We start from the raw sequence: 135,022 nt of genomic DNA, 5'->3' as shown, positions 1-135,022 counted from the left end.
TACCTTGAGGGGTGTAGTTTCTTAGATGTGGTCGCTTTTATGGAGTTTTTACTCTAGGGGTGCATCAGCGGGACTTGAAATGGGACATGGTGCCAAAAAAATAGGCCATCAAAATCTGCCTTCCAGAAACCATATGGCTTTCCTTTCCTTCTGTGCCCTGCCGTTTGGTCATACAGCAGTTTACGACCACATAAGGGGTGTTTCTGTAAACTGCAGTATGAGGGTAATAAATGTAAAGTTTTGTTTGGCTGTTAACCCTTGCTTTGTTATTGGAAAAAAAACTGATTAACATGGTAAACTTGCCCAAAAATTGCTTTTTTGGCACCTTTTTTATTTTTAATTTTTTACCGTGTTCATTGGGGTTGGGGGGTGTAAATTTATATAGCAGATTCTTACGGACGCGGCAATACCTAATTTATTTATTTATTTGTTTTACACTATATTATCTTTTTATAAAGAGAAAAAAAAACATTTTAGTATCTCCATAGTCTAAGAGTCATTTTTTTTTTTTTTTTAGCCGATTATCTTATGTAGGGGCTAATTTTTAGCGGGATGAGAGGACGGTTTTATTGGCACTATTTTGGGGTGCATATGACTTTTTGATCGCTTGCTATTGCAATTTTTGTTATGTAAGGTGACAAAAAAAAAAATTTTTTGCACCGTTTTTATTTTATATTTTTTACCGTGTTCATCTGAGGGGTTGCGGGGGTATTTTTATAGAGCAGATTCTTACGGACACGGCGATACCTAATAAGTCTACTTTTTTTATTTCTTTTAGTTTTACTAAATAATATTTGTGAAAATTATTTTTGTTAGTTTTAGTGTCTCAAGTCTGAGAACCAATTTTTTATCCGATTGTCAGTGGCTGAATTGGGATATAAATTTAGTACTCCATGGAAGTGTGGTACTCCCTGAAGCAACCAATAATGCAGAGGCCCGGATGATCGGGGCACGTGTCACATTGAGTAGTGGTGTCCTTACATATCCCCCTCCTGTGACACACTCTGCACCTATTTTGGGTCCGTCCCTTCTTTCCAGTATATGGGGGACCACACCTGGAAAGTGTTGGCCAGGGACGATCCGGGCGCCTCCAGTTCCCGAGGTACTCCGGCCTGCCCTTTCCCGGTCCGAAAAGATCAGGGCCTTGGGACTGCCTCATAGAACTGATTGTAGTCGACGATACAGGGACAGGGGTGATGCCGTTACCATGAATTGTGGACAGTACAAGGACATCCCTCTTGTCCTTATATCTGACCAGCAACAGGTTTTCAGTGGTAAGGGCACGGGTCTCACCCATGGGGATAGGTACCTGGAGGGGATGGGCAGAGAGGCCGCGTTGATTTTTCCGCACGGTCCCACAAGCGGACGTGGATCTGACGGCGAGGGACTGGAACAAGGGGATACTAGTATAAAAGTTATCCACGTACAGGTGGTAACCCTTATCTAGCAGTGGGTGCATAAGGTCCCACACAAGTTTCCCGCTAACACCCAGAGTGGGGGGACATTCTGGGGGTTGAATACGGGAATCTCGCCACTCGTACACACAAAACTTGTAAGTGTACCCTGAGGTACTCTCACAAAGTTTGTACAGCTTCACGCCATACCTTGCCCGCTTAGAGGGAACATACTGGCTGAAAATGAGTCTCCCCTTGAACGCAATGAGAGACTCATCAACCGCAAACTCCCTTCCAGGTACATAGGCCTGTACAAATTTGGCCCCAAAGTGATCGATGACCGGCCTGATTTTGTACAGGCGGTCATAGGCAGGATCACCTCGAGGGGGACATGCTGTATTATCTGAATATGCAGGCATTTCCGGATGGCCTCAAACCGGGAGCGTGTCATGGCCGTACTGTAAAGTGGGGTCTGGTAGAGGACGTCCCCACTCCAGTAATGCCTGACACTAGGTTTCTTGACTAGGCCCATATGTAGCACGAGGCCCCAGAATGTCCTCGGCTGCACTGACCGGCGTCCAGCCACCGGGCCTAGCCAAAAAGGACTAGGGCGTACAGGTTTTGGGCGTACAGGTTCGTCTGCTCCACCATTAGATTTACCAGTTGGTCCCTGAAAAAATGACTAAAAAAGTCATATTCAGTGAAGCCCACTGTGGAAATCTGGATTCCTGGTTGGCCTACAAAATCAGGAATCAAGGGCTCAAATCGCTCTGGGGTATACCAGACAAGTTCACCGGCAGGGGGCTCCAGTGGATTTAACTGGTGGGCCAGAAAACTATTACGAGCCTCAGAGCTGCTCGTACTAGGGTGGGCCACAGGGTCCCTATCATGGCGGTCCCCTTGCTCCGCCGCCTTGGGGGCTCATCATCATCACTAGATGATGATGAGGACGCGGATGACAACAGGAAAGTGGGGTCATCCTCGTCCTCACTGGGACTCTCGGACTCGGAGGCAAGCTGGGCGTATGCCTCCTTGGCCGAGAACATCCGGCGGGCCATAGGGGAGTGTGTGTCTGCATGTGTGTGTGCGTGTGTGTAAATCTTTATTCAGTGTGCGTGTGTGTGGGGGCACGGGTGTTCGCGTACTTATCCCTAAAGCTAACAGAAAAAAAAAAGACTAACTAAAAAAAGTGGAAAAAAAGTGAAAAAAAATTCAAAATCGCTGATCAACCATCCGAAGTTGATCAGCGGTGGGGTGTGCGATGCGCTAACAGTGGCCGGACGCTAAGAGTGCCGGCCACAGTCAGCGTACGCACACAAAAAAAAAAAAACTGCTTGCGCCCAGAAAAGGGCTGAGGACCCCAGACACCCGATTTAGGGTAATGCGATCACAAACTTTCCCTTTATTATCCCTGCCTAATCCAGCCTTTCCCTAGCCTTTCCCTATGTACCTGATTGAACAGATGGGGGGTGCTGGGGCACAGATCGGGTGCTGGGCACAGATGCGGTCATACCTGGACAGATGGGGGGTGCTGGATGAGATCCAACACGTGCAGCGGCTCCTTTCTCCTCGGCTCCCGGACACAAAAGGAGGAGGAGAGGAGCGCTGCTAGGATTTGAACCTCCCGCCGCCCTCCCACCTACCAATCAGAGCCGATCCTGAGAGGTGATGTCACCATCACCTCTCAGGATCTAAGGATGGTGATTGGTGGTGTATTATCACACCACCGATCACCATCCTGTTCCTGGTTATCGGGTCCCCAGAGACCCGAATAACCCGGAAACGCAGCAAACTGCAGATCTGAATTGACCTGCGGTTTGCTGCGATCGCCAACAATGATTTGAGCAGGCACCAGGCTCCGATCACCGCCCGCCGGGCGGTGGTAATCGGAACTATACATGACGTACCGGTACGTCATATGTCCTTAAGTACCAGGACAACATGCCGTACCGGTACGTCATGTGTCCTGAAGAGGTTAAAGACAGCCGGGTTTAGCAGCAATCCATCTCTGTGTTGGGATCTGAGGCTTGTGCTGGGTTGGAGGGTTGAGACCCGTGTGTCAGGGAAACAGGCCCCTAAAGCCTGCTAAGGACTGTTTGAGGCAGAACTGCCAGCAAGATGTGAACCAACACCAAAAAAACTACAATGTGATTTTTGCTGTATGAACTTGCCATTGTGTGCGAATTAACAGCAAGACTGCAAAGTGACGTTTTGCGGTATGAACTTGCCATTGTGTGTGAATTAACACCAAGACTGCAAAGTGACGTTTTGTTTTGTGAACTTGCCTCGTGTGTGAATAAACACTGAAGTTTGATTTAAGAACTGGTAATTTGCCTCTGTACTGCGTCCGCTTACCCTGCCTACTAGAACGAATACCCACAGGGGGCACCTATCTGGCCATAATGTAGTGTCCCACTAGGTAGGAGTGGGCACTACACAAGGGTCAATTGGGTAACGTGTTACTTCTGCTCACAAGGGACAGTGATATTGTATTTATCCATGCATTGTAATGTATTTCCTGTGTGTTTTTGCATTGGTATGTTTCCCCTGTTAATGCTCAGCAGGCCTAGTTGGGTGTAATTAGACATCCCAGACACTAGAGGGAGATAGGGAACCCCTAGTATAAATGTCCAGGCCCAGACAGGGAGGGGTTAGGTCATAGTCAGGAGTCTGTGGAGACAGAAGGGAGAAGGCACCAGCCCAAGATATGCTGAGGGCCTCCTCCTGACATGCAGCTAGATAGTCCTGGTTCCTAGCTGCACCAGGAGGCTAGAAGGAGTACAGCCTGCTTGGAGACCGAGTGTATTCCAGGGGACTAGAGGAGTCACCTAGTCAGCCTGAAGCTCCTGAGGCTAAGGATAGCTCAGTTGAGATACCCCAGTAGTAGGACAGCACCTCCTGGGAGAAACCTGCAGTCACCTCTCCAATCCAGCAGTGAAGCCAGCTAGGAAACAAAGGTATTGTAACCTAGACAAGTGCCAATACTGGAGGAAGGATTATATATACCAAGGATTTAAGCCAGCAATTAGGCATCCGGGCCTTGGGATCCAGCCAGCTAGTATAGCTGTGGGGATAGAGCAGCATTGTACTGCAAAGCATTAACTGTATACCCTCCAAGTATCTTGCAAGATTTAAACCTGCTGTGCATATGTACTGTAAAGGACTGCATTATACACCCCTGCAACTGATTGTATAAAGTTGGACTGTTGTCTAAAGTAAAGCAACGTTTGGTTCACCAACTGTGTACTCCATTAATCCTCCTGCAAACCGGTGTGCCACCGTTACAGGCACTGGCATCACGATTCTTAAAGGGACCTTACCTAAGGCACTCAAAATACCTGCAACATCCAGGGCACCTCACATACCATCAGGCCTGGTCCCTATTTACCAAGTGTGCCCCAGAGGAACTAGTGTCTACCTCTCCTTCACTGTTGCATGCCTGCCCAGGGTTCTCCTCAGAAAAGTGAGTAACCCTCGATTGCCCATAACCGTGACCTCACTATCGCTATACCCTGCAGGTCTGGCGTGCTGCAATAACTACTGTGAGGGAGGCACATATCTGGGCATAACTACTGTGAGGGGGCACATATATGGTCAAAATTAATGTGAAGTAGGCACATATCTGGTTATAACTACTGTGAAGGGGTACCTATCTGGCCATAAATACTGTGAGGGGACACCTATCTGGCCATAACTACCATGAGGGGGCACCTATCTGGCCATAACTACCATGAGGGGGCACCTATCTGGCCATAAATACCATGAGGGGGCACCTATCTGGCCATAACTACTGTGAGGGGGCACATATCTGGCCATCGCTACTGTGAGGGGGCACATATGTGGGCATAACTACTGTGAGGGGACACATATATGGTCAAAACTACTGTGGTCAAAACTACTGTGAAGGAGGCACATATCTGGGTATAACTTCTGTGAGGGGGCACCTATCTGGCCATAACTACTGTGAGGGGGGCACCTATCTGGCCATAACTACTGTGAGGGGGCACCTATCTGGCCATAACTACTGTGAGGGGGCACCTATCTGGCCATAACTACCATTGAGGAAGAAGTAAGTTACTTCGAAACGCGTTTGAGGAGACGTTGGCCCGTAACAAACATTGCAGTGAAGTCAGGATATCCAGGAATCCCTTGGATTTACTTCATATTAAACCCACATGGAGGCATGATGAAATCCTACATACAGGAAGGCCTTGAACAATAGAGACCTGAAGCCAAGCCGACCTGGGAATGAGGAGTAATAAACCTGGTATCAAGACAAAGCTATCAAGGGCAACAAGAGGTATTTAATATTATACTAGCACGTGGGAGGGACGCCACGACAGTTAAAAGGCTATAAAGCAAATTAAGACTGTGCACTTAAAGGGCTTCTGTCAGCCCACTAAACCGTTGTTGTTTTTTTGGGTTAATATTAATCCCTACACTGCGAGCTCCCTATACATAAGCTAAATATTCATTTTGGTTCTGTAGATTTTGTTAAAAAGCAAGTTTTATAATATGTAAATGACCTTGCTACCAGCAAGTAGGGCGGCTACTTGCTGGTAGCAGCCGCATCCTCCGCTGCTAATGACGCCCCCTCCGCTGTGTGATTGACAGGGCCAGGGAACGGGATCGTTCTCTGCTGGCCCTGTTTGAATTCAAAATATCGCGCCTGCGCCGTACCTGTCTTTAATCGGCGCAGGCGGACTGAGAAGCGGTCGCTCTCTCGGCCGCTCCATCCTCAATGCGCCTGCGCCGGGTGTAGATGTGACGTCATCGGCGCAGACGCATTGAGGATGGAGCGGCCGACAGAGCGGCCGCCTCTCAGTGCGCCTGCGCCGATTAAAGACAGGTACGGCGCAGGCGCGATATTTTGAATTCAAACAGGGCCAGCAGAGAACGATCCCGTTCCCTTGCCCTGTCAATCACACAGCGGAGGGGGCGTCATTAGCAACGGATGATGCGGCCCTACTTGCTGGTAGCAAGGTAATTTACATATTATAAAACTTGCTTTTTAACAAAATCTACAGAACCAAAATGAATATTTAGCATATGTACAGGGAGCTCGCAGTGTAGGGATTAATATTAACCCAAAAAAAAAAAACGGTTTAGTGGGCTGACAGAAGCCCTTTAAGTTATTTACCTCCATGGACAGATCCATATAAAATGCATATGTGCACCTCTCCATAGAGGATAAATCAACATTTAGATTTTTGAACAATCTTGAGTAACACTTGATATGCATGTAAAATTTCCAGCTAAACTCTGCAAGTAATCATCTACAAGTTGGGTCTGTACACAGCTGAACTTTGCAAGCAATTTACCTATTACTGCAAGGACTACCGCCATCTAGCTGATAAGAAATACATTGCAGCCGATAAACACATTGCAGCTGAACCTGAAAGTATAGCACAAGCGCCATCTAGTGTCCAAAACATAGTACACTAGCAACTTTTACTAATAGTTGGTCAAAAGAAAAATATACTACCAACTCTCACCAACAGTGTATCATAGGAGCTTTATCAATTGTATGTTATAGGAGTATACCAACAGTGTGTCATAGAAGTTTTAAAGTTTTATAAAGTTATATATATTACTTATTATATTTTATTTAGTGTTTTTATGTATATTTTATGTATATTTATATATATTTTTTGTAATCGCCAAACTTAACATATATGTTTATAGAACAATAAAATAGGATTTCATATTTAAACCTCCTACTCTCTGAGTGAACCATTGTTGTGAGTGCCCGACAAACACTATATATACATATCTGGTCATAACTACCATGAGGGGGCACCTATCTGGCCATAACTACTGTGAGGGGGCACATATCTGGCCATAACTGCTGTGAAGGAGGCACATATCTGGGTATAACTACCATGAGGGGGCACCTATCTGGCCATAACTACTGTGAGGGGGCACATATCTGGCCATAAATCCTGTGAGGGAGCACATATCTGGCCATAACTACTGAGAGGGGGCACAATGCTGGCCATAAATCCTGTGAGGGAGCACATATCTGGCCATAACTACTGAGAGGGGGCACATATCTGGCCATAACTACTGTGAAGGAGGCACAATGCTGGCACAACTACTATGTGGTGGCATAAAGGGGGAATAATTACTATGTGGGGGTATTTAGGGGACTGGGTGGGATTAGATGCTGACTTATGTTTTGGGTGGAGTTAGAGGCGTGGCCTAGTGCAGAAAGAAATTGCAGCGGTGCGCTTTGTGCGCCACACATAGTGTCCCTCTTCCTTCTTTTCAAAAGTTGGGAGGTATGTAGTTGTATGGGGCTGTGGGGTAGGGTGCCAAGACAGAAGCCTTTTCTTACAAAGTAAAACATCCAAGCGTGGCTATCTTTTAGCCAAATCCTAGATCAACTCTGCAAAAAACATGTTTAAAAACGTGTTATGGTATGATGAAACTAAGGTTGAACTTTTTAGACACCATTCCAAAATGTATGTTTGGCACAAAGCAAACACTGCACACCACTAAAAAAAAAACACCATACCAGCAGTAAAGCATGGTGGAAGTAGCATTATGCTTTGGGGCTGCTTTTCTGGAAGCTGAAGGGGAATTTCACCTTTCAGCAAGACAATGGCACAAAGCATACCTCTACATCAACAAGTCGCCTGGCATAGCTGGAAAGGGCCAGAGCAGTGCCTGGCCCCATTAACTATAATGTTTGCGGCATTATTGCCGGGATTTGGACAGATACAATGAACGTTAGTATTAAACTAGCTTTAGTTTAGGGTGTGCATATTTAGGCAACCACATTATTTTAGTTCTTTATTTTTGTTTTTCTACTTTAAAAGATTTCTGTATGTTTTTTTGATTTAATTGAACAAACCATAAGTGATAAAGGTGGAAAACGTTCCGAAATAATTCTACTTGGTTTGATTTTTTTTTACATCACAGAAACCTAATATTGTAACAGGGGTGTGTAGACTTTTTATTTCCACTGTATGTATCTTTTCTGGTTCTTGGAATATCCTTTTCACGCAGTTCAAATCGATAGGTCTGTATCTGTCCATTTCTGAAGTCCATCCCTTCATTACTCCCCCATACTGTGAATGTCGTAGTTGAGTCTTCCTTATCTTTAAGGTTGTTAAAGTAAAATACAGCCGTTGCTTTTGTAGCGGGGCTATCTTTAGATGCCCCTTCCTCTCATTTCTCCCAGTAGTTTCCACAACACTTGAGTTTCCCAGGGCATCTCCTAACTTCCAACCAGGTCTTCCATGTCCTACTTTAGGATTTGAAAATCTGCCAAACATTATTAGGACAGGCAAAATTCCCTTGACCTACATGCGTTGGGGGGACAACCTAAAAATTGTGCCCCATTTGTCCCTGGACCATCTGTGTAATGTGTGGCAAAATTTGCAACTTCTCTACACTAGAAAACTGTTATAAAGGCATAATAAATCTCCTCCTAAGTGCCTAAACAACCTCACCACTAGGTACATGCTTTCCGTTTTGGCATTTATGTTGTCTGACCAGATAGCAGCGCAAATAACCTTTGTGCTGCAATGTGCGACAGATATACGCTAGAGAACTGCCGTATATTTCATAGTAAATGACCCACTATGTGTGGCAGAATACTCACACAGCACATCACACTGAACATACCGTATGCATTATGTTGTGGGGATGCTTTTCTTCAGCAGCAAGCTGGTGATGGGAAGTTGATAGGAAGATGGCTGGAGCTAAATACAGGGCAATCCTGGAGAAAACCCCATTAGAGGCTGCAAAAGACTTGAGACTCGAGCGTTCACCTTCCAGTAGGACAGCTACCCTAAACATTCAGCCAGAGCTGGAATGGAATGGTTTAGATCAAATCATATTCATGTGTTAGAATGGCTCAGTTAAAGTCCAGACCTAAATCCCATTGACAATCTGTGGCAAGACTTGAAAATTCTGTTCACAGACGCTCTCCATCCAATCAGACTGAGCTTGAGATATTTCATAAAGAAGAATGGGCAAAAATTTTAGCCTCTAGATTTGCAAAGCTGATAGACATACCCCAAAAGACTTGTAGCTGTAATTGCAGTGAAGGATGGTCCTACAAAGTATTGACTCAGGGAGGATGAATACAAATGCAACCCACACTTTACAGATGTTAGTAAATAGTTTAGGCCGAAAAAAACCCATCTGTCCATCCAGTTCAGCCTGTTATCCTGCAAGCTGATCCAGAGGAAGACAAAAAAAAGTGCTGTGAGGTAGAAGCCCATTTTCTCCACTTAAAGGGAAAATAATTCCTTCCCGACTCCAATCAGGCAATCAGAATAACTCCCTGGATCAACGACCCATCTCTAGTAGCTATAGCCTGTAATATTATTACGCTCTAGAAATACGTCCAGGTCCGTCTTGAACTCTTTTAGTGAACTCATCATGACCACCTCCTCAGGCAGAGAGTTCCATAGTCTCACTGCTCTTACCGTAAAGAATCCTCTTCTATGTTTGTGTACAAACCTTCTTTCCTCACAGTCCCAGTCCTGGGGATAAATAGATGATGGGATAGATCTCTGTACTGACCTCTGATATATTTATACATAGTTATTAGATCTCCCGTCATCTTTTTTCTAAAGTGAATAACCCTAATTTTGATAATCTTTCAGGGTACTGTAGTTGCCCCATTCCAGTTATTACTTTAGCTGCCCTCCTCTGGACCCTCTCCATCTCTGTTATGTCTGTCTTGTTCACAGGAGCCCAGAACTGTACAGTCGTGGCCAAAAGTTTTGAGAATTACATAAATATTGGAAATTTAAAAAGTTGCTGCTTAAGTTTTTATAATAGCAATTTGCATATACTCCAGAATAAGTGATCAGATGAATTGCATAGTCCTTCTTTGCCATGAAAATTAACTTAATCCCAAAAAAAACTTTCAACTGCATTTCATTGCTGTCATTAAAGGACCTGCTGAGATCATTTCAGTAATCGTCTTGTTAACGAGCACAAGGCTGGAGATCATTATGTCAGGCTGATTGGGTTAAAATGACAGACTTGACCTGTTAAAAGGAGGGTGATGCTTGAAATCATTGTTCTTCCATTGTTAACCATGGTGACCTGCAAAGAAACGCGTGCAGCTATTGGTGACCTGCAAAGAAACGCGTGCATCCATCATTGCGTTGCATAAAAATAGCTTCACAGGCAAGGATATTGTGGCTACCAAGATTGCACCTCAATCAACAATTTATAGGATCATCAAGAACTTCAAGGAAAGAGGTTCAATTCTTGTTAAGAAGGCTTCAGGGCGTCCAAGAAAGTCCAGCAAGCGCCAGGATCGTCTCCTAAAGAGGATTCAGCTGCGGGATCGGAGTGCCACCGGTGCAGAGCTTGCTCAGGAATGGCAGCAGGCAGGTGTGAGCGCATCTGCACGCACAGTGAGATGAAGACTTTTGGAAGATGGCCTGGTGTCAAGACGGGCAGCAAAGAAGCCACTTCTCTCCAAAAAAAACATCAGGGACAGATTGATCTTCTGCAGAAAATATGGTGAATGGACTGCTGAGGACTGGGGCAAAGTCATATTCTCCGATGAAGTCTCTTTCCGATTGTTTGGGGCATCAGGAAAAAGGCTTGTCCGGAGAAGAAAAGGTGAGCTCTACCATCAGTCCTGTGTCATGCCAACAGTAAAGCATCCTGAGACCATTCATGTGTGGGGTTGCTTCTCATCCAAGGGAGTGGGCTCAATCACAATTTTGCCCGAAAACACAGCCATGAATAAAGAATGGTACCAAAACACCCTCCAACAGCAACTTCTTCCAACAATCCAACAACAGTTTGGTGAAGAACAATGCATTTTCCAGCACGATGGAGCACCGTGCCATAAGGCAAAAGTGATAACTAAGTGGCTCGGGGACCAAAACGTTGACATTTTGGGTCCATGGCCTGGAAACTCCCCAGATCTTAATCCTATTGAGAACTTGTGGTCAATCCTCAAGAGGCGGGTGGACAAACAAAAACCCACTAATTCTGACAAACTCCAAGAAGTGATTATGAAAGAATGGTTTGCTATTAGTCAGGAATTGGCCCAGAAGTTGATTGAGAGCATGCCCAGTCGAATTGCAGAGGTCCTGAAAAAGAAGGGCCAACACTGCAAATACTGACTCTTTGCATAAATGTCATGTAATTGTCGATAAAAGCCTTTGAAATGTATAAAGTGCGTGTAATTATATTTCACTACATCACAGAAACAACTGAAGCAAAGATCTAAAAGCAGTTTAGCAGCAAACTTTGTGATAACTAATATGTGTGTCATTCTCAAAACTTTTGGCCACGACTGTACACAGTACTCCATGTGTGATCTGATTAGTGATTTAGTGATTTGTAAAGTGGTAGGACTATGTTCTCATCACAGGCATCTATGCCCCTTTTGATGCAACCCATTATCTTATTGGCCTTGGCAGCAGCTGCCTGACACTGGTTTTTACTGCTTTAGTTTGCTGTTCACTAAAATTCCTATTCCTTTTCCATGTCAGTGTTACTGAGTGTTTTACCATTTAATAAGTACGGGTGACTTGCATTATTACTTCCCATGTGCATAACTTTACATTTGTCAGTGTTAAACCTCATCTGCCACTTATCTGCCCAAGTCTTTAATTTATCCAGATCCCTCTGTAGTAGTATACTGTCCTCTTCAGTGTAAATTACTTTACACAGTTTAGTGTCATCTGCGAAAATTGATATTTTACTGTGCAAGCCTTCTACAAGATCATTAATAAATATATTGAAGAGAATAGGGCCCAATACTGACCCCTGCGGTACCCCACTAGTGACAGTGACCCAATCTGAGTATGTACCGTTAATAACCACCCTCTGTTTTCTATCACTGAGCCAGTTACTTACCCACTTACAGACGTTTTCTCCCAGTCCGAGCATTCTCATTTTATATACTAACCTTTTATGTGGTACAGTGTCAAATGCTTTGGAGAAGTCCAGATATATAACATCCATTGATTCCATCCAGTCTAGAACTTACCTCCTCATAGAAACTGATTAAACTAGTTTGACATTACCGATCCCTCATGAAGCCATGCTGATATGGCGTTATTTGCTTATTTTCATTGAGGTACTCCAAGATAGGATCTCTTAGAAAACCTTCAAACAGTTTACACAAGACAGATGTTTAACTTACTGGCTGTTAGTTTCCAGGCTCTGTTTTTGAACCCTTTTAGAATATTTGTACCACATTTACTATGCGTCAATTCTGTGGAACACTCCCTGTCAGTAGTGATGAATGAGCATGTGAGCATGTTCGGCCGAATACCTGTTCAACTTGAGCATCACTATGCTTGGCAGATCCGGGTGTTTGAATACAATTTAATACAAGGGAAGTCAATGGGAGACAACCTTACAATGGCAGCCTTGTGAACTATGCGATATTCCAAACCAGCTCTCATCTGACTGAGAACCAGTAAAGCTCATAGTTATTTTTGCATCTGTTGGATGGCTTGGGTGGACCTGCACACCTAGATCAATATCATTAGGGCGACAAAAAGTTTTCCAATTGTCCTAACATAATATTCAATAACCTTTCTATAGTTTTGTCATGTAAAAACTCATTTGCATAAACATGGGCATATGGGAAAGACATTCAAATGAGCAGAATCTGCCTTGTTTTTCAGCTGTCATAAAACTACAAAAACCAATAGATGGGGCTATTGAGTTATGAATAGTGCCCTCTATTGGTTTCACAGTCTTTTGACAAGACAAATATTCTTGTCAGAAGACTAAGAAACCAATAGAGGGCGCTATTGAGTTATGAACAGCGCCCTCTATTGGTTTCGTAATATTAAAAAAAACTAATATATAGCAACATAGCGAATATTATGTGATAATTTTGTAGTAAGTCAGTGATAATATCTGACACTAGAAAAGCTGGGTATTAACTCAGTGTAGATCACGAGTTATTACCCAGCTTTCCCAGTGTCAGATATCATCCTAGTGTAGTTCGCGAATATTCTAAATCGCAAATATTCTAATTGTGAATTTTCCATGCAAAAGGCTACACTAATAAGCTTGTCATAAGACTCAGTCTAATATTCTTGTCAGAAGACTATAAAAACAATAGAGGGCACTATTGAGTTATGAACAGCGCCCTCTATTGGTTTCATAGTCTTCTGACAAGAATATTTGTCTCGTCATAAGACTGTGAAACCAATAGAGGGCGCTGTTTATAACTCAATAGCGCCCTCTATTGTTTTTCATAGTCTTATGACAGCTGAAAAAACAAGGCAGATTCTGTTCATTTGCATGTCTTTCCCATATGCCCATGTTTATGCAAATGAGTTTTTACATGACAAAACTGTATAGAAAGGTTATTGAATATTATGTTAGGACAATCGGAAAACTTTTTGTCGTCCTAATGCTATTGATCTAGGTGTGCAGGTCCACACAAGCCATCGAACAGATGCAAAATAACTTTGAGGTTTACTGGTTCTCAGTCAGATGAGAGCTGGTTTGGAATAGTTCATAGTGCACAAGGCTGCCATTGTAAGGTATGCTGACTAAGCCTGTCATCTGTCTCGTGGATAGATTGAGGGCTTGCACATACCTGGCTTTTGGCATACAGCCTTTGTGTGGTTGACTATTGTATGTTGTACATAATAGGAGTCTAAGATGCATCCAACTATTCTCTTAATGCTATTTCCAAACCATTTTGATGGGGTTCCCATCAATTTCTAACCTTTTTTTTTAATGAACCAGACACCATTTTATCTTCTGAGCATGGGATGCCTGGTTGTCTCCCATTGACTTTCATTATACTTGGGTGCTCGGCTGAGCACATGAATATTTGCAATGTGTTTGGGCCGAACACCTGATTACTTTGGTGCTCGCTCATCACTACCTGTCAGTATAATACTTAATTCTCTTAGGATACGGGGGTGAATGCCATCTAGTCCTGGCGATTTGTCTATTTTATTATTTTTAAGATGCCGCTGTACTTCTTTTAATGGGGAATATACTTTTACATTCTGCATTTCATCTGACAAATTATTTTACTCAGTGAATACAGCAAATATTTAATAGCTTTGCTTTCTCCTTATCGCTATCTGCAACTCCCCTCTCATTATTCTGTAGAGGCCCGACACCTTCAGATTTATACTTTTTACCATTTATATAATTGAAGAACATTTTAGGGTTAGTTTTGATCTCTTTGGCAATTAATCTCTCAGTCTCTAGTTTGGCTGCTTTTCTTTGTTTTTTACATATTCTATTTTTTTCCTTATAGTTTTTCAATGCTTCCTCGCCACCCTCCTGTTTTAGTGATTTAAATGCTTTCTTTTTGTCATTTATTGCTTTCCTTACAGTTCTATTTATCCACATTGGTTTTTTCTTGTTCCTTAACCTTTTATTCCCATAAGGTATGTACCTCTCACAATTAGAATTTAGGATGCTTTTAAAAATATCACATTTTGTGGCTGTATTTAGTATTTTTGAGGACTTCGTCCCAGTTAGTTAGGCCTATGGCCTCTCTTAGTTGGCTAAATTTAGCTTTTTTGAAGTTTGGTATTTTGACTGATAATTGGAAGGTTATTACTTTATGTTAATTATTTCCAAGATGTCCCCCAACCTGCACATCTGTTGTTCTGTCAGGTCTATTGATTAATACTAAGTCCAGTATGGCTGTCCCTCTAGTTGGGTCCTGAACCAGTTGGGAAAGGTTACTGTCTTTGGTTATTGCCAAGAACCTGTTTCCTGTATGAGATATACAGGTATCAGTTTCCCAGTCTATATCTGGGTAGTTGAAGTCCCCCATAATAACGACCTCATTATGATCTGCCGCCTCATCTATCTCGTTTAGTAGCAGATTTTCTGTGGATTCTGATATACTAGGTGGTTTATAATAAACTCCTAATAGTATTTTATTATTGTTTTTGCCTCCATGTATTTCTACCCACAGTGACTCCACATGTCCACATGTCCCTCACTTATATCCCCTCTCCCTCTCTGGTTTTTGTGATCCTTTCTAAACAGACTGTAACACTGTACATTAACCGCCCAGTCATAGCTATCATCCAGCCATGTCTCAGTTATTCCCACTATGTCACAGTCCTCACACATCACTAATTCCAGTTCACCAGTTTTATTACTCTTCTAGCATTAGTATACATACAATTAAGAGGTTTATGTATATTTTTTACCCTGCACCTTTCCTTCTGAACTGTTCTAGTGTTCTAGTCCCTCCTTCCATTCCTCCCCTAGTCCCATTACCTTGCCCCCAAGGTAAAATGTTAAAAACCATACTATATATCATTTTCCTTTGACTTTACACATATTTGATACTTTGTGTTGGTCTATCACATAAAATCTCAATAAAACACATTTAAGTTTGTGGGTGTAATGTGAATAATTGTTGAAAAGCTCATGGGGCATGACAATTTTTTTCAAGGCACTGTAAGTGGCCCATCTGTTCTTCACCCTTTAAACCATGTACAGGGATCTGGACTCCCCTACAGGGGAACCACCAGGCCGATACCTCTTGAAGCAGTCTTGGTTCAGTGACAGCTGCCCCAAGTGGGTTAAAAGACACTAGCCCATGGCATCAAGAGCACGGGCTAGAGCACAGTGGACAGGCCGAGGTCAGGGCAGGCACAGTTTGTTGAACTCAGTATACATGGAAAAATGACTTTCCATATTAAACGTGGCTTTTACTTTTAAGTGTTAAAATAATACCTCATATTAATAAAGAAAATAATTGTGAACTATGCCAGATAAAGAGACAAAGCCTTACTTTGGACGTGTCCAGGATAATACAATCCAAATAAACAAAGATGCAACAACTTACAGTTTGGAGACAGTGGACTTGGACAATGGATATACGAGAGGTGAAGTCAGGACAGGGGGAGGGGGAAAAAAATCCCTGATGTATCCCTCAATGTTACCCCTGCCTACAGACGGAGCACCCGCCACCGAAAGGGGCAACCCCACCTCTCGGTGGCTAAGCCCTTACTGTCACCTACTGTAACCCTGCCGGTGGAGTTTCCAGGGTCTTGTCCCTTTACAGGTTCTTGTCCTGACACGTTTCCCCAGCGTCCGTAAAACTGGTTCATCAGGGGACCAAGGATAAATAATCAGATGGTCATAGGCATCAATTTTGGTAGTTGCATAGATAAAGGCATCCTGGTATGGTAAGGTGCACCTTAGCTCAGTGGTTTAGACACTTGCCTCACATGCAGTGTTTTTGGGTTCAAATCCCCTATCAGTCTTTAAAAAAAAATATTATTGAGCCCTAGAAAAGAGACAAATTCAAGTGATGTGTCACCCTGATGTCTGACTCTTCTCTTCTCGCTAGTCAGCATCAGCTTCGCAGTGACTTAGTTTTTTTGTACTTTTAATATGCTTAATCACATAGATGAAGAAAATCCAAGAACACTGCATGTGAGGCAAGCAGCTATAAACCACTAAGCTATAGGTTCAGACAGCAGTCTGAAGGATTTTCTTCATCTATGTGATTGAGCATAAAAAAATAAGCTCTCATATGGCTATATGAATGGAAAATTTAAAAAGTTATGGCTATGGGAATGTGGGGAGGAAAAAACTAAAATGCGAAACCAAAAATGGGCCAGTACCTCTCAGCTGTAATGGAAATTACAGTCAAGCATGCAAGTACATTATTCACAGCCTTAGGTTCTGCAGAAAGGGAATTTAAGAAGCTAGAGAGGAAGAGGTACTATAGCCCCCTCCTTATCTATATCTATACATTGATATCTGGGAAGATTTGCACTGAGAATGTTTGGAACTGTGTTTTGATACTGTCATATATTCTACTACTCCCACTCTGGACTTTAGAGACGCTTTTTTTTTTTCTACAGTTGGCCTGGTTACTGACTCCATTCGCCAGTCCCAGCACCTACATTGCACCTGTACCAGACTCACAACACCAAAGGCACCCAACTATTGTCAGGCATCAGGGTGTGCCTCGAGGTAAGAAAGGTTGTGCCCTCCCATCACTGCCCTGGCCATAGGATGCATCAGTGTGAGGACTGCGACTGTGAATAATTATTGCAGCCAGTGGAACTCCCACTCCCATCTGCCATTCCTACTCCTCCCGGGTTTGCAGTAAATTGAGCATGCCTGACCACCGCCACTGGACATGTGAGAAAATCAAAAGAATACCAGCAGGTACCACAACAAATATGTAACTGCACTACCTAGAGGAAAGAGCATTTAAAAAATGAGTGCATTTAAAATTATTTTCAATTTAATAGAAATGGGATATTTATTTGTGTGACAACCCCTTTAAACTATTTTTGACATACAGAAGGTATCTGAAGGAGGCAGACCACCTCTGAACCTGCCTGCGATTTTATTTAATTTTGTTTTAATTGTGTTACAAAAGGGTTTTCCTATACTTTTATACTGATGACTAAAGATGAGCGAATCTTGTTAAAAAACTGCTATTTCCTGGCTGCAGAGAGCCTTTATAGAGGTGTAGAACACTGTGCCTTGCAGTAACACGCATAGGGAGTCTGCTGTGGTAGTGAAATAATACTGTGAGTCCATATGACATGCAGATGACAGGCGTCGCTCTTAGAATCACTGCACACTTCACTTATTTGTGGAGTCACAGGGCCAAAACTGACCAAATAACTCAAGTATGAACTCAGCATTACAGATCGATGTTAGCGCCAAGAAGAAGCACACTCCTTTTGCACCGTTGTCAGCTGATTCTACATAGATGTCTAAAGAACCTGTTCTATTAAATGCTTATACAAGTAGATCCCCCGGACAGAGTGGAGAGGGTGTCAGCAGTAAGTTTGTGTTGATGTCACTGATTATTTTGCCCTTCCTCTGACCCGTCAGAACAATAACCCCCAAAAAACAGATCCGTCAGAACAATAACCCCCAAAAAACGGACCCAGATCTACGCACTTACTGACTGCTAGCGTCGCTGCCTCTGTGAACCCGTGCACCGCTACTTCCCGGGCAGGTAGGCTCCTGCGAAGTGGGTGGTCTACCCTGGGCACGTTTGGCTACCGACCTCCCACTGCTGATTCCCGGACATGTTAGCGACTGGCTGGCTCCGCCACTGCCTCACAGGCAAACTGCCACCCTCTTCTCCCGATGATGAAGCCCCTTTGCCAGAGGGGGTGAAGCTGTGATGATGTAGGTTTGCTACGCTGCTCCTCCCTGCGACCGTTCTATCCCACCGCACTATGCAAGACACAACACACAAGCCTCTCTATCTGAACCATGGGACGCCCCCACCTCTGGGCCCTTTGTGTTCTGCTGGATCCAAGTCCCCCCTTTGTGACTTGGATCTCAGGAGGAGGACGCAGCATGGCGAAACGTACGTCGGGGAGATTCAGCGCCTATTTTTTGACCCTTCTTGGTAGGTTCAACACTTCATCATACGGTTAGTAGTTCTAGACACTAGTTCTACCACTCACTATTTTATGCTTACGGTTCAGGATTGGTAATAGTCTCTTTTCATATTGTTACATGAGTGATTGCCCCTAGTATAATATTTCTAGTGCACCCCAGTTACATAGTTTTATTGAGTCCACCATCCTGCAGTGGTATAACCTTGATTATCCCTTCCATGAGAATAGTCTCACCTAATTAATAGGCCCATTAGCTATTAGATATCTTTACTATAATGGCTTAGCACTACTTTTGTAATTTATCTATTGTTATAAAGATATAATCATGTTCATATAATGATTGTTTAATAAAGACTATATATAATTTTTAAAATTAAATGGGATTTGTTGTACTCATTAAGTTAAGGTGTTCATCCGTATGCATTCTGTTTCCGTATTTCCGTTCCGTAAAAAAATAGAACATGTCCTATTATTGCCCGCAAATCACGTTCCATGGCTCCATTCAAGTCAATGGGTCTGCAAAAAAAAATGAACACATACGGAAATGCATCCGCATGTCTTCCGTATCCGTTCTGTTTTTGCAGAACCATCTATTGAAAATGTTATGCCCAGCCCAAATGTTTCTATGTAATTACTTGTATATGCCATATGGAAAAACGGAATGGAAACAGAAACACAACTGAAACAAAAAAACGGAACAACAGATCCGTGATAAACAGACCGCAAAACACTGAAATAGCCATACGGTAGGTAGTGTGAAAGAGGCCTAAATGTCCCGAAAAACCCCTTTAATGTAATAAAACTGTAATTTTATTTAAGGTGTATAGTGCCCTCGTAACCCATTTTTTTGCAAATATATCTACACATTCTCTGTGGAGCCTGCAGCAGCAGTCCACATTTGTTTTATCTAGTATATTCTCTTCACTGAGTTTGTGCCAATCTCATGCACAACTCTATTTGGTGAGTGCACCTCACTTTTCTTTATTCCATATCATCACAGTTTTACACTTTGAAACGCTTTTTTGTGTCCCGATTTCTCACAGTATAGAGAAGATGTTCACTGTAGAATTAAAGGGGTTGTTTTACTTCAGCAAGTGGCATTCATCATGTAGAGAAAGTTAAAACAAGTCACTTACTAATGTATTGTGATTCTCCATATTGCTTCCTTTGCTGGCTGGATTCATTTTGTCATCGCATTATACACTGCTCTTTTCCATGGTTACAACCACCTTGTAATCCATCAGCGGTGGCCGTGCTTGCACACTATTGGAAAAATGACCGGCCTCTCTGGTGGCCAGGACCGTGAGAGTGCTCCTAGGCTAGTGCTTTTATGATGGACAATCAGGCTACTCCAATACATGCTAGGCTACTTTCACACTAGTGTTTCTATTTTCCGGTATTGAGATCCGTCATATCGTCTCAATACCGGAGGAAAAAAAAAGCTTCCATTTTGTTCCCATTCACTGTCAATGGGGACAAAACCTAACTGAACAGAACAGAATGCTCCAAAATGCATTCTGTTCCGTTTGGTTGTGTTCCTATACCTGAGAGCAAACCGCAGCAAGGGGCGTAGATATAGTAGAAGCAGGGACTCAACCTAAGAAGGAGCCCGTCCAGGAGAAGGTCTAAAATATATTATTGTCAGGGCCCCTTCAATAGTGTTATACAATGACACTATATACAGTGACATGACATACAGTATATACGGGTAGGAAATGGACGGAGTGGCTGCCTGGCCTGGTATGAGAGAGCAATCTTGACTAGCCACTGGAGTAGGCATTGCACAGGAGGAGGAGATTGCGAAGTAGTTGCTGTCCCGTTCAAATATTTTCAGCGGGGCAGTCAATTCTACTTATGCCACTGATTATCATACCTTTATAATGGTTACTAACATGACCCCCATCAAACCAATGGAGATCCAGCTCTGACCGTGGCATGCCAACCAGAATTTCTCATTTTTTTTGGACAACTTTTCCTAAAATCGCGGACAGCCAAACTTTTTTTTAGGGACAAATTGAAGACCAATATGAATGATAACAATTATAAGTAATACAGAACTATAGCACAATATGTGAGCACAATACTGTGAGCTGTAAAATGATAATAATTACTATCAAAATGATCTAGTGAAGTACAACCAGCCTTAAAAAAAATAATAATCAGACGCATCTATTTTTTTCATGGACGCAGAGAAAAAGTCATCTATTTTTACGGACTGTCCAGAAACTGCTGGGCGGTTAGCAACCCGGCTGCAGAGTAACTGGGGGATAGTCCCTGCAGTTAGCCAAAAGGTAAACATTGCATTCCAATGTGGAAATAATGGTGAAAAAGATAATGCTATTGAATATGTGAGAAATACAACTTTGTACCTTAGAGTTTTCAACATACTTTAATTGACTGGCTGCACAATACAAACTTACAAATTGCCAAAAAGGCATATATAAAAATAATAGATATATAAATATACATAAACCATTTATTAAGGCAGAGATCCAGAGGGTACATCTGCATAAATTAGTGCTACATTGGATAAGACAAGCACATTTGTGGCTGATTTATGCATAACACAGAAGAATGGAAGTAGCACTGTGCTGTGAAAAACGGATTATAAGCTTGCCTGAGACTTCTCACATTCTCTCAGCATAAATACTATGGGGGAGGGGGATGTGAAAGGGGGACGGGTATACTAGGGGTGGCGATTAAGTCCCTCATTCCAGAATTCTGGCTTAAAAAAGTCACAAAATTTGACTTTTTGGGTTTCCTTGTGCTAAAGTTTGCCACTTTTGCATTTGTACTCCAGTTTCTAGTTTTGAAAATGGAGCTAGCTATGTTAATGAGGTGTAGTTCACATTTAAGGTTGGGGGGGGGGGTGGGGTGGGTATTGGGTGGCATAACAACTGGAGTAACCTCTAGACGTATTCAAAAATGCACCAAACTTATCAAGCAACTTGCCACATTTGATAAATTTGGTGTAAATAATAGCAATGCAGACTCAAGCAAAACTAACTTCAATTCCCCTCATGATAAATCCCCGACCATATATACAGTATATCTGTAAGTCACTTGTTTTTAAGCTAGTTTACATGCTAGAAATGGATAGGCCACATAGTTTACATGTATTTTATGTGACATGTCAATCAGTTTGCATGAATAATAAATTACAACTGGATTTACAAAAGAACGGCAAAAACATTTGGATATGAATCTTGGTATAGGTAAAAGAAACCCCAGACCGCTAACATTAAAATCACTCCATTGCGATGCAAATTGTAACTTTTCACTTTTTTCACATTATATTATGTGGCAAAATGTTTTCCCTCATCAATCTGCACTGAATATACCATAATGAGAAGATAAAAACTGAGTTTTAGAATTTTTTTCAAATATATTAAAAAGGACAGACTGAAAATCTTTCAGGCTTTTGTGATGACACTTTAAATTTAGCTCTGGGGGCCTCCCATTTCTCTTGATTATCTTTGAGATGTTTGCACACCTTGATTAGTGTTCACCATTGGTAAGATCAGTTCATTGTACATGACTTAGAAAGACACCCCCTGTCTATATAAGTTCTCACACCTGTTTGCCTATCAGGGCAAAAACCCAGCCATAAGTTATAAAAACTGCCTGTAGAGCCTGTAGGGTACAACAATTTTGGCTGTACTGATAGCTCCCAAGGGCCTCCATAATTCTTAAATGGAAGAAATTTGGAGCAACAGAGCTGGCTGTCCGACCATATTAAGTACTTGGGGGAGAAGTGCCATGGTAAGAGGGGTGACCAAAAACCCAATGAGCACTCTGGCTAAGCTTTAGAGATTCTGTGTGCAGATAGGAGTGTTACAACCAGTGGGTGACAGGACAGAACACAGCAAGAGAGAAACTGAACCACTACCTACAGGATTAGCTAATATGATTGACAGTTGACTCACAGAGTCAGACAACAGGTAACGCTCCAATAGCACAAGTTGCGTTTAGAACCGCAGTTAGTGAGTCATAGACACGGTGGTGAGGCATGGTATTGCAGAGAAGACTGGAGTAAAGGCAGCAGCTGATGATAATGATGATTGTCAGAGCTAGAAGCTGAAGTGTGGTCAGAGACAAGCCAGAGATCAGAAGCCGGTATCAGATAGTAGCGTGGTACAGAGATCAAACAGGCTCAGGGTCAGACAGGTCCAGTAGTCGATGCAGACGGCAGGTAAACAAAATGCTCAAACAGGCTGGGTCAAGCACACAAGATCTGAATATTACACCTTTGCTATTACTGATAGTAACTAAATGCTCAGGCAACTTCCTGGAAGAAGAGGCTGCTATTTAACCTTGTTACCCCACCCAAGAGCCATGCTGGGAGGCAGGAAGTATGCTCCCCTGGAAGCATAAATGACAGTAAGTGGCGGGCGCACGCCCCTATAGGACGCCAACATGGGATGGAGCACAGAGGCAGCGTGGTTGAAGGACACGTCTGGCAGGTACCCGCCTGCCACATCTGGAGGAGACAGCAGCTGGCAGCGAGGCAGGAGATGCTGGGGTTATGACAGGTGAAGCAGAGGGAGGTCTATCAGAAGGCCCAGGCCTTACAGGGAGAAACATCCAGAAGGTCAACCATAACCGCCTGGAGAAAAACAGGAACTGTTCATCACCTGCCAAATACCATCCCTACAGTGAAGCATGGTCATGACAGGATTATGTGTTTTTCTGCAGCTGGGACAGGGAGACTGGTCAGAGTTGAGGGAAAGGTGAATGGAGCAAAGTACAGAGTCTTAATGAAAATCTGATCCCCAGACTGGGCCAAATGTTCACCTTCCAACAAGACAATGACGTTAAGCACACAGCTAAAACAACCCAGGAGTGACTTTGTGAAAGTCCTTGAGTGGCCCAACCAGAGCCCTGACTTGGACCCAATCAAACATCTTTGGAGAGACCTGAAAATGGCTGTCCCCACCCAAGCTGACAAAGCTTGAGAGGACTTGCATAGAAGAATGGCAGAAAATCCCCAAATCCAGGTGTGAAAATGTCGTGGTATCATCCCCAAAAAGACTGAAGGCTGTAATGGTGTTCAAAGGTGCTTCAGCTAACTACTAAGTAAAGGGTCTTAGTACGTGTCAATGCAAGCGTTTAGTTTTTCATTAAATTAGCAAAGATTTTGAAAATTCTGTTTTCACATTGTCATTATGACTATTAAGTGTAGAATGAAGCGGACAAACTTGAATTGTTTTTTTATTTTAGCACAAGGCCACATAGGAAAATTTGTGAATAAAGTGCAGGGGCCTGAAGACTTTCCGAATGTACTGTATATAACGATGGGTTATGGTATAAGGCTGTAATGACTTTGGGTCATCCCCTGAGTTTGACAGAAATTGTAATTATTAATTTTTACAGATTTTGCCTCCAGTTTTACCTAGAATATCAGGATATGTAGAATATTTTACAAATTACTATAGATAAGGGCCTAAATCCATAAATAGGAATGGCTTAATATTGTTAGCCCTGTGACTTTGCTTCCTGAGTATTTTAATACAAATAGCATACTGGAAATGCAGACTACATACTCCAGAAAACATGAATGCTGATGTTCCCGAACAGTTGTATTATGCCCAGGGATACTCTGTACTCATTGGACTTCATGTAAGGTTGGTTAGAGCATTCTATAATTCTTGCACTATATTCTGGCTGAAATGTGTTCAGCCAAGTATCACTGAGATTCATGTGCCACTGGTAAATAAATGTGACAGGTCTTTCTGATGTGTTCTAAAAAAAAAACTAAAAAACCCTGATTAGATTCTGAAGAACTATTGGAAAGCACTGCTGAAAGTATGCTAGTCACTTCTATATTCTGTGTCCAAAGCCTCTCCATCAAAATGTATTCATGTGTCCCGTCTGTGGTGGTATTCTAACACAGTGCATATTGTCCTTTCCTCTCCACTGTTGGCATTGGCACATATATTATAGGAGAACAGCCTACTCATGAATTTTTGGGTTTTAACAAAATGCACCAGTAGTCAGGTTCAGATCAGAGCGCATATGATTTACAAACAGACACATAATATCGGAATAGAGAAGACCATAAATATATCAAGAAAATGAAACCAGATGACTTACATTCCTGTAAAGGAAAGGCATTAAAATGTTGGCACAGGCGCACATGCCATCTGTAGCTAAATGGTAAAAGAAAGTTACTTAAGGTCACTTTACATGTGGTGATGATAATATGTAGATTGTGGAACATTTGGCCCTACATTTCACATATCACCAGTAAGACCAAATCATAAAGTATGGTAATCGGTGGTTTTCCCTATGTATCCCTGGTTTGTTCTCTTGATTTTCACAACTTTTTTGTGTGTCATTTTTATGCCCTGAAGAAATGATTGAATTGGATCCTTTTTGTAGATCTTTGGTAGCCTGAACCAGCCGACTGTAAAATACACGTCATTTGTTTCCACCATTTAAAAAATGTGTAGAAGATGCTAGTTGAGAAGTCCTTTCAGCAAGATAATATCCAGAAGATCCTAGTTCTTCTATCGATGGTTGGATTTAGATTCATTGACTGTAGAAATGAGTTTTTTCCTAATGGAATGGTTATTTTTGATTTGATGCCATGCTTTAATTCTGATGCCTCTCTGGAAAACTGTGCAGGTCTTGACCTATAAATTCACTTACTGTGATGGAAAGAAAGAAATAGTATAAACAGTGAGGCAGAGAAGCATGTTTTCACTTGTGCATGCAGTATTAAATAGCTTAGAATATTAGCTGGGCTGGTGGAAATTTATTGCATGGTTGGAAAAAGAGCTATCATTATATTTCAAATATGTTCTAGTCATCATTTGTCTTTTCTGCTTACAGATGGTACTGGGACCCTAGCACTGGTAGTGAAAAATGGTTACAATTTTTTCGTAACTTAGAGCAAGTTGGGACTTAGAGGTCAGTAAAACCTTTTAAGTATATATTTTTAATGAATAAAATTAGAAAACTATAACATTTATAACATTTTTTGCTAATGTTTTTAAATTGTTGATTTTCTCATTTTACTTTCATGACTATGGAGGCAGCCATCTTTTCTGAGCTGTCACTCTGATCTATAAAGGAGCTGTGAAAAATGAAAGGTGGAATCAGATTGGTTGCTATGGGCAACTAAGCCAGTTTGATAAATCTCCCCCTTAGTTTCCAGCTGACACATGGAAACCCCAGTCAGAAAATGACTTATTGTCTTCTATAGGAAAGGGTTGTGAGGAAGCTCTATGACCTGTACAGAAGTCTCTGTTCACTATGAGGGAGTAAGAATTGAACTGCCCCCATCACTGATTGTCAAAGGTCTGATCTTGTGTTATTTGAGCCAGTCTTTTAATACGTGTTACTTTCCATTATGATATAATATGTGGTGATAATGAGATAACTGCTGAAAAGAGACCCTCTACAGAACAGAAAATATCAACATTTTGTGAAGTTCACTGTGCAGATTTCACAGAGATTACTCTTAATGAATGTGATTGAAAGTCAATTTATTTTTAGGTTGTTGTACTGTTTGTCATTGACTACTGTTTTTCATTGAAGAAACACATTAGTGTAAGCAGACTTATTTCTCCACAGTATGCAAAATAGCCAAAATCAGAGAAACCAATGTTAAGACAGAACGGTTTCACAGTTTTCGCCGTTCATTAGTACGTAGCAGGACACTGGTTGGATGAGATACTTTAGATAAGGGGCGGACTTGGAACTTAAAATGGCCCTGGGAAAAAACCTAAAAGAAACATAGAAACATAGAATGTGTCGGCAGATAAGAACCATTTGGCCCATCTAGTCTGCCCAATATGCTAAATACTATGGATAGCCCCTGGCCCTATCTTATATGAAGGATGGCCTTATGCCTATCCCATGCATGCTTAAACTCCTCCACTGTATTTGCAGCTACCACTTCTGAAGGAAGGCTATTCCATGCATCCACTACTCTCTCAGTAAAGTAATACTTCCTGATATTACTTTTAAACCTTCGCCCCTCTAATTTAAAACTATGTCCTCTTGTAGCAGTTTTTCTTCTTTTAAATATGTTCTCCCCTTTACCTTGTTGATTCCCTTTATGTATTTAAAAGTTTCTATCATATCCCCGTTGTCTCGTCTTTCTTCCAAGCTATACATGTTAAGGTCCTTTAATATTTCCTGGTAAGTTTTATCCTGCAATCCATGTACCAGTTTAGTAGCTCTTCTCTGAACTCTCTCCAAAGTATCAATATCCTTCTGGAGATATGGTCTCCAGTACTGAGCACAATACTCCAAATGAGGTCTCACTAGTGCTCTGTAGAGCGGCATGAGCACCTCCCTCTTTCTACTGGTAATTCCTCTTGCTATACACCCAAGCATTCTGCTAGCATTTCCTGCTGCTCTGTGACATTGTCTGCCTACCTTTAAGTCTTCTGAAATAATGATCCCTAAATCCCTTTCCTCAGATACTGAGGTTAGGACTGTATCACTGATTTTATATTCTGCTCTTGGGTTTTTATGTCCCAGGTGCATTATCTTGCACTTATCAACATTAAATTTTAGTTGCCAGATTTTTGACCATTCCTCTAGTTTTCCTAAGTCCTTTTCCATTTGGTGTATTCCTCCAGGAACATCAACCCTGTTACAAATCTTTGTATCATCAGCAAAAAGACACACCTCACCATTGAGGCCTTCTGCAATTTTGCTGATAAAGATATTAAACAATATGGGTCCCAGAACAGATCCCTGAGGTACCCCACTGGCAGCAAGACCTTGGTCTGAATATACTCCATTGACTACAACCCTCTGTTGCCTGTCCCTCAGCCATTGCCTAATCCATTCAACAATATGGGAGTCCAGGCCCAAAGACTGCACTTTATTGATAAGCCTGTGGGACAGTATCAAAAGCCTTACTAAAGTCTAGATAAGCGATGTCTACTGCACCTCCTCCATCTATTATTTTAGTCACCCAATCAAAAAAATCTATAAGATTAGTTTGACATGATCTCCCTGAAGTAAACCCATGCGGTTTTTCATCTTTCAATCCATGAGATTTTAGATGTTCCACAATCCTCTCCTTAAGTATGGTTTCCATTAATTTCCCCACTATTGATGTCAGGCTTACTGGCCTATAGTTGCCCGATTCCTCCCTACTACCTTTCTTGTGAATGGGCACAACATTTGCTAATCTCCAATCTTCTGGGACGACCCTGTTGCCAGTGATTGGTTAAATAAATCTGTTAATGGTTTTGCTAGTTCACCGCTGAGCTCTTTTAATAGCTTTGGGTGTATCCCATCAGGCCCCTGTGACTTATTTGTATTAATTTTAGACAGTTGACTTAGAACCTCTTCCTCTGTACAGGGAGTGCAGAATTATTAGGCAAATGAGTATTTTGACCACATCATCCTCTTTATGCATGTTGTCTTACTCCAAGCTGTATAGGCTCGAAAGCCTACTACCAATTAAGCATATTAGGTGATGTGCATCTCTGTAATGAAAAGGGGTGTGGTCTAATGACATCAACACCCTATATCAGGTGTGCATAATTATTAGGCAACTTCCTTTCCTTTGGCAAAATGGGTCAAAAGAAGGACTTGACAGGCTCAGAAAAGGCAAAAATAGTGAGATATCTTGCAGAGGGATGCAGCACTCTTAAAATTGCAAAGCTTCTGAAGCGTGATCATCGAACAATCAAGCGTTTCATTCAAAATAGTCAACAGGGTCGCAAGAAGCGTATGGAAAAACCAAGGCGCAAAATAACTGCCCATGAACTGAGAAAAGTCAAGCGTGCAGCTGCCAAGATGCCACTTGCCACCAGTTTGGCCATATTTCAGAGCTGCAACATCACTGGAGTGCCCAAAAGCACAAGGTGTGCAATACTCTGAGACATGGCCAAGGTAAGAAAGGCTGAAAGACGGCCACCACTGAACAAGACACACAAGCTGAAACGTCAAGACTGGGCCAAGAAATATCTCAAGACTGATTTTTCTAAGGTTTTATAGACTGATGAAATGAGAGTGAGTCTTGATGGGCCAGATGGATGGGCCCGTGGCTGGATTGGTAAAGGGCAGAGAGCTCCAGTCCGACTCAGACGCCAGCAAGGTGGAGGTGGAGTACTGGTTTGGGCTGGTATCATCAAAGATGAGCTTGTGGGGCCTTTTCGGGTTGAGGATGGAGTCAAGCTCAACTCCCAGTCCTACTGCCAGTTTCTGGAAGACACCTTCTTCAAGCAGTGGTACAGGAAGAAGTCTGCATCCTTCAAGAAAAACATGATTTTCATGCAGGACAATGCTCCATCACACGCGTCCAAGTACTCCACAGCGTGGCTGGCAAGAAAGAGTATAAAAGAAGAAAATCTAATGACATGGCCTCCTTGTTCACCTGATCTGAACCCCATTGAGAACCAGTGGTCCATCATCAAATGTGATATTTACAAGGAGGGAAAACAGTACACCTCTCTGAACAGAGTCTGGGAGGCTGTGGTTGCTGCTGCACGCAATGTTGATGGTGAACAGATCAAAACACTGACAGAATCCATGGATGGCAGGCTTTTGAGTGTCCTTGCAAAGAAAGGTGGCTATATTGGTCACTGATTTGTTTTTGTTTTGTTTTTGAATGTCAGAAATGTATATTTGTGAATGTTGAGATGTTATATTGGTTTCACTGGTAAAAATAAATAATTGAAATGGGTATATATTAGTTTTTTGTTAAGTTGCCTAATAATTATGCACAGTAATAGTCACCTGCACACACAGATATCCCCCTAAAATAGCTAAAACTAAAAACTACTTCCAAAAATATTCAGCTTTGATATTAATGAGTTTTTTGGGTTCATTGAGAACATGGTTGTTGTTCAATAATAAAATTAATCCTCAAAAATACAACTTGCCTAATAATTCTGCACTCCCTGTAAAGACACATGCATCAAAAGATTCATTAGTCTTCTTTCCTAACTGAGGTCCTTCTTCATTTTCCCTTGTAAAAACTGAACAGAAGTATTCATTGAGGCAGTCAGCTAGTTCTTTATCTTCTTCCATATACCTTCCTTCTTTTGTTTTTAATTTGGTAATTCCTTGTTTTAGTTTCCTTTTTTCATTTATGTATCTAAAGAATGCCTTATCGCCTTTTTTCCCTGACTGAGCTAATTTCTCTTCTGCCTGTGCTTTAGAAGCTCTAATAACTTGTTTGGCCTCTCTCTGCCTAATCTTATAAATTTGTCTGTCATACTCGTTTTTTTTTTTTCTTTTTATAATTCCTAAATGCTATCTTTTTGTTTTTAATGATTTTGGCCACTTCTGCTGAGTACCACAGTGGTCTCTTCCTTTTTTTGCTTTTACTGACAAGCCTAATGCAATTTTCTGTTGCCTTCAATAGTGCCACTTTTAAGTAGTCCCATTTCTCCTGGACTCCAATGAAACTGTTCCAGTCTGATAGGGACTCGTATACCACTAATCTAATTTTAGAAAAGTCAGTTTTTCTAAAATCTAAAACTTTTGTTTTTGTGTGGTGTGACTCAGTCACTGTACTTATGGCCCCATGTTGTAGGTAGGTCCAAATTGCTAAAAAAAACTTCCGGAAAGAAGCCCTGTTACAGGGCTATCTATTGCCTGATAGGTCATATTGAAACAAGCAGTATTGAAATAAAGATATACTTATCAGAATTTGAATGCAAGTTGTGATAAACTGACATTTTATAGAAGGAAAATATTACAACAGTAAACTTACCTTCTTCCAGTGTGATTCCCTGGATTGGTATTGGATGGAAAGGGTTTTCAAAAACTTGGCTATGTTCTTTTCTCACCTCTCCACCTCCACTGTTGGCAGACTTGGTATATTCTTCCAAATGTTCTTGATAACAGACATCTTTTTCATTTTGGTTTGATGGGATACAAACTGTAGTATCAGAGGTACCCTCATGACCAGGATCTGAAGTACTAGGGATGGTTGGAGAAGGAGAAGAGGAGAAGGTAGCAGGATGTGTTGATGGGCACAAGGTGGTGAGTTGGGAAGGGCTACAGGAGGACATATTATGGTAGTCTGTAGAAAATGTTTGGGACCCACCATTATCTTTACAGGATAAAGATAAACTTGAATTGGAAGTGGAAAAGCCTGTGTGACTCACTGATCCCACTTCATCTATTTTTGATCTTAAAGGGTGAACAGGATTGGTAGAGTGATTTGAAAGCGTGCTTTGAGTAAATTGCTGATTGCTTGTACTTTGCTCTGTTCTGCTTATTTCTGGAGATGCTGTAGACTGTTTAGAGTGCATGGTGTTTAAGCTATTAACCTCACCTAATGTAGTGTATGTAGGAGGAGGGCAGGATGGATAAGGCTCATACCCTGGGCCAAAATGTTGAGTACTATCAAATTCTAAACTTGGCAAAATAGGAGAAGATTGGTAATTTGCATGAGAACCTGTTCCCCTCTCCTCCAGTTTGTTGTTGGTGTTTAAATGTGGATGTAAGGATCCAAACGTATTTGAGCTAGTGGGATGGGATGAACGTGGCTGTGGGGACCAGGGAACCGGACTAGGTGGTAGTGCTGAGTTAATTGTTTGAAATGGCAGAGTTATAGACATGTCACCACCATTCTCTGGGTAGGATGGTGGACATTTCAATTCAGAAAGGACTGTTGGATTAAAATAGCAACCTAAAAAAGAACTATTGCCTGCACTACAGTCTGAAACTCCTGAAAACATTCTTTCCTGGTGTGGAGAAATATAATAAGGAGACACCTCCATAGGTGCTTCAGATAAATTTGGCGTTACAGGAGACTCAAATGATGTGGATAACTCCATATGACCAGGGTCTAAATTTATGTGAGATGGAGGAGGAAGCGAAGAAGGAGGAAATCTATGTAAGGTCATTTCAGGAAGTGGTTCCTCTTTAAATATGACTGAAAGTGAATGAGTGGATGTAGAAGAAGGTGAGAAAATAGCAGATAGAAAATATTAACATTGAATACTCATGTGCAAAAAATTATACCAGCCATATGATATATACAGCACCCAAAATACTTACTTGGTAGGTAGCGAAAGCTCTGCATAGGACTTCTCTTCCTACGCCCATTAGAAATATAGAAGTAGACTTGCAGGGGTCTTGTGATCTCCTTATTGCAGTATTCTGGGACTTGTACAGACAGCAAAGACTGGAACCATTAAAAAGGATACAGTAAATCTATTCAGAATAAACATTTTGTAGGAATCCAAAATCAGTCTAAATCACTGTAAAATTTAAAGTCAATGTAGGTGACATATACAGACTCCCATGAGTGTACATGCAGCAGTGGACTGATGGCTACCCCAATGCATATTTATAGTGGTAGACTCTAGATTGTGCTAGTTTGAAGCTTCTTTTTTATTTTATTTACATAACTCTTTAGTGCCAGGAGGTGGCAGCAAAAGATCTAGATATGTTTGCTATACCATCAGCTGATCATTTGTGTTAGATTTCTTTTGCTCAGATGAACAGACGACAGGATGCCAGGAAAACTTTCCAGACAACACACATGTTCTACATTCTTACTAACAGATTTAAAACCAGTCAGTACTTTTTTATTACCATGTTTTATCTGTGTCCATATGCCTGTCTACAAGACTGCTAACACTAGAAATAATATAGAGAGTGGTCGGACTAGAAAAATGTATCTTAAAACATGAGCAAAAATTGCTTAAAGGGAGTCTGTCACCTCCATATGGCCATACACAGTGCTTACATTGTCCTATCGCACACCTATACATGAATGTAATGGTACCTTTGTATTTTTCTTTACAATTGCAGAAGTTGGAAAAAAAAGAAGTTTAATTCATATGCAAATGAGCACTCGCCAGGCCGAGGCATGCACACTGCGATGCCCATTGTTGGCACAGCATCAATTTAACTACTGAGGATGCGCAGGCGAACAACGCGAAACCAGCAGCAATGTGGCGTTTGCCGGCGCATGCGCAGTAGTTAAAGCGATGCCTGCCCACAATGGGCATTGCAATGCGCATGCTCTGGCCCGGCGAGGCAGTGCACAGGAGCGGGATCTCAGCCGGACCAAAGGATGACGCAAGGGAATAGGAGGGCGGGCATAGGCAGAGGCTGGGACGGGGAAACAATGGGCTCCAACACAGAGAACTTGCGAGTGCTCATTTGCATATGAATTAAACGTAGTTTTTTCAGCTTCTGCAAGTCTAAAGAAAATAACAAAGGTACCATTACATTCACGTATAGGTGTGCTTGCTATAGGACAATGTAAGCACTGTATATGGCCATATGGTGGTGACAGACTCCTTTAAGAAAGATACTTTTAGGTTTAGGTAGGACCCGCCTGACCTGAGACCACCTTGGCGCTTGGTAGGTGGGCACGGATGTGTTTTGATCAAAATATATTGGCTAAGTGTCTCAGATTTTATTACATCAGAGTGAGGGCTTGGTCCATATATAATGCTTGCATCTATATTATTAAGCGCATTATTATCTTTTTTCTGTAATTTCTTTTATTTATGCATATAGCATGCATATGATATTTAATAGGCCATAGCTTCAACCACCAGACACCAGGTGGAGCTGTTTCCTCTCTCCACAAAGTAGAAGGTAGGGGATATCTGTGGACGACACTGAAGGGGGGGGGGGATATCTGTGGACGACACTGAAGGGGGGGGGGGGGATATCTGTGGACGACACTGAAGGGGGGGGGGGGGGATATCTGTGGACGACACTGAAGGGGGGGGGGGGGGATATCTGTGGACGACACTGAAGGGGGGGGGGATATCTGTGGACGACACTAGGGGGAAGGGGGGGGGGGGATATCTGTGGACGACACTGAGGGGAGGGGGTGGGGGACCTGAAGGGGGGGGATATCTGTGGACGACACTGAAGGGGGGGGGGGGATTATCTGTGGACGACACTGAAGGGGGGGGGGATATCTGTGGGACGACACTGAAGGGGGGGGGGGATATCTGTGGACGCACTGAAGGGGGGGGTGGATATCTGTGGACGACACTGAAGGGGGGGGGGATATCTGTGGACGACACGGAAGGGGGGGGGGGATATCTTGGACGACACTGAATGGGGGGGGGATATCTGTGGACGACACTGAAGGGGGGGGGGATATCTGTGGACGACACTGAAGGGGGGGGGATATCTGTGGACGACACGGAAGGGGGGGGGATATCTGTGGACTACACTGAAGGGGGGGGATATCTGTGGACGACACTGAAGGGGGGGGATATCTGTGGACGACACTGAAGGGGGGGATATCTGTGGACGACACTGAAGGGGGGGATATCTGTGGACGACACTGAAGGGGGGGATATCTGTGGACGACACTGAAGGGGGGGGATATCTGTGGACGACACTGAAGGGGGGGGGGGGATCTGTGAACGACACTGAAGGGGGGGGGGGGGATCTGTGAACGACACTGAAGGGGGGGGGAGATCTGTGGACGACACTGAAGGGGGGGAGATCTGTGGACGACACTGAAGGGGGGGGGGGGGAGATCTGTGGACGACACTGAAGGGGGGGGATCTAGGGAGGGGTATGGGGATGTTGGGGTGGGAGGTCCTGGAGGGGTGTTTGGGTGGGAGCTCTGGAAGGGAGGTCCGGGAGGGGGGGGCATACATTTTTTTGCTATGGGGCCCAGTCATTTCTAGCTGTGATTCTCTTAGGAGAAAGGACCTTAGATGACATCATCACCATGTGACTAGTAACCTAGCAATATTACTGGTCACATGGCTATGAGGTCATCAAAGGTACTTTCTTTCTACTAGAAGTGTTGCTGCAGGAGAAGTTTGCCTTAACTGTGGAGCTTTTTTTGTGAAGATCGGGAAAAGGTGACAGTGACTGTTATACTAATATACTGTAAGCTACTGTATACTGTGGGGGGCTATACTGCTCTACTGTATACTATGGGTGCTATATACTGTGGGGTGCTGTATACTGTGGGGTGCTATACTGCTCTACTGTATACTGTGGGGTGCTCTATACCATTGGGTTGCTGTATACTATGGGGTTCTATACTGCTCTACTGTATACTGTGGGGTGCTGTATATGTGCTGTATAATGTGAGGTGCTGTATTCTGTATCGTTTGGGGTGCTGTATACTGTGGGGGGCTGTATACTGCTCTACTGTATACTGTGGGGTGCTATATACTGTGAGGTGCTGTATTCTGTATGGGGTGCTATACTGCATACTGTGGGGTGCTGTATACTATAGGGTCCTATACTGCATACTGTGGGATGCTGTATACTATAGGGTGCTATACTGCATACTGTGGGATGCTGTATACTATGGGGTGCTATACTGCATACTGTGGGGTGCTGTATACTATAGGGTGCTATACTGCATACTGTGGGGTGCTGTATACTATAGGGTGCTGTATTGCATACTGTGGGGTGCTGTATACTATAGGGTGCTATACTACATACTGTGGGGTGCTGTATACTATAGGGTGCTATACTGCATACTGTGGGGTGCTGTATATAATAGGGTGCTATACTGCATACTGTGGGGTGCTGTATACTATAGGGTTCTATACTGCATACTGTGGGGTGCTGTATACTATAGAGTGCTATACTGCATACTATGGGATGCTGTATACTATGGGGTGCTATACTGCATACTGTGGGGTGCTGTATACTATAGGGTGCTATACTACATACTGTAGGGTACTGTATACTATAGGGTGTTATACTGCATACTGTGGGGTGCTGGGTTGCACTGTAACGCTAGGGTGAGCCGAGCCCCGGTCTCCTTCCTGCAGAGCGGTGCCCACTTCCAGCCTGAGCCCAGCTGCCTAGAGCACTGATCTTGAGCTGCTAGAGTCTTCAGAACTGGAAGTATTTACAGTCATTCACTGTACTCTACCAGATGTGTGGATTTTTTGTGTGTTGTGGTGGAGGGCGTGATTGCATGCTAGGCTGTGGGAAGGCGGGATCCAGGGGGCTCAAGTAACTTTTTGCCCAGGGTCCAATCAATATTAAAGACTGCCCTGGTACAGGACCCGTGAGCATTTACTGTAGCTACGCCCCTGGCTTCTGGTGAAGTAGTTTCAGTAAGCATTGACAAGTTCTGCTGACGTGCTTCTGCTGGGATAGTTTTAATGACAATTTTGTTTGCTTCTCATACTGTTCGCCTGGATTTCTGCAACAATGATAGGTGTCTTCGATACCTAATCGATACTTTTGCCTGGTATCGACCACGATACCAGGATTTGCCTTTTTTCGATACTAGGCTTCGCTATTGCACAGTCTAGTATCAGAGAATAAGGAGCGCTGGTCTCAGTGCGCTCTGTTCTCCTCAGCAGCAGAGGGGAGAAGGAAGCCTCTCCCTCCCCCCTGTGCCGCTGCCACCAATAAGGAGAGAGGGGCGGGCGTACAGCGCCACCAATGAAAGTAAATGTTTAAAGAGGACCTTTCATCTGGCAAAAATTTCTAAACTAAGTGTCATTATATGTACTGCGATAATAGTAAGTGCAGTGAGATCCCTGAGTGCCGCTGTACATATCATGATACAAATCCTGGAGGCAGGTGCTGGCGGGGTGCTGGCGGGGAGCTGTGATTAGCGGCAGTTAACTCCACAGGTGCCGCACCCACCTCCTGTTTTAAATGTTAATTATATTATCATTGGTGGCGCAGTCCGCCCTCTCCCCCCAACCCCCCCAGTATTAAAATCATTGGTGGCAGTGGTCACAAGGTCCCCTCCCCCTCATTGGTGGCAGTGGCAGTTCCGATCGGAGCCCCAGCAGTGTAATCCTGGGGCTCCGCCCGGTTACCATGGCAGCCAAGATGCTACTGAAGCCCCGGCTGCCATAGTCAGCTCCCTGCTGTTGTGTGTACTATGCACAGGGCAGCAGGGAGAGTGCAATATTCCATTTAACCTGATAGAGCTCTATCAGGGTGAATAGGACAAGGGATGAAAAGATCCCAGGTTCTAGCCCCTAAGGGGTAAAATAATTAGTAAATTAAAAATAAAAAATAAAAAAAAATACTATCAAAATATTAAATCACCCTCTTTCCCAATTTTACATATAAAATATTACATATCGCCACGTCTGAAAAGTCCAAACTATGAGTGTAATAAAAAAAATTCCTATGCGGTGAGCGGGGTAACAGAAAAAATAAATAAATAAAAACTGTGCGACTTGCCATTTTTTTTGTCACCTTGTCCTCCCAAAAAATAAGATCGGACTGTTCTATTATAGGCCGGACTTTCCATAAAATGTGAAATGCACGTGGCTTCTTTTGGCGTTTTATTTTTTTCGCATGGTATCGAGTATCGCAATACTTTTTTTTGGGTATCGAAACAACCCTATTTCACACATAGCATTTAAAAAACAACAACTTTGTAGCCAGATGTTAGCTGTAAGTCAATAGGCGAATATAAAATACAAGCAGTATGCTTTTTGTATCATTTTTGCACGTATTAGGTGCAGTTTTTTTTTGTTTTTGGTCCATGCCACTTTTTCTCAAACCACAGGCATTTTTTTCATGCTTTTTTTTTTTTTTACGTCTCTGTAGAAAACAAAAAGACATGAAAAAATGCACGTCGATAAAAATGCTACCCATGATGTCTTTTACAGGCAATAAAACCCTCCAAATATGTATGTGTTAAGGTAGCCTAATAAGCAAGAAATACTGTAAATCTAGAATCTCTTCCAACATATAAAATAAGATTTTACCTCATTGCTCTTTAGTCTGTTTACTTTTGCTTCCTCTTCCCATTGAAGTTTTCCATCTAATAGCAGCAAGGAAGAAAGGGATAATGTCACTCCAGTAAAACTGCTCATTGTAAACACAAATGGATCCAAGTGCACTACGTATGCCTTCTCGCATCCTGATAATGTGTTTGCTATAAGGATGGATTTGTTCAAACTAAATTTAAAGTGGTTTTCCAAGAGAAAAAATATGTCCAATGTGTTTCTAATGTAAAATAAATGCAGTTATTGATATATTTTATTGCTAAACTTCCACTCTCAGCCCTGGACCCAGGGCCTAACAGCTCCACTTCTTGCTTGTGCTCTGCACAGGAGAGTTTCCTATCTCGGCATGTAACCTGTCCTGTATGTGAAGGAGTTGTAGCTCTAACCCCAAATTGAAGTCAAGCTGGCAAATAATCACCATAGACCTGGCTGTTCGAAACCCTGGTAGATAGTAGCTGATCTGCAGGCAACTATACGTTGTGGGTGACCATGTAGTCGATTCTCTTGCAGAGTAGTTCAGAGCAGGAACCAGTCTTTGCAGTGACCCTGTATCCCCAAAGCCATAGGATTCTTACATACATATCAACATTAAAGTCTGCAGCTATTAACAGTAGGTAATTGCTTTTTGTGGCTGCAGTAGGCAAGAGCAAGAGCCCTATAGATGCCCTATAGAGAATACATTTATTGAGCTTACTGATGTTCAAGGCGCAAGCAAATATATGTTTGGGACCCTTAGGCAGTCAACTGGTTATTGGTCCAACCCCTTCAGCAGAATGAAGGAGGTATTTATATGGTAGTACATGTGACTGTGCCAGCTCCACCCAAGCGGATAGGCTGAATTGCATGTATGAACACACCAAGGTATCTGGTTAAACTCTGAATATGCTGGGGTGCTTAAGAGAATGCCAAGGTCCATTCACTCTGCTGATTGGTTTCAGTCCCAAACTACAGTTAACTGTTATATCATTTATAGGTTATCTACACCTTTGGGGCAATTTTTTAAATGATTGCATTGTACTCATTTTGAGATAAATCATTTTTGGTCTTTATTACAAATATGGAACCTTTTTTTCTGTACAGGACTGAGATGATCTAAATAGAGGGATCTGCATTTTCTCTCTGCTCCATTAGCCAGCTAATCTGACAGGCTTCTTATCTCTGTTCTCTGACATTATAAACACTCATTATAGCTTAGTTCTTATCTTATGGATATGAATGTGGCTTAAATAAGTGTTTATGACCTCTTAGTAGTTTAGAGATAAGAATTATTAGATATATTTTTAATAAAGACCAATTGAAAAAATGATTTTCAGACCCAAATGAGTAAAATGCAATCATAAAATTTGCCTCCGAAGGTGTACATAGCCTTAACTAAGTAATTGTATTGCCCATAAACAACAATTATCTTTTTTCATAACCCAGTGTTGTGCCATTCCTCTGTTATTCCTCTTAGAATAAATTGACAACTGGGAGTTACCATTCTCCTTGTCCAAGGGGTGTGCACATGCACAGTCTGCCACTGCATGGACAGTGTTAGAATGCAGTGATACACACCCAGCTCAGTTGTCAATGTGCTCATAAATTTCTAGGAGGAACAATACTCCCCCAGAAGGAGCCATGACGAAACATGCATTGGGGCACAACCTCTTCCCTGGTTAGTATCTATGGTATCAATGATATTTGTACATTATTGTAATCATTACCACTGTATGTTATATTGTTACCAGTGCAGTAGGGTTATACATATTGACTGAGCCATTATATGTGATGGACTATCTGACCAGTAGATAAGCTAGCTTGAGACCTGCTATAATTGTCATATGGTTTGAATTGATATAGTTTCCTTAGTGTGCGCAAGTGTGTGTGTGTGTGGAGGTGATGACAGAACAGGAAGAGTACACACAGCCAAGTACCCGACAGCATTTATTATTCCTATGCCAAGTGCGCACACAGTGATGTCACAGCACAGAACACTATAGGCCACATGTCACTCATTTTTATATGGATGCTAAAGTGGCGGAATACATCCAGTGATGTACAGAATCAGAGCATACCTTCCAATTTTTGGGGGCTAAAAAAGGGACCGATAATGTTCATTGCCTGATCCTTTTTTTTTTTATACTTGATGCATACAGTTTTTCATTTACTTATTGAATTTGAGTAGTTATTGTTAATCTGAATATAGACACGAGAGTCCAGGCTGACAGTTTCTGGAGCGATATAATGCATTTATGAAAGTAAATCTATGGATCAGTTTAAAAAGAGTTGGAAAGAGAGGCAGGTGAAGATTAAGCAAAATTAGAGACTGTTCTTTAAAAAAGAGGGATGGCATGCAATTGTAATTGTACTTTTAGCAGTCTTTAGTGAAGTACAGCAAGTCACACATTGAAGAAAGGGACCTTTTATCAGACAGTCTACACTAGGTATCAATTACTGTATATCTGACTTTGTACAGAAGCATGAGCTATGGCTAATTTCTATATCTCTGTTCCGCCCCCAGCTCCTGTTGTAGATAACTGCACTGACATTACAAATTGGTTGTGCCTCCTGAATCTATGGAATTGGAAATATAGATATGCAATTTTTTTACATTTCGGCAATATCAGACATTTGATAAAATTATGAAAAGTCTCCTGTTTAGTCATGCTCATGCTCTTTTATATTGTTTGTTTCACTTACTATCTTTTATATAGAATTTTAGTTAATATTTGGTTACATTTTTATTTCTATATATTTTCTCTACTTCTTTAATGGTATCACATTAAATCTTGTATACAATATTTCATCATATACAGTACTTATGTTCACTTATTAAAGGGGTATTTCTATCTTAGACATTGATAGCATATTTCTAGGGTATGCCATCATTGCCAGATGTGGGCCCTATCTCCAGAACATGGTCCCCCTCCCAAGTGAAGGACAACACACTGTGCATGCGTGGTGTGCTCTCCATTCACCACTATAGGACTGCTGGAAATAGCCGAGCCAGTGCTCATCTACTTTTGGAACTCCAATAGTCATTCATGCACGGTGGCTCAGAGGTGGGACCTGCACCTTTCAGACATTGATGGCATGTCCTAGCGTATGCCACCAATCTCTGAGATGGGAATACCCCTTTAAAAGACAAATATGTAGTTTGCATCTCACCTGGACCTTTCTCTATGAAGACAACTTTTGAGTCAGAAAGGAAATTGGAACCACATAGTAGCAATTCTTCACGGCCATTGACTGAGCATGCACTGAGACTATAGTTCTCCACTTGAGGGAGCTCTTGAGCAGAACGTTGAGCTGTGGTGAATAGAGGAAATTTAATTGTTAAAGTCTAAGCATTTACCTATTTTCCATAGTTTCTGACTTAAGTAATTTCTTTCCATTCTCTTTTACTAGTAGTTCTTGGAAATCACTTCTGTGATAGCAGGGTTTATTAACTTAATTTGTCATACACATTATATCTATATACAAAATCTGGCCTACAGTATTTCTCTGCATGCAAATACTAAATATTCAGAAAAGCTTCAATTCAATTTGAATAGCTATTCAAGCGACTAACCTTAAATAACTTTAGAGTAAAACATGTGATGCTTTTCATTCTTAATCGGTTTCTCAAGTCATTTAGGCACTTTAGCCTGTATATGGAGACTGGATGGACCCGCACTGACTCTATAGTGCACATTGATCATATCTCTGTAATATGGCATCCATTGGAGGACACCATGTTTTTTTCCCTCAATGATTCCATATGATAGAAGAACCTCCAATTCCTCCATATAAAGTCTCATATGGGTACAGTCCATAAGATATCTCACAGATCAATAAAATATATATCGGTATTTATGCATTTATTAGGAAACAGATAAAAACAGAGGAATTTTGGAACACCAGTAGACCTGAGAAGGGCATTGTTGTGGGTTTGCTTAATGGCCAATTACCTGTATCCCAATTTAAAAAAAAACACTCACCCTTACGTGGTTCCACCATGCTCTCTCTGCTGCCCTGTTCTTGGATGATTCCGGTCCCTGCAGGACCAGGAAGTGGCTTGGCCCCATGACCTCTGCAGCCAATTATTGCCTCTGCAGTCACCTGTGCTTGAACGACACATAACTTCCCTGTCACAAGCAGTGACGTTCCATTCAAGCACATATGACTGCTGAGGCCTGTGATTGGGACTAACCCAGTCGTGCAGAAAAATTAAGCACCTGAGAATGGGCCAGAGGTACAGGTGTGGCTGGACTGTGGACAGGTGAGTGTGAATGGGCACATGTTGAGACCATTGAGTTGACAGTTCTTAGGATGGGCAACCGCTTTAGAGGACCTTTCCCCACTCCTGACATTCCTGTTTTATTATTTCCATGCATTCACCACATGCTAACAATTCTGGAGCCTCTATTCTTATGGCTCTATGTTGTGCCATTCCTTTATTATTTGCACTAGAAGTTATGAATTAATTGCTATTAGCCTTCAGTAAGGATACAGACGGGAGGTAACCAGTTGGGGGGGGGGGGGGGTGTACCTGCACAGTCTGACTATCCAATCAGTGCTGCCATTTTCAGACTGTGCAGGTACACACCCCAACTGGTTACCTCCCGTCTGTACCCTGTACCCTTACTGAAGGCTAATAGCAATTCATCCATAACTTCTAGTAGAAATAATAAAGGAATGGCCCAACATACAGCCATAAGAATAGATGCCCCAGAATTGTTAGTATGTGCGCAATGCACAGAGCTATTAAATAGGCATGTCAGCGGTGAAAGGTCTAGACATACCTAAAAGAAATGTTTCTGAAAATACAGATGGCTGACATAATTCACAATGTTGTGGCTGTGTGTAGACTTTTCATCGTACCTTTAATTGATTTTGACTATGGAGTGATCGCTGCAGGCATAATATTGCATATAAAACAATTTACTGCTTTGGACTACAGCTGTAGCGCAATAGTAAAAATCAAACAAAAGTGCTACGAAAAGTGTAGGTGTAACCCCAGCCTCTGATCAGATTTACATGTTGCTTTTGTTTTGCTTTTTGAAAACGCATTAACCACTTAAGAACCACTCATAACTGGACGTGACTTAAGGACCAGTGACGTACATGTACGTACAAGGTTCCCCGGGGCTCTGTGGAAGGATCGGGGGGGGGGGGGGGGGGGAAATCGCGGCACCATGCCTGCTCTTACCAGCAGGCAGCCATGCCAGGTAAGGGCAGCATGGTGCTGAACCACCCCCCTGCAGCTCCAATTGCTGCTATTGGTCTAATTCCCACACATGCGCATTGCAGTTCCGGCTGCAATACGGAGCTGCAGAGGAGGGGGGTGTCATCTGGAGGTGACCGGTGCTGAACAAGTCAGCACCTGTCTCCTTCTAGGTCAGGTAGGGGACACCAGTGTTTTGGGTCCCCTGCCAGCTATGCCATTGGCTGGAACAATGCTCCAGCCAATCGCAGCGCTATAGCTGCACAGGAAGAGGCAGAACTTTCCTGCATGCAGCCATTCTAGTTGGTGACTGCATGCATAGAGGTTCTGTGCCTCTCTGTGCTGCTTGTTGGCTTGCTGGGACTTGTGGTGCACACCAGAGCGATTTAACCCCTTTCCTCTGAAAAGAAGAAAAAGAAGAAGTAAGAAGAACAACATCTGGAATAGCTGCACAGATTTTTTATTTCATTTGCAGCTGTTCCAGATCCCTAAACCACCCTTCGTCCCTGTCCGTCCGTCCCCCTCCTTTTTTTACGGACACCATTTGGTTCGTGCACTTTTTTTGGTCTTAATTTTATTTTAATTTTTTCCAGCTCTGCACCACTTTTTCTGCGTGCGAGCTGTGACTGCCAAGTGCTGTTCAGTGCGTACCTGCCTGATCAGCCCCCGGGGATTATTTGTGCATCATTTTTTGCCAATTTTTCTATATATGTTAAATTTTTAGCCAGTTTTCACTGTAGTGAATTTTTATACTACAGTTTTTGCTTGCACGATCTGTGTGCGTGCGTGCTGCAGAGCACTGATCGGTACTGTGCTTCGTAGCATCTGCACATTTTTGAGGTTTTGTTTTTTATTTTTACATTTATTTATTTTATTTTAGATTTTTGCACGAACGCACCATCTGCGTGCATTTTGCAACCACTGAGCACCGATCAGTAGCGTCCATTACTGATCGCGTCTGCTCAGTTTGCACTGCAAGTTTTTTTGTTGTTGCAGAAAGCCTTTTTTGTGCAGAAAAGCCTTTTTTTTTTTTACAACTTTTTTCCTTATATTTCATATTTTTTACAAGCCCTTTCACGTGTGAAAACACTACATACACATCCCACACTAAATAAAGGTTTACACATTTCACACGTCACACCCCAATAAAATAAAAATGGCCCGTTCATCCCAATGAGTATACTCAGCTGAAGAGGCATACGCCATGCTTGCCTCCGATACTGAATCTGCCAGTGAGGGAGAAGAGGATGCCACTTTCCTCTATTCCTCTACCCCCTCATCATCATCCGCTGATGAGGAACCCACTAGAAGACGCCCCATGGTAGCAGAGGAGGTAGCCCCCCAGAGTGACCCCATATGGACACCACCCCCTAACTAATATCAGCCCAAAATTTCTGAGTTTGAGGGCAACTCCGGAATACAGATAGACTGTACAGGCTTCACTGAGCTAGATTTTTTCTAAATCTTTTTCTCTGAAGATTTTGTAAATTTAATGGTGGCCCAAACCAATTTATACACCCAACAATTTATTTCCAAGAACCCTAATTCGCCATACGCTAGACCCCTAGGTTGGACCCCAGTAGATCCAGCAGAGATGATAAAGTTTTGGGGAATCATGCTGCATATGGGCGTAGTAAAAAAAACTAACGTTAGGCAATATTGGAGTTTGGACATTTTCTACCAGACTCCAATTTACAGTCAGAATATGACCCAGAAGCGATTTGAGTCAATTAGGAAATTCCTACACTACAACAATGCACAGTGCCCACCCCAGAATGACCCAACATTTGACTGTCTGTTCAAAGTTAGGCTTGTCATTAAGACTTCAGCACCAAGTTTGCTGGGGTGTACAACCCAGAGAAAAATGTCAGTGTGATGAGTCCCTATTACTGTTCAAAGGGAGGATTAGATTCTGCCAGTACCTGCCTAACAAATGGGCAAGGTATGGCATAAAAATATACAAACTCTGTGAGAGTAGCTCCGGGTACACCCAAAAGATCCACGTTTATGAAGGGATGAATTCCAGGATAGAACCCCAGAATGCCCCCCCCCATCCTAGGAGTTAGTGGGAAGATTGTGTGGGACTTACTGCACCCATTGCTGGATAAGGGTTACCACCTCTCTGTGGATAACTATTATACCACCATACCCCTATTCAGGTCCCTAACTGCCAGAAGTACTGTGGCTTGCAGCACAGTGCGCAAAAATCACTAGATCCCTGGTAGGGCAACCACTGAGAATGGGTGAAAGTAGGGCTCTCCACAATGAGAACATGCTGGTGGTTAAGTACAAGGACAAGAAGGATGTCCTTGTACTGACCACCATTCACACTAATGCCAGCTCCCCTGCTGCTGTACGAGGTACCACTTCCACTGTCCCCAAACCAGTTTGCATCCTTGATTACAGCAGGCACATGGGAGGGGTGGATCTTACAGATTAACCGATGAAGCCCTACAGTGCCACACGAAAAACGAAAGTGTGGTACAAAAAGCTGGCCATACACATTGTACAGATGGTAATGTGCAATGAGTACATCCTATTTCAATCTTCAGGCCACAGATCAACTTTCCTTCAGCTCCAAGAGGTGGTATTCAAGGCCCTATTTTTTTTTAAACCCAGGCCAGTGAGGGTCCCAGTGTCACGGATGATGTTGCGGATAGCTGGAAGTTATGAATAAACGTCCGACTGGCTTGATCCCAAACTAAGGAGCATATAGGTGACCCCTATAAAACCCTAAGAGCTCACCCTGACTGCTAAGCACATACAAGGGTCTCAAAAGGTAGACGATTGTATGCCCCCATACCTAAGACTGTTTGACACCTGAAATCCCTATAATAGTGAGGGGACACGACCACCGGCTCCCTGCACTTCATACGGAGGGAGTCAGGGTCACCTAGAATCAAGCCAGCAAGGAAACACAATACATGAAAGGACTTATCTGAACAAGCAGCAGCAGAAGTCTCCAGCAGTAAACACTTCAATCCAGGAAGTAGTATTTACCGCAAAGTGGGAGGGAATATAAAGGAAAGAGGATTAGTCTAAATAGGTGACACTTGGGAGAAGGAAATGAGATGAGAAAGTGAAACCAAAACAAAGAACATCATGCAATAGGTAGAGAAGGATGTCTGTCAGACCTTCTCACAGAAGTGGCGGTGACACCCAGTACTTCAGGAAGTCGTGGTGCCCGTGTCATACCAGGGCAACATTTTCCAGGTCAAGTCCCCCAGACAGCAAGGAAGGAAATGATCCAAAAAAGATGCAGGGTGTGTTTCAAAAGGGGGATAAGGAAAGACCATTTACCACTGCGAAACCTGCCCTGAAAAACCTGGCTGTGCATGCAGGAGTGTTTCAGAATATACCACTCATCCATGGAGTATTAATTTAATTTCATCCTTTATGCTCCCTGTAATATTTCCACTTTATATGGCCTCATGCACACGACCGTTTTTTTTAAGGTCCGCAAAAACGGGGTCCGTAGGTCCGTGATCCGTGACCGTTTTTTCGTCCGTGGGTCTTCCTTGATTTTTGGAGGATCCACGGACATGAAAAATGAAAAAAAAAATCTAAGTCAAGTTTGCCATTGAAATGATAGGAAAAAACGGACACGGATCACGGACGCGGATCATGGACACGGATGACAATCTTGTGTGCATCCGTGATTTTCACGGACCCATTGACTTGAATGGGTCCGTGAACCGTTGGCCGTGAAAAAAATAGGACAGGTCATATTTTTTTCACAGCCAGGAAACACGGATCACGGACGCGGCTGCCAAACGGTGCAGCTTCCGATTTTTCCACGGACCCATTGAAAGTCAATGGGTCCGCGAAAAAAAACGGAAAACGGCACAACGGCCACGGATGCACACAACGGTCGTGTGCATGAGGCCTATATCTGATTTAGTCCTCCCTCCCTTTCCAACAACCACTCTATATTCTTTTCTGTGAGACAACTGTTAGGTAAAAAGTGCCTTTTCCACCCCTTAAAATGCTCGTATGGGGGTGCTCTTTCTGAAATGGTGTCACTTCTTGGGGTTTTTCATTTCTAGGGACCTCAGGAAATGTATTTAATGTGACATGACACCTAAAATACAGTACATGTCTGCCAATTCAGGTCAGCAAAATCCATATTTAGCTGTTTCAATCTAGAGCCCTGCTATGCGCCCATATATCAGTTTTTGAGCACATATGGGGTGTTGGCGTATTCAGGGGGAAATAGGGAACAAAATGTGGGGTGCATTTTGTCCTGTTATCCCTTGTGAAAGTGTAAAATGTGGGTATAAAGCAACTTTTTCTGGAAAAAAAATAATTTAATTTTTCATTTTCACAGCCAAGTGTTTCCTAATTCTGTGAAATGCCTGGTGGTTCAAACTGTTTACACCCTTTGACTACACATCTTAAAATATTCCTTGAGGGATGTAGTTTTCAGAATGGGGTCACTTTTTGGGGGTTTCCACTGTAGGGCCACTTCAGGGTGTCTTCATATGCGACATAGCTCCCAATTACCATTCCAGCTAAATCCGCTCTCCAAAAGCCATATGGTTCTCCTTCCACTCTGAAACTCTGAATGCTGTGTGCCCATACATCAGATTTTGAGCACACAGGTGTTTCTGTAAACTCCTGATTTAGGCCTCTTTCACACTACAGTATGTTGAATTCAGTGTTTTGCGTTCCGTTTTTCGCGGATCCGTTGTTCCGTTTTTTGCTTCCGTTGTGGTTCCGTTTCCGTTCCGTTGTTCCGTTCCGTTTTTCCGTATGGCAAATACAGTATACAGTAATTTCATATTAAAAATTGGGCTGGGCATAACATTTTAAATAGATGCTTCCGCAAAAAACGGAACGGATACGGAAGACATACGGATGCATTTCCGTATGTGTTCCGTTTTTTTGCGGACCCATTGACTTGAATGGAGCCACGGACTGTGATTTGCGGCCAAATATAGGACATGTTCTATCTTTTCAACGGAACGGAAAAACGGAAATGGAATGCATACGGAACACATTCCGTTTTTTTGCGGAACCATTGAAATGAATGGTTCCGTATACGGACCGTATACGGACCGCAAAAAACGGACCGTATACGGAACGCAAAATACTGTAGTGTGAAAGAGGCCTTAGAGTAATAGATTTTGAGTTTTGTTTAGCTGTTAACCCTTAATGTGTTGCAGAAAAAAAAAATATCAATTAAAATTTAAAATCTGCTAAAAGTGAAATTTAGAAATTTCATTCCCATTTTCATTTAATTTTCGTGAGTCACCTAAAGGGTTAACAAAGTTTGTAAAATCAGTTTTGAAAAGCTTGAGGGGGGTTTCTAAAAATAGGGTGATTTATGGGTGGTTTCTAATATGTAAGCCCCAGAAAGTGACTTCATAACTGAACTGGTCCTGAAAAAATTGGGGTTTGAAAATGTTCTTAAAAATTTTAAGATTTGCTTCTTAACCACTTCAGCCCCGATAGGTGAAACCCCCTTCATGACCAGGCCACTTTTTACACTTCGGCACTACACTCCTTTCACCGTTTATCGCTCGGTCATGCAACTTACCACCCAAATGAATTTTACCTCCTTTTCTTCTCACTAATAGAGCTTTCATTTGGTGGTATTTCATTGCTGCTGGCATTTTTACTTTTTTTGTTATTAATCAAAATGTAACGATTTTTTTGCAAAAAAATGACATTTTTCACTTTCAGCTGTAAAATTTTGCAAAAAAAACGACATCCATATATAAATTTTTCGCCAAATTTATTGTTCTACATGTCTTTGATAAAAAAAAATGTTTGGGCAAAAAAAAAAAATGGTTTGGGTAAAAGTTATAGCATTTACAAACTATGGTACAAAAATGTGAATTTCCGCTTTTTGAAACAGCTCTGACTTTCTGAGCACCTGTCATGTTTCCTGAGGTTCTACAATGCCCAAACAGTAGAAAAACCCCACAAATGACCCCATTTCGGAAAGTAGACACCCTAAGGTATTCGCTGATGGGCATAGTGAGTTCATAGAACTTTTTATTTTTTGTCACAAGTTAGCGGAAAATGATGATGATTTTTATTTTTTATTTTTTTCTTACAAAGTCTCATATTCCACTAACTTGCGACAAAAAATAAAAAATTCTAGGAACTCACCATGCCCCTCACAGAATACCTTGGGGTGTCTTCTTTCCAAAATGGGGTCACTTGTGGCGTAGTTATACTGCCCTGGCAATTTAGGGGCCCAAATGTGTGAGAAGAACTTTGCAATCAAAATGTGTAAAAAATGGCCTGTGAAGTCCGAAAGGTGCACTTTGGAATATGCGCCCCTTTGCCCACCTTGGCAACAAAAAAGTGTGACACATCTGGTATCGCCGTACTCAGGAGAAGTTGGGGAATGTGTTTTGGGGTGTCATTTTACATATACCCATGCTGGGTGAGAAAAATATCTTGGCAAAAGACAACTTTTCCCATTTTTTTATACAAAGTTGGCATTTGACCAAGATATTTTTCTCACCCAGCATGGGTATATGTAAAATGACACCCCAAAACACATTGCCCAACTTCTCCTGAGTACGGCGATACCAGATGTGTCACACTTTTTTGCTGCCAAGGTGGGCAAAGGGGCACATATTCCAAAGTGCACCTTTCGGATTTTGCAGGGCATTTTTTACACATTTTGATTGCAAAGTACTTCTCACACATATGGGCCCCTAAATTGCCAGGGCAGTATAACTACCCCACAAGTGACCCCATTTTGGAAAGAAGACACCCCAAGGTATTCCGTGAGGGGCATGGCGAGTTCCTAGAATTTTTTATTTTTTGTCGCAAGTTAGTGGAATATGAGACTTTGTAAGGAAAAAAGAAAAAAAAAGAAAAATCATCATTTTCCGCTAAATTGTGACAAAAAAAAAATAATTCTAGGAACTCGCCATGCCCCCCACGGAATACCTTGGGGTGTCTTCTTTCCAAAATGGGGTCACTTGTGGCGTAGTTATACTGCCCTGGCAATTTAGGGGCCCAAATGTGTAAGAAGTACCTTGCAATCAAAATGTGTAAAAAATGGCCTGCGAAATCCGAAAGGTGCCCCTTTGCCCACCTTGGCTGCAAAAAAGTGTCACACATCTGGTATCGCCGTACTCAGAAGAAGTTGGGCAATGTGTTTTGGGGGGGTCATTTTACATATACCCATGCTGGGTGAGAGAAATATCTTGGCAAAAGACAACCTTTCCCATTTTTTTATACAAAGTTGGCATTTGACCAAGATATTTTTCTCACCCAGCATGGGTATATGTAAAATGACACCCCAAAACACATTCCCCAACTTCTCCTGAGTACGGCGATACCACATGTGTGACACTTTTTTGCAGCCTAGATGCGCAAAGGGGCCCAAATTCCTTTTAGGAGGGCATTTTTAGACATTTGGATCCCAGACTTCTTCTCACACTTTCGGGCCCCTAAAAAGCCAGGGCAGTATAAATACCCCACATGTGACCCCACTTTGGAAAGAAGACACCCCAAGGTATTCAATGAGGGGCATGGCGAGTTCCTAGAATTTTATTTTTTTTGCATAAGTTAGCGGATATTGATTTTTTTTTGTTTTTTTCTCACAAAGTCTCACTTTCCGCTAACTTAGGACAAAAATTTCAATCTTTCATGGACTCAATATGCCCCTCACGAAATACCTTGGGGTGTCTTCTTTCCGAAATGGGGTCACATGTGGGGTATTTATACTGCCCTGGCTTTTTAGGGGCCCTAAAGCGTGAGAAGAAGTCTGGAATATAAATGTCTAAAAATGTTTACGCATTTGGATTCCGTGAGGGGTATGGTGAGTTCATGTGAGATTTTATTTTTTGACACAAGTTAGTGGAATATGAGACTTTGTAAGAAAAAACAAAAACAAAAACAAACAAAAAATTTCCGCTAACTTGTGCCAAAAAAAATGTCTGAATGGAGCCTTACCAGGGGGGGGGGGTGATCAATGACAGGGGGGTGATCAATGACAGGGAGGGTGATCACCCATATAGACTCCCTGATCACCCCCCTGTCATTGATCACCCCCCCTGTAAGGCTCCATTCAGACATCCGCATGATTTTTTACGGATCCATGGATCGGATCCACAGAACGCATGCGGACGTCTGAATGGAGCCTTACAGGGGGGTTATCAATGACAGGGGGTGATCAGGGTAATCAGGGTGATCACCCCCCTGTCACTGATCACCCCCCCTGTAAGGCTCCATTCAGACATCCGCATGATTTTTTACGGATCCATGGATACATGGATCGGATCCACAGAACGCATGCGGACGTCTGAATGGAGCCTTACAGGGGGGTTATCAATGACAGGGGTGATCAGGGTAATCACCCCCCTGTCACTGATCACCCCCCCTGTAAGGCTCCATTCAGACGTCCGCATGATTTTTTACGGATCCATGGATACATGGATCGGATCCACAAAACGCATGCGGACGTCTGAATGGAGCCTTACAGGGGGGTTATCAATGACAGGGGGTGATCAGGGTGATCACCCCCCCTGTAAGGCTCCATTCAGACGTCCGCATGATTTTTACGGATCCATGGATCGGATCCGTAAAAATCATGCGGACGTCTGAATGGAGCCTTACAGGGGGGGTGATCAATGACAGGGGGGTGATCAATGACAGGGGGTGATCAGGGAGTGTATATGGGTGATCACCCGCCTGTCATTGATCACCCCCCTGTAAGGCTCCATTCAGACGTCCGTATGCTTTTTGCGGATCCGATCCATGTATCCGTGGATCCGTAAAAATCATACGGACGTCTGAACGGAGCCTGACAGGGGGGTGATCAATGACAGGGGGGTGATCAAGGAGTTTATATGGGGTGATCATGGGTGATCAGGGGTTTATAGGGGGTTAATAAGTGACGGGGGGGGGGGGGGTGTAGTGTAGTGTGGTGTTTGGTGGGACTGTACTGACCTACCTGAGTCCTCTGGTGGTCGATCCTAACAAAAGGGACCACCAGAGGACCAGGTAGGAGGTATATTAGACGCTGTTATGAAAACAGCGTCTAATATACCTGTTAGGGGTTAAAAAATTCGGATCTCCAGCCTGCCAGCGAACGATCGCCGCTGGCAGGCTGGAGATCCACTCGCTTACCTTCCGTTCCTGTGAGCGCGAGATTTCGTTCACAGGAAATCTCGCGTCTCGCGAGAAGACGCGTATATGCGTCCAGGAGGAATAAAGCAACCACCTCCCGGACACATATACGCGTACAACGGTCGGGAGGTGGTTAACTTGTAAGCCTTCTAACGTCCGAAAAAATGGCATTCACAAAATAATCCAAACATGAAGTAGACATATGGAGAATGTAAAGTAATAACTATTTTTGGATGTATTGCTATTATAAAGGTAGAGAAATAGAAATTTGGAAATTTTGGGTAAATTTGGTATTTTTTTTTATAAATAAAAATGAAATTTTGGGACTCAATTTTACCACTGTCATGAAGTACAATATGTGAAGAGAAAACAATCTCAGAATGGCCTGGATAAGTAAGAGCGTTTTAAAGTTATTACCACAAAGCGACACATGTCAGATTTGCTCAAAATGGCCTGGTCCTTAAGGTGAAAAATGGCAGGGTCCTTAAGGGGTAAAAATCAAATAGCAAAAACACTTTAAAAAAAAAGCAGGATTTTTTTTTTTTTTTTTTTTAACCAAGATTCCATTATTATTATTTTTTACAGCTGATACATGTTAAATGAACGTGATAATGGTCTGTGCAGTTTTACAGATGAAATACATTAACACCTGTAAAAAAAAAAATTGGGGGTAAAAATGAATGCCTCATATATACTCTAAGGGATCGCTTTCTCACAGGGGGTCGCAATCAGACTTCTCCTTTGACAATGGGATTCAAGTCCAAATAGTGCTTTATTTTGGCACTTTAGCACCAGCACAAACATAAATCCAAACCAAAATAAACACCTGCCTGTCTGGGCCCTAGCAAATACAGAGGTCTTCTCCCTGACTCCCGCGCAGTTTACCCACAGGGTCTCAGGCTCCAACCCTTAGCAGCTCAGCTCACCAAACATAAGTTCAGGGGAGAGATCCGGCTTCACTAAGACGCACGGTCTAGCAGCCCATGTGGCTGTGACCACACAAGCTTCCCTCTCTGTAGGGTTACTTCCTCTCCCCCAAGACTCATACACGGAGGGTTGATTTATCTGAGCTTGATTAACCCAGCTGGCCTCACCTGGACCCAGGGAACCTGTAATGGATTACGGGTGTGGACTGGAAGACTCCCACTACCAACCTGTCTCCCAGTCCAAAGAAATCCAGCCCATACAACTTTAAATAAAAAACAGCTCTAGCAACTATGCCTTGCTGAAGCCATACCATTCTGGATTTCAGTTCTCACTCAGTTAAACTGAAAAACCTGGTGAGAGACACCCCCCCCACCATACCAATACCGTACACTTTACTGTACACATTACTTCAATACTTGCATTCTTTTTCTATAGTGAATAAACCTAATTTTGATAATCTTTCAGGGTACTGTAGTCCACCCATTCTAGTCATTACTTTAATTGCCTTTCTCTGAACCCTCCTCCCCACCTCTGCTATGTCTGCCTTGTTCACAGGAGCCCAGAACTGTACACAGTACACATCTTAATGTAGACTGCATATCTGCTAGACTGAAGCTAAAACAGCCTACTATGTACATTGTACTTATCATATGCTCCACTTTTTCTGGCACATTGAAATATGCACCTTTACACTATATTGTTGCGTGCTAGACATCATAAAAAACCAATGTATGGCAGTGTTATGTTAAAAATATGCAGCTGATGCCACTATTTAAACCGTTCTCTAGACTTAGTAGTTAAAGTTCACAATTATGAGGAACTGTGGCATATATCTATTAATATAGTTAAGATATTTGCACTAGTGATGATCGAGCATGCCGAATACCGCATGTGCTCGAACGCAATGCTCGAGTCTCCGCCCCGTACTGCCCTCACTGTAATGCCGTAGCCATGTTGGTTGATGGCATTACAGTGATTGGCTAGCCGGAATGCGTCATCGGGTGCTATATAGCACCCGATGACGCATGTGTGCCTCATTCTTAGTCAGCGAGAGCTGTGCTGAGGAAGGGACAGACAGTGTAGGGAGTGATTTAAGAATATTATTACCACCAAAACTTTACAGACCCAAAAGTCCTTCTAAGGACTATTGTGTGTGCCAGCAATATCTATTTTTAGCGCATCCTGCGCTAAATAGCATACAATAGTTAGGCCGCTGCAGACACCGACATTAGCTGCACCACATCTCCAGTGTAAAGTGTGCGCATCCCCCTAACAATCTGTGACATCCAGTGTACTTTTTCAATAGACGGTGTGCGCTTCTGACAGTGACATTAGCTGTGCCACATCTCCAATGTAAAGTGTGCGCATCCAAAAAATATCTGTGACATCTAGTGTACTTTTTCCGTAGACGGTGTCCGCTGCGAACAGTGACATTAGCTGCGCCACATCTCCTGTGTAAAGTGTGCGCATCCCAAAAATATCTGGGACATACAGTGTACTTTTTCAATAGACGGTGTCCGCTGCGGACAGTGACATTAGCTGCGCCACATCTCCAGTGTAGCGTGTGCACTTAAATTTTTTTTTCTGTGACATACAATGTACTTTTCTGCGTAGACGCTGCATACAGTGACATTACCGGTGGTACCTCTCCTGTATAACGTTTCCTTATCTCAAATACCTGCGACATTCCTTGCAATTTTTCATTAACCGCTGATGACAACATTGACATTATCTGCGGGATATCTCCTGTGTGACGTTTCCGCATCCCAAATACATTTTTACATTTGTTTACGCATACACTTCCAAATCCTACACTACTGTACGTGTGACAGACTTTCAATCATATATAACATTTAATATGAAGAAGGCTAGCAGTAAGGGACGGGGCAGTGCCCGTGATGCTGATGGTGCACGCAGAGGCCATGGCCCTGGGCGCGGTGAAACTGTGCCTGCTGCCAGAGCACAAGAAAAACAATCATCCACGATACCTAACTTCATGTCCCAGTTTGCAGGGCGGCGCAGGGCACCACTCTTGAAGTCAGACCAGTGCGACCAGGTGGTCGGTTGGATTGCAGCAGATAATGGTCCCAGTCGGTTAAGCACCACCCTGTCTTCCACCAAGTCCAGTCTAAGTAGCCAAGCGTCTGCTCAACCTAATCGTCACCCTGATCCTCCTTCCTCCCACCATGGAGAGTCTGGACAAACAAGTGATCCCACACTTGGATATTCCGAGGAGCTCTTTTCAGTGCCATTCCTTGATTTGGCCATCTTGCCAAGCACGGTTGAAGAGGGACAGATTTTGTGCCCTGATTCCAAAACTCTTGAGCATCCACAATCACAAGAAGATGATGGTGGGAAACGGCATTTACTGTTTAATTAGGTGGATAATGATGAGACACAGTTGCCAATGAGTCAACCGCAATTACTGTCTCAAGAGGTTGAGGAAGAGGATGAGACACAGTTGTCAATCACTGAGGTAGTGGTTAGGTCAACAAGTCAGGAGGATGAGCAGAGTGAGGAAGTGGAAGAGGATTTGGTGAACGATAAAGTTACTGACCCAACCTGGGAAGATGGAAAGCCGAGCAAGGACAGCAGTACAGAGGGGGAGGGATCTGCTGCAGTGCAACAGGCTGGAAGAGGAAGTGGGGTGGCAAAAGGGAGAGGGCGGGCCACACCAAACAGGCCCGCAACTGTTCCCCTGAGCACCCCCTTGCGGAAATCTCCCTTGCCAAGGGGTAGGTGTTTCGCAGTCTGGCGCTTTTTTGAGGAAAGTGTGGACGACAAAAGAATTGTAATTTGCAACCTGTGCCATACAAAAATGATCAGGGTCGTAAACACTAGCAATCTCACCACCACCAGCATGATCGGCCACATGGCATCAAAGCACTGTAATAGGTCGGCCGAAGCCTAGGTCCACAATCTGTGTCTGCGGGTAACATCCCTGCCTCTTCTTCCCCTGTGTTATGTGCTGGCCAATCCCCTGTCGAATGCGCAGGCCCAGGTGCCTCCCGCCCTGCACCTGGACCTTCGCAAGCACCATCAGCGACTACATCCACTTCCTTGTACAAATGTCCTTATCCCAGGCATTTGAACACAAGAGCAAATACCTAGCCACCCACCCACAGGCCATAGCACTACATGCGCAGCTTTCCAAATTACTGGCCCTGGAACCATTCAGGCTTGTGGATACTGAGGCCTTTTGCAGCCTCATGTCGGCGGCCATCCAGTGTTACACAGTCCCCATTCGCCACTATGTTTCAAGGTGTTCCGTGCCCGCCTTACACCAAAATGTGTCCCTTAACATCACAAGTGCCTTGACCAATGCAGTTACTGGGAAGGTCCACTTAACTACGGGCACATGGACAAGTACATTTGGCCAGGGATGCAACATGTCCCTGACGGCACACTGGGTAAATGTTGTGGAGGCCGGGAGCGAGTCGTACCCTGGGATGGCAGAGGTGCTACCGACACCAAGGATTGCGGGGCCTACATCGATCAGGGTTTCCGCCAGCACTTACGTTAGTGGCCCCACTTCTCCTCCTCCACTTACACCTCCGAATTATCCAGCATGCAGCACCAGTCAGTCATCAGTCGGTAGCTGGAAGCAGTGTAGCACTGCAATGGGGAAACGGCAACAGGCCGTGCTGAAGCTGATATGCTTAGGGGACAAACAGCACACTGCTGCAGAGCTGTGGCAGGGGATAAGAGACCAGACTGAGCTGTGGCTCTCGAGTCGCCACTCAACCTAGAACCAGGCATGGTTGTGTCTGATAATGGCCGTAACTTGGTGGCGGCTTTGGAGCTTGGCAAGCTCACACACATCCCATGCCTAGCCCACGTCTTAGTGGTTCAGTGGTTTCTCAAAACCTACCCCAATTTGCCTGAGCTACTGGTGAAGGTGCGCCGCGTGTGTGCACATTTCCGCAAGTCATTGACAGCTTCAGTCGGTCTGTCAATGCTGCAAATGTTGGCCAGGCTTTGTGAGCAGCAGAGGGCAGTAGTGGAATACCAGCTGCAACATGGTCGTCGCCTTTCCCATCAGCTTCCACTATTCACAAGCGAGGAGTGGGCATGGATGTCTGACCTCTGTTTTAAGAAACTTGGAGGAATCAACACATATGGTGAGCGGCGATAACGCTATTATCAGCGTAACCATCCCACTTCTGTGTCTACTCAAATGCTCACTGCTCACAATTACGGACGATGCTTTGCAGGAGGTGGAAATGGGGGAAGACATTACACAGGGTGATAGCCAGACCACCCTCATTCCGACTTCTCAGCGCAAATTGGACGATGAAGAGGAGGAGGAGATGCAGGAGATGGTTGCCTCCGCTACAGAGGGTAGTACCCATAGAAGTTTAGTGTGGGTGGGCAGAAGAGGATGAGGAGATTGAGAGTGATCCTCCTGATGATGACAGCAAAGTCTTGCCTGTTGGTACTCTGGCACACATGGCTGACTTCATGTTAGGCTGCCTTTCCCGCAACCCACGCGTTATACGCATTTTAGACAACACGGATTACTGGTTGTTCACCCTTCTTGACCCCCGCTACAAAGAGAACGTCTCATCTCTCATTCCTCTGGTGGAGAAGACTAGCAAAACGGTGCAATACCAAAAGATCCTTGTTGAAAAATTGCTCCAAAAATGTCCATCTGAAAATGCTGGCGGCAGAGTCCATAGTTCCTTGGCCAACCAAGGAGGGGAGACAAGAGGAACACACAGCAGTTCCAACAGAGGCAGGTCAACACTCTCCAAAGCCTGGGACAGTTTCATGACACCCCGCCAGCACCCTCACCCTGATGCGCGGCCTAGTGTCACAAGGAGGGAAATATTTTGGAAGATGGTAAAGGAGTACATTGAAGACCGTGTCAGCGTCCTCAATGATCCCTCAGTGCCTTACAAGTACTGCGTGTCCAAGCTGGACACGTGGCACGAACTGGTGCTCTACACCTTGGAGGTGCTGGCCAGCCCTGCCGCTAGCGTTTTGTCTGAGCGTGTATTTAGTGCTGCTGGTGGCATTATAACAGATAAGCGCATCCGCCTGTCAACTGAAAATGCTGACAGGTTGAACAAGGCCTGATTGACCATGGCTTCTCGACTCCACCAGAGGAAAGCTGATGATCATAAAAGCACTTTAAATGTGTTGTTTATAATGTACTGAATACACTGTATTCCCATGCACCCCTTCCACCACAAACAAGGGTATATGGTTGAATCTTCCTTTTCTCATCCTCCTTCTCCTCTTCCATCATATCAACATGCTTATTCGTCGCATATAATGCCCTCGCATATATGCCCTTTGCATATAATGTTTTACAGGGTCAGCTCTGCTGCAGGCCCTCGTATATAATTTTTTGCAGGGTCAGCTCACCAGCAGGCCTTCACCTACAATGTTGTACAGGGTCAGCTCACCAGCAGGCCCTCGTATATAATTTTTTAGAGGGTTAGCTCACCAGCAGGCCCTTGCATATAATGTTTTACAGGGTCAGCTCACCAGCAGGCCCTCACCTACAATGTTTTACCGGGTCAGCTCACCAGCAGGCCCTCGCATATAATTTTTTAGAGGGTCAGCTCACCTGAAGGCCCTTGCATATAATTTTTTACAGGCTCAGTTCACCAGCAGGCCCTCACCTACAATCTTTTACAGGGTCAGCTCACCTGCAGGCCCATGCATATAATGTTTTACAGGGTCAGCTCTGCTGCAGGCCCTCGTATATAATTTTTTGCAGGGTCAGCTCACCAGCAGGCCCTCACCTACAATGTTGTACAGGGTCAGCTCACCTGCAGGCCCTCGTATATAATTTTTTAGAGGGTTAGCTCACCAGCAGGCCCTTGCATATAATGTTTTACAGGGTCAGCTCACCAGCAGGCCCTCACCTACAATGTTTTACCGAGTCAGCTCACCAGCAGGCCCTCGCATATAATTTTTTAGAGGGTCATCTCACCTGAAGGCCCTTGCATATAATTTTTTACAGGCTCAGTTCACCAGCAGGCCCTCACCTACAATCTTTTACAGGGTCAGCTCACCTGCAGGCCCATGCATATAATGTTTTACAGGGTCAGATCACCAGCAGGCCCTCGCATATAATTCTTTACAGGTTCAGTTCACCAGCAGGCCTTCACCTACAATCTTTTACAGGGTCAGCTCACCTGCATGCCCTCACCTACAATCTTTTACAGGGTCAGCTCACCTGAAGGCCCTTGCATATAATTTTTTAGAGGGTTAGCTCACCAGCAGGCCCTCGCATATAATGTTTTACAGGGTCAGATCACCAGCAGGCCCTCGCATATAATTTTTTACAGTGTCAGCTCACCAGCAGGCCCTCACCTACAATCTTTTACAGGGTCAGCTCATCTACAAGCCCATGCATTTAATATTTTACAGGGTCAGCTCACCTGCAGGCCCTCGCATATACTTTTTTAGAGGGTCAGCTCACCAGCAGGCCCTCACCTACAAGTCCAGTCTCACTATACAAGAGTCTGGTCAACACAATCCTCACCGCCGGGGTCGCATAACTAGTTATCACGGAGGATTCTCGTTCATTATCGGAATTAACTAGACAAATGGCTCCACCAACTAAGAACGTCCATGCACCACCACCCACAAAATCGAGAAAGAGCTTTCAATCTGTCAATCCTTTCCGTGTCCGGGCCGGGTGAGGTTTCCCGTGTTGAGTCAAATTAAGCCGCAGGCTCCACTCCTGGTGGTGCCCTTCCGTCAATTCCTTAGAATTTCAGCTTTGCAACCATACTCCCCCCGGAACCCAAAGACTTTGGTTTCCTGGAAGCTGCTTGGTGGGTCATGGGAATAACGCCGGTCGTCATCGTTTATGGTCGGAACTACGACGGTATCTGATCGTCTTCGAACCTCTTACTGTCACCTCCCTTCCCTGCCCCTTCGCCTGTGACTGACAGCCTGCTGTTCGGCAAAGGCAGCTGAACTCTCGTGCATAAGTGCTGTCAGTCACAGCGAAGGGGCAGGGAAGGGGGCGCGGTTACCTTGACTTGAAGCAAGGAGGCCGCTGCCCCCTTGACTTCAAGCAGTACTAGAAAATTATGTGGGCAGGGGATAAAAGAACGTTTTCTGAGTTTTGCTTTATCTGCCTTCAGGAAGAAAACGATTGTTTGAAACACGCTGCTGGCTACTGTCAGGTACTGCTGGCGGCTTAGGATGGTTTTAGGAGGTGACAGGTTCCCTTTAAAGAACAAGGAAAGAGCACTCTCTTTCCTCGCTGCAGTAGACGGATTGGAGACAGTTTCATAGACATTCTTTTGAGCTCATCTGCTGCAGCGAGGAGAGAGTGTGTTTTGCAAGCGCTTCTCTCCCCTTGTTCTAACAATATGTCACTGACATATCAAAAGTTTTTTTTAAAGCTCAGTGTCCCTTAAAAATAAAAAATGGGGGTCTGTCTATGACACTACTTAATTTATTTAGGATATGGGGGTTTATGATATCTGGACCTGGTGATTTGTCTATTTTAATCTTTTTTTTAAGATGCCACTGCACTTCTTCCTGGGTCAGACAGGTCACATTTAATGTGGAGTTTACTATGTCACTCAGCGTTACCCTTCATTTTCCTCAGTGAATGCAGTGAAGAAAAAAACATTTAATAAGTTTTCTTTATCCTCATCATTCCCCATAACTTCTCTCTCTTTACCTTTTAGAGTACCATAGTTTTCACACATGTGGCAAGGGGGAGGGTCACCGCCATGACCTGCTATTGGCTGCACCCCCTCTTTATTGATGTTGATGTCTGCAGGCAGGGGAGATGCGAAGACAGCCGTGGAGCAATCAGGGAGGAAACTGCAGCTTCCCACTCAGGACACGTGGGAACTGCAAAATAGCTTTAAAGCTGCATTACCGTATTGCATGTCAATTTGCATTATATCACCTGTTGTATCCCGGTTCATAGGCTGGCTAGGTGTAATTTATACATCCCACCACTAGATGGGGATAGCATTACTCTGGGATATCTAGCCCAGCTCAGGTCTTATCTGGGTTCAGTCAGTCTGCTGTTGAGTTTGAGAGAGTGCAGATCTAGCACTTCTGCTCAGGTAAAAGTCTAGTCCAGGAAGGGACAAAAGAAAGAAAAGACTTAAAAAAACAAAAGGATAACAAGCCACAAACCAGGCATCAAAGACCTTTGGGAATCCAGGTGAAGTATACTTTAGCCACAGGCAACCTCACCAAATTACTCTGGTTTACAAGAGACCAGAAGCAAAGTCACCTACCAGAAATACTTATACAGAACCACAAGCTAAGTCAAAACCCAGCCAAACCTATTAACCTCCATCTAGGCTGGTGCTTCCCTACCACAGAGCGTGCCCCGGAGGATTTCGTGCTTTCTTCCTCAACACTGTGCTGCCAGCCCAGGGAGGCTTTCTGCTAACCATGAGTAAACCGATGAACTGTGTTATTATTTGGCCCCTCATCGGCCCACCGTGCACCTCACGTGTTGCCCCTGCGGTTCTGGCTGGCTGCAAAACCAGCATCGGGGACCAGGTAAGTATGCATGGTGTCGCAAGCCAGGGCATTGCAGCAGGGATTATTCAGTCTTGGATAACCCTTTTAAGCACACATTGGAAGGTATGGAAACAATACTGGTTGAAGGGACCACATGGGTTATATAGTCAGCTGGGTTATAAGGCAGCAGATGCATTGTGGAGTTGCAGCTAATAGCGGATGGTAGGCATAAGGAGAGGGAACATTTTTATTTAGCAATTTGTTTCTGTACTTGGTGGGTTCTGTGATGTATGTAATTTACAGTATGTAACCTGCTGTGATGAAGATATTTCATATTATCTGTTGTAACTTGTTATTGTTATGCAATACCTTTTGTTGCTATAACTTTAGTTTTTTACATTAGGACATTCAAAGGAAATGTTTCATCACATTTCATATGTTGTGTAACACTTCTTTCCTGCTTTTTAGTATGCTGTCCTTAAAGGGGTTCCAACCCCTATAATGCCCCGCAGAATGTATGGGCACCTCATACAGTTTATGCTTACCCCACTCCCAGTTACCCGCATTGCTCCTGATGCCAGCACGGCACAGTATTGCGGGTAACATAGTAAACAAGTAACATAGTACATAAGGCCGAAAAAAGACATCTGTCCATCCAGTTCGGCCTGTTATCTTGCAAGTTGATCCAGAGGGTGACGCTTGGGAGGCTTGCTCCTGTCACGGCCTGCTAATGTCTGCCCCATCCTGCTCCCTGTTACCGGATGTTTTGATCCGTGCAACAGGGAGATGCAGCACCCTGTTGCGACCTTGGTGCCGTGGAGCGGGGTAAGTATAACCTGCATGAGGTGCCCGGGCATTTTAGATAACTCCTTGAATAGAACCTGCATCAACTATGTAAGGCTAAGGGTTCTTGATGGACTTTGCCAGGATAGCTTGCATACTGCTGAAACAAAAGGAATATACACTAGTGTTATGATGGATTGGAGGTACAGCATAAAAAATCTTCATTGAGCATTCTAGTTTCTAGTACTAACAATATAGACCTTTCTATATGACCAAGTCAGTTTCGAGCGTTGATTGACGCTATAAATAGCCACCAAGGTATCCCAGATTGCTTTATCCAGGAAGACATTCTCCTGTTTGTAGGCCCTGACTGGCCCACAGGGGAACAGGTGAATCATCGGTGGGTCCCTGACAAAGGTGGGCCCCCAGTGACGACTTGGCAAAAGAAACATGAAGTAATACTTCCTTCTTGTAGTAGAAGAGGGAAGAAATGTAGCAAAAGCAACCAGAGGCACAGGTTTTATACTGAGGACACTGAGGCTGGCACTGGAGGCACTGTGGTTGGCATGACCCTCTCTTAATATGGATGTGAACTTCTGGGGAAGCAAATGGTGTGGTTGATGAGGATTTGAAAGAAAAAATGTTAAGGAGTTGTCCCACAAAAAATATTCTACACTTTATGAAACCAGCACCTGGATCTAAATACTTGTAATTGTAATTGCATGTAATTGAAAATTGAGTTTAGCCACTGAGTTATTCAATAAAATGTATATGTATAGCACCACCTGCTGGTCATTTCCTCATCTCTCTGTCCTCCTGCATGAAATGGTCATACATGCTCAGTTCTATCCTTCAACTGCCACCAGCCTTATCATCTGTTAGAAGCTGTGATTGTTAAATCTCTGAAAAATAAAAAGGTGGAATCTGACTGCTATGGGCAACTAAGCCAACTCTACTTTACACCAGTTTGATAAATCTCACCCAATGTGTTATGATAAAGAAAGTCTCAAGTAACCCAAAGCAAAAATTCCAACAGAGCTGCTCTTCCTACTGAAACTGAAGACAGGAATTTACAAGCATTGTCAGTCATTTTAGAATTGAAGGTGTTTTCAGGGATTAATATAGTATTTAACCCTTTATGAACGCTGAAAATTTAAATTTTTCTGTTTTCGTTGTTTCCTCCCGACTTTCCAAGATCCATAACTTTTTAAATTTCCAGTTCACATAGCCGTTTGATGGCTTATTTTTCATGGGACAAGTTGTATTTTTAATGACATCATTTAATTCACCATACCTTGTATGGGAAAATCAGAAAAAAATCATCTTTCTGGGGTGAAAAAAAATCTTGCCATTTTGCATTGTCATTATTTTGTGGTACATATGACTTTTTAATCTTTTTTTTATTGAAATTTTCTAGGTGGAGGGGGCAGGGGGGCTATGTCTTTGGGCGTGACCAAAAAGCAGCAAATTGGCTGGCTAATTAATTTTTTTTGTGATATGGCATTCACCACACATGATAAATATTGTTATATTTTAGTAGTTCAGGCGTTTTTGTACGTGGAGATACCAATAATATTTGGGAAAGGGAATGATTAGAAATTTTTATAATTTTGTGTTTTTTTTATATTTTTAATTTTTTACTGTATTTTTGCCGTGCCTCAGGTGGGACTGCACAGGAAACTTGCTATGACAGGCCTGGGAGCAAGCTGTCATAGCTGCTAATTGGCAACGTCTCAGTTTTCCTAGAAGCTATATATTAATATATAATACTTCATATATTAATACTTCATTTTTCTTGGCAATAGAGGCACATATTAATATGGGACCAACACAGATGCCTTCAGCTGCCAAGTGCACATATAACAGGTCAGCCAGTTTCATAGGTATAAAACTGCTGACAGATGCCCTTTAAAGGATGTTGATCCAAAACAGAAAACCCCTTTAGGCCTCTTGCACACGACCGTATGGCTTTTTCAGTATTTTGCGGTTTGTTTTTTAACAGATCTGTTGTTCATTTTTTTGTTTCAGTAGTGTTTCCATTTCCGTTCCGTTTTTCCGTTTGTGATCTGTTTTTTGTGGATCGCATACAGAAACGTAAGCATACAATAATGCAGGCATGGCCAACCTGTGGCTCTCCAGCTGTTGTAAAACTACAATTCCCACAATGCCCTGCTGTAGGCTGATAGCAGTTGGCAGTCTGGGCATGCTGGGAGTTGTAGTTTTGCAACATCTGGAGAGCCTCAGGTTGGCCATCCCTGCAATAATGTTTAAACAGTAAGTACATAAAAGAATTGGCCTGGACATAAAATTTTCAATAGATGCTTCGGCAAAAACGGAACAGATATGGAAGACATACGGATGCATTCCGTTTTTTTTGCAGAACCATTGACTTGAATGGAGCCATGGGACGTGATTTGCGGGCAATAATAGGACATGTTCTATCTTTGAACGGAAATACGGAAACGGAATGCATATGGAGTACCTTCCTTTGTTTTTGTGGACCCATCAAAATGAATGGTTCCGCATACGGACAGCAAACGGAATCTGCAAAAACGGAACAGAAATGGAGAAAAAAAAACATTTGTGTGCAAGAGGCCTTAAGGAGCAGATTTTTGGGTCATCTAGTCATCTTCCTTTCACCCCCTATTATCTTATAGGTCTTGTGTATGTTACTTGCATTCCATAGTCACATACCTGTGCTTACTGTGCAATTTGGACTAGATAAACATAAGAATAGAATATAACAAAACTGGCTAAAAGAAAAACTATACAAACCAGAGAACCCCACTATAGAACAATTAAGGAAAGAAAGCACAATCTACTGCAGAGACAATAACCAAACTAACTCACAAGATAATGCTGTCACCTGGAAGTGATGACAATGACAGGGGGAGGCGCAATCGTTGTTCACCATCATTGCACCCTCTACATACAAATAAATGCGCCTTACGACAAAGTAATTTGTCAGAAATCAAATTTCTTTGTAAAATTCAGCAAAGCAAATATTTCATAACTTCGTTCATCTCTATTCATACTAATAAAATATGCAAATTACCTGAAAAACGGGCCCTATGAAAAATCTACAATGCCTACCATTTGCTATTCATGGTCATAATGGTCATATCTTTTGTAGCAGAGGGGCTTTTGGATGCCTTCAGGCACCAGGGCCTGGTTGTAACTAGAACCTGTGCACCCCTGATAGATATCTTGTGGTTCTTTACTTACAGCATTCTATAGGTATGGAGGCCACTTGTAGAGAGATGCCTTTTCCTCCTCCTTGTGGAATGTGCACCCGGAAAACAAGGCGGACACGTGTGTTTTTGCGGCCAATATCTGTCTCTCCCTTCCTAAGTTCGATGTCTGAATTCCGGAGTTTCAAGATTCCCGCACAGTCTATACTGAAACATGGACATAAACAGGATCCATCAGTAATGTATAAAATCAGCTAAATGTATTCCATCAACACATCTATAGATATAAAATATACTTTATTATGGCTCTTAAATGGGTTGTCAAAGTTAGAAATAATAAAATAAGGCCTCCTTACCATTTAATCCATCTCCATTTCCAGCACTGTAGCTCCAGTGTACCCCTCCAGTCTGTATTTACAGGCTACAGTGCTGAATTAGCTGTATCTGGCACATGACTGCTGCAGCCATTCACTGGCCTCAGCAGTACACAACACCAGACTGCTGAGGCCAGTGACTGTCTGTGGCAGTCATGTGCCGGATGCAGCTAATTCAGCGCCGCGGCCTGTAAACAGAAACTGGAGGTGGGGACTGGAGCTACAGTGCTGGAAACAACAGGGATTATTGGGGGTTATATGTTCTTTGGGGACATGGAGGGAGGTTTCTAAAGTCGGAGAACCTTTTTAAATGTAATTCACACTTGTTCATGTCATGCAGCTTACTTGGCACACATGTTGTTCTCAGGCAGTAGAGACATTTCCAAAACTTTGGTGCTTCCTACAAGTGCTTCATAACTTGGTGTAGCAACCATTTTTCCTGTGATCCGATGAACTTGGTAGAAGGCATGAGGTCTCAGGTTGCGCTCATCTGCAGTGCCAATGAACATCTGAAGAGTAAGAGGCTTTTCATTGTATCCTAAAAGCTGCAAAGATAGCATTAGAATCATCTTTTTGTGGGATGAAAAATAGGTCGTAGTAAAGGGCATCTGTCAGCAGGTTTGTACCCATGACACTGGCTGACCTGTTACATGTGCACTTGGCAGCTGAAGGCATCTGTGTTGGTCCCATGTTCCTATGTGCCTGCATTGCTGAGAAAATGAAGTTTTAATATATGCAAATGAGCCTCTAGGAGCAACGAGGGAGTTGTCCTTATACCTAGAGGCTCTGCTCGCTCTGCAACATCACACCTGGCCCTGTAAATCAAAGTAGAGAGGGCACGGCAGCTGCAGAGAGAACTGAGCTTCTAGGTGTAATTGCAACGCCCCCCATTGCTCCTAAAGGCTGATTTGCAGATATTAAAACATAATTTTTTTCAGCAATACGGGCACATATGAACATGGGACCAACACAGATGCCTTCAGCTGCCAAGTGCACATGTAACAGGTCAGCCAGTGTCATAGGTACAAATCTGCTGACAGATGTCCTTTAAAGATTGCTGAATTAAGGATCCTGGTTTGTAGAGGAACTATGGGACCCCCCCTTCCCCTCCAGCCTTCATATTTTAAATCATATTCACATATAGTGTATTTACAGTGATCACAAACATTCACACTACAGTATCCTGGGGAACTTCAAGGTCAATTCCACAACATGTAATTAATGGCTGGCTTATTATATGGAAAAAATGAAAAAAAAAAATAACTATATATATAAAAATACATATACCTGTTTATTCCTATCTTAAATATACATCTATCTCTATAGGGTACCAATATTTTGCATATAAAGCCATAAAACATAAATTAAAACTGGCCAATTTAACAAATCATACATATACTGCTTGTACTGCGATAAGATGTGGTCGCAGTCCCTCTCTTAATTCCGTGTGCGGAGATCACGCACTTTTTGGAATAAAAGTTCACAGCGATATTATAAGCAATTGCACAATGTCTCATGTATTATTCTCTTATGATATATTGTAATAAAATGATAGTCTCTTTGTTGCCACCCAATATGTTATATTCCCTCCTCACAGAGTGGATCGATACATAGTGTGTTTTACTCAGCGCTTCAATTAGACAACAGACAGTATTTCTCCGCTCAACACAGTCCCAGCATTTGATGTAGTATCGCTGGTATCAGGGTACATACGTGACTGTATTTCCCATTCAGCTGCGGGGTGTATGATCTACAAACCGGATTCCAAAAAATTGGGACACTATACGAATTGTGAATAAAAACTGAATGCAATGATGTGGAGGTGCCAACTTCTAATATTTTATTCAGAATAGAACAAAAATCACGGAACAAAAGTTTAAACTGAGAAAATGTACCATTTTAAGGGAAAAATATGTTGAATCAGAATTTTATGGTGTCAACAAATCCCCAAAAAGTTGGGACAAGGCCATTTTCCCCACTGTGTGGCATCTCCCCTTCTTCTTACAACACTCAACAGACGTCTGGGGACCGAGGAGACCAGTTTCTCAAGTTTAGAAATAGGAGTGCTCTCCCATTCTTGTCTAATACAGGCCTCTAACTGTTCAATCGTCTTGGGCCTTCTTTGTTGCACCTTCCTCTTTATGATGCGCCAAATGTTCTCTATAGGTGAAAGATCTGGACTGCAGACTGGCCATTTCAGTACCCGGATCCTTCTCCTACGCAGCCATGATGTTGTGATTGATGCAGAATGTGGTCTGGCATTATCTTGTTGAAAAATTTCCAAAAAGAACTTCGAATCGTGAAAAATCGTTGAAAAATTTCCAAAAAGAACTTTGAATCGTGACTCGTCTGACCACAGAACAGTCTTCCATTTTGCCACACTCCATTTTAAATGATCCCTGGCCCAGTGAAAACGCCTGAGCTTGTGGATCTTGCTTAGAAATGGCTTCTTCTTTGCACTGTAGAGTTTCAGCTGGCAACGGCGGATGGCACGGTGGATTATGTTCACTGACAATGGTTTCTGGAAGTATTCCTGAGCCCATTCTGTGATTTCCTTTACAGTAGCATTCCTGTTTGTGGTGCAGTGTCGTTTAAGGGCCCGGAGATCACGGGCATCCAGTATGGTTTTACGGCCTTGACCCTTACGCACAGAGATTGTTCCAGATTCTCTGAATCTTCGGATGATGTTATGCACAGTTGATGATGATAGATGCAAAGTCTTTGCAATTTTTCGCTGGGTAACACATTTCTGATATTGCTCCACTATCTTTCTGCGCAACATTGTGGGAATTGGTGATCCTCTACCCATCTTGGCTTCTGAGAGACACTGCCACTCTGAGAAGCTCTTTTTATACCCAATCATGTTGCCAATTGACCTAATTAGTGTTAATTGGTCTTCCAGCTCTTCGTTATGCTCAAATTTACTTTTTCCAGCCTCTTATTGCTACTTGTCCCAACTTTTTTGGGATTTGTTGACACCGTGAAAATTTGAATCAACGTATTTTTCCTTTAAAATGATACATTTACTCGGATTAAACGTTTGATCTGTCATCTACGTTCTATTACAAATAAAATATTGACATTTGCCATCTCCACATCATTGCATTCAGTTTTTATACACAATTTGTTTAGTGTCCCAACTTTTTGGGAATCCGATTTGTACACGTTGGTGCCGGCACTAGCTTTACCCCGCATGCGGGTTAGAAGTGCGGGTTAGAAGTTCCGGGACGCTGATTGCAATTAGGGCTTTTCCAACACCGGTTGTATTCAGTGGCAATACGACTTTTTACTGCTGCCGCAAATTCTTTTTTTTATCTCTGTGTCCAGATATCTTTCAGACGCGTTTCAAAACCTTACTGGTTTCTTCCTCAGTGGTCCGAAAATTGTATGAATAGCGAAGGACAAAATCACTCTTTATATTAGATTGTCATGATCTATAAAAAACCTGTATCGGACTAGATCGTACTATTGCATTCCCATAAAACCTGGACCGGACCATATGTTCGCAAGCATCTCACATACACTATTCAGATGGTGCGGTACATGTATTCAGGACATATCAAATTGATTTAATCCAGTGTTTCAGTTGAACTATACCCTGGTTATTATATCACCATTTGATCATAAATAATCTCTTAACCCCTTAGGGACACAGCCTTTTTACACCTTAGGACCAGGCCATTTTTTGAAAATCTGACCAGTGTCACTTTAAGTGCTGATAACTTTAAAACGCTTTGACTTATCCAGGCCGTTCTGAGATTGTTTTTTCGTCACATATTGTACTTCATGACACTGGTAAAATGAAGTCAAAAAAATTATTTTTTTTGCACAAAATAATACCTAATTTACCAAAAAATCTCAAAAATTTGCAAATTTCAAAGTTTCAGTTTCTCTACTTCTGTAATACATAGTAATACCCCCAAAAATTGTGATGATTTTACATTCCCCATATGTCTACTTCATGTTTGTAGCATTTTGGGAATGATATTTTATTTTTTGGGGATATTACAAGGCTTAGAAGTTTAGAAGCAAATTTTGAAAATTTTCAGAAATCGTCAAAATCCCACTTTTTATGGACCAGTTCAGGTTTGAAGTCATATTGTGAGGCTTAGATAATAGAAAACTCCCAAAAATGACCCCATCTAAGAAACTACACCCCTCAAGGTATTCAAAACTGATTTTACATACGTCGTTAACCCTTTAGGTGTTGCACAAGAGTTATTGGCAAATGGGGATGAAATTTGAGAATTTCATTTTTTTGTCTATTTTTCCATTTTCACCCATTTTTTCCACTAACAAAGCAAGGGTTAACAGCCAAACAAGACTGTTTCTTTATTGCCCTGACTCTGCCGTTTACAGAAACACCCAATATGTGGCCGTAAACTACTGTACGGCCACACAGCGGGGCGTACAGTGAAAGGTGCGCCGTTTGGTTTTTGAAAGGCTGATTTTTATGGACTGCTTTATTTACACCATGTCCCATTTGAAGCCCCCTGATGCACCCCTAGAGTAGAAACTCCATAAAAGTGACCCCATCTAAAAAACTACACCCCTCAAGGTATTAAAAACTGATTTTACATACGTCGTTAACCCTTTAGGTGTTGCACAAGAGTTATTGGCAAATGGGGATGAAATTTGAAAATTTCATTTTTTTGCCTTATTTTCCATTTTAACCCATTTTTTCCACTAACAAAGCAAGGGTTAACAGCCAAACAAGACTGTATCTTTATTGCCCTGACTCTGCCGTTTACATAAACACCCCATATGTGGCCGTAAACTACTGTACGGCCACACAGCGGGGCGTAGAGGGAAAGGTGCGCCGTTTGGTTTTTGGAAGTCAGATTTTGCTGGACTGGTTTTTTGACACCATGTCCCATTTGAAGTCCCCTGATGCACCCCTAGAGTAGAAACTCCATAAAAGTGACCCCATCTAAGAAACTACACCCCTCAAGGTATTCAAAACTGATTTTACATACATTTTTAACCCTTTAGGTGTTGCACAAGATTTAATGGAAAATAGAGATACAATTTCCAAATTTCACTTTTTTGGCAGATTTTCCATTTTAATATTTTTTTTCCAGTTACAAAGAAAGGGTTAACAGCCAAACAAAACTCATTATTCATGGCCCTAATTCTGTAGTTTACAGAAACACCCCATATGTGGTCGTAAACCACTGTACGGGCACACGGCAGGGCGCAGAAGGAAAGGAATGCCATACGGTTTTTGGAAGGCAGATTTTGCTGGACTGGTTTTTTGACACCATGTCCCATTTGAAGCCCCCCTGATGCACCCCTAGAGTAGAAACTCAAAAAAAGTGACCCCATTTTAGAAACTACGGGATAGGGTGGCAGTTTTGTTGGTACTAGTTTAGGGTACATATGATTTTTGGTTGCTCTATATTACACTTTTTGTGCGGCAAGGTAACAAGAAATACCTTTTTGGCACAGTTTTTTTTTTGTTATTTACAACATTCATCTGACAGGGTAGATCATGTGGTAATTTTATAGAGCAGGTTGTCACGGACGCGGCGATACATAATATGTATACAATTTTTTTTATTTATGTAAGTTTTACACAATGATTTCATTTTTAAAACAAAAAAAGTTTTAGTGTCTACATAGTCTAAGAGCCATAGTTGTTTCAGTTTTTGGGCGATTATCTTGAGTAGGGTCTCATTTTTTGCGGGATGAGATGACGGTTTGATTGGCACTATCTTGGGGGTGCATATGATTTTTTGATCGCTTGCTATTGCACTTTTTGTGATGTAAGATGACAAAAAATTGCTTTTTTTACACCGTTTTTATTTTTATTTTTTTACGGTGGTCACCTGAGGGGTTAGGTCATGTGATATTTTTATAGAGCCGGTCCATACGGACGCGGCAATACCCAATATGTATACTTTTTTTTATTTATGTAAGTTTTACACAATGATTTCATTTTTGAAACAAAAAAATGATGTTTTAGTGTTTTCATAGTCTAAGAGCCATAGTTTTTTTCAGTTTTTGGGCGATTATCTTAAGTAGGGTCTCATTTTTTGCGGGATGAGATGACGGTTTGATTGTTACAATTTTGGCGTACATGCGACTTTTTTGATCACTTTTATTACCTTTTTTTGGGAAGTAAGGTGGGCAAAATTTCTATTTTATCATAGTTTTTAATTTTTTATTTTTATGGCGTTCACCGTTCGGGTAAAGTAACATTACCGTTTTATAGATCAGGTCGTTACGGACGCGGCAATACCAAACATGTGTAGGGAATTAAATTTTTTTCATTTTTAATCAGTGATAAATGTGTTTTTTGATTTTTACTTTTTTTTCACTTTTTTTCACTTTTTTTTTTACCCAGACCCACTTGGTTCTTGAAGATCCAGTGGGTCTGATGTCTATATAATACAGTACTGTACTCTATATAGGGTACTGCACTGTATTTTACTTACACTGAACAGATCTATGCTTTCAGCACACATCTGTTCAGCACCATGGACAGCAGGACGCCTGAGCAGGCGTCCTGTTGCCATGGGAACCTTCCCCGTCTGCCACAACTTCGCAGACGGGGAAGGGTAAGGACTGGGGTGTCGGGGGGCTGTCTGGGGGCTCTCTCCCTCTCCCATCGGGGGGCTGCAAAGGCACAGCAGCCCCCCGATCGGAGAGGGAGGGAGCTCCCTGTGCTGTTAACCTTTTCCATACAGCGGTCCGTACGGACCGCTGTATGGAAAGGGTTAAACGGCTGACATCGCATCAACGATGTCAGCCGTTTATACCAGGGTGCCAGCAATGTGCTGGCACCCTGGTATACCCACTAGAAACCAACGATTACGCAATGGGAGGCGGGCGGGGGATCGCGATCCCGCCTGCCGCACCGCCCGCCTCCCGCACCGCCCGCACCGCCCGCAACCCTCCCCCTGCACCACCCGCCCACATAATATCATTCAGGGGTGCAGGGGGAGGAATAACATATATATTCTGGGCATTGCAAAGTTTCTGATCCCCGCGGTCAGGGACCGCGGGGATCAGAAACGGCAAAAAGCGCATCAAACCGCAGGTCTGAATTGACCTGCGGTTTGTTGCGATCGCCGACATGGGGGGGTCACGGGACCCCCCCGCGCATTTAGCCTAGGTGCCTGCTCAATGATTTGTGCAGGCACCTTGTTCCGATCACTGCCAGCCGGGCGGCAGTGATCGAAACAACACATGACGTACCGGTACGTCATGTGTCCTTAAGTACCAGGGCATCATGACGTACCGGTACGTCATGTGTCCTGAAGAGGTTAAATAAGCTGTGGGGGATTTGCTCTTCTCCGGGGGTCATTCACACAAGTATCTTCGCCAGACACCAAGTTTAAGGTCCAAACGTAGCTTTTATTTGGCACCTCAGCAAAACAAACATAATACAAAACAAACACCTGCCTGGCTGGGCTCTTACTAAACATATGGTAGAATCCCTGACTCACCTATAGAGTGCTGTTCAGACACAATGTCAGGTCCGGCTTTCTCAGCCAAGCATATACCAGCTGTAACACGGTCAGTCCAGGCTATGACCCAGCCTCGTGGTTTTTCAGCCTAGCCCGGCTGGAACCACACACGCAGAGCCTCACCTGGCCTCTGTTTGCAACCACACCCCCGACTGACAGTCTGGGATGGGCTTTTACTCCCCAGTAATAATCCCAGGTGATTACACCTGGGGATCCCTCATGCTAGGGAAAACCTGCCCTGGAATGGGAGGAGTGGATTGGCAGCTCCCTCTACCAACCTAGCTCCCAATCCAAGTAAAATCCAGCCCTTAAATATTTAACAAAATAGCTCCAGCAACTATGCCTTGCTGAAGCCAGCACCACTCTGGAACTTTACTTATCTCACCCAGTTGAGGAACCTGGGTGAGATATACCCCTCTTCTGGGATCCTTATTCACTTTAGCGTTCACATCACCACAAAGCTTAGAATATTCATATTTGATAATATTCAGCAATATATCCTTAATAGGACTTTTATATACTATGCTTATGATCCACATCTCTGTAGAATCGATATAGTTTGTCTTTATACATATACTATTATAGCATTTCCCTATATCTGAAGATGCAAACAAGATAAAGTAAAAATGCAAATAAAAATAAAATCAGAAAAAAGAGAGAAATAAATAATAAAACATGATAAAAGAAATACACATATAAATATACTTGTGCCTTCCGCGGTGTCACCACTGATTCATGGTCTGTGGAAAACCACTGATGTGTGAATACAGACATTAAAGTCAATGGATACCACAGCACACATACGCAGTTTGCCGATGTGTAAAAAAATAGTTATCCCTGATCCCAGCAGCTTCAGAAGTCAGCAGGATTACAGCCGACACCGGACTGTGCACCAATTCATTTGTGCACCAGTTTAGAATGCCATGACCCAGAAATTGGTGGATCGGTCAAACAAATGCACAAATGTCTTATTTGTAAGTACTGCATTGGCAGCTGATTTTGCTCAGGCTCAGAGCCAGGTGGGATTTGGATACCAGCAGAAACACATGGCAGCCAGATAAAGCAATCAAATTAAATCAGGTTATAATATGTACAATTATGCCTCGTGCAGATGTCAGTGTTTCACGGACGTGTGCTGTACTTGTTCTTCACACATCAGTGTTTCAGCACGGTCTGTGGTTCAGTTTTTTTTTACCACGGATGCATGCTCTTTTTTGTCCGTGTTCACTGATCCATCACTCCCATTATAGTCTATGGGTCCGTGAAAACCACGTATACCATCCGTGTTGCATCCGTGTTTCACGGATCATTAACAAGAGATTCTTTGAAAATTATTTTTCAGCTGTTGAGTGTTAGTGAAACACAGATGCAACACGGACAGCAAAAAACAGACCAATGTACCCAACACAGATCTGTCACGGGAGAAAACACTGATTGAACACGGTCCGCGTTACCACTGATTCAAAACTGACACGGACGTCTGCATGAGGCATTACTTTCTGGCCTTGGGCTTCGGGTCGTAGCGCAGACTGCCCTTATAATAATCCACCTGTACGTGTAAATATGGATTTGGGTTGTGATTCTAATTTAGGCAAGGTCTCCATAACCATGCTATGCCTACCAGAAATCAGAAGGAAACATGTCATCAAAACCTCTCAGTAACGCAAACCCAGGTTTTGGTCTACAAATTGAAGCAATCATATCATAGAAGTAAAATCGTTTCTACCTTTTAAAATGAAAGTTCTTGTGACTTTCATCTAATAGGTCTTCTTAAAAAACTGAAAATTTGAAAGCAAAGCAAAAGGATAAGCACTAATGATTCCACTTATTAATAAAATTAAATTGAGCATTTGTTTAAAAATAGGGCATCTGGCCCTATAATTTTAGGGAATACGCTTGTTTTCATGGGTTCTTTCTATATAACTTTGTTTTGGGGTATTAATTATAGCTACTACACTATTAAAGGGCAGATCTGTGAGAAGATTTGTTCCTATGAAAATAGCTGACCTGTTGCATGTGCATTTGGCAGCTGAAAGCATCTGAGTTGGTACAATGCTCATCTGTGTCCACATTGCTGAGAAAATTGTGTTTTGATATATGCAAATGAGTCTGTAGGAGCAACGGGGGTGTTGCCATTACACCTAGAGTCTCTGCTCTGTCTGCAGATGCTGCACCCTCTGCACTTTATTTCTGAGTGAACCAGTGAAAATGCCTGCCTGGCCTTGTTAATGAAAGTGCAGACGGTATGGTAGTTGCAGAAAAGCTACATTAGTAAGTATCATGCAGTCACCTTACATATACATTGGTCAACAGTAGCCGGAAAGTGGCCAACCCCTTTAATGTTATTTGGTTATGGGAAATGGGAAATGCAGTCAAGTTTTGCAAGAATAATATTGACTGTCATAAATTCTGCAGAGAGAGAGAGAGAGAGAGAGAGAGAGAGAGAAAGTGAGAGAGAGAGACTTTGGATAGACAGAGGGAAGGATTACTGAAACTGCTATCCTTGCTTATATCCATACATTGCTATTGGGGAAGATTTGCACTGTGAATTGTTTAGATCTGAGTGAACCAGTTGAGATTCATTTTGGGTCCGGTTCGCAGAATTTAAAAAAAAGTTTGGTTCAGACTCGAATTGGTTCAGGTTGAACATAAGTTGTTCCAGTTGACCCGAAAGTTGGTGTATAACCTCTTCTTGCCTCCTAGGATTCATAATTTTTGTTCAGGGAAACTTGGTATCTGCGGTAAAGTGACCTGTATAGATCAAGAACTGGTGCCTATTATTAGGCTTAAGCCTGTATCAGCATGATTGAGAGGCATTAGCAGCATGATGCAGGCTGCAGCAGCCGTACAAAACCTAATAATAGGCAGACAGCAACAGTGGCAATATGGGGCACCGCCAGCAAGGCGAGGTCTATGAAGTCTATGCATTGGAATCAGCAGGAGGATTGTTAATATCCTCCTGAATCCAGGTTCATTTTGACAAAAGTGATGTTTCAACTGTGTGGAAGCTGAAAATACAGAAACGGATAACTGAGGCTTGACGCTCAATCTCAACTTAACAAACAGAGGCAGATTGCTGCCACGCCGTGGGTATTGCTGCAGTAATCATGGATATGCTGCTTAATTAAATTGAAAGACCCCCCACCCAAAAAAATAAAAAATGGTGACCGGGTCAAAATTGAAAATATGTAAATGGATGAATGAGGCTTGATGCTGAATTTCAAATTGACACGCACAGGTACGTTGCTGCCACAGCGTAAATATTGCTGTAGTAGTCATGTGTATATATATATATATATATATATATATATATATATATATATATTTACATACTGCTTAATTAAATTGAAAGCACCCCCCAGAAATAAATTAAATTGCGACCGTGTGGAAACTATATATTATATATGCTCAATTTCTACTTAACACACACAGGTACCATGGGTATTGCTGCTGTAATCACGTATATATGCCGCTTAATTAAATTGAAAGACCCTCCTCCCCAAAAATGTAATTGCGACCATGTGGAAACTAAAAAAAGTACTTAAACGGATGACGGAAGCTTGACGCTGAATTTCTCATTAATACACAAAGGTAGATTGCTGCTATACCTTGTGTCTTGTAGTAATCACATATATATATGCTGGTTTAATAACATTTAACAATCCCAAAAAATAGATAAATTCCAACTGTGTGGAAACTGAAAAAACTTAAACAGACGACTGAGCTGTGGCACTCAGGTTCAACTTAACACAAACAGGTAGATTGTTGCCAAACCATGTGTATTGCTGCAGTATGTATATTTGCTGCTTAATTGATTTGAACGACCTCCCCCCAAAAATAAATAAATGAAATTGCAACCCTGTATATATATATATATATATTCATCAGACCTCAACTCAAAGCCACTATCGGAACCCAATGTTAATCACACCCTTAATTAGACTTCAGATCAGACCGTAAGTGTTAATAATACCCCCAATTAGACTTCAGATCAGACTCCCAATGTTAATAATATCTCCAATCAGACCTCAGAGAAAAAGTGCATCTTATAGGCTGAAAAATACGGTGTGTGTGTATATATATATATATATATATATATATATACACAGTACAGACCAAAAGTTTGGACATACCTTCTCATTCAAAGAGTTTTCTTTATTTTCATGACTATGAAAATTGTAGATTCACACTGAAGGCATCAAAACTATGAATTAACACATGTGGAATTATATACATAACAAAAAAGTGTGAAACAACTGAAAATATGTCATATTCTAGGTTCTTCAAAGTAGCCACCTTTTGCTTTGATTACTGCTTTGCAAACTCTTGGCATTCTCTTGTTGAGCTTCAAGAGGTAGTCACCTGAAATGGTTTTCACTTCACAGGTGTGCCCTTTCAGGTTTAATAAGTGGGATTTCTTGCCTTATAAATGGGGTTGGGACCATCAGTTGCGTTGTGGAGAAGTCAGGTGGATACACAGCTGATAGTCCTACTGAATAGACTGTTAGAATTTGTATTATGGCAAGAAAAAAGCAGCTAAGTAAAGAAAAACGAGTGGCCATCATTACTTTAACCCCTTAAGGACACAGGGCGTACAGGTACGCCCTTGTGCCCTGGTACTTAAGGACACAGGGCGTACATGTACGCCCTGTGCATTTTCGATCACTGCCGTGCGGCTGGCAGTGATCGGAACCCGGTGCCTGCTCAAATCATTGAGCAGGCACCTAGGCTAAATGCGCGGGGGGGTCCCGTGACCCCCCCATGTCGGCGATCGCGGCAAACCGCAGGTCAATTCAGACCTGCGGTTTGCTGCGATATCTGCAGTTTATGATCCCCGCGGTCCCTGACCGCGGGGATCAGAAACTTTAGGATTCAAAACTTTGTCCAGTATTCCTCCCCCTGCACCCCTGAGTTATTTGGGCACGGTGGGAGGTGCAGGGGGAGGGTTGCGGGCGGTGCGGGCGGTGCGGGAGGCGGGCGGTGCGGTAGGCGGGATCGCGATCCCCCGCCCGCCTCCCATTGCGTAATCGTTGGCGTCTAGTGGGTATACCAGGGTGCCAGCACATTGCTGGCACCCTGGTATAAACGGCTGACATCGGTGATGCGATGTCAGCCGTTTAACCCTTTCCATACAGCGGTCCGTACGGACCGCTGTATGGAAAAGGTTAACAGTAAGAGGGAGCTCCCTCCCTCTCCCATCGGGGGGCTGCTGTGCCTTTGCAGTCCCCCGAATGGAGAGGGAGAGAGCTCCCAGGCAGCCCCCCCAAGCCCCGTCCTTACCCTTCCCCGTCTGCGCAGTTCTGACCATAACTGAGCAGACGGGGAAGGTTCCCATGACAACAGGACGCCTTCTCAGGCGTCCTGCTGTCCATGGTTCTGAACAGATCTGTGCTGAAAGGCATAGATCTGTTCAGACAAAGTGTAAAATACAGTATAGTACTATATATTGTACTGTACTGTATTATGTAGACATCAGACCCACTGGATCTTCAAGAACCAAGTGGGTCTGGGTCAAAAAAAAAGTGAAAAAAGTGAAAAATAAAGTAAAAATCAAAAAACACATTTATCACTGATTAAAAATGAAAGAAATAAAATTCCCTACACATGTTTGGTATCGCCGCGTCCGTAACGACCTGATCTATAAAACGGTAATGTTACTTTACCCGAACGGTGAACGCCATAAAAATAAAAAATTAAAAACTATGATGAAATTGGAATTTTGCCCACCTTACTTCCCAAAAAAGGTAATAAAAGTGATCAAAAAAGTCGCATCTATGCCAAAATTGTAACAATCAAACCATTATCTCATCCCGCAAAAATCATACCCTACCCAAGATAATCGCCCAAAAACTGAAAAAGTTATGGCTCTTACACTATGGAAACACTAAAACATGATTTCTTTTGTTTCAAAAATGAAATCATTGTGTAAAACTTACATAAATAAAAAAAAAGTATACATATTAGGTATCGCCGCGTCCGTATTCACCGGCTCTATAAAAATATCACATGACCTAACCCCTCAGATGACCACCGTAAAAAAATAAAAATAAAAACGGTGTAAAAAAAGCCATTTTTTGTCATCTTCCGTCACAAAAAGTGTAATAGCAAGCAATCAAAAAGTCATGTGCACCCCAAAATAGTGCCAATCAAACCGTCATCTCATCCCACAAAAAATGAGACCCTACTTAAGATAATCGCCTAAAAATTTAAAAAACTATGGCTCTTAGACTATGGAGACACTAAAACTTTTTTTTGTTTTAAAAATGAAATTATTGTGTAAAACGTACATAAATAAAAAAAATTGTATACATATTGGGTATCACCGCATCCGTGACAACCTGCTCTATAAAATTACCACATGATCTAACCTGTCAGATGAATGGTGTAAATAACAAAAAAAAAAAAAACGGTGCCAAAAAAGCTATTTCTTGTTACCTTGCCGCACAAAGTGTAATATAGAGCAACCAAAAATCATATGTACCCTAAACTTGTACCAACAAAACTGCCACCCTATCCCGTAGTTTCTAAAATGGGGTCACTTTTTTGGAGTTTCTACTCTAGGGGTGCATCAGGGGGGCTTCAAATGGGACATGGTGTCAAAAAAACCAGTCCAGCAAAATCTGCCTTCCAAAAACCGTATGGCATTCCTTTCCTTCTGCGCCCTGCCGTGTGCCCGTACAGCAGTTTACGACCACATATGGGGTGTTTCTGTAAACTACAGAATCAGGGCCATAAATAATGAGTTTTGTTTGGCTGTTAACCCTTGCTTTGTAACTGGAAAAAAAATATTAAAATGGAAAATCTGCCAAAAAAGTGAAATTTTGAAATTGTATCTCTATTTTCTATTAAATCTTGTGCAACACCTAAAGGGTTAACAAAGTTTGTAAAATCAGTTTTGAATACCTTGAGGGGTGTAGTTTCTTAGATGGGGTCACTTTTATGGAGTTTCTACTCTAGGGGTGCATCAGGGGGGCTTCAAATGGGACATGGTGTCAAAAAAACCAGTCCAGCAAAATCTGCCTTCCAAAAACCGTATGGCATTCCTTTCCTTCTGCGCCCTGCCGTGTGCCCGTACAGCAGTTTACAACCACATATGAGGTGTTTCTGTAAACTACAGAATCAGGGCCAGAAATAATGAGTTTTGTTTGGCTGTTAACCCTTGCTTTGTAACTGGAAAAAAAATATTAAAATGGAAAATCTGCCAAAAAAGCGAAATTTTGAAATTGTATCTCTATTTTCTATTAAATCTTGTGCAACACCTAAAGGGTTAACAAAGTTTGTAAAATCAGTTTTGAATACCTTGAGGGGTGTAGTTTCTTAGATGGGGTCACTTTTATGGAGTTTCTACTCTAGGGGTGCATCAGGGGGCTTCAAATGGGACATGGTGTCAAAGAAACTGTCCAGCAAAACATGCCTTCCAAAAACCAAACGGCGCACCTTTCACTCTACGCCCCGCTGTGTGGCCGTACAGTAGTTTACGGCCACATATGGCGTGTTTCTGTAAATGGCAGAGTCAGGGCAATAAAGATACAGTCTTGTTTGGCTGTTAACCCTTGCTTTGTTAGTGGAAAAAATGGGTTAAAATGGAAAATTAGGCAAAAAAATGAAATTCTCAAATTTCATCCCCATTTGCCAATAACTCTTGTGCAACACCTAAAGGGTTAACAAAGTTTGTAAAATCAGTTTTGAATACCTTGAGGGGTGTAGTTTCTTAGATGGGGTCACTTTTATGGAGTTTCTACTCTAGGGGTGCATCAGGGGGCTTCAAATGGGACATGGTGTCAAAAAACCAGTCCAGCAAAATCTGGCTTCCAAAAACCATACGGCGCACCTTTCACTCTACGCCCCGCTGTGTGGCCGTACAGTAGTTTACGGCCACATATGGGGTGTTTCTGTAAACGGCAGAGTCAGGGCAATAAAGATACAGTCTTGTTTGACTGTTAACCCTTGCTTTGTTAGTGGAAAAAATGGGTTAAAATGGAAAATTAGGCAATAAAAGGAAATTCTCAAATTTCATCCCCATTTGCCAATAACTCTTGTGCAACACCTAAAGGGTTAACAAAGTTTGTAAAATCAGTTTTGAATACCTTGAGGGGTGTAGTTTATAGAATGGGGTCATTTTTGGGTGGTTTCTATTATGTAAGCCTCGCAAAGTGACTTCAGACCTGAACTCGTCCCTAAAAATTGGGTTTTTGTAAATTTCTGAAAAATTTCAAGATTTGCTTCTAAACTTCTAAGCCTTGTAACATCCCCAAAAAATAAAATATCATTCCCAAAATAATTCAAACATGAAGTAGACATATGGGGAATGTTAAGTCATCACAATTTTTGGGGGTATTACTATGTATTACAGAAGTAGAGAAACTGAAACTTTGAAATTTGCAAATTTTTCCCAATTTTTGGTAAATTTGACTTTTTTTTATGCAAAAAAAAATATTTTTTTAACTTTATTTTACCAGTGTCATGAAGTACAATATGTGACGAAAAAACAATCTCAGAATGGCCTGGATAAGTCAAAGCGTTTTAAAGTTATCAGCACTTAAAGTGACACTGGTCAGATTTTCAAAAAATGGCCTGGTCCTAAGGTGTAAAAAGGCTGTGTCCCTAAGGGGTTAAGAAATGAAGGTCAGTCAGTACGAAAAATGGGGAAAACTTTGAAAGTGTCCCCAAGTGCAGTCACAAAAACCATCAAGCGCTACAAAGAAACTGCCTCACATGCGGACCGCCCCAGGAAAGGAAGACCAAGAGTCACCTCTGCTGCGGAGGATAAGTTCATCCGAGTCACCAGCCTCAGAAATCGCAGGTTAACAGCAGCTCAGATTAGAGACCAGGTCAATGCCACACAGAGTTCTAGCAGCAGACACATCTCTTGAACAACTGTTAAGAGGAGACTGTGTGATTCAGGCCTTCATAGTAGAATATCTGCTAGGAAACCACTGCTAAGGACAGGCAACAAGCAGCAGAGACTTGTTTAGGCTAAAGAACAGAAGGAATGGACATTAGACCAGTGGAAATCTGTGCTTTGGTCTGATGAGTCCAAATTTGAGATCTTTGGTTCCAACCACTGTGTCTTTGTGCGACGCAGAAAAGGTGAACGGATGGACTCTACATGCCTGGTTCCCACCGTGAAGCATGAAGGAGGAGGTGTGATGGTGTGGGGGTGCTTTGCTGGTGATACTGTTGGGGAGTTATTCAAAATTGAAGGCATACTGAACCAGCATGGCTACCACAGCATCTTGCAGCGGCATGCTATTCCATCTGGTTTGCGTTTAGTTGGACCATCATTTATTTTTCAACAGGACAATGACTCCAAACACACCTCCAGGCTGTGTAAAAGCTATTTGACCATGAAGGAGAGTGATGGGGTGCTGCGCCAGATGACCTGGCCTCCACAGTCACCAGACCTGAACCCAATCGAGATGGTTTGGGGTGAGCTGGACCGGAAAGTGAAGGCAAAAGGGCCAACAAGTGCTAAGCATCTCTGGGAACTCCTTCAAGACTGTTGGAAGACCATTTCAGGTGACTACCTCTTGAAGCTCATCAAGAGAATGGCAAGAGTGTGCAAAGCAGTAATCAAAGCAAAAGGTGGCTACTTTGAAGAACCTAGAATATGACATATTTTCAGTTGTTTCACACTTTTTTGTTATGTATATAATTCCACATGTGTTAATTCATAGTTTTGATGCCTTCAGTGTGAATCTACAATTTTCATAGTCATGAAAATAAAGAAAACTCTTTGAATGAGAAGGTATGTCCAAACTTTTGGTCTGTACTGTATATATATATATATATATATATATATATATATACTACTTTATTATATTACACCTCACAAAAAAAGGAATTCTGTGAAAATGGATGGCTACTTTTGAGGTGCACCTGCATTTATGATAGCAGGCACAGCAACGGGTCCTTTCTACTCTCTCCCTGTTTGTCAGCTGCCCTGCTTCTCTCTATTGTACACAACACACAAAATTCTTCTTTGGAATCTTAGCCTTTCCTTTCACTGTCCCTGGCAATAAGCTTGATTGATTTCTGACTGTCCCTGATTGATTTTTCACTGTCCCTGACTTCCCAAGATAATTTTCCTGTTAGACTCTATAAGATCCAACCACCCTCATTCACAGCCCAGCACAGAATGGCGTTCTGCTCTTTCTCCGAGGGCAAGCCCTCCCCACTTCCTCTCAGGGTCATGTGAGAACCCTTCTTCTTCCTCCCTAGTGCTTTTTTCATGCCGACATGTGCACTAAAATGGCGCTACACGCTGATTTTGTGGATTCGTCCAAAACAAGTCTGGAATGACTTGGGTTCGTCTACTGTGGGATTCGCTCTGGTAGACAGGGCAAGCGGACACAGTATAGAGGCAAAGACCAGTTACTTTGTAACTCAAAACCTTCAGTGTTTTATTCACACTTATGGCAACAAAACAGTCCTTTTGCAGTTTTGGTGTTCGTTGACACCTAGACAGTTCATACAGCAACAAAGTCACCTGTCATCCTAGGTGTTAGTTCACACCCGATCGGCATTGCTCAGGACAGAGCGATTGCCAGAGCTCCTCTGTCAGACAGAGAGTTAATTCCCACCATCTGACACTGCTGGCTGGGTTTTTTATATAGACCAGTCAAGACCCGGCCTGGAACGTGGGGAGTAGTCACCCACCCAGAAGTGTGACTACTCCTAGTAAGAGACGTCCAGGATCAGCTATTACAGCTATACTAAATAGCAAGGTTTCAAACAGCAACTGCTGCTGACACATGAAAACTGGCTCTTACTCCACCGAGGCCAGGAACCTCGGTAAGACATACCTTCCATCAACGATGGTCCCTTGCGCCTTCATACCTTGCCCCTTTGTTCAACCCTGAGGGGGTGAACACTTGCCAGAAAGTGTACCTGGGACAGGGCATCTATGTTTCCCTGCAAGCGGCCTGCCCTGTGTTCCATTGAGAACTTAAAGTTCTGTAATGACAAGAACTATCTGGTGACCCTGAGCATTCCTCTCTTTCACCTGGCTCATCTACTTGAGAGGGGAGTGGTCGGTCACCAGACGGAACTTTCTCCTCAACAGATAATAGCGGAGAGACTCGAGTGCCCACTTGATGGCCGGGCACTCTCTCTCTCTCTCCACTATACTTACCTGGTCTCGGCTGGGGTGAGTTTGCAGCTCAGGAAAACAGGATGTTCCTCCCCATTGATGTCCTGAGAGAGTACAGGTCTGAGGCCTACTTCAGAGGCATCGGTCTGTACCACAAACTCCCTCTTGAAGTCGGGCGTCACCAAAACCGGTGAAAGCCTCTTCCGCCTGGTCATTCCAGCGGACCATCACAGACTTCCGACCCTTCAAGAACCCTGTCAACAGAGCCACTAAAGTGGCAAAATGGGGAACGAACCTCATATAATAGCCCACCATTCCCAGGAATGACTTTACTTGTCTCGTGGTGACAGGTCGGGGCCAATTCCGAATCGCCTCTATTTTATTCACTTGGGGTTTGATAACTCCACGTTCAATGACGTACCCCAGGTACTTAGGCCAGATTTATCGTTATACTTACTGTCATGGTCTTACCTTCTTACTGTTCTCCTTCGTTTGACATGTGCTGGCGGCCATCTTGGTTTCTGGGTTTCTTGTAGCCTCCCACCCTGCGGCTTCTCCTTCCCACTGGGAGGAGCTGGATGCCTAGCTCATTATATAGGAGGTCTGTGGCTTCAGTTCCTTGCTTGGTCCTCCTGTGTTCACATGCTTCTAAGACTGCTGCTGCTTCTGGTTCCTGATCCTGGCCTCGTCTGACTACCCCGTTGGTTCCTGATCCCGGCTTCGTCTGACTACCCTGCTGGTTCCTGATCCAGGCTTCGTCTGACCACCCTTCTGGTTCCTGACCTCTGTCTACGCAAGACCCTGCTTCGGTTTAGCCATCCGTTTGGACTTTTGCTTACAGCTTGATTTTCAATAAAGCCTTCTTATTTCCACTTATCTCTTGTTGTACGTCTGGTTCATGGTTCCTTGACATTAGGACCAAGCCATGAATTTTGACGGTACAGGGCCATCCTCGCTACCTACGCTGGTTGCCAGACTTGATCAGCAGGATCACCTGTTGGGTCGGTTCGCTGTGGCGTTGCAAACCCTGCTTGAACGCACGGCTCATTTCGCTTCCGTTGCCGATGGGTCGGTTGTCGCTCCTGGGCCCGCTCCTACTGCCGCTCCGGTTGTTGCGCCAGAGTCTACCCCGACACCTGTTGCTGCGCCTGCGGTGTCTCGGGGTATGACCGGTTCTGCCCCCCTTCCACAGCGCTTTGGGGGAGAGCCAACTCAGTGCCGAGGTTTCCTTAACCAGGTGGGCATTTATTTCGAGTTGCTGCCACATGCCTTTCCTACTGAGAGATCAAAGGTGGGCTTCTTGATCTCGCTGCTCTCGGACAAGGCCTTGGCCTGGGCCAGCCCTTTATGGGAGAACAACAATCCGGTGGTTGCCGAGTTTTCCGGTTTTGTTGCTTCTCTTCGGAAGGTATTCGATGTGCCGGCTCGTGCTGCCTCTGCTGCGAAGCTCCTTATGTCCATCAGACAGGGTTCACGATCCGTAGCTGAATACGCCATTGAGTTTCGTACCCTGGCAGCAGAGGTGGGCTGGAATAATGAGGCTCTGGTCGCTGCTTTCTCTCATGGTCTCTCGGATGCCTTGAAGGATGAGGTTGCAGCTAAGGACCTACCAGTGGAGCTCGAGTCTCTTATTTCTTTCCTGATTTTGATTGACACCAGACTCAGGGAGAGACCTTCCTTTAAGGAGAGCCTGCGGAGGTCTTCTAACAGATTGGCGCCTACGTTTGCTGTCCCACCCGTGCCTCCCTCTCCTCCCACGCCTCCTGGGGATGACTCGTCTGGGGGTGAACCCATGCAGCTGGGGTTTGCTCGCCTGTCCGAGGGGGAGAGGGTACTCCGGAGACGCGAGGGCCGATGCATGTACTGTGGTCTCGGTGGGCATTTTCGGTTGGCATGTCCGAACCGTCCGGGAAACGCTCGCACCTGAGATCCTGTCGGGGGCAGATCTTGGGTGGAGTCTCCTCGTCCCCGGTTTCCCGTGTTGACAAACCACTGATCACTGTTGTCCTCTCCTGGGTCGGGGGCTCGGTGACGACCCAGGCGTTGGTGGACTCTGGTGCTGGTGGTTTGTTCATTGATAGTGTGTTCGCTGCCGCCAATTCCATTCCTCTGCAGCCTCGAGGTTCCCCACTGGCTCTTGAGGCGATAGACGGCAGACCCCTTCTGCCGCCACACGTGACTCATGAGACCCTTCCAGTGGGGATAGCCATTGGTGCCGTTCACAGAGAGTCGGTCTGTCTCCAGGTGATTTCGTCTCCACACTACTCGGTGGTCTTGGGGTACCCCTGGCTCCAGAAGCATAATCCGACTTTCGATTGGAGATCGGCCGAGATCCTCTCGTGGTCACCGCAGTGTGGGGCTAGTTGCATCCATGGGCCTGTCAAGTTGCTGTGTACTTCCTCGGACTCTCTGTTGCCTCCTGAATACGAAGAGTACCGGGATGTATTCGATAAGGTGCGCGCGGTTGCCCTACCTCCGCACCGCCCATACGATTGTGCCATAGAGTTACAATCTGGTGCCGTTCCTCCTCGTGGCAAAGTCTATCCACTGTCGGTAGCGGAGAATGAGGCCATGGAGGAGTACGTGAGGGAGGCGCTTTCACGCGGACACATTCGCAAATCCTCGTCCCCGGCAGGGGCTGGATTTTTCTTTGTGAAAAAGAAGGGCGGTGAGTTGAGGCCTTGCATCGATTACAGGGGTCTCAATCGCATCACGATCAAGAACGCTTACCCGATACCCTTGATTTCCGAGCTGTTCGATCGCCTCAAAGGGGCCACGGTCTTTACCAAACTCGACCTGAGGGCGGCATATAACCTGGTAAGGATCAAGGCGGGCGATGAGTGGAAGACCGCGTTTAACACCAGGACCGGTCATTATGAATCCTTGGTTATGCCCTTTGGGTTGTGCAATGCGCCCGCAGTCTTCCAGGAATTCATCAATGATGTTTTCCGTGACCTGTTGCAGCAGTGTGTGGTGGTCTATTTGGATGACATCTTGGTATATTCTGAATCCATGGAGGCCCACATTCTGGATGTCAGACGAGTGTTGCAACGGTTACGAGAGAACAGGCTGTTCGGTAAGCTTGAGAAATGCGAATTTCACCGATCCCAGGTAACCTTCTTAGGTTACATCATTTCCGCTGAGGGGTTCTCCATGGATCCTGAGAAGGTTTCGGCTGTCTTACAGTGGCCCCAGCCCAGTGGTCTCCGTGCCCTGCAGCGCTTTTTGGGCTTCGCCAATTATTATCGGAAGTTCATCAGGGACTTTTCTATGCTAGCCAAGCCTCTCACGGATCTGACCAGGAAGGGCAGTAATTTCCAGGTCTGGCCGCTCGAGGCCATCCGAGCTTTTGAGGCTCTAAAGTCCGCCTTTGTGTCGGCTCCGATTCTGTCGCATCTCAACCCTGGGTTGCCCTTTGTCCTCGAGGTGGACGCGTCTGAGACGGGAGTAGGCGCCCTTCTGTCTCAGCGTAGAACACCAGAGGGTCCTCTGCTTCCTTGTGGGTTTTACTCCCGGAAACTGTCTTCCGCGGAGTGCAACTATCAGATTGGTGACAGGGAGTTATTGGCCATCGTGCAGGCCCTTAAAGAATGGAGGCACTTGCTCGAGGGTTCGGTGGTTCCGGTTCTCATCCTGACGGACCACAAGAATCTGACCTACCTTTCTGAGGCCAAGAGATTGACACCACGTCAGGCCAGATGGGCTCTGTTCTTGTCACGTTTTAATTACGTGGTCTCCTACCTACCCGGTTCCAAGAACATCAGAGCGGATGCCTTATCACGGCAGTACTCCGAGCTGTCCGGGGAGGAGTCGATTCCGACTTCGGTCATACCTCCGAATCAGATCCTGGCCGCCATTCGTACCAGCCTGACCTCTCCCCTGGGTGAGCAGATTTTGGCGGCTCAATCTGGTGCTCCCTCTGGGAGACCCAACGGCAGGTGTTTTGTGCCTGAGGAGTTGCGCACTCGGTTGTTGCGAACCTACCATAACTCCAAGGCCGCGGGGCATCCTGGAAAGAATCAGCTGTCCTGGGCTGTTTCACGTCTGTTCTGGTGGCCTTCTCTACGTTCCGACATCGCCGCATATGTAGCGGCATGCTCCGTTTGTGCCCAGAGTAAGTCCCCTCGGCACCTTCCGTTGGGCCTTTTGCAACCCATAGCCACCGGGGAGCGCCCATGGTCACACCTGGGGATGGATTTCATTGTGGACCTCCCTGCATCCCGAGGCCATACGGTCATTCTCATGATTGTGGATCGGTTTTCCAAAATGTGCCACTGTGTTCCTCTCAAGAAGTTACCCTCTGCACAAGAGTTGGCCACGATTTTCGCCAGGGAGGTCTTCCGGTTGCACGGTTTGCCCAAGGAGATTGTGTCGGATCGGGGGAGTCAGTTTGTGTCCAGGTTCTGGCGCGCCTTTTGCTCCCAGTTGGGGATTCATCTCTCTTTCTCCTCGGCCTACCACCCTCAGTCCAATGGGGCCGCAGAACGATCCAATCAGGCCTTGGAGCAATTCCTTCGTTGCTATGTCTCCGATCACCAAGACAATTGGGTTGACCTCCTGCCTTGGGCTGAGTTTGCCAGGAACACGGCGGTGAACTCTTCCTCTGGGACGTCTCCCTTCATGGCCAATTATGGGTTCCAACCTGCCGTGTTACCGGAGGTATTCTCTCCCCAGGATATTCCGGCTGTGGAGGATCACCTTTCCGTCCTACGTGCTTCTTGGGTACAGATCCAGAGGTCCCTTGAGGTCTCTGCGCAGCGCCAGAGACTCCAGGCTGATCGCAGACGAGCGCCCGCTCCTTCCTACCAGGTCGGAGACCGTGTATGGTTGTCCACCCGCAACCTCAACCTTCGAGTGCCCACTCCCAAGCTGGCGCCTCGCTTTGTTGGTCCCTTCCGAGTGCTTCGCAGGGTAAACCCGGTAGCCTATGCCCTTGCGCTTCCTCCTGGCATGCGGATCTCCAACGTGTTTCATGTCTCCCTGTTGAAGCCATTGGTGTGTAATCGTTTCACTTCCTCGGTTCCTCGGCCCCGTCCGGTCCAAGTGGGCAATCGTGAGGAATATGAGGTGAGCAATATCCTGGACTCACGCCTGGTCCGTGGTCGGTTGCAGTTTTTGGTCCATTGGCGTGGTTATGATCCAGAGGAGCGTTCCTGGGTTCCCTCCGCAGATGTCCATGCTCCTGCTTTGCTCCGAGCCTTCCACGCACGCTTCCCTCAGAAACCGTTCCTTACTCCGCGGAGGAGGGGCCCTTGAGGGGGAGGTACTGTCATGGTCTTACCTTCTTACTGTTCTCCTTCGTTTGACATGTGCTGGCGGCCATCTTGGTTTCTGGGTTTCTTGTAGCCTCCCACCCTGCGGCTTCTCCTTCTCACTGGGAGGAGCTGGATGCCTAGCTCATTATATAGGAGGTCTGTGGCTTCAGTTCCTTGCTTGGTCCTCCTGTGTTCACATGCTTCTAAGACTGCTGCTGCTTCTGGTTCCTGATCCTGGCCTCGTCTGACTACCCCGTTGGTTCCTGATCCCGGCTTCGTCTGACTACCCTGCTGGTTCCTGATCCAGGCTTCGTCTGACCACCCTTCTGGTTCCTGACCTCTGTCTACGCAAGACCCTGCTTCGGTTTAGCCATCCGTTTGGACTTTTGCTTACAGCTTGATTTTCAATAAAGCCTTCTTATTTCCACTTATCTCTTGTTGTACGTCTGGTTCATGGTTCCTTGACACTTACATCTTACTCCACATATGAGTCAGATTTATTAATGGTCCTTTAATACTGTGATAAATGTGGTTTGATGGTAGCAGTTTATCCTTCAGAAAGCGGCTTTACAAAAGTCGCACGTATTTACGAAAAACTTGCATGTTCTATTAAAAAGTCGCATAAGATTAGCATGGTCTTCACTGAAATAAAATAACGCAAGTCCATAGTGGATATTAGCATTATAGGACTAGCTCACTGACTTTTAGACTCCTCAATGACGTCTAGCCTGCACTTCCTCCAAGATGGCTTGTCGCCGAGCCTCGGGTACCCGGTATGGTTTTAGCCGGACTTTAGCCTGAGGCTCAGTGATAATGTCATGCCGAATAGTGGAAGTACATCCAGGGAGATCCGAAAACACATCCGTGTTCCAGCTAATAAACTACCTGGCCTCATGAGCCTGCTTAGAGGAGAGGCTGTCAGCAATTCTTACTGTGGCATCCGCTTCCCTTGCCGAAACCGCTTCCCCTAGAAAACCTGGCCGTATCTTTCCACGGTTTGAATAGATTCACATGGTACACCTGCTCCCTCTTTTCCTCCCTGGCTGGTGTACCTTCTAATTTACCTCTCCAATTTTTTTCAAGTACCTTGTAGGGCCCCTGCCACCTGGCCAGGAACTTACTGTCCACAGTCAGGACCAGAACCAAAACCCAATCACCCAGGTTAAAGATCTGGACCCAAGCCTGCCGATTATAGATCCGACTCTGGGCTCGCTGAGCGGCCTCTATATGCTCCCTGACAAGAGGCAAAACGGTCTCTATCCACTGTTGGATCTTGGTAACATACTCAAGGACACCTTTTGTCACGGTCGTATTGTTGTTTGACCGTGATGTGGTTGCCGTGCAGACGTTGATTCAGTTACATATTTATTCCCAGAGAATTTTTGTACAGTCACTCAGAGAAAGCTCGTTGGAAGAACGAGTGAAACGTTTTCAAGAAATCTACAGTAAGTCCAGTTGCCTTGATTTATTCTTTACAGATATACCATGACCTGGATAAATAAGAACCTTCCCAGACAACATATCCTGACGAACCACAAAACAGGGGAACACAGACTCTGCCCCAGCTTGTTGTGGTTCACCATCTACTATTAATACATTTTCACAGGCTCGGGATAGGGTTGGGTCCCGGTGTTGTGCAGTACCAAAATTATCCCCGGAGACATTGAAGTCTGCCAGCTTAGGCCCCGGCGGCAAGTCCTCCACGTCTCCCACCATTACACTTAATACTGGGGTCTCGTGGGGTCAGCTTGCTTAAACCCCCACTGATGTACCCGCTGGGCCTGGACCAACACATTCACCCCCGGTCTTTTTTAATCAAAATAGTTTTTATTGATTTTCAATAAAGGTATTAACAAAATAAAAATTTTGTATACATCAACAAATATCTTGTCAGTCCATACATTTGTCTTTCCAGCATAATAAGTCTGTCGCCATAATAACATGAAAGTATCATAGTACAGAATAGAAAGACAGATACATGTTATTATAAGGATACAGGATATTGCATAATAATGTTAGATTATTGTAAAACTTTTAACATTTAACCAACCTCTCCCCCCTCCCGCCTTTACTTGATCCAACAGAGAGTCAGTTGCAGTACCTTTTTTTCTCTATTAATTACATCTCAGAAAGGCCATTTCAATGAGAGCTGAGATTAAAGTGATCTAGTGACGTCCCCCATTCAACAGCATGTGCTATGATAACTGACCCAATAGGGAAAACTGCCCTCGTCTGCAATCTCTTGATAGAGCCGCAGAAACCTAACTCCCATTCTCCACCCAGCCCCTTCATATCGACACAAATTTATTGGGAAATTTTCTCTTGATATAGACTCCCCTTTCAAGGCGTAAAACTGTATTCAGCCTATTTTATATACTACTGTTTGTTCGGCGGATTACTACTTATACAGTATTTAGCAAGTAAAACCCTCGCACGGAACAGCATTCTATGAATGCACAATGACAGTTTATCGTCTATTTCTGAAAATTCTAGGATACCCAATACACAGACCCTTGGATCATTACGCAATCGTATCTGGGTCGTAACGGTTATGATTTCACGTATATCTTCCCAGAATTTCTTCAATCTGTGGCAATTCCAAACCATATGAAGCAATGTTGCTTCTGTTTCTCCACAGCGAGGGCATGAGGAGTCTGGTCGAGCGCCAATTTTGAATAGAAATTCTGGGGTTCTATACACTCTGTGTATTAGATATAGCTGGGACAGTCTCTGGGATTCATTCAATGTAAGACTAGTTGTTAAAGCCAGAACGTCAGTCCATTGTTCTTGAGATATTGCTCCAAAATCCTCCTCCCATTTTCCTTTTACCACCAAGGGAGTTGAGGAGGCATTGGCGTCAAGTATAAATTTATATAGTCGTAATATCAGACCTTTTGTGTACCTGCCCTCCAGTAGCTGTTTCACCACAGGAGGGGGGTGGCAACCACCATCCCCTTTGGAAATTGTGTATGACAAGCATGCCTCAATTGGAGAAATTGAAAAAATGCCGTCTTGGGTAGGCCAAATTCTTCCTGAAGCTGAGTAAAAGATTTGAGCAGTCCTTGAACACCCCCGGTCTTGCCAAAATCTCACCCTTTACTTTGTGGTAGTTGGCCGCTTTATTGTCCGGCAAGTAGAAATATACCCGCTGGGAATCGGATGCCATAAACTGAGCGATGACCTCAGCCCACGGGTCTCTGGGTAGCTTCTCCCTTGTGGCCACTTTCTCGTATATTCACCAGGTAGGTTTCGATGTTGTCTGCGGGTGTCATCTTAGGAATCGTCGCACGGACTGCCTTCCGGGCATTGTGGACGCTCGGGGTTGCTCCTGCTGTCTGCAAAGCCATAACGTGTTGTTGCAGTAATTGGTTGGTCTCTTGCTGCTGCTTGTTAGCCTCCTGTTGTTGCAGGTTTATCTCTCGCTGCTGCAGATTAACCTCCTTGAAGGCCTTCACAACAGCCTCCATTTTGTCGTGGGACACGAGTTGTAATACCGCTGGTTTGATGTATAACATGCAACCGTGCCCAAAAATGCAAACCCCAAATTTTTTTACCGTTCACGCCAGCTTCACTGCTTTTGCTCGCATCCTCCACCAATTGTGGGGATTCGCTCTGGTAGACATGACTAGCGGACGCAGTATAGAGGCAAAGACCAGTTTGTTTGTAACTCAAAAACGTCAGTGTTTTATTCACACAGTATGACAGTCCATTTGCAGTTTTGGTGTACGTTCAAAATGGTCACCTGTTATCCTAGATGTTAGTTCACACCCGATCGGCATTGCTCAGGACAGAGCAGACCTCCCAAACTTAGGCCTCCAGCCTAGAACACGGCTCAGATCCCAATCCAGCGATTGCCAGAGCTCCTCTGTCAGAGAGAGAGGTAATTACCACCAGCTAACACTGCTGGTTGGGTTTTTTATATAGGCCAGTCAAGACCCGGCCTGGAACGTGGGGAGTAGTCACCCACCCAGCACTTTTACTACTCCCAGTAAGAGCCATTCCGGATCAGCTATTACAGCTATACTAAATAGCAAGGTGTCAAACAGCAACTGCTGCTGACACATGAAAACTGGCTCTTACTCCACCAAGGCCAGGAACCTAGGTGACACATACCTTCCATCAACAACAGTCCCTTGCGCCTTCCTACACTACTGTCTAAAAAATTGCGATTCAGATATGGACCCACCAAAAAATTTAACATGTCCTATTCTTGTACGTTTTATGGACAGGGATAGGACAGTTATATAGACGGCAGGACGTTCTGTCCCACAATATGTGGAACACACATGGCCAGTGTCCGTCTTTTGCTGATCTGAAATCTGCGGTCCACAAAAATGGCTATGGCCATGTGCATGAGCCCTAATACTGTGTTCGAAGCTGACTACAGAAGTGACATCAGCGCAAAAACCATGCATCAGGAGCATTGCGCACAATGTCAAGTGTCAACTAATGTGGTATAAAGCATACCAACACTGAATTTTGGAGTACTGGAAATGCTTTCTCTGCAGTGATTACTCATGTTTTGCGATCTGGTATCTATCAGAATGCATAGTGTGTACTGTAAAATTTATGGAAACAGGAAGATGCTCTGGTGCTGTTTCAGGTTTTGTGTTAGGTCTTTTTTTCCAATGTCATGATGTACAAATGTAATTTCAGACAACTGTACATTTCTTACTTTGAGCCAAAAGTTTGGGGAAGAAAGGCCCTTTCCTGTTTCAGCATCACTGTGTTCTTGCACAAAAAGGGAGGTCCATAGAGCATGGTGTGACAAGTTTGGTGTCCACAGAGCCGTGACTCCGACCTCATCAAACACCTTTGTAATTAATTCTGTCATCCTACTCAGTACCCGACCTCACTAACAATCTTTCAGTTAAATAATCACACTCCAGAATCTTGTTGAAAAAATTCCCAGAAGAGTGGAAGCAGGTATAGTGCAAAATGAGGTTCCAACCCATAATGCTCATGGTTTTGGACAGGGATGTTGGACAAGCTCATAAAAGTGTGATGGCCAGGTGTCCTCATACATTTTGCTATAGGATAAAGGAAATGGTTACATCTTTACACCTCATTTCACACAGTCAGTGTTTGATCAGTTATTTCCATTAGTGATTGTGATCCAAAACCAGTAGTGAAGCCTACACATAGATAGGGGGGAACATTTACTAAGACTGTATTTTTACGCCAGTCTTAGTTTTCCCCTCTGCATTGCTGTTACATACGTCTAATTAATGATGAGGTGGGCGCTTCCTCATAAATTAGGTGCATCTGTGGCAGTCTGTGAGACTGGCTGGTGTAGTTTTTAGCTACCATTTCTACCTGTTTTCAGGCACAGTAAATTTGCAGGGGTTGGAGTCCCAGTCCTGGCACAGCCCCTGACCCACCCTATATCTGTCACACCCAACTGGCGCAAAATGTGTGAAAAAATATTTACACATCGGCCAGACAGAAAAGAGGACTTGCAACTCTTTTTACATCTAAAACATTCGCAAGTCCCTTAGTGTGGCAGGCGCAGCACTATGAAGTGCCTTTTGCGCTGTGGCATTAGAAGAATTTTGATATCTCTGACATTTAGTCTAACCAGACTGTTACTCTGTAATTCCTCTAGCGCCGTTCTATGGAAACAGTAGGTTTAAAGAGCGCACCAAATGCTTGAAATTACTTTATTAACTTCAACTTTTCTTCATATAACACTGCCGCCTCCGCAGCAGATAGTCCATGTACATAACACGTGTTAAAAAGATATCACAAAATGGCAGTATGCATAAGATGGTGGTTCAACTGTTCAATCTTGTCATTCAACATAAAATGGTGGATATATTTCTCTCTTTAGTATCTGTACTCTCACTTTAAGTTATTTAGGCACTTTATGATCTCTCAGAGGTAAATCTGAGGTCTGACTAATAGTTCACTTGCAATATCTAGTTAGCAGTGACTATTTGCTGATTGGTTGAGTATGATCTGGTATGGTTGTATGTAATTTGGATTGCAATATGTTTGTATGTACTTTGCAGTAGTTCAGTTTGCAACTGTAGCTTGCAATTTGCATTTGTACTTTGCAATTGTATTTGCTATTGTTTAATAGCAATTGGTGGAGCTGTTAGTAAACACATAAATATCTAGTTCAGTATACAGTTCTAAACACAATATGAACATTATATAACTTTAAATACCTATATTGGCCTCTTGTTCCCATAAAACTCAGCTCTCAGTGGAGTGAATGTCTCTTCAGCTCCTGTCTCTGGTAAATAATGATTCTAGCAGCAGGAGCTGTGGGAATTCCCAGACAGGCTGTGTGTAAGGCTGGCTGTGATTGGTGAAAACTCTTGCTGTGTGAGAAGCTGATTGTGGTTGATCTAGACTTCTGCCCAGTAACAACAGATTATGCTATTAACACTATGCTTTCTGTCTCTGCTGTGTCACTGAGCTTACCTTTCATTACAAAATGAATCTTAAAGGCATATTATCGTTTTCTGCTTCTGTGAACACAAAATATATTACAGTAAATAACTCTGCTTTTGTCTTTAACACATAAACATAGGAACTGTATTAAGGCTATTGGCAGGTTTAGCTGTATACACATATAAGCTATACTAGCAACCTAGGACAGGTCTTAGCTGGCCAGCTACACTTAGTAAATGTGCCCCAAGGTATAGTGGTATTTGCAGATGTTGTGCGTTTTCACCTGCATCTGCTTTCAGATAAAAATCACTGATGGAAATCACTGCTCAAACACTGTGTGAAAATGGTCTTAGGCCTTAGGGCTCATGCACATGGCCGTACAGTGACTATATTGAATGGGTCCCCATTCCACAAGATACAACCAAAGATAGGACTTGAACTGTCTTTTGCAGAATGGAAGCACGGAGCAGAAGCCTGCGTAAACACTACAAAGCACTTGTGTGGGCTTTCAGGTTTGTGCCTCCGCACCGCAAAAAGATAGAACATGTATCTTGCAGATCGTGGACCCATTCAAGTCAATTGACCTGAACCGCAATGCAGAGCGCACATGGCGGGTGCCTGTGCATTGCGGACCACTATTAGCAGTCTGCAGCATGGGCACTGAGCCAGTACAGTCATGTGCATGAGCCCTTAGGCCTCTTTCACATGGGTGTTGTGGGTGAGGGCTGGATGCGTTCAGGGTGCATTGCGGGAAACCCGTGCAAGTATGCACACAATTTCAGTCAGTTTTGTCTGCGATTGCGTTCCGTTGTTCAGTTTTTTTCCACGTGAGTGCAATGCGTTTTGCACGCGCATGAGAAAAAACAAAGTGGTACCCTGACCCGAACTCGGACTTCTTCACTGGAGTTCGGGTTAGGTGTTCTGTTGATGTATTATTTTCCGTTGTAACATGGTTATAAGGTAAAATAATACCATTCTTACCACAGAATGGTAACTAAAATGTCCATTGAGGGGTTAAAATAAATAAATAAACTCATCTCATCCACTTGATCGCGCAGCCGGTATCGTCTTCTTTCTTCTTCCTGCAGGACCTGCAAAAAGACCTGCGCTGACGTCATCGCGCTCACCACGTGGTGGGGTCAGCGCAGGTCCTGCTGAATGAAGATAGTAAGAATGCTATTATTTTCCCTTATAACCATGTTAGAAGGGAAAATAATACAGTGAATTTAATTTAATGGGGTCCGGGATTGCTCATCACTATTTAGTTACATCATCTCCTAGCAACCATGTGTGAAAATCGCACCACATCCGCACTTGCTTGCGGATACGATTTTCATGCAGCCCCATTCATTTCTTAGGGGCCTGCGTTGCGTGAAAACCACTGAATATAGAACATGCTGCGATTTTCACGCAACGCACAAATGATGCGTGAAAAACATTGCTCGTGTGCACGGCCCCATTGAAATGAATGGGTCCGGATTCAGTGCGGGTGCAATGTGTTCACGTCAGGCATTGCACCCGTGCGGAGTACTCGCCTGTGTGAAAGAGGCCTTACTCTTCCCACATATTGCTTCTATTCTTCTGGCTATACATGGGCTGATTCTCAGCTTGATCATTGCGTATGTCTGAAATCTTGTATCATGTATGGTCAGATTGTAAAACTGGTATCTCCTGTTCAGGTTTCAGTAACATTATTAATATTACGCATTTATATAGCACTAATCTATTCCACAGCGCTTTACAGACATTATCATCACGCTGTCCCCAATGGGGCTCACAATCTAAGGTCCCTATTAGTATGTCTTTTGAGTGTGGGCGGAAACCGGAGTACCCGGAGGAAACCCATGCAAACATTGGGAGAACATACAAACTCCATGCAGATGTTCTCCTTGGTTGGACTCGAACCTAGGACCCCAGTGCTTACCACTGAGCCACCGTGCTGCCCCATTGTAAAGGCATCAGAGCAGCAGGAAAGCATTTCTATGCACGGCTGATGTATACAGCATAGTTACCTATGTTCATATGTATTATGATTGCATGGTGGGTTTAAAAATGGTCTGAAATGATTAGTTTTTTTTTTTTTGCTCTGTTGTATATTCTTTGTATTTGCATTTCACCACTCTTTATTAACTTTTTTGGATTTTAGAAGAAGACGTAGATGATCAGCTAAATCTCTATGGAAGAACGGGGGAGCACTAGTGCTCTTTTCAGCACTATCCAGTATGTAAGAATGCAAGCGTGGGAAAGATGAGAAGAGAGAACAGCTGGGAATCATCTTGTCACCCAATGAGCTTTACTATGCTAGAGCCTGCTCCTTACCCACAGTGCTGGCCCCCGCCTTCTAGATATACAAGCTGATAGACTTTGCTTCCAGGGTTAGGTTACTCTACAAGACACAAAGAATTATCATCAGTACCCCGCCACCAGTCTGCTCTGTGCACTATCCAATAGGAGTCATACTGAACACTACAAGTACATGTCACCTTGCTGCTATCTATATAACAGGCCTCCCTTATGTTTAAGAGGGAGACCTCACTAAAGTAGTTTGCGCACACTTCTCATATACTGCTATTATGGCAGGAAGTTGCATGACTACCACATCAAAACTATATATCAAAGCATATGACTTTTTTCTTGGATGAAGCTATCTAGGAATGCTAATGGACAGTTTCTATTGACCAGGTTTTTACACAAGGTCCAGTATGCAATATTTTTCCCCTTAGGATGCATTCACATGACGTTAAAAAATTTCCTTTAGATGGCTATTTTGATAGCCATTGCATTCTATGGGGCTGTTCACATGGCCATTTTTTTTTAAACAACCAGTAAACTGTGACTGCCCAAAAAATAGAACATGTCCTAGTTTTGGTCATTTTGACAGCCAGACAGACACAAACAAAATTTTCATCCTAATTTTGAATGGCTGTTTAGACAGAAGTGTACCTGTCTAACAGCCATTGAAGACAGATACATGAGGCAGCGAGTAAGGCTAGGGCTACACAATGACATTTGTTACAGCAATGTTGTGCAACATTTTTTGCAATGATAATCAATGATGTTGCAACATGCTGCGACTGCGGCACGACAGTCGCACAAAAATCTATCCAAGTTGGATTTTTGTGTGCAGGTGTGTCGCAGTCGCAGCACTTCACATGTGGCAGTGCAACATTATTGACTATCATTACAAAAAATGTTGTGCGACATAAATGTCTCCGTTTTTACTGACACAATATGTTGCAATTGAAAACGGATCTGTTCCCCATTGAATTTCAATGTAAGTCAGGACGGATCCGCTTTGACTTAGACTTTTTTAAAAAAAGAATAATGCAAACATATCAGTTCTGAATGGATACAGGCGTTTGCATTATCGGTGCGGATCCGTCTGTGCAGATACAACACAGATCCGCACTGAACGCAGGTGTGAAAGTAGCCTTAGTTTTTTCATATTCTGTTGACTACAATTCACCAACTTCAACAATGCACTACAAAAACTGTTTTGGGCTTTTTTTTTTATCCAACACCAGGATTGGATTTCACGTGGCATTTTTTGCAGTTTCTGATACAATAGGGAAGATTCTATAGATGACATAAACTTAGACAGGCTGTTTAGACCTGCACCAAGTTTTTCACAAGGGCTTTCTATTCTTCTGACGGATCAGAAGAATGGGAAACAAAACGGTGATGTGAACCTAGCCAAACATGTGACCTGTGGTGGTTTTTTACTGCAAAGAAACCCCGCCTCAATGTCATGTTAAGTGTTATGTGGAGCAAACCCAACACTTCTCATCACTCCAAGAACATCATTCCCACAGTGAAGCATGGTGGTAGCATCATCATGTTGTGAAAATCCTTTTCATAAACAGGGATTGGAAAACTGATCAGGATTGAAAGAAAGATGGGTGGAAGTAAACACAGGGTAATTCTTGAGGAAAACAGGAAAAAGGGAAAACAATTCTTGTCTTGGAATGGCCTAGTCAAAGCCCAAACTTAAAGAGAACCTGTCATCAACTTTATGCTGTCCTCACTAAGATCAGCATAAAGTAGTGACAGATGCGCTGATTTCAGCGGTGTGTAACTAGTGAGCTAAAAGTAAATGGTTGCTGAGAACCAGCATCATAATTATTGCATAAGCCTTCAAAAAAGTCAACTCTACCTGAGAAGAGTCAGAGTTATTCATAAGCTCCTGCTGATAATTGGCAGTTCTCTTCTAGGGAGAAGAGTATGGAGAAGACTGTCAATCATGAGCAATTGAGCGGGGAGAGCAGGAGCTTATGATTAACTCTGACTCTTCTCAGGTAGATCTGACTTTTCAAGGCCTGAGCTGCAATGATAATGATGCTGGTTCTGGGCAAGCACTTACTTTTAGCTCATGAGCGTCACACCGCTGAAATCAGAGCGTCTATCACTACAGTACATTATGCTGTCCTTGGTGACTTCAGCATAAAATTGATGACAGGTTTCCTTTAAATCCAATTGCGAATCTGTGGCATGATTTGACGACTGCTGTAGGCCAACACAACCAATCTAACTTGAAGAAGTTGGAGTAGTTTTGCCTAGAAGAATAGGCAAAAATCCTAAAGCCTAGATGTGCTAGAATTATACGGAGAGAGACAGGAAAGGTTAAAAGACCTTAATATGTATAGCTTGGAAGAAAGAAGAGACCGAGGGGATATGATAGAAACTTTTAAATACATAAAGGGAATCAACTCGGTAACGGAGGAGAGCATATTTAAAAGAAGAAAAACTACCACAAGAGGACACAGTTTTAAATTAGAGGGGCAAAGGTTTAAAAGTAATATCAGGAAGTATTACTTTACTGAGAGGGTAGTGGATGCATGGAATAGCCTTCCTGCAGAAGTGGTAGCTGCAAATACAGTGAAGGAGTTTAAGCATGCATGGGATAGGCATAAGGCCATCCTTCATATAAGATAGAGCCAGGGCTATTCATAGTATTCAGATATATTGGGCAGACTAGATGGGCCAAATGGTTCTTATCTGCCGACACATTCTATGTTTCTATGTTTCTATGTTTCTATGTTTCTATAATCCAAGAGACTTAGGGTATGTATCTTTCTTGGGATGAATATTTATGCACATTAAAGTTCTCTGTTTTAATTAAACTAGTACAGGGATTGCAGGTTGAAACTCACCAGGAAAGATTAAAGGACCTTACCATGTATAGCTTGGAAGAAAGACGAGACAGAGGGGATATGATAGAAACTTTTAAATACATAAAGGGAATCAACAAGGTAAAAGAGGAGAGAATATTTAAAAGAAGAAAAACTGCTACAAGAGGACACAGTTTTAAATGAGAGGGGCAAGAGTTTAACAGTAATATCAGGAAGTATTACTTTACTGAGAGAGTAGTGGATGCATGGAATAGCCTTCCTGCAGAAGTGGTAGCTGCAAATACAGTGGAGGCGTTTAAGCATGCATGGGATAGGCATAAGGCCATCCTTCATATAAGATAGGGCCAGGGACTATCCATAGTATTCAGTATATTGGGCAGACTAGATGGGCCAAATGGTTCTGCCGACACATTCTATGTTTCTATGTTTGTATCAGAGTAATAATATTTTTCACCTTCACAGTGGTAGGCATTTTGTGTAAATCATAGTCACATACCACAAATTGTATGCCTCTTATGCTTCCCCTGCCTTGTGCTGTCAGCAGTTTTTGGTAAAAACTGTTGATAGATCCCTTTGATTCAATGTATAGTCATTGGGGGACATTTACAAAGACCAGGTTTTCACACAGGTCTTTGTTTGCCCCCTGCGCTGCCAGAAGATAAGCCTGATTTATGACGAAGCATGTGCCTCATAAATTAGGCTCACTTCCAACAGCCCTTGACTGGAGTCATTTTTTTCTTACGTTTTATAGGATGTGCTGATTAACATTATTTTTGCATTATACATATGGAGGTATAGCGATCTCAAATTTGATTGTGCGCCCTATCAATCCTGTCCAGTACTGTTTGTAATTAGAACATTATATAGCATTAATGTAATTTATAATCCATACTTTCAATGTTTGAAGAGGGTTGTTGTGTGTGATATTGTTTTGTAGATCAGCCATAGCATACATGCACCTGCACATTTATTTCATTTTACAGAATGGGCCTCAAGAAGGCTGCTTTCACATTAGCGCTATTATTTCCGTTCTTTGCTCCGTTATAGGAGCAGAAGAACGAAAAAAAAAATAAAGTGCTGGATTTGGCAAATAACTAACAGGAACTGAGCCGAACAAATGCCATTGACTTTAATGGGATCTGTCAGGTTTACATTCGAGAGAACTCTTTTTTTTTTTGCGGAGAAAAAAGCCCTACATGCAAAACATTTCTTGCCGCTGTTTTTGATGAACTCTGTGACAGAAACCCCAAACTGAGCTCCTGACCCAGATGTGAAAGCAGCCTAGCATTGTTTTTGTTGCATCCTACATCTAGTCCAGTATACATTAGAAAGCTTTGAGCTGATTTTAGGGTTTCGGCACCCCCTTCCCCCCCACACCCTATCTACTAGACCCTGTGCAGCGTATGATATATTTGCCCCTGTGTAGCTGCGAGTCTCACAATGCTTCCCCTGGAATGATCATAAATACATCTAAACAAGAACACTTTCATAAACTTTAACATTTAATGGACCTAATTTTTACTTTTCTAAAGATTACATTTCATTTATTAAAAATATACATTTTGTCTATTCTAAAACTGTAATGTTTTCTACATTTTACAAGGTGTCTTCTCTGAAGGAGAAGGAAATGGTTTCAATATTTCACGAGCCATTGAGCATGACACTGCAGTGTTGCACAATGCATATACCTATAGAAATAACTAAATGTCACACAATGTAAAACACATGCATGAGGACTCACAGCATACTTTCACATATACACATCAAACATTAGGGGTTTATTTCAATCAGGACAGTTTTTTTTTTTTTTTAAGATGTTGTTTGGATCAGATAAATGTAACATTTATCCACATGTAGCTTGTCTATTGCCTGAACCATACCCTTTAAAGATGGTTGTCTCACGGCTCTTTTTAAATTAAAACTGACATTTTAGTGAGTTGATCGCTGCAGATGATTGGCAGTGATTGCTGGGTGGTGTGCTTGCGTTAAAGGGTGTTCTGTTTTTTAAAAGTTATCCCCTATCCACAGGATCACAAGAACTGGGACCTTGTACCCTCTGCAGCCTCCCCTGAAATGAACAAAGTGGCTGTACGTGGCTATCTCCGGAACTCCCATAGAGATGAATGGAGCGGTCACGCACATGTGTGACTGGCCACTCCATTAATTTCAGGAGCTACAGGGGTTATGGGGCCCCGTTCTTGTGATCATAGGGGTACTAATGGTAGGCTATGAGATAACTTCTAACAACTGGAATACCCCTTTGAGCCCTGCATTTCACCTGCAGTGGCCAGTACAAGAGAAATGTGGCAATACATACAGTGCCTTGAAAAAGAATTCATACCCGTTGAACTTTTCAACATTTATTCACATTACACCCACAAACTAAAATTTTATTAGAATGTTATATGATAGACCAACACAAACTGGCAAGTATGTGTGAAGTGAAAAGAAAATGAGATATGGTTTTAAATAAAAATCTGTAAGGTGTGGCGTGCATTTGTATTCAGCCCCCTGTACTCTGATCCCTCTAAATAAAATACAGTGTGACCAATTACCTTTAGAAGTCTCCTAATTAGTAAAAAGAGTCCATCTGTGTGTAATTTATTCCCAGTATAACTACAGGTTATACAGGGACCTGTAGGTAACTACCTACAGGTCTGTTAGAGAAATTAGTGATCAAACAGCTTCATGGAAACTAAGGAACACACCAGACAGGTCAGAGATAAAGTTGTTGAGCTGTGTAAAGCATGGTTAGAAATAAAATAAAAATGTATAGGCTCTGAACTCTGATCTTACTGAGCATCTGCTGGTCAGAGTTGATAGGAAGATGGATGAAGCTGAATATAGTGCTATCCTGAAGGAAAACCGTTAGAGGCTGCAAAGACTTGAGACTGGGACAGAGGTTCACCTTCCAGCAGTACAACGACCAGAAACGTACAGCCAGGGCTACAATGGAATGGTTTAGATAAGTGGTGCCCAACTATTTTTCGTCTGAGGGCCGCACTAGACATGGTATACATTTTGCGGGCCAGAACCAGGTAACTTTGCCAGAAAAAAATGCAAACCCTGTGAGGGGGCACGTGTGAGCATTACTAAAATACATAATACGTAGGCCTTCAAATCTGCATTGGAGGCTGTGTTTGGAGCCTCTGTTGCAGATTCTGTCGAAAGACCAGACAAAAAAGCCTTATATGCAGCATTTTTGTATCCGGTAAAAAGACAGGATCCTGAACTGAAAATGAACAGATCCCATCATAGACGTGGAATGTGTTCAGCTTCTTCCCTGTGGGGGGACATGAGGAGGGGGAGCAGGGTCACTAGTGAGGTGACAGGAGGAGGGGGAGCAGGATTATTAGTGGGATGACAGGAGGAGGGGGGAGCAGGGTTATTAGTGGAGTGACAGGAGGAGGGGGAGCAGGGTCACTAGTGGGGTGACAGGAGGAGGGGGAGCAGGGTCACTAGTAGGGTGACAGGAGGAGGGGGAGCAGGGTCACTAGTGGGGTGACAGGAGATGGGGGAGCAGGGTCACTAGTGGGGTGACAGAAGGAGGGGGGAGCAGGGTTATTAGAAGGGTGACAGGAGGAGGGGGAGCAGGATCATTAGTGGGATGACAGGAGGAGGGGGGAGCAGGGTCACTAGTGAGGTGACAGTAGGAGGGGGAGCAGGATCATTAGTGGGATGACAGGAGGAGGGGGGAGCAGGGTTATTAGTGGGGAGACAGGAGGAGGGGGAGCAGGGTTATTAGTGGGGTGACAGGAGGAGGGGGAGCAGGGTTATTAGTGGGGTGACAGTGTAAGAAACAGTCATGTAATGTGTCTAAGTTTCGTTATCCTGGTAAACTGTGTTAAAATTTAATGTATAATGCTATTCTAGTAATACAGATAAATGTAAATGCCTGCAGTATTCGTTTGGTCAGTAGATGGCAGCATAGGACCAATTTCAATTGAAGTTTACCATAGAGAAAGTGTATTAATGTGATAGTGGCTCTTTAAAACAGCATAAGTGTTGAAGTGACACGCCCCTTATGATGTCAGCCTGCCTCAGTGTGAGCAGGAAGAATGAGGAAGAGGGACTGAAACTATAACGGCTGCCATCTTGACTAGATAGAAAGCAAGTTCTGTGCTGTGTAAGACGTGTGTGGAGATACTAAAGGACGTTCCTGTGCAGCCAAGCTGTGTGAACTTCAGTCTAGAGACGGATGGAGTATAAAGAGACCGTGGATTTAGTGAAGCCAAGTTTAAAAGGACTGTGTGCAGCAGCTAACCTGTGGAGCTGACATTGGGCTGAGTGGATTGCCCCAAACAGTAAAGAGACTCACAGTGCTGTCGAGGTACCGGACAGTCACTGTAAAATTCTGGATTATATCCATCTGGTTTTCCGGCCTGCTGAGGAGGACTTCTTTGTTGCGGATCCTGCACTGGTTATAAAGGAAAAGGACGACATCGGGCCCCACCGTGCACTTCCACAAACTGTAAGAGGTCCACTTGGACCACTGGGATAAGGGGGGTGCGCACCCGCTTGAAAGTTAGGGTCAGTTAGGGATAGTTCCTGGGACTGCTATTCCTTAGTGTCCGCACCGCGAACACGGACACAGCAAAGGTGGAAATTGTTGCAGTCTCTGACTTGAATTGTTCATACTGTTTTATTGTTAACCTGCTTTTATTAATTGATAGTAAATGCAATTTTCTTAATCTTGACTTCTGCGTACGCACTCTTTTCTGGTTGCGGAGTCATACCACCTGCCTTGCTCTCGGTTCACAAATTGGCGTAGTCGGCAGGATCCGCTTACCAGAATGGACGGCGACGCACCCGTTAGGAGGGATGGTGCTGGAGGAAGAATGCCAGCAGGGGCTGTAATGAGTCAGTTAGCAAAGTTTGATGGCAATAATATGTCTGTGAGTGTGTGGGCAGAGCAGATACGAATGGTACAGCGCATGTACCAGACCGCACCAGAAGTACTAGTAGAGCTAGCCATATTGACGTTACAAGGAGATGCTAAGACTACAGTGATATTGCGGCCATTTGAACAAAGACAGACATTTGAGCAAGTTGTCCAGATTCTAGAAACTTTTTATGGAGAAACCGCATTGCTGGGGTCCCTGCAGGCACGGTTCTTCCAGAGGGTACAAAAGGAGAATGAAAGTCTCCCTCAGTATGCAAATGCCCTACAAGAACTGCTCCGAGATATTCAAGGGAAGGAAAGAGGGGGCTCACCAGCCTTCTGTAACCCTGATCGGACACTCCGTGACCAGTTTGTCCTGGGGATCCGTGATGGCAGTTTGACTGTTGCTATGCAGGACTTTATACGACGGGAGACTGATGCTAAATTTCATGACGTACAGGTGGAGGCCATCTCACGTGCCAATAGTATGGTTCAGAAGCCTCAGACCGCAGTTGGAGTTACATTGTCGCAGGGGGCTAGCTCTGGCCCAGAAACAGTGGAAAAAGGGACAGTTAAAGAGATACTTACAGTAATGCAGAAATTGCAAGAGCAAATGGAACACCTACAAACCAATTGTAATGAGAATTCTATGAGAATTGCAGGCCTCCAGAAAACTAGAGATGAAGGGGTGGGCCGTTCACACCAAGAAGGTCAGAATCACCCACAACCCTACTGGAGGGATGAGGATAGGACCTACCGAAGGGGTCCCAATAATGTAGTACAACTCTCAGGAGAGAACGATGAGGCTTACCGAAGGGGCCCAAACCGATGGCCAGAGCGACGGGAAATACGCTGCTGGGATTGTGGACGCGTGGGCCACATTGCTGCTAGATGTCCAGAGCAGCGACAAGCTTATGAGAGACCGCCGTTAAACTGAAATCCCCTGCTGCAGTAGGGCGGGCAGTAGGGGAAACTGAGGAGACTATGAGAGGAGAATGCCCTGAAGAGGATCTGATCGCTGCAAGTCCCATCATACAGATGGAATTGGAAGGTATTCCGGTTACCGGGATGATTGACACGGGTTCCCAAGTAACGACCCTGAGTAGAGACTGTTACGAACGGTATTTTCAGCGACATGTGAAATATGATCCCCATACATTCATACGAGTGGTCGCAGCTAATCAGTTACCAGTACCGGTGGTGGGAGTGGCCTGGATGAATGTCAGATTATGTGGCCAAGATCTAGGTAAGAAAGGCATTGTGGTAGTACAGGAGTCACATGAAGTAAAGGTCCCTGTCATCTTGGGGATGAATGTGTTAAAAGAATTGGATCAGATTCTCTTTGAAAAGAAAGGTCACGGTTATTGGAGAGAAACCACTAGCCATCGGCCTACTCAAACGGCCTTCCAGCGGCTGGTCCGAACATGTGGCTTACAGAAAAGTTCAGATGCACAGTGTCCTCTTGCTCGAATTTCGGTCCCTCTGCATACAAAAGTTACGTTGCCACCCAGACGGGAGATGATAGTGTCCATGCCTGTAGGCACCTGTAGGAAACTAGAGGGCATAGCTGTGTTGATAGAACCACTGCCGACAGCCGGAAGAAGTGTTGATCCGCTAGTAGCCCGTTCCTTGGCAGTAGTCCGCAATGGGAGAGTACCCCTCCGATGTGTGAACACTCAGGATCAGAGTGTAGACCTAGCCCCAGGAAGGCTGCTGGCTAACCTCTATGTGACTCCGGAGGAAGTGAGGAAAGCGACCCCGATGCAGTTGAGGCCGGCTGAACGAGGTGAATGGGCCGTAACCGTGTCTATGGGGGAAGGCGAGAACCCCACCCCTAAATGGAATGGCGGTGCAATTCGAGAACAGATGAAGATAGAGACTTCTTTGTGTTCTCTGGAACAGATCCGGAAGGTAGATGAACTGTTATGGGAAAACCGCACAACCTTTGCACGTCATGCTGAAGATTTTGGATGTACAACAGGGATCTACCATGAGATTCCCACAGGAGACACCCCTCCAATCAGAGAGCGCTACCGACAAATTCCTCCACAGATGTATCAGGAGGTGAAAGAACTGTTGACCCAGATGCTGCAGGGTGGGATCATTCAAGAAAGCCAAAGTCCCTGGGCAGCTCCAGTGGTACTAGTAAGGAAGAAAGATGGGTCCATTCGGTTTTGCGTAGACTATCGAAAGTTGAATACCTGCACCGTACGAGATTCCTACCCCTTACCTCGGATTGAGGAGTCCCTTTCAGCACTAGGAAGAGCCCGCTACTTCTCCTCACTAGACCTGGCTAGTGGGTATTGGCAGGTGCCAATGGCCGAGAAAGATAAGGAAAAGACAGCCTTTATCTTGCCCATGGGACTATACGAATTTAACCGGATGCCCTTTGGATTGACAAATGCACCTGGAACGTTTCAACGATTGATGGAGAAATGTCTTGGTGACTTCAACTTTGAATTCACTCTCATCTACTTGGATGACATTATAGTGTACTCTGCAACCTTTGAGGACCATCTCCGCCAGTTGGGACAAGTATTTCAACGATTGCGGGAACATGGGCTCAAACTGAAACCCAGTAAATGTCGGTTGTTCCAATCTGAAATTGATTACTTGGGTCATTGTGTATCAGGAGAAGGGGTGAGGCCGTCAAGGGACAAGATAGCGGCTGTTCAAGACTGGCCGACACCGACTACCCTGCGAGAAGTGAGGGCGTTCCTGGGAGTAGCCGGCTACTATCGACGGTTTATTAAGGACTTTGCTAGAGTAGCAGCGCCACTTAATGCTCTCCTACGAGGCACCGCCGGGGGTCCGAAGAACCGGTCCGTGAAATGGGGCCCTGAACAGGAACACGCCTTCCAGGCATTGAAGGATGCTCTTACAACGGCCCCAATCTTGGCGTATGCTGATTACCACTTGCCCTTCCAGCTATATACCGATGCAAGCCTGTATGGTCTCGGAGCGGTGCTCTCTCAGTTCCAGGATGGCCAAGAGCGTGTCATAGCGTATGCCAGCCGATCCTTGCGAGATTCTGAGAGAAACCCTGACAATTATAGTTCATTCAAGTTAGAACTGTTGGCACTGGTATGGGCCATGACTGAGAAATTCTCTGAGTATTTGACCGGAGCTGAAGTCTTAGTACTGACTGACAACAACCCATTGGCTCACCTGGAAAATGCCAAGCTCGGGGCTTTGGAGCAGAGGTGGATAGCCCGAATGTCTAAGTTCAATTACCGCATTAAGTATCGGTCCAAGACGGAGAACCAAAATGCCGATGGACTTTCTAGGGTAACTACCCAGGCCCCCAGCGGAGACGTGGATCATGAGTTGGAGCATGTGGAGATGCCTGACTTCAGCAGATTTTCACAAGCCTTGGTCACTGCTATGCAGTGTGCAGTGGAAGGGACCGAAACGGCTCCTTTCTTTGGCCCCTCACTACAGGAATGGGTGCAAATACAGCAGGCCCATGAGGGGCTGGCGAAAATGATCAAGTGTGTTGAGAAAGGCAAGAAGCCCTGTAAAGAGGAAAGAGAACGACTGACCCGTGAAATGCTATTAGTCCTGAGTCAGTGGGAAAAGTTAGAGATGAAAAATGGAGTGCTATGCCGAAAGGTATATCTGCCTTCTGAAATCGACATTTGTTACCAAATCGTAGTGCCTAGTGAACTGGCTCAATCATTGGCTCTTGAGGCTCATAATAAGAATGGACATTTTGGTCATGAGAAGACCTTTCGTTGGCTACAGCGACTGATTTACTGTCCAGCTCTCCGTCAAATGGTCGAAGAAGTATGTCATAGATGTCGAACTTGTGAGATCCATAAGGCAATAGAACAAAGAGCTCCCCTGCAAACCATAGTGACCCAGGAACCTTTAGAGATCGTCATGATAGACTACCTAATGGTGGGCCCATCCAACAGTGGGCACCAGTACTGCCTCGTAATGGTGGACCACTTCACCAAATTTGCGGTGGTGACCGCCACCAAGGACCAGACCGCTGAGTCAGCAGCTCGAGCCCTATGCCAAGATTTCATCCGAGTGTACGGGTGTCCACAACGCATCCACTCTGACCAAGGGGCTTGCTTTGAGGGACATGTAATGAAAGAAGTTCAACGTATCTACGGGATAAAGAAGTCGCACACGACTCCATACCATCCCCAAGGAAACGGAGCCTGCGAACGATTTAATAGAACTCTGCTACAGATGGTGCGGACTTTGGAGGAGGACAAGAAGTTACAGTGGCCTCAGTTCTTGTCTGAGATGGTGTGGGCCTATAACAATCAGGTCCATTCTACAACGGGGTATTCTCCTTATACTCTCCTCTTTGGACGGTCTGGGCGAAGTGTCGGAGAGTTACAGTTAAATGATGTGGATGGGTTCCCTCCAAGAGATCCAGCCTCCTGGGTGCGAGCACACCGGCAGAGACTTGAGACAGTTCATCGATTGGTGCGACAGCGTCTGCAAGAAAATTCTCATCCTGATAAGACCCCGGTGCAAAGGGCACCATTGCAGCCAGGTGACCTGGTGCTGGTACGTGTCAAGAAGCCTCAAGGAAAATTGGAAAGCAGGTGGGAGGCTGTGCCATATCGTGTAGTTGCCCGCAAGTATGCAAATGGACCTGTGTACGAAGTTCAGAAGGAAGGAACTGATTGTGTCCGAGTACTTCACAGAAATATGTTGCGCCTGTGTCAATCTGAAGAAGCAAATTGTGATGGAACTGATAATGTCAACGAGCTCCCACAGTCCAAGACTGGTGGTGTGGAATGGGCTTACGATGATGAGGATGATTGTTGGCCAATCCCCGCTCCTGAGGATGTTCCACCTGTGACTAGTGTGCCCCCAGCCTGTGCCCCCTATGATGCGGAGTCTGCTGGTCCTTCTCAGCCTATGGCTACAGTACCCCAGAGTATACCAGTGGTTCTCAGACGCACCACTAGACCAAATGCTGGCATTCCCCCTGTTCGGTATGCGCAGGACGAGTTTATTTGGCCTGCCATACAACGGTACATTACCACTCTACATATAAGAGTACAGCCCTCTGGATATTCAGTCATTGGCAGGGACTGCCAATCTTAAAGTGGGGGGGAATATGTAAGAAACAGTCATGTAATGTGTCTAAGTTTCGTTATCCTGGTAAACTGTGTTAAAATTTAATGTATAATGCTATTCTAGTAATACAGATAAATGTAAATGCCTGCAGTATTCGTTTGGTCAGTAGATGGCAGCATAGGACCAATTTCAATTGAAGTTTACCATAGAGAAAGTGTATTAATGTGATAGTGGCTCTTTAAAACAGCATAAGTGTTGAAGTGACACGCCCCTTATGATGTCAGCCTGCCTCAGTGTGAGCAGGAAGAATGAGGAAGAGGGACTGAAACTATAACGGCTGCCATCTTGACTAGATAGAAAGCAAGTTCTGTGCTGTGTAAGACGTGTGTGGAGATACTAAAGGACGTTCCTGTGCAGCCAAGCTGTGTGAACTTCAGTCTAGAGACGGATGGAGTATAAAGAGACCGTGGATTTAGTGAAGCCAAGTTTAAAAGGACTGTGTGCAGCAGCTAACCTGTGGAGCTGACATTGGGCTGAGTGGATTGCCCCAAACAGTAAAGAGACTCACAGTGCTGTCGAGGTACCGGACAGTCACTGTAAAATTCTGGATTATATCCATCTGGTTTTCCGGCCTGCTGAGGAGGACTTCTTTGTTGCGGATCCTGCACTGGTTATAAAGGAAAAGGACGACATCGGGCCCCACCGTGCACTTCCACAAACTGTAAGAGGTCCACTTGGACCACTGGGATAAGGGGGGTGCGCACCCGCTTGAAAGTTAGGGTCAGTTAGGGATAGTTCCTGGGACTGCTATTCCTTAGTGTCCGCACCGCGAACACGGACACAGCAAAGGTGGAAATTGTTGCAGTCTCTGACTTGAATTGTTCATACTGTTTTATTGTTAACCTGCTTTTATTAATTGATAGTAAATGCAATTTTCTTAATCTTGACTTCTGCGTACGCACTCTTTTCTGGTTGCGGAGTCATACCACCTGCCTTGCTCTCGGTTCACAAATGGAGGAGGGGGGAGCAGGGTTATTAGTAGGATGACAGGAGAAGGGGGGAGCAGGGTCAATAATGGGGTGACAGGAGGAGGGGGAGCAGGGTCAATAATGAGGTGACAGGAGGAGGGGGGAGCAGGGTCACTAGTGAGGTGACAGGAGGAGGGGGAGCAGGGTCACTAGTGAGGTGACAGGAGGAGGGGGAGCAGGGTCACTAGTGAGGTGACAGGAGGAGGGGGAGCAGGGTCAATAATGAGGTGACAGGAGGAGGGGGAGCAGGGTCACTAGTGAGGTGACAGGAGGAGGGGGAGCAGGGTCACTAGTGAGGTGACAGGAGGAGGGGGCAGCAGGGTCACTAGTGAGGTGACAGGAGGAGGGGGCAGCAGGGTCACCGGGGACCAGTCACACGAGTCCATGCTCCTTACCTCTCCAGCAGCCCTGCCATGTTGCTTTAGGTCCTCCGGCAGCGTGCTCCGCTCTCCTTACTACAGCCACCACAGGAGCCGGCCCCTCCTCCTTCCAGCTCCCTCTGGCTTCCCCCGCCTGACCCGACTTGTATTGCTCTGGCGCGCTCATACCAACCAATAGCAAAGCTCCTTGCTGTAAGGAGCTGTGTTATTAGTTATTTCAGGCACAGGCAGCATCGCTGCGCTGCCTGTGCCGTTCACAGCGCTCACTGCGCTGATGAATGTGGGAAAAAGTCTAAGGCATATTGTTACACCTTAGACTTTTTCCAGGGAGTCGTACGGGCCGCATGACACAGCTTCGTGGGCCAGATATAGCCCGCGGGCCGTACGTTGGGCATGACTGGTTTAGATCAAAGCATATTCATGTGTTAGAATGGCCCAGTCACAGTCCAGACCTAAATCCCATTGAGAATCTGTGGCAAGACATGAAAATTGTTGTTCACAGACGCTCTCCATCCAATCTGACTGAGCTTGAGCTAGTTTTCAAAGAAAATGGCAAAAAAGTTCAGCCTCTAGATGTGCAAAGCTGCTACAGACAAGCCCCAAAAGACTTGCATCTGTAATTGCAGCAAAAGGTGGTCCTACAAAGTACTGACTCAAGGGGGCTGCATACAAAATTTCCAGATTTTTATTTTGAAAACCATGTATCATTTTCTTTTCACTTCAAACATGCTTGCTACTTTGTGTCTGTCTATCACATAAAATCCCAAGGAAATACATTTACGTTTGTAGGTGTAATGTTAGGAAATGTGGAAAAGTTCAAGGGGTGTGAATAATTTTTCAAGGCACTGTAAATATGGGCTGATTTACCATAGAAATATGCTTTTTGAGTGCAACTGTGCGCTCTGGCTAATAAAGGGACTTCCCTATGGAGTGACATTCCCATATGACATCCATATAGCTTTAATAAAACATGTGGAAAGGGGCTGTTCATGAGACAACCACTTTAAAAAGCTATGCATGTATAGTAATATTATACATTCTACACTCAGAAATGCAACTGCAGTATTATAATAAGTATGTAATATTACCTTGACAATAGGATGTCCTCCAGGTGAAGCCTTAACTGCACCCCGGCTCCCTTCTGTTTCATAATGAGCTCGATGATGAGTCCTGGGTTGTACCTCTATTCTCAGTTCTAAGCCTTCATATTGGCAGGGCAGTGGCCAGTCCAAAGGTGGCAAAGAGGATGACCTGAAAAAATAGAAACATAAATGTGTCTTAGTACATTAAATACAATATAGTTTAATATAATCATAACAAATTAATACTAATATAAGCATTAAGAAAAAAGCTAACTTTTGGTTATATTGTGAAGGGGAAACATAATTATGGTTTGATATTTTAATAGACTAAACATATTGTTGAACTGTTTTTTAATATGTTCCATGCTGTATAATTTCTAATCATAAAATATGGTTTTACAACAGGACTGAATAGTATTAGAGGACCTTTCACCACTCCTGACATGCCTGTTTTAATAGTTCCATGCATTCCCCTTGTAACAACAATTCTAGGGCATCTATTCTTAGGTCTCTATGTTGCACCATTCATTTATTATTTCTACTAGAAGTTATGAATGGATTGCTAGCAGTCTGCAGTAAGGGTACAGAGGGGTGGTAACAAGTTGGGGGGGGGGGGGTGTACCTGCACAGTCTAATTGGATAGAGTGAGTCTGTGCAGGTACACCCTCCCCCGCCCCAACTGGTTACCTTTTGTACCCTTCCCTTTGTACCCTTACTGCAGACTGCTAGCAATTCATTCATAACGTGTAGTAGAAATAATAAAGGAAGGGCACAACATAGAGCCATAAGAATAGATGCTCCAGAATTGTTATTACAGTGGGAATGCATGAAGCTATTAAAACAGACATGTCAGGAGTGGTGAAAGGTCCTCTTTAAATAATGGATGATGAAACAGACTGATCTCATAAAGAAAATAAATTCATTTTGAGCTTTACCTAAAAACAGGACTTTGTCCTCCCACTCTTGCTTTTGACCAGGCCAATGCTGAAGGCACAGCCAAATAATCCATCCCCGCATTTTCTTTCCTGGTTTGAGGGAACATCATATTGTTCTCGTCACTTAGACATACAGATGCTCCAGAGGAAAAAGTCTTTGCTGGACTGGAAGATTCTTCCGGCCTAACAGGGGCAACTGTTTGTTCTGCTGAAGTTCTCCTTGCTTTTTGGGGAATGTTATCTCCTCTTTCTTGAGAGTTCGATATGGTTTGTTGGTTGTGCTCGGGTGGCTTAGGAGAAGCCTCTGCTTCAGAAGAGAGATTTTCATCTCCCAGGCTTCCCCTGCGTGAAGGAGAAGGGGAAGGTGAGCTGGTATGGTGGATACTATCTTCATTAGAATTTGAATACCTCCTTTTGCCACATGGTGAGGTAGGCCTTGAAATTTGACCTTGAGGATATGGTGACAGTAGTTCTTCTCGAGATGAAGCTGGAGGAACTGAAGGACCACTTGGCCAGAATTCATCATTATGAACACTCCAGGGTTTTGGTGAACCTCTTGGCGATCCAAGAGGGGATGCTAGTGTGAATCGAGATGCAGCTTCGTTAAGCTCCCTTTCCACCTCTTCACACATTTGTCCTAGAGAATCACAAGAGGATGCTTCAGAAGAAAGAATGCTCCATGAAGAATGGCTACTTGCTGGGCTGGGGCTAAGAAAAGAGTCCCGATACACAAATGGATCGGGGGGCAAGAAGAGTTGATCACGATGTGGTCTTTCATCCCAAATATCTCTTCTGCCTTGCTCTTCCTGTTCGCCATCACTGTTTGAGGGTGAATCACTTGTTATACGTATACTGGGACACTCCAGGAAGCGTGATCCCCCCAGTGGAATGAACCTAGATGGCTGGCTGAGGAATGTTCCATTTATATCATGATCTGATGAACGTCTGGGGGGTGGTGAGTGCATGCCTGCCCTTGCACATCCCATTCCACTACCTGCTCCACCAGCCACACAGGTATTAGATAGATTAAGTGTCAGGGTATCTGTGGTCCCATCATTGCATAGTGAGGGGTCATCTGATTCCAGATCTGCAGTGGTATAATAAAGAAACTGAATGTTAAAAAAATCAAACTAAACCTGAATTTTACTTGATACATGCATCCCTTTAGTAGCTTTCAGCTTTTTATTATTTCTTATTTGCTAGACAACTTTACAATTAGTTTTTTTTTACTGCCTTTGCAGTATGCTGTTGTTCTTGTTACTTGTTATATTACTTGCTAGTGACGTACTCTCATTACGGTTTTCCCTTTAGATGTTTAGAGTCTGAAATATAACCCATAGCTACACACATTTTAGAACAAAGAGCTCTGTGTTCTGACATGTAAAAAGTTTGACCAACCAAAAATAGTCAAATGAGCTGCATTTCATGGGAGCATAAGTCTTTGACAGGTCTCATGCTCTTTGTACTTCTCTGTACAAGAAGATGGAAACATCCCTCAACATTTACGGTCCTTTTACATGGGCTGAGACATAAGGCAATGATTGGGAATGGATCAATTCATTCCCGATCACTGCATAATCATTCATCTGCAGTAGATTCTTACTGTCTCTTCTCAATATGGTGTCCCCTGTAAGCCAATAAATATACTCAATGTTTTATTTCCATTCCAGAGAGGCAAGAAAAATAGCTAGAATCATAAGACTTGGGAAAGAAAATGTTTTAAAAGCTTCATTATGGGAAAGGAAGTGACAGAGGATATATATCCTGTGTGTGTGCGTGTGGAATAATGCTATGATTTAATAGTCATAGTGCAGAACCATGTGGTGCTTACATTGGTTTAAATCATCACCAGGGCAAAATATAGAAAACATGTTGGTATATATGTGCCAATCAGCAATGGTTCTGGATGTCATTGGTGACAGGTTTGATCTCAAGTTTCAGGTCTCTAGACACTAGTCTTAATTCAGCCCCCGTTAATTTATTATAAGACTGAAGTGTGCAAATAGCTTTTGCTTCCATTAGGGAAAATGTACTAGGCACCACATTGATTTCAGAGAGGCTGACACATCACGTCTGAGCCCAGCACTCACGTGCCAGTGCTTCCTGGAGCCAGATATACAAAAACCATCCTATGAAAGGTACACGTACATGAGCTTCAATATTTTCCTATGGACTGCTTTTAATAAATTGGTTGTCTGCTGAAGATCACGCCATTCCATATTATCTGTTAGTGTACACTAGGGTTTCTCAACTCCTGTCCTTGGGACCCACCTACCGGTCAGGATTTGAGAATATCCCACAGAATGAATACCTGTGGTAAGTCCTGATGCATGGACACTAATTATATCACCTGCTCAATACTAAGGAAATCCTGAAAACCTGACTGGTACTGTAGGTTGGTCTCGAGGATCGGAGTTCAGAAACCATGGTGTACACCATTCAGGCATAATAAAACTGTTTGCCTATCACCTTTTTATCATAGCTAGAGGGATTAGACAGAAAGGCTAGTCTTTGCTCCACATGCACTTCAATAAGTCTTGGGCTCCCATGATCCTGCTGCAAGTTCACCGATGGTCCATCTTTGGACCTCTTTTAGTAGTCAGCTAACCACTGCATATTGAGAACAGCCACAAGACCCGCTGTTCACTTGTCTCCTAATATATCCCACCACCTGAGAGGTGTCTTTCACCCAAAAAATCATTGGTTTTCACTTCACCTGTCTGAGTGTTTTATATTAATGACTTATTATATTATAAGTATCCGATCGGTGGGAGCCCACCTCCCGGATCACCCTTGATCTGCTCGAGGTGGTGTAGCGATTCCTCCTTGCAGCTGTGCCTAAGTCATGTGCGCTGCACCTAAGCCATGTGACAGATGATTGACTTAGGGTAAGCTGCAGCCTCCTTAAACAGCTGATCAGTGGGGGTTCAACTAATGAGAAAACCCCTTTAATGCTATGGCTCATTAGTGTATGAATGTAATAGAGGGTTTTTGCGCAAAAGGACCTAACTTGCACAGACAACTTTCTGTGTTTTTACAGGAGCAAATGGGCACTTCCCAGCTGTTTTCAAGAGTTGAAACAGCTTTTGGGGAACTTACATTTAAATGTTGCACCTGCCCCATTGACTATAATGGGGTCCAGCGGAGATCTGGCTGCTACCCAGCAAAAATGACCGGATTTGGAAGGACAAAAACCATTGCTGGACCCTATTATAGTCAATGGCAGGCGAGGATTGTGGTAACATCTGGCAATGAGACCTCCGGCCATTCTCTGCCGAAACTATAATGTGCATGTGAAAGAACCGTTAGGCCACCTGCACACGGTGCAGAATATGCATGGCTTTTCTGCACAGATTCCTTAGCGGAAAAATACTGTACCAGAAAAGTGAATCAGATTATAGAAATCTCACTCATAATCACTATTCGGATTATTTCCGTGTGGAACTCGACCTGCTTTGCATCTAATCCGCACCACAATTAGAAATTGTGAATTTTGGTGGTGATATGCTGCCAAAACACACATAAATCCGCATGGAAATTCATGTAGATGTTATGTGTGTTCACTCGCACTCGCGCGCAAGTGGCCTTAGTGTTCAATTGATTCCTATGAATTTTTTTCTTGTATCGGAGAGTCGCTTTACCTTTAAAATTGCCCAGTTATGGTGGCCAAAAAAACTAAAGACATTTAAAGTTTTCATTAAATAAAAAGTTGCTCAACAGCTCAAGACCAAAACCTCATTGACAATGTGAGACAATGAGACATTTTGCATAATTGTGAAAATGTGTGAATTGCACATATCGCGGTCTTTATATAATGCTGATCCGTTTTGGTTGATCTATACTTGAGATAAATAGCTGACTGAATTCTGGAAAAACACATTTGGCCTATAGATTTATTTATGGCTAAGCACATCAGGTCCTGATGCGTGCTTGTTTTATTCCTATTTCCTAGTCTGCAGAGGAAATGGGTCGTTTATATCATCTATTTTACATTTAGGAATCTGGAGGTGATTGAGCACTATATTACTATTGTGAAGGACAGGATAAATATATACAGATGGAGCAGAATTGAATTTCTTATTTGCCATTTTATCAAGCTGCATTTATATATGAGGGGTGAGCTATGAAAAAGAACTGTAGAGGAGGGGAGGGGGTTGGTTCCTTTTAAGCTGACGTTGAATGTTCATTGACCTTTATAGCACGCAATGATCTTTCCTCACAGACACTCTGTGGCTCATGGGATCCCTCCCCCTCAGCTCCATAAAGTTATCCAGAAGTTCAGGGACATGTGTACCTAATTACACCCCCCCAACCCAAACTACGCCAGCCGAAATCACCATCACCACGGCAACGCTCGCCTGCCAAACCTCTGAGGGACTAACTTGTACCACATGTTGGAATATCTAAATAAGAATGATATTCTAAACAAGTCAGAGAGAGAGGGCGGGAAGATGAATACAAGGCGTAATAAAAGGATGAAGGAAAAAGAGGAAATGGAGGGGCTGGAACATGCAACCAGCCACATTAATAATGACCAGAGACAAAAACACTGAGCTAGGAGACTATAGGAACGCATCTAGAAATATTATAGGGAAGGAAATGTAGGAATAGAAGAGAAGAAGGGACAAGCCTAAATAATCAAATATATCTTGTTTCCATTTTTCAAATAGTGCCAAGAAGTTCCACAGCCTCGAAAGTTTTTGCTCTCATCTGACCTAGGTGCGAGAGGAAAATAAATGGCAAGAAAGTAACATAATGAAAGTTTGGATGGAGCTGAAAGGCGCAGAGACTCAGACATGGCAAATTGTTTACAGTGAAAGGAAGAGCAGGACAGCATTAACTCCTAGCATTCCATTTCTCAAGTCTTTCCTCCTGAGATGGGTATTCCTGAGTATCCGCTGGGGATGAAGGCCTACCATGTTCTTTCTGTTCCTACCTCGAGAGCTTAGGGTTTCCTGAGCCTTTTATAGATAATTGTAAATCATGGCCATATGTATAAGTTCTGCAAAGAATTATTATTTGAGGAACCAGGCAAAGAAAAGAGGAGTCAAGTGCATTAGTTTGCAAGGCTGATAAAGGACATATATCCATCCAGTTCAGCCTGTTATCTTGCAGTGTTGATCCAGAGGAAGGCAAAAGACCCTCATGACGGAGAAGCCAATTCTCCTCATTTTAGGGGAAAACATTCCTTTCCAACTCCAATCAGGCAATAAGAATAGCTCTCTGGATCAAAAAACATTCTCTAGTAATTATAGCCTGTAATATTATTACACTCCAGAAATATACCCAGGCCCCTCTTGAACTCTTTTAGTGAATTCACCTTCACCACCTCCTAAGACGAAGAGTTTCATAATCTCTCTGCTCTTACTGTAAAGAATCCTCTTCTATATTTGTGTGGAAACCTTTTTTTCTCTAGACGTGGAGGATGTCACGGTCCTGGGTATAAATAGATAATAGGAAAGATTTCTCTACTGACTCCTGATATATTTTTACATGGTTATTAGATTCCCCTCAGACATTACATTTTTTATTTTGGTCGACCATATTTGAACCTGCTTGAGCTCTACTATGTCTTTCTTGTGCATTTGTACCCTAAAATGTTATGGTATGGGTATGGCAATATTAGGGTATGGCTACATGGTAACATTTGTTGTTGAAAAGTTTAGCAACATCTTTTGTAATGATAGTCAATGGTGTCACACTGAGACATGCGACTGCGACATGTCAGTCACAAAAACTGTCTTGTTAGGTATGGGCTGTTTAACTGGATACTATCAGCAAGAGGTGAAGAAATTGCAGTAGTGACAACTATTACTTCTCATCTGTGCTTTAAAAAGTGTCTCAAAAGTGTTTGGAGGCTCAACAAGAGTTTTTCCATTATTTACCTTATCAAGTTTAAAAGGCAATCACCTCTGTTGTATGGGGACAAACATTCAATACTGTGATTGTTAATTCCCATACAAGATCCCGGCTTACAAAGGTGTCCACATCAACAATGCTTTTACCAATGAATGAGCATTTGCTTGTGTATTGGTTGATTGGCAGAACATTTAGATTGGCCAAAGATCTGAAACGACCATTACTACAAATGTTTTTGTCTAGAAACTACATTATTAGGTAATGTGGAGCCCATTACACTGCTCATTCCAACATTTGGTTTTAGGGGTGCCACATTGGTAAATTGGTCCTATTTTGTTCAGAAAGCTTGATGCCCTGACAAGTTGTGATTTTAAAGTAAATGTTCACCTTCAAAGACACATGTGAAGGACTGTATGCTGATGCTGATTGTTAGAAAAAAAGTCGTTCAGTGAATTCCAGCATTGTACCTATTCAGCTCCTGTTTGCCTTGCCCGCCTGATTGGACGCCCCATTGATTGGACGCCTCACTTCCAATTAGCCCTTGGAGATGTCGTTAGTCTAGGGGTTCACATACTTTTTCTTCCTGCACTGTGAATATTTACATGGTGTGTTCAATAAAAACATGATAACATTTAATTATTTGTGTGCTATTAGTTTATGCAGACTGTGATTGTCTATTGTTGTGACTTAGATGAAGATCAGATCACATTTTATGACCAATTTGTGCAGAAATACTCATCATTTCAAAGGGTTCACATATTTTTTCTTGCAACTGTACATATAATCACCACTGCAGGCCTATTACCGGTTTAGTGTCCAAGGATATAATCCTGATGATAGGTCATCAATAGTAAAAGCCTGGACAACCCAGACAACATACTGCTGATGCTGCAAAAATACTAAAATAGTAGAGGGGTCTACATGTGTAGTATCCCATAATATAGAGTACTTGCAAACAGTTTCTTGTTATGTAATGTTATGTCATGTTATTTAATGCTTGTACAACCCAGTAAAGTTTTGTATGGATTTGTCGAGGTTAACAATCCTTACTCTTCCCCTGCAGGAAGCTTGGAGGGACTTACAGTATGTATACAGTATCTCTATCTCAGTTAGTAGTGTATTATCGAGGAAGTGAGAGAAGCTACATGTGCTCTCTTCCTAGAAAAGTAGGCCTGGCATCCAGAGAATCATCATATTTGAACTAGAAAGTCATTGATATCCAAAAGTACTTCAGACAGAGAGAATGGAAAGAACTAGAAGGTCCAGAATTTGCATGGCCAAGAAGTGGAGCCAATCGGTAAGATATTTGTTGTTTAAAGGGCATCTGTCAGCAGTTTTATTCCTATGAAACTGGCTGACCTGTTACATGTGCTCTTGGCAGCTGAAGGCATCTGTGTTGGGCCTATGTTTATATGTGCCCACATTGCTGGAAAAAGTTGTCTTAATATATGCAAATGAGCCTCTAGTAGCAATGGGGGTGTTACCACTACGCCTAGAGGTTCTGCTCTCTCTACAACTGCTGCACCCTCTCCACTGTATTGACAGGACCAAGCAGGTAGGATCACATTCACACTGCCTGGTCCAGTCAATGAAACTGCACAGGGCATGGCAGTTGTAGAGAAATCTGAGCATCCTGTACCCCTCAGCTGGGAATTACAGCCACCATTGCAAGAATAATATTTCCAGAATTAGATTCTGCAGAGACAGACTTGGGAGAGCTAGAAGGAAGGAGTGCTAGACTCCTGATCCTGCCTATATCCATGAATTTCTATCTGGGAAGATAAGCACTGATAATTGTTTAGAACTGTATTTTGATACCATTGGATGTACTATGGTATGACTCCCATTTCTGCACTTTAGTAATAAGAGACTTGTTCATTAGCTACAAATGGCCTGGTTATTGACTCCAGCACCATTTGCCGTCCACTGCACCTATGCGCCCTGCCTTACACCTACACAAAATGTTAACACGAAGGGCACCCCAACTACCATCAGGCAGGAGCCCCAACACCAGGGTGTGCCTCAGTGGAAGAAAAGGTACGCCCTCCTATCACTGCTCTGGTGTTAGGGAGTCTCGGTGTCAGGATTGCCACTGTGAATAGGTATTGCACCCAGAGCCACTACCACTCTCATCCTCCACACCTCTCAGGGACCTGCATCACATGCATCCTGTTGTCTTCTTTTATTTGGCTCTTGCAACACAACACATTTGTGATTTGATTTGTCTTCTCCACTCTACTTATCTTACTGCAGAGTTTAGATTAAATGGCTACTGATGACTGTTTTCATGTAAATTAATTGTACTATACTGTAGTGGGGCCATGAAAGAGATCATTTTATTGTATTATGTGGTCCCTTTGGCTGACATCATAGGTATAAGATAGAAAAAAAAAAACATAGGCCACTCTGTAATGAGATCTGTGGGACCAACAATAAAAGACAATGGACCATCGACTAAGGCAATGAGACTGGCGATTTAAGAAAATGGGACCAGCGATCTAAGGAGAGGGGACTGGTGATCTAAGGAGATGGGACTGTCAATCTAAGAAGATGAGGTTGATAAACTGTTCACCTGTAGGATTTGTGCAATTGTAAACACAACAATGGACAGCGTGGTTAGTAGAACGACACAGTGTCTTGCACCTGCTTTCTTGGCAGGCGGTCGAAGGTTTGATCTTTCGTGAAATGCTTCACAGGGCAACAAGATGTCAGACAAATCAGGCACTGTCACAGAAGTAGAAAGATGGTGTGAGCTATCTCATAAGGGCCTGATGAACAGATGGTCCAATCTCCAAAACATAGCTTCAATAAAGATCTTTATATCACTACAACACCAATCCTACAATTTTTTTCTTCCAGTGGGTATTGCCAGATTTGTCTGGTATTTGTCAATAGTGTTGAGCACGAATATTCAAAAAGCTAATTTTATCTCGAATATTGCCAATTTCGAGAATTCGCTAATATTTAGAATATAGTGCTATATATTCGTTATATCGAATATTCGTCATTTTTTCCATCTGAACACATGATTCCTCCCTGCTTCTTGCTTGTGGGCCAATGAGTCATTGGCCCACAAGCAACTTAAGCAGGAAGGAATCATGACTTCAGATAGAAAAAAATTACAAATATTCTAAAAAACAAATATATAGCACTATATTCAATATAGTGCTATATGTTCGTATTTTCGAATATTCGTCATTTTTTTCCATCTGAAGTGAACACTGAACACTGTTCACTTCAGATGGAAAAAATTGACGAATATTCTAAAATATGAATTTATAGAACTATATTGAATATAGTGCTATATATTCGTTTTTGACCCATGCCTGTATTGATTGCGTAATATTTGCATATTACGTGATCATTACCTTGCCGATTTTCGAGTAAAAAAAAAAAGAATGTAGAATATAATGAATATTCCTATTCGCGAATATTCTACAAAATATTTGCGAAATATAACAAATTTGAATATGACCCCTGCCGCTCATCACTAATTGTCAGGGCACTGTTGCTGCAGTTAATACTGCATGTGCCTGTACACATAAAAAGAAGTCAGACAAATCTACCAAATGAAAATTACAAAGAGAAAAAAAAAAGAATGAAAATAAAGAGAAAGCCATGGCAGAATTGTAAAGAAAAGATGTAAGGCAGTTATCGAGTCAATGCTCGATCTTTTACACAGACTTTGAGACATAACTTAGGAGACATAACTAGCTTAGCCAGTACCTCATCTGCAGACAGCTGTTTGGGGATGGTTGCCCCTCATCAGTGCAAACCAGAAATAACTGACTTAACTGGGTGAGAGGCCTTCTTCAGGAGTAGGGGTTACTATTTCTCCTTGTCACTGTAGCGGTCTAACACTGAGGACAATGATTGGTTGCAGCGGTCATGTGACATATACGGACACTCCACCATTGCAGTTTGTAAGCAAGCAGCAGCAAAAGGCCCCAACCAGCGCTGCAGAGAATGGTGCAGGAAAAAATGGGTGGGTATAAGGTGATTTTTTTTTTTTTGGGCTATTTCAGTGAGATTTTTTATTATCTCGAACAACTGATCTAATAAATATTGTTATTTTTTGGTTGCATTGTAACTTTCGTTTTTCTAAGACTGGTACTACAAAACTACAAATCTTTTGCAACCAAAGATCAATGTGTAACAATGCAACCTCACAATATAATGTGAGTGACCAAGTGCAACCCAACCGTGTTTGATTTTTTTTGAAAGTCTGGGTTCGTGACTAGTTGCCAGCTGCCTGGCAACCCAATTCAGCACTACACTGCCAAGCAGCGAACTTTGGTCATACTATGCTTGACAAGGCCAAAGCTGCTGTGTAACCCCAGCCTAAATTTTTCAAACCCTTACAAGTGAAACTTGTATGTGTTTATGTCTGTTTATAATAGGATAGCTGATCATTTATCACAAAATCGACTCCCAGTGATACTAGATTAAAGCAATTTTACTATTGCGCATCTCCTACAATGTTCTCTGTGCCAAAGCTTAAAATCCCAAGGGGTAGAGTTTTGCTTTTCTTTAAGGTTTAAAGAGAGACTCCTTTTAACAAGAGTTTCCTATTGCAATTACTTATTATGGAGTAATTCAGCATTCCTAATAAACACTTTGGTGACATTATACGTGTATTGCATGATCTTATCTCCATGCTCCTGTGAAGGTCTAGCAATGTCACTTGCATTATAAGTTGTAGCATAGTAGCATACTGATACAAGCCACCATAAAATCAGCTCCAGCGTTGTATGAAAGGAAAGATGACACCTACGGTATGTCCAATGCTGGAGGGAAGATATCTTTGGAATTAATTTTTAATATTTTTGGGGAAGAAAACCATTGAAGAACCAATCGGAGAACTTCTAATCCATCCATGTGTATTGGAGATATCTGATTTCAGAGACATGTCCAAACTATTAGAGAATGAAGCTTGCTATGGAGGCCACTACTGGAAAATGTACAGCTGTGGCTGTAATATATAAATATAATAAAAGAGATTGTCACTTTCACACATAGTAGATATATATATATATACTGTATTTCATTGCCCAGTGCTATCTGTGAATACTAATAACACGTATCTACTGTGTGACGTACTCTGTTGTCTCAGACAGTAGACTACACAACCAGAAGGAAACAGGACCTGTCTCAGGCCAGAGGTCATGTGTTAACTGTGTCATGGATGGAAACACCTGTCTAAACCCTAAACTCTTTTAGGAGCATGTGATATTAAAAGGACGACCATGCATAGAACACATGACTCCATTTATGTACCTTATGAAGCCATCATTACAGTCTAGAGATTCTAACTGATTCATTAATGAGAAGGCCCCCAATAATGTGGGATGTATCACTGAAGGAGTAGTTAAATTTGCAATTTAAGACTCTTAAAAATCTGGATGACAACTCATACAGAGGCTGTAAAGGTAGCTGTATAGTATCTTTCCCAGGTACAGATAAAATTATATTCAGCATTTTTTTAGCTGATGATGCCCCAAGGACTACTTGGTAATATTTCTAAGACTGTTTCTGTGAAAAACCACATTGCAGTACTGCATGTAACAATCTGCTATCTTATCTCTGCAGAATTACTACATCCAAGCATGTGACCCACTTTTTTAAATCGCATTTGCTATCTAACATGCCACATCCTTATATGCAACCAATAGTAACATCACACATTGATTAAGTGACTAATCTACATCTCGAGGGTGTAACTTCACCTTAACCAGTTCACTTTGTTGGCATGATATTTTCACAAAGATCAGAACAATATGTACTCATACTCTGCATGTATCCACTAGTGGGCTTATATGATTTCTCTTTGAAATGTATGATTTTTTTATGCATCAAAAACATACAGAGGATAACATTTTGCAAAAAAAAAAAAAAAAAAAAGAATACCTTCAGTTTTCCATTTCCAGGCTCCTATATGTTGTCATTGGGCAGCTCTTTGGTCATTTATCTACAAACTTTTGGCCATTTATCACAGGCCTTAAAGTATAACTTCCTGGAGGATTCAGACTGCAGTCTTATTATATCATGTAAAATATGCTCCTTCCAGACTCTTCTCCCTTGTTCCTGGATCTTTAAACCTAAAACTCAAAGGAGTATTCCAGTAATAGCAAATTATCCACTGTATCAGGGATAACTGCTAGATCATAGGGGTCTGACCACTTGGCTCATCTTTCTGCAGCAGTCCCTTAGATAGTGAATGGAGAGTCAACGTGCATGGCTGAGTACTGATCCATTCAAGCGGGGGGAAATAGGGTCCTCCTTTATTGGAATCCCAGTGGTTGGAACCCCATCGATCTGGTGGATATCACCTATGCAGTGATTAGGGGATACCTTGCTGTTACTTGCTGGTACTCGCCCCTTTAATTGTCAATATATAAAATACATTTAATCTATAAATGAATAAACTATACCTATATGATCATTTTCTTTCTTAACTGTTGTCAGTCCTGATGTTTTATTCCTTTTTCCTGTAGTTCTAGAGTTTTATTTGTCAAGCAATTTCTATAGAATAGGATTCACGCCAATGCTACAGTGATGTACAAACTACAAACCCCCATAAGACAAATTGCAATCCATAAATAAAAAGCCTGGTATTGGATAGGTGCCTTATATACATATACATTCTGAGACTAATATGTATAGGCAAACTGATATCAAGGCAGTAGAAGAAAATTAGAGAGAAGGTTTGTGACATGTAAAAATGATGAGCATTGTTATTGTAGAGCCCTGGTACCATTCACTTACCAGCTGTGTGCAGAGTACTCCTGGGCGATGGAGAGTCTGAATCTTCTTCACCAAAAATCAGGCGAAAATCTAGATCCCCATCTTGGCAAATAGCTGTCCCCATTTGGAAGGATGCTGAGAGTTAGGAGATAAGAAGAAATAGGACTCGGAAACTAAAGTGAAATGGATGATATAGACGAGGATTTATAAGAAAAAACTTTAGAAAGAAAGGTAAATCGAGTAAAGGGCAAAGAGCAGTAACCATAGAAAGTAAAGTGGAGAGGTGAGGACCAAAGTGTAAAAAAATTGTGTCTAGTCCAACCTAAGCTAGAGACAAGAGCTAACAGTGGAAAGCAGGGAACATGTGAGAGGACAGATACAAAAGGAGAGGAATGAAGCACGTTACTGTATATACAGGAGGAATATATAAATACAGAAAGGCAGACAGAGGGGGGGGATTCCTCCTGCAGATCCCAGTATCCCCAGCTCCCCTCCTGCTGTCGTCCTCCCCACTGCTCAGCCTTTAGCATTCCTCACTCCCAGATTTTTCCCTCTGTTTTTTTAATGGGAAACTTATTATAGATTTTTTTTGTTCTAGGGCAGGGAAAACCCAAAAAGAAGAAAGGAACTTTTCCAGCGCCGCCTCTTGACATTTGCAATTGGCTGGAGCTTCTACTGACATCATTCCAATCTTCTTTTTTTTTTCCTAGTCCTGGCCTCTGCTCTCTCTCCCTCTAAAAATACAGTATGTCACTGGAAGGGATGTTTGTTTTAAAAGATCCAGGCTTTTGACAGGATGTGCCTTGGTTGGCCAGGAAGGCTCCCACCTTCCTATATGATTGGATAGGCAGACTGTCAATTGGCTGGTGGGATGCTGAGGACACAGTCATGCCTCTTTCTATCCAAATAGTAGAAAGAACATTAAAGGACGAGTGCAGCTGCAGACGGGACAGCAAGCGTGTGCCAGCTGCTAACCAGCTTTACAGATGTGATGTTCTCCTATAGAAGTTTCCAGTATAAGCAAGAATGTTTCTTGTAAAAAGTTACATAACTTTTCTTTTACTATATCTTCAACCTTGTCAGGGGACAACTCCAGTGAGCACGGAGTTCCTCCTCTTTTGTTTTTCTCCCTCTGCTCCAGTCCTCCTCCTGCCTCTGTCTCTCGCCTGCAGTCTACATGCTGATGTGTCCAGTCACTGGAAGCAGAGAGGCCTGGATGTTATTACTTTAATGAATCTTTGGCTCGCTCCTATCAAATCTGATTGGTTCTGATGTATGTAAACAAGGAAAAGAGCAATAGACATCTGCTAAGTTCAACAACTTCGACAAAGTTATGGAAAAGTAACGTCGGATGATATCTGGGAATCGAATTAATGTAATATACAAAAACATTCACGTTTCTTAGTTGGAGTACATATTATTATTTTTTTACTTTAACATTCAAACTGCGTGCAAAATTCTGCTGCTGGCCCTTGGTAGCAGACTGCAGCTTCTGTCACCTTCCTTGTCAGATGTGACCTAACTCTAAAGGCATATTCACACATTGCGATGTTTGTTAGGATCCAGTCGAGGCTTAGCTGTACTAATGATACTTTCCATTAGAAAAATGCAATGCTAAATGATAATGTTGTTTACTGATGGTGGGAAGAATGACGTGTAACCAGTCACCCTTTGACTTGTTCAGACAGTATTATGGTACTAGTTTGCTTATATTCAAGCAAATTTGTTCATGGCAAGTACCAAAGGCATTGCTGGCACTAGATAACCCAATGATCATTCAGTTGTATATAGGGCAGTGAATATGGTGAACCTTTTTAAGACCGAGTGCCCAAACTGTAACCCAAAACCCACTTATTTATCGCAAAGTGCCAACGCGGCAATTTACCCTGAATACCACAGTCCCAGTGGCATAACTACCGGGGAAGCAGCTGCTTCGGGGCCTGGCGCCCCGGCAGCGTGTGTGACAGTTTATTTTTAAGTTAGTTAAATATCATGTTCAGGGCCCCTTCACAGCAGCCGCTAGTGTGATCTAATTTTACTGTCTGCTAAAGTCTCCTGGTCTGGGATTCGAACCCACAACCTCCAACCTATTAGTGAATCAGTGGCAAAGCATTTACCCTCACAGCCATATAGGCTGCATTACAACTGACTGTAAAAAAAAAAAATACATCTATACACATGACAGCTGCCCAAACACACCTAGCACTGCTATATCTGTATATGACAGCTGTCCCTGCACACTCAGCTCTGCTATATCTCTATATATGACAGCTGCCCCAGCAAACCCAGCTCTACTACATCTATACACATGACAGCTGCCAAAACACAGCCAGCTCTGCTACATCTATACACATGACAGCTGCCCCCAACACACCAGGCACTGCTATATCTCTATATGACAGCTGTCCCAGCACACTCAGCTCTGCTATATCTCTATATATGACAGCTGCCCCAGCAAACCCAGCTCTACTACATCTATACACATGACAGCTGCCGAAACACAGCCAGCTCTGCTACATCTATACACATGACAGCTGCCCCAACACACCAGCACTGCTATATATCTATATGACAGCTGTCCCAGCACACTCAGCTCTGCTATATCTCTATATATGACAGCTGCCCCAGCAAACCCAGCTCTACTACATCTATACACATGACAGATGCCTAAACACACCCAGCTCTGCTACATCTATACACATGACAGCTGCACCAGCACACTCAGCTCTGCTATATCTCTATATATGACAGCTGCCCCAGCAAACCCAGCTCTACTACATCTATACATGACAGATGCCCAAACACACCCAGCTCTACTACATCTATACACATGACAGCTGCCGAAACACAGCCAGCTCTGCTACATCTATACACATGACAGCTGCCCCAACACACCAGCACTGCTATATATCTATATGACAGCTGTCCCAGCACGCTCAGCTCTGCTATATCTCTATATATGACAGTTGCCCCAGCAAACCCAGCTCTACTACATCTATACACATGACAGATGCCTAAACACACCCAGCTCTGCTACATCTATACACATGACAGCTATCATATATAGAGATATAGCAGAGCTGAGTGTGCTGGAACAGCTGTCATATAGAGATATATCTGAGATACTGCTATATCTGTATATGACAGCTGTCTCAGCACATTCAGCTCTGCTACATCTCTATATAGGAGCAGCTGCCATGTGTATAGATGTACACTTAGCCAGCTATAACAGTAGAAGTCTCATATTTTTTCAGCCAGCATCAAGGCAGCTCCTATGGTCTAGTGGTTAGCTGCTCTGCCTTTGAAGCAGAAGGTCGTGGGTTCGACTCCCAGCAGACTCTTTTCTGAAATACAAGCACTGACTCCATATAAGGACATACAGGGCGGGACACAATACAAGGCGGGACACAGGAAAAGGCTGCATCGCATCGCTGACATGGAGGGTAAGTAGAAGTGTTTATTATTATTTTTTTTAATACCCACTGTTACTGCCATGGGGGGAGCGGAAGGCACCTGATACTGGCACATGGGGGGGGAGTGGGGTTGGCACCTGATACTGGCATGGGGGGGGGGGGAGGGAGAGAGGCACTTGATACTGGCACTTTTTTTGTGGTGGTGGTGGGGGGGAAGATGGCACTATGATACTGGGACATGGGGGGGGGGGAGGCACCTGATACTGGCACCTGGAGGGGAGAGGGGGGGTTGGCACTTGATACTGGCACATGGGGGGGGGAGGCACCTGATACTGGCACATGGGGAGGGGGGAGGGAGAGAGGCACTTGATATTGGCACTTTTTAGTGGGGGGGGGGAGATGGCACTATGATACTGGGACATGGGGGGGAGGAGAGAGGCACTTGATACTGGCATGTGGGGGGGGGTTGGCACTATGATACTGGCACATGGGGGGAGAGGCACTTAATACTGGCACTTTTTTGCAGGGGAGATGGCACTATGATACTGGCACATGGGGGGAAGAGAGAGGCACTTGATACTGGCACATGGGGGGTGGGAAGGAGAGAGGCACTTGATACTGGCACATGGGGGGAGATGGCACTATGATACTGGGACATGTGGGGGGGGGGAGAGGCACTTGATACTGGCACATTATTGGGGGGCATTATGGGGGACACTAGGCTGGCAGCCTATCAGAGGCCGGGCACTGAGGGGCATCTACTGGGGCACTATATATGGGGCATTTTATACTGGTACATTTTGGGGGGCACTAGCAGGAAGGGGGGAGAGGAGCACTATGGGGGAATTTACTGGGGGCACTATATAGGGGTATTTTATACTGGCACATTATGGGGGCACTATGGGGACATTAGCTCAACTGGGCGCATTACAAGGGTGTATTTTTTGCACTGTCACATTATAAGGAGAATTATTACTACTGGGGGGGGGGGGGCATTATGGTGGGTTTTATTACTGCCCCATGGTATGACCCCCTAGTAGCAGCACCGGCCTCTCCTTGCTCTGCTGTCCCTCTGCCCCTTCTCCAAATCCTTATTATGAAATCTTTCTCATTAGGATAAAACACAACATCAGCTCCGCCGAGCCCCCGGCCAAGTGTGGAAGTGGCGTCCGAGATCCCCAAGGGCCGAGCCAAGTAACTGTAAGTGTTCATGTGGAGTATGTTTATGTTATACACATATAGCATACACTATGCCACACAATATACAGTATACCGCTACACTGTGCCCCACAATATACAGTATACCGCTACACTGTGCCCCACAGTGTACAGTATACCTCTATACTGTGCCCCACAATGTACAGTATACCTCTATACTGTGCCCCACAATGTACAGTATACTGCTACACTGTGCCCCACAATATACAGTATACCTCTACACTGTGCCTCACAATATACAGTATACTGCTACTGTGCCACACAATATACAGTATACCTCTACACTGTGCCACACAATATACGGTATACCTCTACACTGTGCCACACAATATACAGTATACCTCTACACTGTGCCACACAATGTACAGTATACCTCTACATCGTGCCACACAATATACAGTACACCTCTACACTGTGCCACACAATATACAGTATACCGCTACACTGTGCGACACAATATACAGTATACCTCTACACTGTGCCTCACAATATACCGCTACACTGTGCCACACAATATACAGTATACCGCTACACTGTGCCTCACAATATACCTCAACACTGTGCCACACAATATACAGTATACCGCTACACTGTGCCTCACAATATACCTCTACACTGTGCCACACAATATACAGTATACCGCTACACTGTGCCTCACAATATACCTCTACACTGTGCCACACAATATACAGTATACCTCTACACTGTGCCACACAATATACAGTATACCTCTATACTGTGCCACACAATATACAGTATACCGCTACACTGTGCCCCACAATATACAGTATACCTCTACACTGTGCCACACAAATACAGTATACCGCTACACTGTGCCACACAATATACAGTATACCTCTATACTGTGCCACACAATATACAGTATACCTCTATACTGTGCCACACAATATACAGTATACCGCTACACTGTGCCAAAGGAGTGGGGTTTACACAGGAGGAGGGAGGTGCGAAGCGCGCTGAGGGGGGCCCTTACAAATATTTGCTGTGGGGCCCAGTCACTTCTAGTTACGCCCCTGCACAGTCCAGTATAGTATTTCTTCACTATGTACTTTATCATTTAGCTATAATAGCCTGCCTACATTCAATGCACTGCCTGTGCAGTTTATAGTGTGCCCTTCACTGATGAATGGCAGGAAAAGTCTAAGGCATATTGGTACACCATAGACTTTTTCCAGGGTGTGGGTGCCCACAGAGAGGGCTCTGAGTGCCACCTCTGGCACCCGTGCCATAGGTTCGCCAACACTGATCTAGGGCATAAATTATTGTGTGGTTGAGCCATTTCACAGATCTGCCACTCACTTTTAGGAGGTCGAAGAAGTATGATCACCAACTGATTCCATACAATACTTGTAATCAGGGGTGGGCTTGGCGTTTCTGGGGCCCCAAGCAAAGTTATGTCTGGGGGTCTTAATCAGGACAGCCAGCCAGGAAACAATATTCCTGGCATCAGTTCCCTGTCTGTCCACAATTGCAGCTGTGTCCTTAGGAAGCATATACAGTTTAAAGGTGTGACCAGGGACGATTCTGCCTCTTCTGCTGTCTGAGGTGAAAATTGAAATGGCGCGTGTCATAGGCCTGGGGCTGTTTACCGAACTTGGACCCCTTTCCTCTATTTATCAATGACCCCCTTCTGTGTTCTGCCCCATAGTTATTTTTATTTAGGCTGGGTTCACATCATGTTTTTTGTCATATGATTAATGTACACAAAAAAAGAATACGTTAACGGATGCCTCAGATGCCATGCTGTGATATCCATCACCATAGAGTTCCATTATAAAAAAAAAAGTATACTTTTTTTGCAGGACTCTCCCGGATGGAAAAGCGTAGTCCAGCAACTTTTTTTTTGCAATGGAATTCTATGGTGACTGATGCCACAGTATGTCATCTGTCTGAGGAATTCGTTAATGTATATGTTTTTTGTGTACGTTAAACGTTTGACAAAAATGCGGTGTTAACCCAGTATTATAGTAAATACAATATTAAAGATAATTAGTCAGCATGAAATTCTTTGTAAACTTTGACCCTATATTAAAGTTTTTATAATAATGAAACAATAGTAAATGGCCATTCAAATAACAATATAATAAATAGTTTTTTTTTAAAATATTAGAGGGACATTTATCAAAACTGGTGTACAAAAAAATTTTACTTGGTTACCCATAGCAACTAGAGAGGAGCAAATTTTTCAAAAATTCGATTCGCTCTTAGAATCACTGCTCAATTCACTTATTTGGGCAGTCACGGGGCCAAAACTGACCAAATAACTCAAGTATGAACTCAGCCTTACAGGACAATGTTAGCGCCAAGAAGTGTCATGGGTAGTACGGGGAGGAAAAGACAACCAAAGGGAACAACAACAAAACAACTACAGACTAGGCCCCAAACCTAGGGAATAAAGAGGTCACCTCCTAGCAAACCCTGACTCTTTCCCTAAGCTGCTGACCACATGTGCATGCCTCAAAAGTAGAAATACACATGTATGGGAACCTAAGACTGCTGACACACTGCACCAAACCCTCAGCTTAGGGAACAGGGAAAGAGGCAACCAGCTCTTTCCAACCTGAAGGAGCCAGTGTCTGCCTGAGGCCTAGTCAGGACAGACATAACAAGAAAAGGGAAAGGACTTAGCTTGAGAAGCAACTGGAACAGGAGAATCACCACACCAGCAGAGCACTCCTCAAAATAACTATTAGATGCAGGGAAACCAGTGAAAGGCGGAACATATAAGGAGGCCACCTGACTGATAATGAGCAACACCTGCGAAGGGGGGGAAACCTGTCAGCAACAATGAAAACAATAGAGATCTGTCAGATTGACTACTGAGTCTTCCATCTATCTGAACTTCTAAGATCTCTCCCAGAGGCGGCGGTGACAAGAAGAAGCGCATTTCTTTTACACTGTCATCAGCTGATTCCACATAGATATCTACAGAACCTGTTCTATTAAACGCTTATACAAGTAGAGCCCCTTGACAGTGGAGAGGGGTCAGCAGTAAGTTTGTGTTGATGTCACTGATTATTTTGCCCTTCCTCTGATCCGGTAGAACAATAACCCACAAAAAACGGATCCTGTCTTTTGAGCATCCGCCTTCACTCGGTCATCATTTGGTCAGTAATACATCAGTATTGCTATTGCCAAAAAAACATAAGTGGATCCAAAACAGAGATGACAAGTGAATGAAATATTTGCATGTCTTCTGTGTTTTGTACCCACTCCTGCTTTTGGCTACCAAATCACAAGCCAATTCTGATAGGACCATACAGGCCTAACAGCTGCTACACAGACAGGATTCGTTGTGCGTCTTATTTTTCCTTCCTTCTGACAGATCAGAATAAGTGTCAAATAAATGATGATGTCAGCCAGGCCGAAAGGCAAAATAGTGGCCAAGTCATGAAGTGGGGAGGGTGGGAACAGCATGAGAAGTCCACAAAGTGGCCCTATAATAAAGTGGTGAGGTGAAAGCAGCATGAGGAGACCACAAAGTGGCCCAATGACAGAGTCTGAAGGTGTCGGCAGCATCAGGAGGAGACCACAGAGTGACACAATGACAGTGTGGAGGTGGCAGCAGCATCAGGAGGCCACAGAGCGGCAAAATGACAGAGTGTGGAGGTGGCTGCAGCATCAGGAGCTACAGAATGGCACAATCACAGAGTGTGGAGGTGGCAGTAGCA

The 135,022-nt window shown here is 43.5% G+C and overlaps 1 protein-coding gene across 2 annotated transcripts; it reads right to left on the bottom strand.

The window, feature by feature from the left end:
* Nucleotides 1-21,103: 21,103 nt before the first annotated feature.
* Nucleotides 21,104-127,230, bottom strand: NFATC4 (nuclear factor of activated T cells 4). Of its 2 annotated transcripts, none has more exons than XM_044274816.1 (10): nt 126,721-127,230; nt 114,097-115,183; nt 113,168-113,330; nt 65,742-65,941; nt 65,057-65,229; nt 40,522-40,662; nt 37,354-37,409; nt 31,712-31,838; nt 30,417-31,586; nt 21,104-25,374 (listed from the first exon to the last, which is right to left on the bottom strand). In XM_044274816.1, exons 1-10 carry the CDS (start codon nt 126,821-126,823, stop codon nt 25,319-25,321), a joined length of 3,276 nt encoding a protein of 1,091 aa, XP_044130751.1. In that variant the 5' UTR covers nt 126,824-127,230; the 3' UTR covers nt 21,104-25,318. The 2 variants fall into 2 exon arrangements, with proteins under 2 accessions (XP_044130751.1, XP_044130757.1); XM_044274822.1 differs by having other exon boundaries at nt 65,742-65,905.
* Between the last annotated feature and the right edge of the window lie 7,792 nt (nt 127,231-135,022).

This window comes from Bufo gargarizans, chromosome 1, assembly GCF_014858855.1.
Source record: "Bufo gargarizans isolate SCDJY-AF-19 chromosome 1, ASM1485885v1, whole genome shotgun sequence".
In the NCBI taxonomy this organism is placed as follows: Eukaryota; Metazoa; Chordata; class Amphibia; order Anura; family Bufonidae; genus Bufo; species Bufo gargarizans.
This window is presented reverse-complemented; position numbering and strand designations above follow the sequence as displayed.

Coding starts and splice junctions, on each gene's coding strand:
- NFATC4 (XM_044274816.1), bottom strand. CDS start 126,823: ATGGGGACAGCTATTTGCCAAGATGGGGATCTAGATTTTCGCCTGATT. Junction 65,942..113,167: donor GAGGACATCCTATTGTCAAG/GTAATATTACAT, acceptor CTATCTTTGCAG/CTTTTAGGATACAATGAAAA. Junction 31,587..31,711: donor GAGCTTTCGCTACCTACCAA/GTAAGTATTTTG, acceptor ATTCACTTTCAG/TCATATTTAAAGAGGAACCA.